The following is a 144,179-nucleotide window of genomic DNA, read 5'->3' on the forward strand; positions in this document are numbered from 1 at the left end:
AACTTCATTTTTGACTCACAAAGTATGTCGCAACAGGCTTTGTGAGGCATAATTATTGAGGCTATTTTTGTGCTGCTATTCACTGCCTTTTCCTAGCTTCTCTGCATTAATAACCAGTTTTTTCCTCTTCACTATTCAGTATCCGACCAAAGAGAACTGGTGACAGCCAATCAGCATCTTGGGTGATGACTCATTTGCATTCAAAAGCTTAAAACTATTGGGTCCTTATCAACAAAAATGAAGCCTGCTGTTACAGAGTGGGCTCTGAGCTAGGTCAGTGGATATGGTGGAAAATAAGATATGTTCCTGCCCCAGCACTCTCCCACTGAAAACTGAAATGTTAGATTACAAGAGAGATTTGTATGTTAATACGAATAATTATTGCCACTGACGTCACAGCTAACAAGCTGCCTTTTTTGCACTGAGTTCATTTGAGCTGCAAGGCATCCTCAAGAGAGAAGTGTCTCTATGATTAAACCCTATTTACAGATCAGGAAACTGAGCCCGTGGTAAAAAAAACACTAGCCCCCACTTCAAAAATTTTTTTAGAAGTCCCACTCCATACTTTCCTCAGTTCTGGAATTCTTTCCAGAAAGTCTGAATGAAAGAGTATGGAGTGTTTTCAGAGTAGTGCCTGAATTTCCAAAATCAGAATCATCTAGGGCGTTTGTCTACAGGGAGACTCCTGGGTCCCATCTCAGACTGACTGAGTCAGAATCCCAGGAGGGACCAGAGAAGTGACAGCTTAACAAACTCCCCCAGGTGAGTCTCCAGCCCCCGGCAGTTTGAGACCCACCAGAGTAGACCCTTCACAGACAAAAAAAGGAAAGGTAGAACATTCCTGGCAGGGAGAAGTGTGCAAGCCAAGGTGTGGAGTTATGGGCATTCATAGCAAACTCAGAATCCACAACAGACCAAAATTATCCATTTCATCAATTTCTAGATGACGTCATAGACTAGCCACTGAGTTGAAAATCTTAAAGGGAAGGGCTGAAATGATTTCCAAGCCCTTGATGCCCTGAGTCTCTGTGACAACTTCAGCTTCTTCAATCAGACGCAGGCTACAGCAGCTGGAAGGTCGAAAGTCTGCCTCTTTTGAAACTGGGAACATTTAATTTAACCCCAGACACAATCTGCTGCTGGTTGCAAAGATCTGCTTTCTTCCTCTGGGAGAAGATTTTTCTCGCTGAGTTATACCCAGGTCCTAAACTAACTATATATGGGAATAATCAGAGTACAGGACTGGAAGCCAGGAGACTCGGGTTCAAATCCTGTCTCAGCCACAGTACTCATTCTGCTTCTTAGTTTGCAAGTCACAGAGCTAACTTAAGTTAATAGGGGAACTTATCCTAGAGACATTGGTGTCTCATGGGTCCCAAATGCAGATTCAGGCCTCTGGAAAGACTATTCTTTCTCTATCATTCTTCTCTACCTTGCTAGACACATCTGTTCATCTTTCTTTGATTTGCCAGAGTAGCTGTTTCTGCTGCCCTTTTACAGGAAGGAACATAGCTGCCCCTCCGCTCCCAGCAATAGCCAACAGTTAATGTTCACTTACTTGGATCAGACACTATTCTAAGCTCTTTATAAGTATTATTTTATTTAATCATTACCACGATTCTTTATAGTAAGGATGCCATGATTACTCTCTTTATACAGATGAAGCAATTGAGACACAGAGAAGTCAAGTAACATTCTCAAGGACACACAGCTAGTTCAGTTATGGACTCCGGCAGGCTGAACTCAGAGCCAATATATTCATGTCCTGCCTCGTATTCTTTCATGTCACATATCAGGGTTTAATGGCTAGCTCTCTGTCTCCGTTCATATTTCCGAGTAGAACCAGATTGTCCCAGTATGGCAGGAGGTCCAGGTCACAGAGTACCATCACGAATGAGAGGGTTGTGCTCACCAAAGTGACGGTCTAGGGAATTCCCTGTGCCTCTTACAAAAGCATCCTCTTTGCCTGCTAATCCAAACAAGAGATTTTCTACAAATCCCTACCCATCTTTGGGTTTTAAGTTCTTCTACCATAAAATGAAGTTGCTGATTCTGGTCAGTGTTTCCCAGAACATTACATGAGGTGCCGTGCACATAAAAAGTTCTGTGGTCCAATTGGAAATGCTGTTTATTCTCCTCTTGGACACTCACGATGAAAATGGCTCTGAAAAGTCCACTGGTGAAGATAATTGCTTAACCTCCACAGAGCATTTCCCCAATACATTTGACTACAGAAACTCTCCCCCATCCTTTGTACAGACCCTGAACTTCCTGCTTTACGGTAACTATAAAAGAGTTCAAACAGGAAGGCTATCAACTTCCTCCACACGCCTCAAGTCACCTACACCTATGGCCGCCCTCCTACTCCTTTCTGGTTACAATAGCTGAGGTGCCCCTTCTCCTTTCTGAGGCTCATGGGTCTGGGTTCCATCCCCTCCTGCCTTTTCAGTAACCTTACACTATCCATTTCTAATTTCTTTCTCTCTCTACCTCTACCTCGATCTCTCCTGTATTTCCAAACCTCTGCTCCCTGCCCCCCATAAACCATTTAAACACAGTCAAGTATCTTTCATCACAAAGAAAAATTCTCCCTGGTCCTCATTTCCCTCTCCAGCTATCCTCTCCTCCCTCTGTAGCCAAATTTGCCCAGGAGGAGCTACTCTGTCCCAGGTCTTCTCCCATATGCTCTTCAGGCCTCTCCAACTTGACTTCTGACCCCAGTACAAACCATTTCCAAAATGGTTCTTGCTGGGTTCACCAATGGCCTCCATATCACTAACTCCAAAGGACAATATTTGGGGCCTCGTCTTCTGTGTTCTCTCGACAGCACACGTCACTCCTGATCAAGCCCTCCCAATCGGAATGTCCTCCTGTGGGCTAAGGAAGAGGGCCCTCACCTGGAATCCCTCCTACCCTGACTCACGGATTTCTATCCTACCTGTAAGTGTCAGAGTCCCTCAAGGCGACTTCTCATCACACCCACGACTCCAATTACCTCCACCCCACTATTCTCCTCTGAACACTATACTTGTACCTCTTTCTGCCAACTTGACATTTCAACTTGGATAACTCACACAGGCCTCAAACTCAACACACTGGAACCTGATCTTCCCTCTACAGTCTGATCCATCTTCAGTGGTCCCCGCCTCCCGAGAGGTAATGTCGTCCATAGAAGTGAACAAACCAGAAACCTATGAGTCATCCCAGTATCATCCTTTCCTCATCCCCATATCTACTCCAGCACCAGGTTCTATCTTGGTGTAGCTCCCAAATAAAGCTCACGTACATCCATTTCTTTCTGCTTCTACCCACACCACCTAGCTGAAACAGCCATCGTTTATCACCTGCTCTACTGAAAGAAGTGGTCTCACTATTTTTCCTCCTAGGCTTCTCCTTTTCTTTTGGCAGATCCCAGCTGGAATTAACCTCTACTGAAAGCCCTATTGTAGCTTCCTGGTGCTTTTAGGGTAAACATTGAAATCCTTAACGTGTCCTACAAGATCCTACATCAACTAGTCCCTGCCCTCCTGCCAGCCTCACCTCCCACACTGCCTCTTGCTTTTGACACCGTGTGGGTAGAGATGAGGAATAAACATCCTACAACACACAGGACAGCACCCACAATGAAGAGTTAGCCCCAGATGTCAATGGAGCCAATGTTGAAAAACCCGGTGTAAGCTCGTCATTTCAGCCCCCTTCCTAATGATTGGTTTAAATTTCCTGCAGCACACGGTGTCCTCCTGGCCACTATTATAGGTTCAGGAGTGAATGCATACATCCTGAATTGGCTCAATCTGACTGCAGAGGTGGACTTTTCTTTCCAGGGCTAGAGGAGAGTGTTTCTCCCTCTGCCTCTTTCTCCCTTACCCCCTCCCTCGCTGTTGGTTGGCAACAAGAAAGCATGGTGCCCCACGTGCCACTGAAAATGCCTTATGACCACATGAAGAAAGCAGTCCAAGAACACAACTCATACACCAATGATGGTAGAGCAGAGAGAGAGAGAATGAACCTGAACTTTATGACTGAGCTACTGGATCGACCAAACCTGAAACACATCTTACTGCTAAACTTATTACATGAGATAAATAAATGCCCTAGTTCTATGTTAGTTTGAATTGTGTTTTCTGTTACTTGATACTTGAGACTTTCAAATTCATCTGTCTGGTCCCTTTCGGTCCTTTATGATTCAATGGCTTTATGATTCTAGATGTGGCTAAGATCCTTCTAGCCCTGGACATACTTAGAGGAAAGGTAAATAATTCTAAGGAGTGCTGATAGAAGATGGTGAGGAAGAGTACCTTTTCACCACGTTAAAGAATACTTCTTTTCTTGTTTTCCACTTGGGCCTCTCCACAAATTCTATTCCCCCCAGACTTATCTCATATATATTCAGGACATCATGAAAGGCAGACAATTTATTTTACTAAGATGATGATAGGTGTGTTTGTGACCCCATCAACCTTGCCTTCTGTCTGTTCCTATGGCTCCAGTTCCAAACAGCTGCTTCTTCCCCCACTTCTGATGTGCTAGACATTCAGGAACCATCTGTCCCCCATCAGCGCTATCATCATCATCGTCATCATCACTATCATTGTCCATCACAGCCCCAGCTGCTGCAGTCACTTGCCATGACCATTAGGTACTTTCTTTAGGACGAACTAGCCTAGATTGCTGATAGAATTTGAACAATACCAGTGACAGCTGAGATGACTGAGTGCTTGTGATACCCAGGGCTTAGCACTTTACACACCTTCTAGCACCAAACCCCTTATAGCCACTCTGCGATGCAGGCACTATTATTAACCCTATTTTCCAGATGAGGTAATGGGCCACAGAAAGGCTCAATAAATTGCCCAAGTCGACACAGCTGGTAATTGAAGCCCTTTTTTCTGGATCATAGAAAATCAAGGTAGGGTGGACAAAACCCCTATCGTTTAGTTTGTTTTAATTAAATTATTCTTTTCTAAAATTTCTGGTTAAAAAAAAAAAGTAGATACATAAGATAACATAACCAGGCAGTGTGGAGAATGATAAAATGAAAGGCAGAAGTCTCCCTCACCTGGTTGTCCCTTTCTAGATGTCCTGTCCAGCTCTGCAAGGCTAACAACTGCTAAAAGTTTCTGGAAATTTTTCTGCAGAAATAAAGACGCAGACGTAGAGAATGGACTTGAGGAACGGGGGCGGGGGAAGGGTAAGCTGGGACGAAGTGAGAGAGTGGCATGAACATACATACACTACCAAATGTAAAACTGATAGCTAGCGGGAAGCAGCCACATAGCACAGGGAGATCAGCTCGGTGCTTTGTGACCACCTAGAGGGGTGGGATAGGGAGGGTGGAAGGGAGATACAAGAGGGAGGAGATATGGGGATATATGTATATGTATAGCTCATTCACTTTGTTATACAGCAGAAACGAACACACCATTGTAAAGCAATTATACTCCAATAAAGAGGTTAAAAAAAGAGAAAAGAAACTTAAAAAAAATAAATCCCTTTGCATATGCAAAGAAGCGGTTCTTCCCTTAAATCATCTTTTCCTACTTTCCCCCTTTCAGGGCAGCACTCTCTTGACACAAACCATCCTTTGCCTTTTTCTGTGTCTTTCCCACCTCCCCCACCCCCCAGGCTTCTCTGCCCCTTCCCTGAGGGCAAGGACTGCCCCTTGCCAACTTCAACACAGTCAAGTCATTTCAGGCACAATCACAAATGAGGGGATGAGAGCTCAGCGAGCAGCACCTTGTGATGAGAGGAAGAAAAAAAGAACGATCAAAAAAGAAAAATCCTAAAAAGCAGAAGTTTCCTGAAGAGTCTCCGTGCAGCCCTGTTGGGCATCTTTCTCTTTCTCCTGTCTGAGTGGTCACCCTAAATCCACACACTCTGCCTCGTTGCTGAAATGTCAGGGTGAACCTTCAGCTGGACAGTTAAATAAACACATGAGGTCACTGGCAAAGAAAGACACTGCCAAGGATCTAAGCTCTCCTGAAGATCCCTGGTGAAGGCAGTCCCGATTTGGGGGACTACCCTTTCTGCTTTCACCCCGAGCTGTTTATATTTTTGTTGTTGTCGAAATTCAAGTGCAACTGTCTCAGAAAAGTTCTAGGAAGTAACCTTTCCAACAGGGCCCTCCAAAGGCACTCACTTCCAAACACTTGCTCTGGCTGGAAATGGCACATAACCCCACCCGCTGCTAATCCCAGCTCACTCTCCGTCCCTCCACAGCATTTCTCAGTAGCATCAGCCTAAGTGATCATACGTAACAGACATTTACTCCTTAGAAAATCAAATGGAACTTGGGCAGTGGATCTCTCTAGGGCCCAATCAATGATGCTCACGTTTGCGAAAAATGTGCAGCCATGGCTCAGATAAGTAGAGGAGAAGCTCCGAGCCCACACCTGGAACATTCCATGACTTTGGTGACTAGACAGTGACTAGGTGCTCTAGTCCATAAGGAAGAGACTTGACCAGCTGGTGCAAAACAAACACAGATTAAGCTGCCTCATGATTATACACATGCCCTGAGCCCAGAATCCACCCTTTCATTTTGGATTCAGTAACTAAGGCAGCTCCTTCAAAGACAAAGTATAAAATATTAAGATCTAATCTTGTTTTAGACACAGAAACTCTATGTCTCTTTCAGTGTCCATCACCTCCACCTTGGTGCCATCTACTTCCTTAGTCATACTCAACTCCCAGCCACCCCCAGTACCACCAGGCAAGGCATCTGGTACTCTGCATTTATATCACACCTGGGCTGATATTCCAAGTTCTATCTTGTGTGTTTCTAATCTCTGGACACCTTCCATTGATTGACAGTGCCTGACTGGTTGGTCTCGTTCAGATTCAAGAGAAAACACTGATGTCTCTGTCATGCGTACATAACTAGGGAGTTGGAGAGTTGGATTGTGTGGACTTGCACCACTGGCAAATCCCTCTTCTCCTATCAAATTAACCTGATATTTAGCACCTCTCAGGAACTGTATTAGATTCATTCATTCATTCTTTCATTCCACACATATTTGTTGAGCACGTACTATGTGCTTGACACTATTGTTGGCATCTGAGATACTTTAGTGAATGATACAAAGACCTTTGCCCTTATGCAACTGACATTCTACTGGGGAGGGAAGAGGGGGCAAGATTGAAGGTGGAGATAGAGAGTAAACAATAAACATGATAAATAAGTTAAATTACATAGTATGAGAAGTTCTTTGTAAAAAATAAAAAAAGAGTAAATCAGAGTAAAGGAAATCAGACGTGATGTCAGATTGCTATTAAAATAAAGTGTTTAGATCACTAACCTAGGACCAGGCTGGCAGGCTTACCTCTGAGCTGAGGCTGCAACACAGCCATGTGGCTGACAGGGTCTTGGTGCTCTGGCAGGGTGTCAGGTCTGTGCCTCTGAGGTAGGAGAGCTGAGTTCAGGACATTGGGCCACCAGAGACCTCACAGCTCCACGTAATATCAAACGGTAAAGCTTTCCCAGAGACCTCCATCTCAATGCTAAGACCCAGCTCCACTCAACAACCAGCAAGCTACAGTGCTGGACACCCCATGCTAAACAACTAGCAAGACAGGAACACAACACCACCCATTAGCAGAGAGGCTGCCTAAAATCAAAATAAGGTCACGGACACACCAAAACACACCACTGGACACAGACCTGCCCACCAGAAAGAAAAGATCCAGCCTCACCCACCAGAACACAGGCACAAGTCCCCTCCACCAGAAGGCTTACACAACCCACTGAACCAACCTTACCCACTGGGGCCAGACACCAAAAACAATGGGAACTACGAACCTGCAGCCTGAGAAACGGAGACCCCAAACACAGTAAGTTAAGCAAAATGAGAAGACAGAGAGACACACAGCAGATGAAGGAGCAAGATAAAAACCCACCAGACAAAAAAAATGAAGAGGAAATAGGCAGTGTACCTGAAAAAGAATTCAGAGTAATGATACTAAAGATGATACAAAATCTTGGATATAGAATGAAGAAAATACAAGAAACACTTAATAAGGACCTAGAAGAACTAAAGAGCAAACAAACAATGATACGCAACACAATAAATGAAATTAAAAATACGCTAGAAGGAATCAATAGCAGAATAACTGAAGCAGAAGAACGGATATGTGACCTAGAAGATAAAATAGTGGAAATAACTACTGCAGAGCAGAATAAAGAAAAAAGAATGAAAAGAATTGAGGACAGTCTCAGAGATCTCTTGGACAACATTAAATGCTCCAACATTCGAATTATAGGGGTCCCAAGAGAAGAAGAGAAAAAGAAAAGGACTGAGAAAATATTTGAAGAGATTATAGTTGAAAACTTCCCTAATATGGGAAAGGAAATAATCAAGTCCAGGAAGCGCAGAGTCCCATACAGGATAAATCCAAGGAGAAACATGCCAAGACACACATTATTCAAACTATCAAAAATTAAATACAAAGAAAAAATATTAAAAGCAGCAAGGGAAAAGCAACAAATAACATACAAGGGAATCCCCATAAGGTTAACAGCTGATCTTTCAGCAGAAACTCTGCTAGCCAGAAGGGAGTAACAGGACATATTTGAAGTCATGAAAGGGAAAAACCTACAACCAAGATTATTCTACCCAGCAAGGATCTCATTCAGATTCGACAGAGAAATTAAAAACCTTTACAGACAAGCAAAAGCTAAGAGAATTCAGCACCAACAAACCAGCTTTACCACAAATGCTAAAGGAACTTCTGTAGGCAAGAAACACAAGAGAAGGAAAAGACCTACAATAACAAACCCAAAACAATTAAGAAACTGGTAATAGGAACATGCATATTGATAATTACCTTAAATGTAAATGGATTAAATGCTCCAACCAAAATACATAGACTGGCTGAATGGGTACAAAACCAAGACTGGAACAAGACTGGTATATGTGCTGTCTTCAAGAGACCCACTTTAGACCTAGGGACACATACAGACTGAAGGTGAATGGATGGAAAAAGATATTCCATGCAAATGGAAATCAAAAGAAAGCTGCAGTAGCAATTCTCATATCAGACAAAATAGACTTTAAAATAAAGACTATTACAAGAGACAAAGAAGGACACTACATAATGATCAAGGGATCAATCCAAGAAAAAGATATAACAATTGTAAATACTTATGCACCCAACATAGGAGCAGCTCAATACATATGGCAAATGCTAACAGCCATAAAAGGGGAAATTAACAGTAACACAATCATAGTGGGGGACTTTAACACCCCACTTTCACCAATGGACAGATCATCCAAAATGAAAACAAATAAGGAAACACAAGCTTTAAATGATACATTAAGCAAGATGGACTTAATTGATATTTAAAGGACATTCTATCCAAAAAGAGCATATTACACTTTCTTCTCAAGTGCTCATGGAACATTCTCCAGGATAGATCATATCTTGGGTCACAAATCAAGCCTTGGTAAATTTAAGAAAATTAAAATCATATCAAGTATTTTTCCGACACAGTGCTTTGATACTAGGTATCAATTACAGGAAAAAGTCTGTAAAAAATACAAACACATGAAGGCTGAACAATACACTACTTAATAACCAAGAGATCACTGAAGAAATCTAAGGGAAATAAAAAATATCTAGAAACAAATGACAATGAAAACGATGATCCCAAACCTATGGAATGCAGCAAAAGCAGTTGTAAGAGGGACGTTTATAGCAATACAATCCTACCTCAAGAAACAAGAAACATCTCAAATAAACAACCTAACCTTACACCTAAAGCAATTAGAGAAAGGAGAACAAAAAAACCCCAAAGTTAGCAGAAGGAAAGAAATCATAAAGATCAGATCAGAAATAAATGAAAAAGAAATGAAGGAAACAATAGCAAAGATCAATAAAACTAAAAGGTGGTTCTTTGAGAAGACAAACTATATTGATAAACCATTAGCCAGACTCATCAAGAAAAAAAGAAGACTCAAATCAACAGAATTAGAAATGAAAAAGGAGAAGTAAAAACTGACACTGCAGAAATACAAAGGATCATGAGAGATTACTACAAGCAAATCTATGCCAATAAAATGGGCAACCTGGAAGAAATGGACAAATTCTTAGAAAAGCACAACCTTCTGAGACTGAACCAGGAAGAAATAGAAAATATAAACAGACCAGTCACAGGTAATGAAACTGAGACTGTGATTTAAAATCTTCCAACAGGGCTTCCCTGGTGGTGCAGTGGTTGAGAGTCCACCTGCTGATGTAGGGGACAAGGGTTCGTGCCCTGGTCCGGGAGGATCCCACATGCCTCGGAGCGGCTGGGCCCGTGGGCCATGGCTGCTGGGCCTGCGCGTCCGGAGCCTGTGCTCTGCAACGGGAGGGGCCGCGGCGGTGAGAGGCCCGTGTACCACAAAAAAAAAAAAAAAAAATCTTCCAACAATCAAAAGCCCAGGACCAGATGGCTTCACAGGCAAATTCTATCAAACATTTAGAGAAGAGCTAACACCTATCTTTCTCAAACTCTTCTTAAATATAGCAGAGGAAGGAATGCTCCCAAACTTATTCTACAAGGCCACCATCACCCTGATACGAAAACCAGACAAAAATGTCACAAAGAAATAAAAATACAGGCCAATATCACTGATGAACATAGATGCAAAAATCCTCAACACTATACTAGCAAACAGAATCCAACAGCACATTAAATGGATCACACACCCTGAGCAAGTGAGGTTTATCCCAGGAATGCAAGGACTCTTCAATATACGCAAATCAACCAACGTGATACACCACATTAACAAATTGAAGGAGAAAAAGCATATGATCATCTCAATAGATGGAGAAAAAGTTTTCAACAAAATTCAACACCCATTTATGATAAAAACTCTACAGAAAGTAGGCATAGAGAGAACTTACCTCAACATAATAAAGGCCATATATGACAAACCCACAGCCAACATTCTTCTCAATAGTGAGATACTGAAGCCATTTCCTCTAAGATCAGGAACAAGACAAGGTTGTCCACTTTCACCACTATTATTCAACATAGTTTTGGAAGTTTTAGCCACAATAATCAGAGAAGAAAAAGAAATAAGAGGAATCAAATTGGAAAAGAAGAAGTAATGCTGTCACTGTTTTCAGACAACATGATACTATACATAGAGTATCCTGAAGATGCTACAAGAAAACTACTAGAGCTAATCAATGAATTTGGTAAAGTAGCAGGATACAAAATTAATGCACAGAAATCTCTTGCATTCCTATACACTAATGATGAAAAATCTGAAAGAGAAATTAAGGAAACACTCCCATTTACCATTGCAACAAAAAGAATAAAATACCTAGGAATAAACCTACCTATGGAGACAAAAGACCTGTATGCAGAAAACTATAAGACACTGATGAAAGAAATGAAAGGTGATACAAACAGTTGGAGAGATATACCATGTTCTTGGATTGGAAGAATCAACATTGTGAAAATGACTCTACTACCCAAGCAATCTACAGATTCAATGCAATCCCTATCAAACTACCAATGGCATTTTTCACAGAACTAGAACAAAAAATTTCACAACTTGCATGGAAACACAAAAGACCCCCAATATCCAAAGCAATCTTGAGAAAGAAAAATGGAGCTGGAGGAATCAGGCTCCCAGACCTCAGACTATACTGCAAAGCTACAGTAATCAAGACAGTCTGGTACTGGCACAAAAACAGGAATATAGATCAATGGAACAGGATAGAAAGCCCACAGGTAAACCCACGCACATATGGTCACCTTATTTTTGATAAAGGAGGCAGGAATATACAATGGAGAAAGACAGCCTCTTCAATAAGTGGTGCTGGGAAAACTGGACAGCTACATGTAAAAGAATGAAATTAGAACACTCCCTAACACCATACACAAAAATAAACTCAAAATGGATTAGAGACCTAAATGTAAGGCCAGACACTATCAAACTCTTAGAGGAAAACATAGGCAGAACACTCTATGACATAAATCACAGCAAGATCCTTTTTGACCCACCTCCTAGAGAAATGGAAATTAAAACAAAAATAAACAAATGGGACCTAATGAAACTTAAAAGCTTTTGCACAGCAAAGGAAACCATAAACAAGACAAAAAGACAGCCCTCAGAATGGGAGAAAATATTTGCAAATGAAGCAACTGACAAGGGGTTTATCTCCAAAATTTACAAGCAGCTCATGCAGCTCAATATCAAAAAGACAAACAACCGAATCCAAAAATGGGCAGAAGACCTAAATAGACTTTTCTCCAAAGAAGACATACAGATGACCAAGAAGCATATGAAAAGCTGCTCAACATCACTAATTATTAGAGAAATGCAAATCAAAACTACAGTGAGGTATCACCTCACACCAGTTAGAATGGCCATCATCAAAATATCCACAAACAATAAATGCTGGAGAGGGTGTGGAGAAAAGGGAACCCTCTTGCACTGTTGGTATAAATTGATACAGCCACTATGGAGAACAGTATGGAGGTTCCTTTAAAAACTAAAAATAGAACTACTATACAACCCAGCAATCTCACTACTGGGCATACACCCTGAGAAAACCATAATTCAAAAAGTGTCATATACCACAACATTCATTTTAGCTCTATTTACAATAGCCAGGACATGGAAGCAACCTAAGTGTCTATCGACAGAAGAATGGATAAAGAAGATGTGGCACATATATACAACAGAATACTACTCAGCCATAAAAGAAACGAAACTGAGTTATTTGTGGTGAGGTGGATGGACCTAGAGTCTGTCATACAGAGTGAAGTAAGTCAGAAAGAGAAAAACAAATACCGTATGCTAAAACATATATATGGAATCTAAAATAATGTTTCTGAAGAACCTAGGGACAGCACAGGAATAAAAATGCAGACGTAGAGAATGGACTTGAGGACACGGGGAGGGAGAAGGGTAAGTTGGGATGAAGTGAGAGAGTGGCATGGACATATATACACTACCAAATGTAAAATAGATAGCTAGTGAGAAGCAGCTGTGTAGCACAGGGAGATCAGCTCGGTGCTTTGTGACCACCTAGAGGAGTGGGTTATGGAGGGTGGGAGGGGGATGCAAGAAGGAGGAGATATTGGGATATATGTATATGTATAGCTGATTCACTTTGTTATATAGCAGAAACTAACACACCATTGTAAAGCAATTATACTGCAATAAAGATGTTAAAAAGTATAAAAATTAAAAAATAAAGTGTTTAGGGTAGGTCTCAGTGAGAGACCAAACAGGTGGCACAGAATCCTTAAGACAGGTGACCCTCTAATCGTCATGCGTGAGTAAGGTGGCCAGTATAGCTGAAGTGGAATGAAATGGGGGCCAGTGGTAGGTGATGAAGTAATGAGATTGGGGAGGAAAGATGCTATAGGATCTTCTACTCTAAGGAAAACGGGGAGCCATTGGATAGAGACATCTGTTGCATTGTTGCCTGTCCAGTATATTTCCCACCTTTCATCACACTTCCGTTTTCCCACTCTCTTGACTTTGGTGGTGCTGACCAAACCTCATGATACAGGTTTGAACACCCACGTCTGGCAAATCAGTACCCTGGTCACAGTGATTGGTTCAGAGGTGAGCATTGGATCCATGTTAAGCCTGAAATTCAATTCTAGGATTTTTATTGAACTAAAGGAAAAGAGGTATGCTTTTTCTGCCTGAGTTGCCCAGTTGATAGAGTAAATTTGGAGCTTTCAACGACCATTGTGGCATCATGAAGCAGCAGCTTGCCTCAGAATGAAGCCAGCACAGAGCCTAGGAATGGAGAAACACAGGTTCCTACTGATATCGTTTGAGCACCTGGATCCAACCCTGTCTGAAGCTAGCCTCCCCAGCCTTTTTAGTTACATTAGTAATTACCCTTTTCATCTTGAGCTGGTTTAAGTTGGGTTTCTCTTACTTGAATGGAAAAAGTACTGACTACAAATTAGTACTGATAGAAGCAAATTAAAATTGTCATTTTATAGTGGCCTTAATGTCTTGCCTCTTCAACCAAAGAAGTAATTAATGGTGGGCATGATGGTGAGGAATAAATGTGAGTCATAGATAAAATTTAATAGAACTTCAAACCATACTCCTGTCCTCTAACTTTCACAGCTGAGACCATTAAATCCCCATCTCAGTTCATAAGAACTTTTTTGGGCAAACATAGAAATGTTGGATTCAAGGGCTCAAATTAAGAATCAAATAGGCCTTGAGTCTGGGTCCCTCTGACTTTTGTAGCCCAGATCCCCAATAACTGACCTCTGCCTCCCCCTCTTATGTCTGAGTCCTTTTGGGCTCTGAAGCTGCTGGGGAAATCACCTCTTTCTTCTAAACCTCAGTTTCTTTGTGCCTGCATGTAGTAGACAGAATTGTTAGCCCCAATTCTTCACTCCTCCTGCATTCACAGCCTTGCCATGGTTTCTTCATGGGTGTAATGTACTTCTCTATCTTTTGACCTTCAGTTTGGCCCTATGACTTTCATTGGCCAATGGCATGTGGGCAGAAATAACAGTGTGCTAGTTCCAAGCTTAGGCCTTTTACACTCTCATGGCTTTATTATCATCAGAAGTTATCCCACTGGTCCCCAGAGAAGGGTGAGAGACTTGTGACAGTCTCCCATCTGCAACAGCCCGAAGCTGAGCTAACCCAACCTAACCACAGACCTTCATTTAGAGACGGAGCTGCTCACCCAAGTCCAGCCTAGAAGCATAAATCAGAGCCAACCTTCAAAAGCATTAGCAATTATAAATGATTATTTTAAGCCACATAATTTTGGAGTGATTTGTTATGCAGCAATTGCTAACTGATACACTGACTTCCTTATACTGACTGACAATATCACCTTCCTGGCCCATATTCTTGGGCATTCCCTGACTACCTGCACCTCCTATAATTCCTGGGCATCCTTGAATAAGATATTTAGACTCCATATCTCAGGAGACCTCTCTTTTCGTCTCTGAAAAGGTATAGGATAAAATACAGGATGCCTAGTTTAATTTGCATTTCAAATTTAAAAAAATTTTAAGCGTAAGTATATTCCAAGCAATATTTTCAAATATTTATCCAAATTCAAATTTAAGTGGGCATTGTGCATTTTTATTTGCTGAATCTAGCAACCCTTCTCCTCTACTACTTACTCTGGTGGGCTTTGACAAAAGAAAAAAATGACCCCACCCCCAACACATACACACACTTAAGGCTTAGGATCACTTATTCCATCACTTCATGGAAGAATTACCTGCAATGAAAGTTTACAGCCAAGATTTTTTGGCATCTGTTTGAACTGATTGCCCTGTGAATATTCTCTCCAAATTCCAAGGCACAGAGGTGAGGGAAGAAAGGAGTTGTTTATACTCCACATGCAGTTAACCGAATCAGTGGAAGGACTCCATTTGTCTCTCCATAACTCTCTAGTGAAAATCTGTCCATTCTCAACCCATCGGAGGTGAAACACAGAGTTAAATACCAGCAGCCATGTACTGAGATCACAAATAACTGCTTATCATTCCTTGGTTCATAGAAGGACCCTATCTTTAATGTCAATTTGATTAAAGGCTTCAGCTTCAAAATAAAATTTGTGTCCAAAGGGCTTTCATTTTCCCTTTGATAAATGGGCAGAATTCACTTTTCTTTAATGTTATTCCAAGGAGCATTGTGTTACAATGGGGTTTTTGTGATGCCCCAAAAACATTTTTGAAACTCTTCTTATCTTTCCGGGCTCCTGCGAACAGCCACCACAATACTCTCTTGGGTATAAGTGTGCCTACTCTAGCAGACGCTCAAGAAATAAGTTTATAGCCTCTGGAAGTTGGATCTCCTGGGTGGGAGGGAGAAAAGGTTGCATGTAAATTGTTTTCCATAAAAGGCTTTTTCAAATGACGGAAACACAGCATACTAGGTAACTAGTTCCAGATTCATTTTCCATCAGCATTTTGGGAGCACCAGCTAGGTACCAGGTGGTTCACAGACCAGTGGTTCTTCACCTTGACTGCTCGCTAGAATCACCTAGGGAGCCTTTCTAAAGAGACTGCTCCCTGGGGCCCACCCTTGGAGAGTCTAGCTCAACTGGCACCAGTATTTTTAAAAGCTCCCTAATGACACTAAGGTTGAGGCTGCAGTAAGCAACACTGCTATATCCAATTGTGTTTATTCTTCCCAGCAGTCTGACCAGGGCAGCAGGAGTATCTTGCACAACATGAGGGGATTGCTCACCAGAAAGCAGCCTGCATCACTGCCTCCTCAAGCTTGGGCCTGTTTCATGCTCAATTTCACACCGTGACAGCTCAGGATACCAGGGGGCTGCAGGGGATCTTGGTTTTGTTTTTGTTTTTGTTTTTTGCATTCTCTAAAGCGTGTATAATGCTCAGAGCATCTCAGAAAATTAAATTCAACATACCAAAACATGATAGATATATTTTAAACTTTGTATTCAGTATTTAATGTTCATAAAAGAAAAGGAGCAGTATAATGAGCCCCCATATTACCCATCACTCAACTTCAACAATTACACACATTTTCTCAGTCCTGTTTCCTCTCTGTCTTCCAGGGTTTCTCTTTGTTTTGTTTTACTAGATTGTTTCAAAGCAAATCCCGCTCATCATATTATTCACCTGTAACTACTCCAGCATTTGTCCTTAACACCTGACGACTTATTTTGTTGTGGTAAAATAAAAATAACTTAACACTGACTGTTTTAACCATTCTTAAGTGTATAGTTCAGTGGCTTTAAGTACATTCACATTGTTTTGCAACCATCACCACCATCCATTCTAGAACTTTTTTCATCGTCCTCAGTTGAAACTCTGTACCCGTTAAACAATAACTCCTCAACTGTTCTTTCCCCAGCTTGTGGCAACCTCCATTCTACCTTCTGTCTCCGGGAATTTGACTATACTAGGCACCTAGAATAAGCAGAGTCATACAATATTTGTCCTTTTATGTGTCTGACTTCTTTCACTTAGCACAATGTCTTCAAAGTTCATCCATGTTGCAGCATGGAATGCCTGAGTACTTTTTCCTGTAGCAAAATCCGATACTATTTCCATTCTTAACAAAATTAATATGATATTAATATGGTAAGTTTCCTTTCATCTAACAGTGCCCTCTCACCCAAAACCTAGCACTTTTTTTGCCTTTTACATTTCATTGTCCTGAACTTAGCAAGGGAGGCTGGGAAGAGTTGTGTTTTTATTGGGCAGCTAAAAGACCTAGCACTTTTTTGTGCCATTCATTTGTTAGCTAAAGAAACCAGGTCATTTGTCCTGTAGAACTGCCCACATTCAATTTGGCTTGTTGTATACTTGTTCCCTGGGGAGTATTTAACATGCTCCTCCATTCCATTATGAAAGCAGGTAAGTAGATGGAGAAGCTTAACCAGACTAGTGTCCAGTTTTTTAGCAAGATGGCTTCATGGGGAGTGTAACACACATCCCATTGTGCCATTCGTGAGGCCAGTAATGTCTGACTGTTCTTCTATTGGTGATGTTAAGGTCGCTCAGCTGATGTCACCCAATCCTTCCATCCAACTGCTGCGTGATAGGATTTCAACACTGAATGAAGCCACTCTGAGTTTATGACCCCTATCCAGCTTTTCTCATTTGTTCGAAGGAAGAAACAGGACCAAGGAAGTTTAATGATTTGTTCAACATCATTTGTTTGTCAACAAATATTTATCAAGCTCCCACTCCTGGGAGAACCCAAGTCTCTTTGCATGTAAAATTTCATCCCTCCTCCCCATGTTTCCACATGACTCAGTTTTTCAAGAACTGGGTAGCTATGAAAGTTGCCTAGAGCAGACCACAAGCCTCAGGAGGGCAGGGATCTTCTCTATTTATTCTCCACTGAACTCCCTGGACAGAGCGCAGTTCCTGGCACAAAACAGGCAGCTGATAACTATTTGTTATATGAAAGAAAGAATGAGTGAATGAAATGAATGCTTAATTAGAGTAATCGAAAGATGCATGTACTTTTTGGGCACTTTTCCAAACATATGTTTCTCTATCTCCTTTCCGTATATACCTCTTCATAAAAGAATGCCCAAATAGTTCTGTTTAGATTCTGTGCGGAATTCCATCCCAATATGGATCCTAGATATTTGTAAAGAGCAGTGATATTTTGCCAAGTGCCTCTTCTGGGATATCTCACAAGGAGCTGAGGAATGGCTTTGATTTCCCCAAAAAGCTTTGAAGTCTCTTACCTGGATGCTCTGTTGCCCCTCTATAATTTCCAGACAGCAGCCAGGGTGAAATTTTTCAAGTGAAATTCTGATCATGACATTCCACCACGAAAAACCCTCCAATGTTCTTCCATTGTGCTTAAAATACAGCCCAAACTCCTAGCAGGAACCCTCAAGTTCCTGCCCATCCCACCTCATGGCCATCTCTCCAGCCTCATCTCTTAGCTTCCCTCCTTCCACACTGGCCTCCTTTCATCCCACTGACCCCAGAACCTGCAGGCCAGTCCCACCCAAAGCCCTTGCACCTGCTTCTTCTTCTGCCTGGCCTGCTCTTTCACAGCTCTTCCTAAGGGTGGCATATCTTCACCCTTCAGCTCTCTGATCAACTGCCCTGGGACCACCCTATTTAAAAATGGGCCTCCTCTGGTTACACTCCATTCCAGCAACCTGGGTATTTGCTTCATATCACTGTCACCATCTGTAATTATCTTTTTTGTTTACGTGTTCCCTCATTTATTAGCCCTGTTCTCCATTAGAGTAGAAGCTCCATGAAGACAAATAATTTACTTATCTTATTCAACAACTAGCACAGTGCTTGGAATAGGAAGTGAGCTCAATAACTATTTCTTGGGTGGATGAATTAAGGTAAACCGTTAAAAGCTTGTGAATGCAGAATGCCTGAATCCTCGATCTGCCTGCCTGCTCCGCTACCCTGGTCATCACCCCAAGTCCCAGCTAAGCCTTCTGACACGCTACAGCTCAGCTTGGCCCCAGACTCTAGGAAAGGTTGAAAGAGCCCTGATTTGCTTAGATCTCACATCAAATTGCTGTCATGTTAGGCCTGCCTCCGCCTTGGGCCTGAGGTCTAACCCCCAAGGTTATGGTTTATTCTTGGACCTAAATATTCATATTATTTCTCAGGTCATACATAGACTCTGCCTTGTTCTCCCTGCTTCTCGGTCTGCCTTATTCTTACCCACTCTCCGGCCACCTTAGGAGTTAGGGTCCCAGTCCTCAACCCAGGCCCTATGCTGCAGCCGTGCTGCTGCGGCCGGAGCTCGGGAGCAGGATTGCTTCCGGATCTATCGCCGCGTCTCCCATCAAAGCCTTTCCCATCCCTCTCCCCACGAACCTTGTCCAAAGCAGCCAACACCCAGATGACGGGTTGTGTTAAAGGTTGCTACAACAAGAGCAAAAGCAAAATGGGTCTGCCCCTCCTCCATGGAAGCAGGGAAGGGTATCCCCAAGACCTTGAAAAAGAAGGGAATGTGGGTCTGTTGCTCACATAAACACTTCAAATGGAAAGAAATGTCAGCATTTTAGATCTGAGCTGTTAAGCTGAACCACATGAGATCGCCAGTTTGCTACCTACCAAACATAGAAGGTTTATGTCACTCAGCCACACACCTCCTGGCTTCTCCCATCCAGACATGGCACACAAGCTATCGTCAGCTGTCCTGACTAATTTGGAGTGAAGAAAATGGACCATAATGAAAGGGTGAAGTCTGGGACCAAACTCTACGGAAGAGAAAGCCTTCCCTGTCCCTTTGCTATTGCCTAGGACACTTGAAACCAAGGATAACAAGGAGATAATGGTCATTTGCTCACTCCCTCAGCACAAATGCATTCTAGTCCTACTGTACACTTAGCTTTCTCATTGATAAAACGGGTCTAAAAAATATACCCACACCAGGGCTTCCCTGGTGGCGCAGTGGTTGGGAGTCCGCCTGCCGATGCGGGGGACACGGGTTCGTGCTCCGGTCCAGGAGGATCCCACATGCCGTGGAGCGGCTGGGCCCGTGAGCCATGGGCGCTGAGCCTGCGCGTCCGGAGCCTGTGCTCCGCAACGGGAGAGGCCGCAACACTGAGAGGCCCGCATACCGCAAAAAAAAAAAAACCCACACCATACTTTCAGGCTGAAATAATTTGATATAAATAATTTGATCCACAGGGCAAGTGCACTCACTATGAGCAAGTTCCTTTCAGTCCTGCTTTTCTCATAAATGCTTTATTTATTGTCACACTTGACTAAGACAAGTGTTTCCTCGGAGCAGCTATGGCCTCTGGTTTAAATTGGTTTGTTCAGGTTGGAGCAGACACATATTAAGTGGGATAAAAGTCTGGGGTAAGGTTCATAGACACCAGGTTAAGAATTCCTGATGTATGTTTAGATGCTTCAATACCCGGTGGATGACTCTGACCCCAAATGATCAATGTCTCTGTTTGCTTTCTTGTTCTATTTTCGGATGCTGTGTAAACACACCAGTATCAAAGAACAATGTCAGAGTTCTGCTGTCACACTGGACTTTGCCACTGCCCAAAGCCCTTGGCCAGTGTTATCACTGATCATGACTAATTGTTGGCAAAGTTGCAAGGGGTCCCTCTCATATCCTGCCTGGGAAAGTGTAAATTGAGAAAACCTTTTGGAAGACAATTTGACAGTCCCATTAAAAACCCAGAAATGTATATAACTTGTATATTAGCAATTCATCATTAAGAATATCTGGTGAGAAAGGTAACTCATTAGATGTTTGTTTATAAAACTTGAGGGGGACCCTCAATATCCAATCATAGGTTTAATTAAATCAAGTATGACTAAGAATGCAATTGGGACATCAGAAATCTCATGATAAAGTGAGAAAGTGTAATCCATTGCTAAGTGAATAAAGCTGATTATAAAACAACTCAGTACAGCGTTTATCTTTTTTTACCAAATACACCAGAAGTTTAACAGTGGTTACGTCTATATGGAAGGATTATTGGTGATTTTTGTCATTCTCTGTGCTTTTCTGTATTTTCCAAATTTCCTGCAATCTATGTAAAGTACTTATAATACTTTCAAAATTAGAGGGTTGTGGGAGAGAGGCATCTTTTTGTTTCTAAGCAGTTTAATTCAAAATAAAAACTCTTTAAATAGCACTTTACCACAGGGTACAGAGCAGAGGGCAGGGACTTCTGAGAATGATGGAGACACAAATGGCCATTGTTATATCGTGGTTATGAAAAATTTAAGAACCAGCCTTGTTGCGGTTTCCATATTCTGTATTAGTACATGCATAAAGGATGTTGCAGTGAGTTTTCCAGGCTACATGGAAAAACTTGCCTTGACCAGTTGCATTCAACTCAGTGAAGAGTACAATGGAATATCAGGGCAGAAAAGCAATCTTAGAAATCAATTTGTTTTACTTCATTTCCTAGATGAGGCATCCAAGCTCAGAGGAGCCCAGTGACTTGTTTAGGCTGCAGAGCTAGTCATGTCCTTATATATGGCCCTGTGTAGCAAGTAGATTGGGGTTCATATGAGGAATGGGGGAAGATTATCACAGATTAGAAAGACCCTCCACAAAAGTATCCATTTGGAATAAGGTGGGGTATGTAAGACAGTAACAAGACAAGATGAAAACTGTGCTCGCCAGCGTTGCACTCACACAGTGTTTGTTTCAAGGAATGTTATGAAAAGCTTACTTGGACTAGAAACTGAGGCCTTGGAGCCATGAAATGGTTGGTTCCAAGTCTTCAGGAAGGGAGGCAGAACCCCTCTGCACAAGAAGAGAGAATTGTATCTGTTCCTTAGAAAGGGAAGGATGGGGAAAGAGGAAAGAGACGAGAAATGTTGGTCATGAAATGGTGAGTAGTTGGTTTTCTGTGAGGTCCGTGAAACAGCTGAGCTCTGTATCCAAGTTGGGGCAACAAGTAGACTGACTTGTCCCAACTCATCCTAGTTTGCTTGAGACTTTCTCAGTTTTAGCAGTGATGGTCCATTGTTCCAGGAACCCCTCAGTCTTGGGCAAAACAGTGTAGTTAATCACCTTAGGGCAACATGTGCAATTATGGGAGTTGGAGACCTCATTTGACTTCAGGTTACAAATACATTTTTACAAATCCAAGAGACTGCCGAATTTTGTAAAACATTGTCAAGTTTTGTAACAGGGTAAATGAGCAAAATGGGAAAGAAAATATCTCTTCCCACACCCAAAGAATCTATAGTTTTTCAAAAGCCACTTGCTAGGCTGTAACAGTGCTTTCAATTATTTATGAATGTGAGAACCTTCATTAGAAAGCTTCTCTCTTGCCTGAAGACCAAGGATTAAATTCCTGCCCTGCCAATTGTGCAACTCACCAAACCTCTGTGATATATGTAAAAATCACATCTCTTGAAAATGAAACCCAACTTCCATATGTAAAAATGGAGATATGTTTGCTGTAATACTTCAAAGTACTGAAGTTTAAATGAGCACTTCTTTTCCATTTTTGGACCCTCTGCAAATGTGCTGATATTGAAGACAGAAGAAAGGTGAAGGTAAAGGCTCAACATCATAGTTTTGGGCTAGAAGCTGTCCCTAGCCCCATGGAAGCTGCCAAGTTCTCCCCCAAGTTTTCTCTTTTCCTGACCAGACTAAGACAAGTGTTTTATTTTTAGCAGGTACCTATATATTTAACTACTTCCTCAGGTAACTCTATGTATAGCCAGGGTCAAGAACCTTGAGTATAGAATATGTGTGGTGCGATGGGTCCCCCAACTGGTGGTTCTGAGGCAAGTGGAATGCAGCCTGCACTTTGGGAAATGTTGCTGTTATGGTTAAGAGCACAGGTCTGAAGCCAGGAAGACCTGCGCTGGGATTCCAGCTCGGCCCCTATGTAATCATACAGATTCCTTAACCTGAGTTCTCACTGTCCTTGGGCATAAATTGGGAATGAAAATAGACCCTTCCTGTCAGATGAAAGGAGAGAATGTAAAATGTTTAGAAGCACGAAACGTGGTATACAGTGAATAGTAAACGATGGTCATTACTTTTAATTAGTCACTTAATCCTCTGTGAGCCTCGGCATCCTCATCCATAGAATGGAGTGCACCCAAGATCATCTCTAAGGTGCCTCTCAGTTCCAACTCTCTATGACTGAGTACGATGTAAAGCAGGCATTGGCAAACTTTTTCTCTAATGGAACAAAGAGTGAACATTTTAGTCTTTACAGGCCATATGGTCTCTGTTGCATTAGACTCTCCCTTTATAATGTGAAAGCAGCCATAGTTAATACCTAAATGGATGAGTGTGGCTGTGGTCCAATAAAACTTTATCAACAAAAACAGGCGGTGGGCCAGATCGACCTTGGGCTGTAGTTCGCAGCATCCTGATGTAAGATATAAAAGGAGCAGGTAAGTTCCTTGCACTCTGTGCTAGTCAGAACTGTAGTATTGTGTCTTCTCCAGGTACTACACTTTTAGAAAATACTAAGGCTCAGAGCAGTTACAGAATATGCCTTAGGTAGGTTAGATTTTTCAAATTGGCCACAACAGTGTCTCCCATTGTACTCGCCCTTTGTACAATGAGACTTTGACACTCTTCTCATCAAGAGGTGGGGCCCACATCTCCTAACTTTAACTCTGGGCAAAAGTTTGACTATGCACAGAGACACTATGTGATTTTGAGAAAAAATAAAGTAATAAAATGATACAGCTTTCCACCTGCTTCTCTTGGGACACTTGTCTTTGTAACCTAGACACTATGCTGTGAGGAAGCCCAAGTCACCCTGTGGAGAGGCCCACGTGGAGAGAAACTAGCAGTCAGCACTGAATTGCAAGTTGCGTGAATAAGCCATCCTGGAAGTGAATCATCAATACTGGATGAGCCACCCCAACTGGGAAGAGTAGAGATGAAACGTTCCTGCTGAGCACTGACCAGGCTGAAGATTCATGAATCAAATAAATGATTGGTTTTACTTTAAGACATAAGTTTGTGACGGTATGTTATGGATCAATAGATCAAGAAAGTTTGGTATTGAGAATGGAAAAAAAATGTGTGCATGTGTGTATATATATATATATATATATATACACACACACATATATATATGTACATACATATATACGTATATATAAAGTCATTGCCATATGTATATATGCTGTAAGGAAGTCCAAGCTCACTGGTGGAGAGGTCATTGCTGAAATTGCCGGTCATGTAAGTGAGCCATCTTGGAAGTGGATCTTCCAACCTTAGATGAGCCATCCCAGCCAACGCCATATAGAGCAGAAATGAGCTGTCCCCACTGAACCTTACTCACATTGCAGATTTGTGCTATAAACAAATGACTGTTGCTTTTGAAGCCATTAAGTTTGGGGTTGTTTGTCACATAGTAATAGATAACTGGAACACTTAGCAAATGGTGGAGCTCACATTTGAACACAATTATAGATTTGCAGTTGGTACAGAGTGCTGCACTGCCCAGATCCCCCTTCAGGACTAATAGGCATATTCACTCTAACGCTGGGAGTGTTTCCCACCAACAGCTCTCAGCTCTCAGGCTTCTACAGTAATTGGCCTTGACTGAAAATAGCCATCTTCCCCAAGGTCATGACTCCATCCAGGGGCAGCCTGCATCCAACATCTGGTTGGTACAAGGATATAAAACCTCAGCCTCCTCACCCCAACTGTGGGTCAACTCCAGAAACCCACCCAGCTTTCAGAACTCTCTACGGGGTCATCTAAGGCCCTGTTGCTGCTGCACCACAGCCCAACTTCTCTCTTTTCCCCATCTTCTTCTTTCACTTCCTCCACAGGTGCTGATCCCAAGAGATCTCCCCCAAAACTTCTTACATGCAAATCTCCATTTCAGAATCTTCTTGGGGAACCCAACCTGTAACACTATTCTTAACTATCATTAAAATAGTAAGAGTAGAATGAGATGTCTACAGAGGTGGTAAGCTCGAAGCATTTAAGTATAGGCACTTGAAGGGAATAGGGTAGAAGAAATTAGCCTATGAAAACAACTTTTACTGAATGCCTACTGCATGGAAGTATAAATTTAAGGGACTGTCTTTATCTAGAAACGTTTACCATCTAATAAAGGATATAGATAAGGAAATACGAAATCACAATACAGTGTAATAATTACTATAGTAGAGAAGAATTCTAACAGGGCCATGGGAGCCCAAAGGGCTGGTAAAGGTGTCTTTGAGCTTGAAAATATAGAACAAGAGCAGCATATAAATATCCACAGGCACTGCCAAAAATACAAACAGATGAGAAACGGTAGGTGATATAGCTAGAAAAGCTGGCAAGACCTGGACCACGAGAGACTAAGTACCCTGGTTAGTGGAATTCATTTTACCTTATAGGAAACATGGAAGGGTTTCAAGAAATGCATCATCAAGGTTATATCCACATTCTAGAAAGATCACTATGGCCACATCTTGGTAGATGGTATTAAAAGTAGCAAGACTGGAGACCATGGAGAACATTTAGGATTGCTGTTGCAATGATCCTGATGAGAAATTATGATCTTTTCTATTATTATTCAATGGCACCAAACTAAGAGAAATGGGAATTCTGTACCTCTCCCCCAACTGCCTGCCAAAGATTAAAACCATCTAATCTGGGCAGTCTGTACTGATTACATTGAGCAATTAGATGATTAATCCTCTTCTCCCCGAGAAGCTGAGAAAGCAGAAGAAACATCAGCAGTTCACCAGTTTCATAAGGGCAAATTAGTTCCTCTATCCCCCAGCACTCCAAAAAAAGCACCAGTTCCTCAAAATGAAGATTCTATGTTAATTAGACATTTCTGTGACATGCACTACCCAGCCAAATGCTGAGAAATTCTGGGTGCCCCTACAGAGTGGCTTCCCTGACCAAGAGTGTCATGACCACTTGAAAGACTTTCCCCAAGAATGACAACATTTCTGCTGGCAATGTATTATCAAGAACATCTAGTCTGGTTTGTGCCAGAACTTATTTGTTGTTTGTGTTTGTGTTAAAAAAACATTCATCAGCCACCATTTTCTTTGGTTCACAGGAAAGCAGAGACCTGTGGAAAACGCAACAGAAAAGAATCCTGGAGTAGGTCACTTTCCTGATTGTCTTGGAATGGAATCATCCAACACTAGGGCATCTAAGAGCCCCAGCAAACTGCTGGAATCCTTTTAGATTCAATTCCCTTGGGATTAGAAGGTGGAATGGAGGTAGGAGAGAAGTTTCTATTTTGTTTTATTAATTATATCTACACTTACATACAAACACAACTACATTCACCTAAATTTTAATTTCTTAAAATACATTCTACGCGAACATATTTAAAAATTAGACAGTACAACAGATTATGGTAGAAAAAAAATGTATGTTTCCCTTTCCACCTCGTCTGCCTTTTCTCTCATTCCCAATTTCCATGCCAGAGGAATCACTGGTTCCAATTTCTTCTGTATCCTCCCAGTGATACTCTATGCACATGTGACTATATATACTACATGGATGCACATCTCAAACTCCTTGCCCTCAAATCTTTGTCTCGGGGTGACTTCTGGGGAAACTCAGTTGAAATGTACCCTCCACAAAAGTTGGGGTAATTTGCACTTCCACCAACAATTCTGTTCTCTCCCCACCTCAATTCCATCTCCACCCCAACTCACCACCAGTTTTATTGTTTATTCATTCATTTACTCATCTGTTCATTCATTCAGTAGATACTTGTTGAGCATTTTCTATGTCAGGCCCGTCCCTAGATACAAGATAGAACCCTGGAGAGCAGACATACCATCTCCATCATCTGCACACCACCTCCTTTAAACTGACACCTAAACATCTTTTTTTTTTTTAAATGTAGGTCCAATATTCTTCCACAATTGGAGCAAAAGCATTTAAAATGCACAATCTTGACTAAAGCAACAAATGAAATGAGAGCTTCCAACAAACTGTACCGGGCAACAGGAAGAGTGATGATCAAATCCTTTCCAGGTTTGCTGGGGGATGGGGTTGAAGAGAACAGGAGATGTCAGCCCCTTGAATTAGCTCAAGGAGACCTAGGACAGAAGATATTTTTCAGAGGTTTCATGTGTTGATCTAGACGAGGGTCTGGTCCAGGACAAAAAGAAGCTATGTACAGAGCAATTTTGTCATAAGGCTACAAATGTTCTGCTTTCATGATTTATGGACATGTTTTTGTTTTTCAGACTGCCTGTTTTCATAGTAAAGAGCTTTATTCCCAGAGCACAAATTAATGGAGGTATTATTGTTTATAAAAGAACAAGGAAAGTCACCCCTATCCTGGATGAATGCCACAGTCTGTCTTGTCTGCTCCTAAACCAGGGCTGCCAAGCTTTGCTGGGAATTCCCTCTATTCTATAATCATGGACTCCAACCACAGCTGGGCCCTTGATGCTCTGAATAAAACTTGCACTTATCCATGGTCAACTTTTTCACATTCTTCTCAGCAGCTCTTTCAAACTTTCTCCTTTCTCTTTAAACCCCCTGTTCTTCGACTTTTCCCCTTGCTCTAAGCACATTAACCTCTTTTCTAATTTAAGCGGAAAAGCAGGCAATCCCAACATGGGCTCCTGCCTCCACAAACCTCTCCACATCTGCTTCCATCCTCTTTTCTCATTTACTGGCCTCTCCACCTGAGGACCTCAATTCTTTTCTCTGGTCCCCTCCAACTCATTACTCTAGGGCTTACCGTCTGTATCTTCAGCTTCTCCAGGCTTCATTACAACCTTCTGTCTTCAGCAAATAAACATGCCCAAATCTCTCCCATCTTTAAATAAAAAGGTTTCCCCTGTCACTCCCTCTAGCTGGCTCCTTCTCTCATTTCTTTGATAATTTAATGCCTTGAAAATATTATCTACCTCACTGCCTCCACTTCTCCCAATCATTTCTAATTCCCTGCATCTTCTTGTGCCCGCCATAACACAGACACAGACACTGTTCTCCTTTCCCCTCTTCAAATCTTGCCTTATTCAAAACCTCTATAGCAGTGTTTCTCAAAGGTGGTCCCTAGACCAGCCAAAAAAAAAAAAAAATTACCTGGGGACTTGTTAAAGACTTAAACTCTTGGGCCCCACCCAAACTTACTGAATTGAAACTCTGGGTTGGGGTTCAGCCATCTGTGCTTTAGCAAGCCCTCCAGGTGACTCTCGTGTACATGCTGAGGTTTGAGCTCAATACTGCTAACCTCTCCTCTTCCTTTTCAAAATTCTTTCTTTATTTGGTTTCTGTGAACTTGATATTGCTGGTTCTGCTTTTACATTTTAAGCTGTTTCTTTTTAGCCTCCTTCTCCCGGTCATCCATAAATATGGTATTCTCAGTGCTCTATTCTCACACGATCTCTTCTGTCCATGTGATGTCATCTATTCACAACACTTCAGTTACAACCTGTATTCGTCAGGACTTTTGGTTATAAATGGCAGAAAATGCAATTCAACTTAGGTGAAGGTGAACAAAATTTAACAAAAGATAGAATTTATTGGCTCAATGTTACATGCTTGTCTTGATCCAGGATCTTAAATAATGTCATCAGGATTTGGTCTCATTCTTTTTGTCTCTCAGCACTGCATTGAGACTGGAAACAAAACCTCTGAGCTGGTTTTGTTTCCAGTCCAGCTTCTTCTGTGAAGCCCCTTGAAGCTCCAAAAGTACATGCTCACAGTTCTAGGGCCATGGTGGTTTATGTGCCCATTCTAAACCAATCGTTGTCACCAATAAAGTAGAATATGATGGTTTTCTTAAGCTTTAGTCACATCACCACCCCTAAAGAGAGAAGTCAGGCCAACCTTAACCAAATTGACACTGATTTGTTTAACATACATTGAACACCTACTACTTGCCAAGTGCTGTTCTTGGTTCTGGGAATGAAACAGTGAACAACAGAGTCGAAGTGCTTAGGCTCATGGAGTTTATATTCCAGAGGCGGATAGAGGCAGTAAGCAAATAAAACAAACCAAGAAACAAAGATAAGCATAGGAAGATAAAAAACATGAAGAGTGATGAGGCTGCTGGGTCAGGACACGGGTAACTTCTCAGAGAATATCAGAATGTTGTTAACAGAAGGATTAACATATTCTAGGCAGACAAAAACAACAGATATAATACCTAGGTCTACATCTTTAACCGTTATATCCAATTACCTATTGACCCTGTCACTCAATAAGGAAATTGAAATGTCCCAAAGTGAAATTAGCCTATTCCCTATTTTTAACTTCCTACTCAGTTTTATTTTAATTGATTTTTCTTTTTAGATAAATAATTTTTAAACTAATAGAGTTCAATATCTTCTCTCCACCCCCTTGTATTGGAGATAATAAATAGTAAAGGGTAGTAGGCTAGAAGCCACAAAAATAGGAGTAGAGAGAAGCTACAAAGACCATTTTTGAGAAGTCTGAGGTAGGAAGCTTGTGGAAAGACAGTTAAGGTAGAAAGATATGAATGACCTTCTTAAGAAGTCCCCTCCCATACCCCAATGAAGCATCTGAGTAAAATTCTTAAATTTAAAATGACTTCATTTGTCCATTGTTTCTAGCTTCTACCCAGCAGTTCATGATATAAGCAAAGCTGGTTATCCAATTGCCCAAGCTCAGTTTCACTCCCCAAATCATGCCAATTCTGCCTCCTAAATGTTTCTGGAGAGCATCCTCTGACCTACATGCCTGTGACCACTTCCTTAGCCCACAAGTCAATCATCTCTTTTCTGAATCTCTCATCCAAATTCTACCCAGTCTTCTTGCTTGTAGTCTTGTCCCATCCTCCAATATTCTCCACATTATTTCTGGAAGTGTCATGGATTTCCAAGCAGTTCTGAAGGTTGACTTTATGCTTGTGGTCAAAAATCTAAGTGAGCCCTCTCACCTGATTATGTGTTTTCTTCAGCCACATTCAGCTGTCCAGGTGCAGGCATGGAGTTGACAGAGGTTCAGAGTTGGGGCTTTGTCTGACAAGTACGATGGGAGGATAGATGGATGAGGTACAGGAACACAAGAGGATGGATTATAGCGGTGCGTCATGGAATCTAAGTTGAGTAAAGAGGGAAGCAAAGGCATGAGGAGACAATAGACAGGAAAATATGGTAGAATCAAAGGACTGGAGATCCCAATGGGGCAAAGAATGGTTAGAGTAAAAGTACCAAAATAAGTGAGCTGGAAAGATAGAAGATGGTTTGCAGGGAGTGGGGTATGTGGAATGAAGATTTTGGAGATAATTCTTTTTTTTCTTCCCTGAGAAGATGTTTATCTAGCATATTATCAAATCAGTGGAAAATGAACTGAACTCGGTTTAAGGTTTAAGCACACTTAGGCACTGGGCTTTTCATGTGATAATATTTAATAACCTAAGTAAGGGGCAAAACCCACAAATGACTGCCAAACCAGGACTTGAACCTTGGATCCTCAGATTGAAAGTCTAATGTTCTATGGACTGAGCTAATGTTCTATGGACTGAGCTATCCAGGCTAGAAGACATTCAGTTAACAATGACTAAGGTATGAACGTGGGGAGTGATAGCTGGAGTGGAGGAACAGATGACTGGATGTAAGGAAGTCAAGGAGTTCAGAGGTCACGTCAAATAGCCTGTCCGTATGGATGCTGACCTCAAGAATGGTGCAAGAACAATGGTGGAAAGAAAGACAATAATATAGACAATAAACCTTCAGCAAATGAAAGGGAATGATCAGGAAGACAATGGGTAACAGCAAGAAGGTGTGAAAGAAGGCGGCATATTCTGACAGCTTGTACTTCAAAGGAGCTGGAAGTGCAGTAGCTTAGGGAAGAGAGAGCAAAAATAATAAAGTAGTCACAGGGACACCCATCCATCAACTCCAGACCCGGTTGTGCCTGAAATACAAGAAGAAAAAGGAAAAAAGTCATAAGAGAAGGCTGGGAAAAATCACTGTCCTGGAGAGGCAGATGAGTTTCTGTTAGAGCAAAAAGGGGAAGCAAAGAAGATGAAGAAATGGGGGATTTTGCTGATGACATGTCATGAGTTCCAGAGGACACAGCAGAAAAGTTTGCAGAAGGGGTACAGAGAGTAAGTCACATTGAGGGATGTGCAGAGCAGTATAGAGAGTCCCCATGGTGACATGTGACCTGTAAAGAAGGATCAAAAGCATAAAGAAGTTAGTCCATGTGGTCTTTTAGAAGAAAGTTAGGGACTTCCCTCGTGGCTCAGTGGTTAAGAATCCGCCTGCCAATGCAGGGGACACGGGATCGAGCCCTGGTCCAGGAAGATCCCACATGCCTCGGAGCAGCTAAGCCCGTGCACCACAGCTACTGAGCCTGCGCTCTAGAGCCCATGAGCCACAACTACTGAGCCCGCGTACCGCAACTACTGAAGCCCGCGTGCCTAGAGCCCGTGCTCTGCAACAAGAGAAGCCACTGCAATGAGAAGCACGTGCAGCGCAACAAAGAGTAGCCCCCGCTTGCCGCAACTAAAGAAAAGCCCGTGTGCAGCAAGGAAGACCCAAGGCAGCCAAAAATAAATAAATTTTTTTTTTTTTAAAAAGAAGAAAGTTAGTAACCAGCTCTGACTCTGTAGCCTCCTTTCTAAGACTTGTCTCTGAAGCAGTTTTCAGGGATGACTTAGGAAGTGTTGGAAAGCAACATGTCCTTGATAAAAAGTATGAGAACCTCCATTAGTCTTATATGGAACCCCAAAGCAATTTCTGTTAAGCTCTGGGTAAACCGGAACCTTTCCAGGGGCTGTTTGTATCTTTAAGGGAAGCTGTTTTCCAGTCTAGCAGATGGAGGACAGGGGTTTTGAGCCCCTACACCTTGCCTCCTCTGACCCACCTCTATGTATGCTCCCCACTTCACCTCAGCTAATTGTCTAGACAATTCATATGGCAGAACAAAGATTATAGCTGCACCTTTCCCGTCATTAATCACTAAAATCAGATAAATACTAATATTTGATGTCATGTCTCTCAAAATCACAGCAGGTAAATATGACAGGAAGATCAATGTGATCACTTGTAGTTTGAATAAAGTTTTAAAATCAGAAATTCTTCTGGGTTGAACCTTTAGATTTGGTTTCCACTATGGATTGATGACAGGGGTGATAAATTTCATAGTAGGTGAAACTTCCTAAGGGCTTTGCAATCATTCATGTTAGTTGAATTATTTCTCAAGGCTTAAGTAAATTTAGGACTACCCAAAATCAGTTTGAAAGAGGTCACCTTAATTTTGACCCAACTTTTCTACTAAGGAGAGGCCATCAGACAACTCTGTATGCAGATAACACACGATAGGTTCCAAATTGAAGAACTTTGTAGGCCAGACATTTATACTAAATATATATAAACATCCTTGTACTAATAACGTCTACTTTATTAGCACTTTTTGTGTGCTCAATCTGTGAGGTAGATATTAATATCCCAATTTTATAGGTAAGTAGTTTCCTAGAGAATGAATAATTTGTCCAAGGTCACACACAGTCAGTGATGCTGTTGGGATTTCCATCCCATTCTGTCACATCCTAGGATTGTAGATAGGGACATTCAGGGAGAATGAGTAACTTGCCCAAGGTCATAGAACTATTTGGTGATACTCCTGGGATTTAAACCCAGGTCTTGTCTCAATTTCTGTGACACTTACTTTGGGGGACAGTTATTTACTCTTTCTCACATGATGCTTCTATTTCCCCATCTGGACCATCTTGAAGCTTGGCCTATCCATCCAAAAATCTGTTTCTAAACTTCCTTTCTTCTAGTGTTGCCCCTCTTTTCTGAGGCACACAAATCTAGAAGAAATGCTTTTCCCAAGCAGGTGCCCATCTATGTGTCCAAGAAGCCATTCTGTTTACCATGTGCCTTTTCTACAAAGTGCCACATTAGAGAACATATGTAGCAAAAAGACACATTCTTTCCTTCTTGTTCTCTTGCCCAGTTGGGATCACTGTACCCATTATTCTGTATACTACCCCTCGTCAGATCGCCCATTCTCCATTTCAATGAGATATCAAATGAATAGGCAGTTGGACCTGAGATGGCCTCTAAGATCCCTTCCAATTCTAAAGTTCCATGAGTCCATCAATGCCGTACTTCTGATTCTTGTCTTGAAACATGGTCCATTAGGCACTAGTAGCGGATATGTATTTTTGTTGGCATTCCCCTGTCCCCCCCAGCAAAAACATGCACGGTGATTATTTTAAGTGTTGGATTTGCATTTCTGTAGCTTCTTCTATGATGTCAAGTAACAAGGTTGGATCGTGAAGAGGAAAGATGGTCATGGTTTTCTGTATTTGCCATCCAAAATTCCAGTACCCAAGAGTAAGAGGAAAAGGTGACACTGATTGCCTTTATCTTTGATGCTGGGGATACATATGTATTTAGCAGATAGTTCCCGTTCATCTAGATGTCTACAGATCAACTGTTTTAGAAACTATCTTGGCAATTTACCAGTTGACCTTTGTCTGTTGCTGTTTCTGACTTTCCATGATTTTTCTCAAGTAGCTCTCCACCTACATCTAACATAATTTTGGTGCAGTTCTACGAGATAAATTATTCCCTGCCAATAGACTAAAATTATCATAGTTATAATTCAGTTTTATAAATAGCAGTACCTAATTCACAAATGATTTGTGCTCTCAATGTTCATCCACTCCAAGAAATCAGAGCTGCATGAAGAAATTGAGGCTCAGGGACATTAATCCACTTGCTAGACTATTGGCTGTGACGTCTCACAGTACACAAGTGCTTACTTTTATCCCAATTCTCTTTTTACTGTACCTAATTTTAAGTGGTGCCTTCTTTTTTTCCGAAAGAAAACATTTTATTTCTAGCCAGTTGGAACCAGACCTTTAGGATAATAAACTGTGATTTTCCCTGCTCTCCATAACAATAATTTTTATTTATTTATTTATACAGCAGGTTCTTATTACTTATTTATTTTATACATATTAGTGTATATATGTCAATCCCAACCTCCCCATTTGTCCCACCACCCCATAACAATAATTTTAAAAAATTAAGTTAAGTGGGGAAAAGTTCAACAAAATAATGCTTGTGGTAAAAAGAGGGAGAGAAACGAGGTGACAGCTACATGGGGAAGTAGAATCAAAATGGGAGAAGGGCCAGAATATTTATGTGCTGATGAGAACGATGCAGGAGAGAGAGAGCTGAGAATACAGGAGGGGGGGAAGAATTTCTGGATTGAGATCCTTGATAGGAGAGAGGGGATGCAAGTGGTGGTTGGCCTCAACTAGGAGCATGGACCTTTATGTCTACTAATAGGAAAGAAAACAGTAGGTGACAAAAAAATCAGTGAGTAGGTGAGTATTATGGGAAGAGCTTGCAGAAAGTCTCTTATGGTTGTTTCTATCTCTTTGATGAAACAAGAAGTAAGGTCTTCAACTAAGAGTGAGGATGGTGGTAAAGGTGGTAGAGAATTGGGGCAAGAAGAGAAAATCTGAAAGAGTTATCTACAAAAGGAGGTGAGTGAACAGACAAGGGAAATGGAGTATGATTGTCAGGCAAGGTCAAGGGCCCATTCTCCGCTCTCTGCCCACCATAGCAATACACATGTAACAATAATCATATAATTTGGAAATTGATCATGTGTTTAATTTAACACTTCATGACTATATCATCTTTGACTTTGTGTGTGTGTGTTTAGTCTCTAAAGCAAGATAGCAAATTTCTCAAGGTCATAGATCATGTCTTGTATTTCTCTGTGTCCTTATAGCGACTCCCAAGGGAGCTGGACACATAGCAGAAGTTCCATGAACACTCACTGCATTCAGTTAGAACCGGATCTGCTACCTGTCTAGAATCAGAAACTGCCGTGGTATAGCAGAGCTTACAAGCCTGATGCCAACACAGAAAGTGAATGTGCTTCAGGACTGTTGATTTGGAGCTCCTTGACCTTTTTAACTTGGAGATTTGGGCTTGGGGTGGGGGAGGGGTGGGGGGGGCGGGCGGGGCGGGGGGCGGGTCATAGGCTAGGAGGGCACCGACTGAGATACAAATACCCACACTGGAGAGTCGTCTGCTCTGTGTAGACTTAAGACCACAGAGGTCACTTTGGAAGACTTGCTTGTGTTGATCATAATGTTGCCAGGCGGGCATGGTGAAAGCTTATCTGGCCCAAGGCAACTATAGTAAAATCTTTATCTGTAGCATTTAGATGAGTTAACTGAGATTTATTCTTAATCCATTTGCTTCCTCATTTTTCAAGAACATGTGGATATTTGTTTCCTACCTCTGTGCTTTCAATTTATGGAAACTACAATTTCAATGCGGAGAAGATTTGATTCGGCTTATAACACTAAGCTTGTTCTGCCAGCTAAGAGGTTTGAAGCAACTTGAGATTTTAGTTTTTATTATTGCTTCTTTAAACCATGATTGCTGTATCAGGTAATTTTTACATGCTCATTTTTTTTTTTTAAAGAATGACCTCTAGATTCTTATATTTCTAGTCTTATTTCAACATTAAATGTACTACCATCTCTCAAGTCAACCTGCATTAAAAAAAGTTACTTAGGGCTCATGTTATTTGGTTAAAGCCCACAGTTAGTAGCCTCAACACTCTTACCCTTTGTGTTTCTAGGAGGCCTTTTTTCAAAGTGGGTCAAGGCCACAATTAATTAATGCAGGTACTGGGTAGAAGAACACAGGCAGAAGAACACAGGTTGTATTTCTAGTTCTTAGCATGTTGCCTATTATGCTCAGCAGCTATTTTATGAATGAAGGAATAAATGTACGAATTAAAATCTACATATGTACATAAGTGCCTACAAGAGGAGAAGGCATGGACCAAGTGATATACAAGTTGACAAGGATGACACATCACTTCTAGCTGGTGCAGGAATGGAGGGGTAAAGAGATAGCAGGAGGGCTGAGGAAGGGCAGGTGGAAAATGTGCTGAAATTTTCAACCCAAAGAGCTGGGGTTGAGGTGGGGGGCGAAGATACTTCATCAGGAACTAAAGGGTCAAACGGGGCAAAGCATGTCGACAGTGTGGTAAGTAGTCCCAATTTGGCCAGGGGGGCCAATTAAGTTATGTGACGAGGTACATTTGTTTGAAAAGACCAGTTCAAGCTGAATGATAAAGGGCTTGGGAATTGTACTGGTTCCACAATAACTTCACCCAAAAAGTTGGTGTCATTCAGTACACTACCCTCCAGGATGAAGAACAGTGTGAAGCAGAAAGCTACAGTCTAAAAGTCTAAACAGTTTTTAAGAGGGCTCAGTAGAGGTTGCTTGGAACTAATTCCTTTTGGAGGAGATACTGAAATGTAAGCAACTCGACGAATAAAAGCATCTTTTTCTGACTGTGCAGGACATGGAACGGTCTGATTTTACGAAGGTCCGTTACTCAGTGATCCATTGGAGCTGATATACAGCTGCATTTACTTCCTGTGCCCCTAGACCTTTCCAGCAAAGGTTGTTTGACAGTAGAAATGAGCATAGCGCTGTGAGGCTTAAACAAGGAAAGAAAGACCTCAGATGGGAAGGTCCTATAGTATTGTCTCGGCTTGCTCTTTTCCTTTTTCTCTTTCTTTCTTTCCACTCGCTTTTACATGTTTGTTTTGTTTTGCACACATACACTTACCTAACTGGAACTGTAGGATTTAGCATTATAATTCCAAGTGTTTCAGATTTCAAGTGTGTCTCTGTCTCAATTACTAAAATCAGGCTTCCTGGGCAAGGAGAAAGCCTCCACTTTGCTCCCAGCGAATGATTGGGACATAATGAACATCTGGAATGTATACTCGGCTTCTTTACATGATTACTGATAGACCCAATCCCATCGCATTCTTCCAGGACTATAAAAACGTGTTAACATGGTTACATCACACACTTCAGCTGGTTTGTATAAGGCATGATTTTGCCACATGATATTTACTTAAGAAAGTAAATAATAGTCCCATTCAAAGTGATGCTGTAGCTCAGGGCACCCATGTCAGCCCAGCCCTGGCATTTCCTGCCCATTTTCTGGACTTAACCAAATTGCTTGACACTGAGCTGTGTAAACTTACTTTCCAGTCAGCATAGTTTAGTAGTTCCAAGAGAATGATGTTTTTTTCTAGTTCGGGGTGACCCCAGCTTTAGTGTGGGTACTTGGACTGCCCCAACTGATGAGTTGCATCTTTTCGTCATGGGTTTCGGAAATGGTTTCCCTCCACAAAGAAAATCCCTCTTGTGTAGGATAACACAGCCCTGGGCTTGGCATGCTCAGGACATGGTTGCTGCTGAAATTTTTCAAAAGGGCTCAATGAAGATCCTGTGGAATTGTTATTTATAAACCGTAAAAATGCAGATTTATCACCACTGATGCTAACTGCTGATGATTGCTATTGTCTGGTTATTCCTGACTGCACTTATTGTCTGTTCTTGGTTCTTCTCTCCCACTGAAAAGATTCCTTTCATTCCCCAGGGTTTCGGGGTTTATGTTTTGTCTGTTTTGTGTCTGGGTCCTGAGAGTTGGCTGGGTTTGGATCACAAGAGTCCCCTGTCCCATTGAGGCTGTCCATAGGGGCAACACCTGGCTAATTGTCTGTAGGTTGAAAACCTTTGTTTTATCTGCAAAATCCACAAAAGTTACTGGGTCAGAAGAGTCCAGATATTGGAAGACTTGACCTAGATGGCCCCTTGGGAAAAACAGATGTCCTTACTTAGCAGTCCCAACCTGTCTCCAAACTTCGCAAATGCTACAACTGCCTCTGGGTGTCTCTTGTTCTCCAAAGCAGAGAAGCTAGCCAGTCCAGGATGTGGGATTGCTACCTTGATGGGAACTCAAGCTAGGAAGGAGCCTGCCAGTTGGATTGACAGTGCTCTAGCTCCAGCAAGATCCAAATTTTAAGTCACTGTTTTCCTTGTGAAGAATCAGGGATGTAAAGCCAGAGAGCAGTTGATTAAAAGGAAATAGTTCAGCTAAGATTCAATAACCAGGGAAAGAAGGGGGTACACACACACACACAAAGAATAACTGGGAACAAAAGGCTAAAATACTAGTCAGTGAGAATACAATCTGGTCAAACCATCCTATCCTGAATTGCAGGAAAGTCAGTAAGACTTTAGGAACTGTCCCTAATCCATCATAAGCTCCATTTGGGACTTGCCAGACAGGAAAAGCAATAGCTTTCTGAGAACCCCCAAGTTGCACCAATTCTAAGGTAGGTTGAGAGGGATTTGCTATGTTGTCTATTCCACAACAACCTGTAGATTCTTCCCTAATCTAAGGAAGTATAGACACTAAAGACTGAGTTTGCACTAGCCTCTAGGACGCTAAGAAGTACAGCATAAACTGTCATTGAGTGGGAAATGTTAAGGCCTTTATGTCTCAACAGAACAAAGTTTATTTATTTATTTTTTAAATTTTTATTGGAATCTAGTTGACTTAAAATGTTGTGTTAGTTTCTGCTGTACAGCAAAGTGAATCAGCTATACATATACATATATCCACTCTTTTTAAAATCCTTTTCCCATATAGGTCATTACAGAGTACTGAGAAGAGTTCCCTGTGCTATACAGTAGGTCATTATTAGTTAACTATTTTATATATAGTAGTGTGTATATGTCAATCCCAATCTCCCAATTTATCCTTCCCTTCCCCCCTGGTAACCATAAGTTTGTTTTCTACACCTATGACTCTATTTCTGTTTTGTAAATAAGTTAATTCGTACCATTTTCTTCGATTCCACGTATAAGGGATATCATATGATATTGGTCTTTCTCTGTCTGACTTGCTTCACTCAGTATGACAATCTCTAGGTCCATCCATGTTGCTGCAAATGACATTATTTCATTCTTTTTTATGGCTGAGTAATATTCCATCGTATATATGTGCCACATCTTCTTTATCCATTTATCTGTCAGTGGACACTTAGGTTGCTTCCATGTCTTGGCTATTGTAAATAGTGCTGCAATGAACATTGGGATGCATGTATCTTTTTGAATTATGGTTTTCTCTGGATACATGCCCAGGAGTGGAATTGCAGGATCATATGGTAGTGCTATTTTTAGTTTTTTAAGGAACCTCCATACCGTTCTCCATAATGGATTCAGTTGACAAATGTTTGCCAGTGTGAGTTGCTTTACTGCAGTTGCCCACAGGGAAAGCTCCAGGAAGACTACACCCCAGAAAGTCTATCCTCTGTTCTTACTGTAATTAGAAGAGTATAAGTGGCTTTCAGTATGAGGCAGGCCTGGCCTGAGCTCCTGGCTTGTACATCTTGTTTCTGGAGAGTAATTGTCTCTGCCGCTTTGGTTGCTTGTTTTGTTTTATTAGAAGCAACATGATATAGAGAAAAATCTGCAGGGACTTGGTTTCCTCTCTGTGTATTCTGAGGCAGTAGCTAAGGCTAGAAGTGGTGGGAATGAGGACCAGTAAACATAATCTCTCATTGTTAGTTTCCCCTAAAATGCTCCAAACATGGCTGTAACCAGACTCCAGCCTAAGTGTTCATCTCTGAACTTTTCAGACTGGCTATTCTGGAAAAGGCTATTACAATTATTCTAAACTCATGTTTAGAATTAATTATCCCCTTACTGAGTACCAGTAAACGTCCAACATTGTACTGGGGGGAATGTAGGGGTAGTATAACAAAACATTGCAAGAGATCATCCATATACCAAAGATGCGTAAACCATGTAGTGGCGTGTATTAGACCAACCTGAATTTGAATCCTGGCTCTATAATTTACTAGCCATCGGACATCATTTAACTTTTCCTGGCTCGATTTTCTCTTCATTCATCTAACAAATATTTTTGAGAATCTGGTATGTTCCCAAAACAGCACCAGGCACTTTGAAACAAAAGTGGAAGTAAAGTATCTATTTCATTAAGGTATGTGAGAATTAAGTGAGATAATTAAAATAATATGAAATAAAGAATTGAATATAATATATACTCAATAATGTTAGTGGTTATTATCATTATTAATTAACAAATATTTATTGAGAACCTATTAAAAGCCAATCACTAGGCGGGGGCCACGGATGGACAGGTGAACAGTGACAGGCTATGAAGAAGCCATGATGGGCATTAGCAAGAGAGAAGACTGCTGAGAAAGGGAGGGTTTTGAGTGACAGGAGAGGACTTAGATGTGACCAAGGAACTCTCAGGAGGTGTAACATGAACATGGTGTTTGAAGAAGAGGATTCCAGCAACCAGAGTTGGCTAGACTGCCGTGAGGGAAAACTGGTTAGAAGCCCATCCAATAATCCAGGAATTCATCAATCCAATCTAGAACAACATTGAGCAAATTGAGAGGAAGAGACTGAACTTCAAAGGCATGATAAAGGAAGGAGGGGCTAATGAGGGTGAGGTTTGATGAGTGAGTGCGTATAAATGTCACGTAAACAAGCCAAGACTGAGACAGTAAGCATACAGCCTCAAGCTTTGAAGAATAAAGATACATATATGCATAAGCTACATTTTCAGTCGATACTGAGTACAGATAACACTATTCAATGATGTTTTTAACAACTGTTAACTATAAAAGTAATACCTGCTGAAAGTAAATAATAATAATATCTAGAAAGTGCAGAAAAGTATTCAGAAGAAAGTTAAAATCACTTGTCATCCTGCTACCCATAGGGTCATAGGACCCCCATTAATCCAGGCATAGAGTCAGTCTCCGGGGACAGAAGCATATGGGAAATCTCTCTCTCCATTTTGCCAAAGGGCAGGACATCACCCTACCCCAAACACTACCTTATGTCTGAAACTTCTTCCCATTGATCAAAACTGCAATTTTTAAAATAAGAGAATGAACACACCTATTATCTGGAGAAATTAAGCACAGATGTTTACATGTGTGATTGTGGGCATGCATTTGAGTGGTATGAGTGTGGCTGCGTGTGCGTGTCATATGCACACTTGTTCTCCTTAGTGGAAGGAAAAAAATTGAAGCACTGTTTACCTTCTTGTCACCAATGAACAGAATTTTCATAAAATATTAATGATATTGTCAAGGCAAGTGTGCTGTGGCTTCCTTTTGGCAACGACCAAGGAACATAAGTTCAGGAGCCAAAGTTTAATGTATGAGAGGAAAACTTAGAATTGGGAAATGTAATCCATTAACTTGAGTTTCCTTTCGTGGGGGAGGACCAGTGAGTGCACCTTTTGAGAACCACTAATGTGGTTATATGTGTCAACCTGGCTACGCCACAGTACCCAGATATGTGGTCAAACTTTCTAGATGTTTCTGAGAAGGTATTTTTTAGATGAGATTAACATTTAAATCAGTAGACTTTGAGTAAAGCAGATCTCCCTCCATAAAGAAGGTGGGCCTCATCCAGTCAGTCGAGTCACTTTACAGGAAAAGACTGGTCTCCCTGGAAGAAGAGGGAATTCTGCCAGCATAGCCTCTTTGGACTCGAATTGCAGTTCTTTCCTGAGTCTCCAGCCTACCGGCCTACTCCACAGATTTTGGACTTGCTAAACCTCCACAATTACATGAGCCAACTCCCTAAAGCATATTGATCAAGAGAGGGATTAACATATACCCACTACTGTATATAAAACAGATCATCAACAAGGACCTACTGCATAGCACAGAGAACTCTACTCAGTATTCTGCAGTAACCTATATGGGAAAAGAATCTGAAAAAGAATGGATATATGTATATGTATAACTGAATCACTTTGCTGTACACCTGAAACTAACACAACAGTGTAAATCAACTAGGCTCCGATATAAATTTTTTAAATTTATTTAGTTTTTAAATAAAAATTAAATTTAAAAAAAAGAGAGAGAGGAGACAGATAGGCAATAGATCCTGTTTGTTCCATTGCTCTGGAGAACTCTGACTAATACAACTGAGTTTAAATATTTATTCTGAGCTCTGAAAGAAGCTGAGGCCTTTACCAAGGTGTCATAAAAAGGAGCAGAGTGTGTGTTTCCATGGCACACCTTCATTCCACCCTCAAGGGACTATGCTGGGCATAGGATGAGGTACAGTCTCCAAGGATATATGCTTCCCAAATGGATCATTACCAAGGGTTCCTCCAGATTCTGTTTCTCTTCCTCAACTGATTACTCAAACTTCTGTTTATGCAGGGAACCATCACGGGAAGCAGTCTGAAGTGTTTCTTAGCAGCCACCTTCAAGTGAAGAATCGAGGCTGGAGGCTATGTGCCCTGCTCTCAAAGAGCACAATAAAACTGCCTCAGTTGACCCACAGGAAGCATGGGATGTTCTGATGAACCAGTTTTTCCAGAAAGTTCAGGGCTCACCAGAAATAAGATCTTTTTGCTTCAACCCTTATTGTGGAAAATCTTTATCAAGCGTAATCATTTCGTTTTTCCATTAAAATTTACTTAACAAAGTACAAACACTACCATTAAATCTTTCAAAATGGAATCTCTGGCAAGATCATTGCGTGATCAATCTCCACCTCCGTTCTTCTTACCCAGCACTACTCAGATTGGCCTAGGTTATAATGTAACCCAGGTCTGCTGTTGCACATTTACCTTGAGGCACTATGCCATTCCCAGAATTAATCACAGATTCAGTTACATACAAATCTTTGTTTACAAGAGAATCGTGAGGGAATTAGACTGTTCTCCGGTCTTACAGCTCTGTGAAGGCTACTGATGGGGAAAGGAGAGACTAAAGGGCCTCCACAGTGCAGGAGTCTGAGAGCATGGCTGCAGCATTATCTCCCACATCACAACACTGGGAACCTCTTCATTCCCACAGAATTTTGTCCATGCTGTTCCCTCTGCCTGGAATAGCCTTTACTGGCTTTAAAGAGAATTAAAAATGGAACCCCTTCCACTCTTACATGATTCTTTAATGCCATGTCTTTGACCATCAGTGTTAAAGCCCACATTTTGAACACTGATGTGGAAGAAACAGTGTAGAATGGACAGGGGGACTGAATTTGAGCTTGGTTTGCAAGCACCTCAATTTGTTACATTAAAACAAGTCACTTTTCTATCCACCACTACCCCACCCCTCGTTTTTCTTATTTATAAAATGAAGACGTTGGTCATTTCACTCTCAGAGAGTTTATTATCTTTTTTATGTGAAATAGTTTACCTTTATCGTCATTTATTTTCCAGACTTTGATTCAACCAACAAAATGTTTGGAGCCCATACCAAGGTAAGCCCTGGGAGTAGAGCCGTGGAGACGCCATCCCTGCTCTCGTAAAGTTTATCATCTTCCTTTCTCCCCTTAGTACTTTCCCCTTTTTTAAAACTAGAGTGAATTAAATACCTAGCTTATTTGTTTCAAAAGATAAGTGCAATTTAAAGTATATTTGAATCCCGAGCTTTGCAAAACTCCCCACGCCTCCCAAATTCCACACATCAACGGTGAAGATTGCGGTGGCAGTTTCCCAGACGGCCACTAGAGGGCGCGCACATTTTTCGATTCCGAAAGAAAGCGTTCTTTGGGTACTTGCCCCTGACATTCGGAATTGGTGTCTCCTTTCCTCACTTTCTTTTCAACTTGGGGCAATTGTGGTGAGCCCTTAGGCTCTCTCACTCCACCACGCCATCCTCGCCCCATGCAGTGACTCCTCATCTGCCATTACGAAGAATTCTTTTGCTACCCAAACCACAAAAGTTTTGCTTCTGACTGTTCTCAGCATTTGCCCTTTTGACATTTTAGAAGAAATAAGATCCGAGTTTGATGTTGAAAAGAAAGCATTGATTTCTTTAGTGGGAGGATTTCTTCTCCCTATTACTGTTTTCCCTAGCTGTGGGGGAAAAAGCGCCTCTAAGGATTTAAAGCAGTTCCTTTGAGCTAAAGATCTTTCTGAGGGCTAACAGAGCTGCTTCTGAGCAGATCTTTTGGAGCTGACATTGGTCCCCTTGTTAAGCAGCCTGTCGTATTTTTGAGGCCCAGCCTTTTCCTCTGAGTTTTACATTCTGAATTGACCAGACCTTGATCTCAGACATTGGAGAATACACTCCCAGACCAACCCTCCTCACAAACCGTGAGCCAGGAGACAGGCCCAGTAGTTTACCCCAAGTTCTTTGCCTGGTGGGTGGCCCCAAAGCCTTAAACCTCACCCGTTATTTGGTTCCAAAGTCCTCTTACCCCCAGATATCCATCCTAAGCTTTTCGTAGGAGTCAGCACTGACATTAATGAAATAAATTGTAAGTCTGCCCCACTGCACATGGAAATGAGATGAGCTTTTGAATGAGCAACTCTGCAGTTGACATGGGGAGGACTGGGAATGTGGCTCGAGCAAAAAGAGTGGGGGTGGGGTGGGGCTTCCCTGGTGGCGCAGTGGTTGAGAGTCCGCCTGCCGATGCAGGGGACACGGGTTCGTGCCCCGGTCCGGGAAGATCCCACATGCCGCGGAGCGGCTACGCCCATGAGCCACGGCCGCTGAGCCTGCGCTTCCGGAGCCTGTGCTCCGCAACGGGAGAGGCCACGACAGTGAGAGGCCCACGTACAGCAAAAAAAAAAAGAGTGGGGGACAGGGTCTTGCCCACCCCTTTCTGTGAATCTCAATCAGCAGCCTGCTCTTTAAGGAGATGAACGACTTTTTTTTTTTTTTTTAAGAAAGGTGTCAGGAGTCTTCTGAGACTGCAGCTTTATGCAAATACGCTACTCAAGAAGAAGGCTTTAGGGGAGAGTTATTTATATCCCTCAGGCATTACACATGCAAAAGGTGAAACTGTGAATCTCTGCATTTCCAGGAGTGGATGTCCTCATGCTGAGCACATCCTTGCTACTTTGGTGGCACATAATTCCCATATCTACCTGTCAGGTTGTTCCAGGCAGGAGACTACATAATCATTCAGTCATTTTAGAATGACCCTGTATGTTTCTCTCCAATGGGGCTTCTTGACCTGAACTTTTCCTAGGGATTAGATTTACTACCACCTTGGACCCTCTAGTAATAGGTGCATCCATCTCTTTTTCTCCTAAACAGGTGCAGGATCCAGTCATTACATCGTGTGGCACATTTATTGCCCTTTGGCTTTCATGTTGACTCCTGGAATTAGCCAAGAAAATGGCTATTTCCCTAGGAATTATTGCTCTGTTGCTGGCTCACCCTGCCCAGAAATCTAGACCATTCTCCATGTTGAAGTATACAGTAATCACTTCAGGAAATTGCTTTCCCTGTTGGAAACTGAGAGCTCACATCAGAATGTTTCCACAGCACAGCTGATGATAATTACGACTCACTGAAATTTCAGTTTTCTTTGATTGTGACATAAAAACTGGGACATAAATTAAAACCCAATTATCCTTTAAGGGTAATTGGGGTTATAAAACCAAGAGACTGTGAATCAGTGTGTCGATAGTGCAGGAGCCCACTGTCGGATGGAACGGTATGCATTCTGTCTCCTGAAGCAGCCTTTTACATGAAATGGTTGGGGATAAGGTGATCTGTTCACACGGCATGCCAAAAGAGCCCATCAAACTGGGGTACAGCCTTGGAGAGGGCAGTGAGCTCCTAGGACATCTTGGAACGATTAAAACAAGGGAGAACTGCAATGGGAAAGTCACAGCCTTTACCTGTGAAGGTGCCCAGCGGTGGACCCAGGCACCCAGCACCAAGATTCAGCGGGTACCTGACTCTGCACACGTGGAAATGGCAGATCTTTCTACGTGTGAGACAATCTACGTTATCAAAGTCCATGAAAGGAAGTTGGACTTTTTTTTTTTTTTTTTCCCACGAAGGATGTGATCTGCCAAAGCTGTGGGGGAAAAAAAAACAGATCTTCGGTAAATCAGGTCCTAAGTTAAATGTGTGAAGGGGAGATAATTAAAGGAAGTCTTGGATTATTTTCGAAGTACAGGAATTGCCCACACTCCTACAGATGCCTCCCCGGCCACCTCTTGATGGTGCATATTTGTAGACTCTTTAGGTCAAATCGCATCCACTGAAACTTCCCAACTTTGCACCCCAAAGCCTCTCATGACACACCCCTCCTCCCCCATCCTGGATTCTCAACAGGGTTTCACTTCCCTGTCTTTCCAGAGAAAGTGTGCACTTTTCGTATTTTTAAAAGAGCACATACCCTCCACATGACAGCAGTTTTCCTCTCTGTCTCTGCCACTTAGCTGAAAGCCCCTGTGGGGCCTTGACTGTGATGCATGTAACTGGGCACACAGTAGGCACTCACTAACTGATGCTGAATATACTGCACCATTAAAATGACATCACTCCGAACGTCTAACTTGTCTTTCTCGAAGGTAAACACGGCCACAAGTTATGAATCACAGAGAAGCCTTGAGCAAACTCAACCCCCTTTCAAAACCAATTGGGTTTTCCTTCGAGGGCACTCACCCCTGCAAACAACTTCCTGGCCACAGGACAACATAGAGACCCAGACAAGGGTTTCCAGCAGACCTCTGTTTTGAGTCGATGCGTCAATATCACTGGGTCTCCTGAGAATCACGAGAAAGAGAGGCAAGGTCCAGACTATTTCCACCGTCCCTGGGGAGCCATGCCCCGACAGACCTCTAGGGAAAGTGGGATGTCCGACCTGGGCTTTTGCAACCTTATTTCATAATCTACTTTCTTATCTCCTACTTCGCAAAACCGAAGAGAAATTGGTGCAAACTATATCGACAAAAGATCAGAACTTGATTCTCAGTGGCAAAGGCAAGTATACATTATAAATAGCAAAACAGCTGGCTTGGACCATGTTGCCGGCCACTCATCCAGTTGAGAGATTTGAATGACATCATAACCCTTGAGAGGGTATTGCTAGCCAGCTGGTGTTATTTAGAATACACAAAAACTGGAGAAATAAAATGCACTCATGTGCGCACGCGCGCGCGCGCACACACACACACACACACACACACACACACACACTCAGGTTCAAGTTATGCAGAAAAATATGAACGACAGGAAAATCATTTTCCCCTCAGGTGCCCTTCCCCTGGGGTGAGGTTGGGGGTGATAAGCAGCAGAGTAGAGGAAGGAAGAAAAATATTTTATTATTTCAGTTGGCTTTACAGCTCAGCAGAATCTTTGCCCTGTCGTGGGCAGAAAGCATTAGACAGTGTCCTAAAGGGAGCCAACTGCAAAGCTGCCCGCCCCTTTCCAGGTTCTAGGAAATGAGATCATTCCCCTCACTTGGCAACTAGGACGAGGGGTCATCCCAGCGCTGTCTTCCAATCTAGTTTACCCCAGACATTTGAGGGTTAAAATTGTAGGGTATGTTTGAGATGGTCTTTTTTTCATTTCTTCTTTTTTTTTTTTTTTTAATTTTGCGTTGGCTCTGGAATATAAAATTGCTTGCCCATCCTCCAAGTGTATTCCTTTCATACTGGTAAGGTGTATTAGCAGATGTGTGTGTCTTCCTGCCCAGTAGAAAGTTAATCAGAGGACAGCACTGGTATTTTAATGTCTGCTCACCCTGTCACTAACACGCATTCTTTTAAGGGAAAAAATGCTTCTGTGCTCTAGTTTTAAAATGCAAAGGTATGATGTTATTTGTCACCATGCCCAAAAAAGTCCTTACTCGATAACTTTGCCAGAAGAGGGAGAGAGAGAGAAGGCAAGCGTTCCCCCAGCTGTTTCCTGTCTACAGTGTCTGTGTTTTGTAGATAAATGTGAGGATTTTCTCTAAATCCCTCTTCTGTTTGCTAAATCTCACTGTCACTGCTAAACTCAGAGCAGATAGAGCCTGCGCAATGGAATCAAGTCCTCAAAATTGAAATGTGACATTGCTCTCAACATCTCCCATCTCCCTGGATTTCTTTCTGCCTCATTATTCCTGCTAACCAATTCATTTCCAGACTTTGCACTTCAGAAGCAATGGGAAAAATCAGCAGTCTTCCAACCCAATTATTTAAGTGCTGCTTTTGTGATTTCTTGAAGGTAAATATTTCTTACTCTTTGAAGTCATTGGGGAATTTTCTTTAAACTGTGTACTGTTTGCTTCTGCTTAGAGATGTTCTTCACTTTAGAATTTTCATTGTTTCGGCACTGGGAGTTATTTATAAATTGCTGAATATGCAATGCTGTGGGATCTGAAAAAATAGCTCCGGGAGATAAATGCCTTTGCACAGATATCTGTATGAGTAAAAACTATTGCAAGGTACTTACGCTAAATCCTCCACTTCTGCAGGGCTTGAGTGGTGTCATTATAGAAGATTCCTTTAAATCCTGTCTATGGTTAAGGGCTATAGAGCATGGATATGAACTTTTGGATTTTTTTTTTTGCAGGTGCAGATGTTTTATTTTTAAGACCATGTTCGTGTGTATGTAGGACTGTGTGTGTATGTATCTGTGTGTGTGTAACTTGTCAGGACTTTTATTACAAGGCATGCCACATATAAAGAGTTACATTTTAAATGATATTAAAGCTTTTAAATGTGGTCTTTGGAGCGAAGGTCCCGGAACTCTCTGCACTTACGCCCAGAGAGTCAAAGTTAGAGTGAAGTTTACTTTGCTCTTCTGAAAAAGAACTCCTTAAGAACTCTTGCTGACCTTGCACATTCGTATAATTTAAACAAATGCATACTGTATATGGAAAGCGGAAACTTTCTAGCAACTGCTACTCCAAGTTTTTTCTTTTGAAGAGGATTCTCAGGGGCGAAGTCTGGACTTGGGGTTTTGTGTTGTAAAACTCTGATTTTATACTCGGTGTTGTAAAGTCTCTTTAGGTAAATTTGGCTGGCGTTGTCAATGCACTGATTTCTCGTTTCCAATCACTGGCCCTAGTTCAAGTTTCCATTCTCAGCAAAATTATATCTCTCAAGACTTGTGTTTTTCCAATTTGCAAGCACTTTTAAGCCGCTGTCACTGGCTCCCCGATGCAATTGCCTGAGGGCTCAATTCATAAAACGTCCCTACCGCTTAGTACGGTAATCATTTGCTGCTTTCAAATACTCCACCACTAGGACTTTTTTTAGTCAAGTAAGTGGCTTAGGAGTTAAGGATACATCCTTGTCAGGCACCTGATTCTGCTACACTTGAGATGCCAAGATGCATGCCGGCTACCTTGCTTTTAAAAGAAATGAAGTCAGTATACACATATGCTATGTGGTCTGACAGCTGGGGGCTTCGTCTCCCTGCTTAGATGATCTTAAAAGAGGCTGTGGAGTGTTATCTCTGCATTAATTACAAGTTTGGAAAACTCCAAATGAACTTTCCATGTTGTGTATGCTGAACTGTTCAGAAGTAGAGCTAGCCGTAAGTTGTTGCTTTTTCCTGTACTTGGAGCAGGAAGTGGTTTGAGGGAGCTACGTGGTCTTTCAAACGTAATTCAATGAGTAAAGGTGTCTGCCAGGCAGAACTAGCAAGCTGATTGTACTCTGAGTCTCAAGATATTTCCAAGTGTTTGAATCAGAAGGAAGAGGGCACAGGAGAGGACTGAAGCTTGGGTCACTGTCCAGGGCGGCTACTATAGGCACACAGTGGAAATTGGGGGCTTGATTTGGAGGAAAAGATTGACTCGAATCCCAGCCGTGCAATTTGTTCATTGTCGGAATGGACAAAAGGCAGTTTACCCAGGCTCATAGCATACCTGCCTGGGTGTCCAAATGTAACTAGATGCTTTCACAAACCCCACCCACAAAGCAGCACATGCTTTTAAGTCCTCAGTTTATTCACATCAGTCTCATAATACCCACCCTGACCTGCTGTAAAAGATCTGGAACAAACAAAAATGGTTACACCTACAGTGAGTATTTTCTTATGACTATTGCCCTCAAATTTTGCTGGGCATTTTTATTGTAGCCCAAACATCTGGAATCAATTGATATTCCATGTATTTAAGATAAAAAGAAAGGTCTTTTAAATTTTGGATTTGTGAATGATTTTTGGGAAAGAGTGCTCTGCAATTTTTTTCTTTTCTCTTTCTCGTTCTTCCTTCCTTTCTCTCTCTCAGATCTTTCCTTTCTCTCTCTTCATTTCTTTTGTGTTTGGAAAAATAAAAGGCCCAGGAAATGATGAACATATGGGGCCACTTGTTTCGAACTTTTAACTCCTAAGCCGGTTCCTTATTGTTTTCTTTCCGGGGAACATAATGTGATAAATTCTCTGGTTCTCTGTGGCTGTACTGGACTGTTCCCTGAACTAAAGGTGAATGCACTAGAGGTTCTATCTTGTCCTAGAACTGTAAGTGCTGGTATTTATCTTAGAACATAACTCAGCAAAAAAAAAAAAAAGAAAAGAAAAAAGAAAAGAAAAAGAAAAAAGAGAGAAAAAAAGAAAGGAAAAATCTGTAAAAAATAAATCTTAAATGCTAGAGATTTTTATGTATTGCTGGGTTTAAATGTGTCATATGAAATAAATAACTACTAAAATATAATTTTGACCTCTAATGAAGTTCTCAATTCACTAAGGCTATAAGCTGAGTACCTTTTCCCCTGGATTTCACAAGAACTGAAGAACTTGAAGGCATCTACAGCTGCAGGTGCTTGGCCTTAAGCATCACTATTAAATCAACAGAGAAGGAGGGATGGAGAAATAGGATTGGCAAAATAACATACATTCTAGAACTGACCCATTGCCAGAGTGTGGGGTATGTTCAGTGAGATCAGTTATGAATTTTCTCTTTTGAAAAGGGCAAGGAAGTCCAGTTGGGTTGGACTGGCTGAGATTTCCACTGGAAATACTGAAAGGGAAAACTCCCATCAATTATTATTTTATAAATAAGAAAGATAAGGATAGGATGACTTGTTTCTAGCCGTCTCCGTGGCTTTGGCTACATGGGGGTGGAGGGTTTCCATGAACAGGTCCTATGGAGAAAATGGAAGAAATGTTCCATCAAGCTTTCACCTCCTCTTCTATTTTATGTCCATTATTTATGAGGATTTGCAAATAGAGGAGGCTTTTCATCTTCCACAGTTTTACAAGTATTAACTAAATATTTACATTGTGTTAACGAGAGTCAGGGGTTTAGGGTTTTTTTTTCTCAATTGCTGAGCTGAAAGTCTGGCCACAAAAATGGAAATCTTAATTACAATGATGGAGCAAACTTTGCCACTGATGTAGACAGCCATTAAGTTAAGAGTCCATGGAGGGCAAGGAAGGTGGTTGGAAAATAAATGACTGAGTCTGTTTCTCCAAAAGTGATGGGGTTAAATGGACCTGCCACCACTGGGAGGTTCAGAAAAGCCTCTTTTCATAATGATAGCTTCCAGCTTAACTACATGACCTTTTGATAGGGTCCCTCGCTTAACATCCTGTCACTGACTCTGCTGATGCTGCTGAGAGCGAATGCATCTGGGGGGGGTGGGGGGAAGCTACTCACCTTGGGAGGCTTCCTAGAAGAAACCACATCTTGGCGCCACAAGTAGCAACATGGAAAAACTTAATGCTCACCTTCGCATTGTTTCTACTGCTGAGAGTGAGGACGGAGACCTGAGCCACAGGAATCCTGCTTCTGGCAGGGCTGCCATTTGGATGTCTATCATTTGCTAAGTGAAGCCAACCAGGGGTTCCTGCTATAAAACGGTTACAGTGACACATAAGTCCCTCCAAGAGATGAATTCCTGTGACTTAAAAAAAAAAAAAAAAGGCTTTTGCAGGTTTTGAGCCCAGTGCCCTGTTCATGGAGGGCACAGTCCACACGTGTGTTGATCTGATATTAAGCTCACACGAGGGGCGTTAGAATGAAGAAGGCGTGGGGTCTACTTAGCATAAGCCAATTTCCTTCCTAAATTTCCTCACGTTCCTGATTTTATACTTCTACTTGTAGTTATTAACTGCTGATCTTCCCCAGGTAAGAAATCTCAGTCTCTCTTTCTCTGCCTGTGTTGCTCTCTGTCTCTGTCTCTCTCTCAAGTGGGAAAAAAAAAAAAAAAACTGTGATGATATATAGTATTTGCACAAGTTCTTTTTCAGCTGCAGTAAATTCTCTTTAATCAGTAGCTGGGGAATGATGTTCTGGTTAATTTAATATTCTGGTCGATAATGAATGCACATGTTATCTGTGGATGGCCAATCTTGAGAGAACTTAAATGAATAAAACATATTTGGCCCCAAATCTGGACTGAGCACAATTTAACCTTTGATGATTCCCAAGGTTTACCAGGATCTCTGAGCGGTGTGGGATCCCACTGCTATAATAGCATCTTTCACATTCACATAGTAAATGTTTCTAGATATTTTATCTCACTGAATTGTAATAGGAACCCATAGAGAAGGCGTTCAGGAAGGACTTCCCCAAGGTTCCACAGTAGCAAGAGGATTAAACTCAGGTTGCTTGATGCCAAGACCTGCTCAGCCCTCGCTGCCCTGCGGTCACTCACACACCTTGTTGCACTTCGGAGCGGGTAGTTTTGATGAATGACAGGAATGGAGAGCTGAGGGTAAAGGCGCCCCTGCCTCACCCCCATCTCCTGGCAAGGACCCAGGAGGAAGCATGACCCTCCTTCTGCTTCTTCGGCAGGTGAAGATGCACATCACGTCCTCCTCGCATCTCTTCTACGTGGCCGTGTTCTTGCTTACCTTCACCAGCTCTGCCACGGCTGGACCCGAGACCCTCTGTGGGGCTGAGCTGGTGGACGCCCTTCAGTTCGTGTGCGGAGACAGGGGCTTTTATTTCAGTAAGTAGCCTCCTTCTTACTGCTCTGTGGATTTACAACCGCAGGGAGTATGAGAAGAACTGAATGACTGCCCACGGCTGGCAGCCGTCCTCAGCCTCCGAGATTCCTCACCTTAAAGCGAGCCTAGTGTTTCAGTGGGGCTGTGGCACGTTTTGCAGATTTCAGATGGAATTTTCCTCCTTAGCAGTTTGTCTTTTAACGACTTCCCACTGAGCTTTACTGCAACTATGCTGCTCTACCCTCACTCTTCCATTCCTTCCAGTGGAAAGGTGTGACAAAATGGCCCTGGAGGATTAAGGTTTCAGTTTTTGAGATCTGTGAGTGCACGTAGCCACATATCTGAACATGTAGGGCTGTTTTAAACTCTAGGTTATTTGGAGGAAACTAGGAAGGTGGACTTGGGCAAAGAATGGAGGGGCCCTTCCCAGATGTCTCCATGCGATATGAAATAACCAGGAACACACAGAAGGTGAACCTTGCTGAAAGGCACGTTTGCAAATACACAGGCTCTCACTCAATGCAAACTGAAATGTTGAATTAATTCGCCCTCCATTCAAACTGACCTTGAGTCTCTGTTATTGCCTTCCCTTGACATCGCTCTTCTCTGGGGCTCTCCAGTGATGTCTCCATCTGGAAAAGGGTTTCTGACAAGTGCAAGGTCACTTATCCCATAAGTAGGTCTCAGGTGATTAAACAGTCAATAAAAAGTAGACAGCCAAGTCCACGCTTGCAAATAAATAATAAACACAAACAAGAGTCTGTGCTACCTAAGGGAATAGATCATTTAAAGAACCTACCTCAGAGGCATCTGTCTCATTGTATACTACAGGACACTGATGGGAAGCCAGACGCTCCTTCTGTGTAATTCTTTGGAAGTTTAGAGAGTTTCAGGAAACTGACTCTCAGGTCCTCAGGACCATGAATCATTCTTAGAGGTTCATATCGCTTAAGTGTAGACAGCTTACCTCAGTTACCCACTAGGCTTTGAATAGCTCCTGTGATGACTCACAAACTTCAAGTCTCTCTCATCTTCTTCCCAGGAAGGGGTGTGTGTGTGTGTGTGTGTGTGTGTGTGTGTGTGTGTGTGTGAGAGACTGGAAGGAGGGGTCTGTGTGTAGCAGTCCGGGATGAGTACGGAGCATGGGAAGGAAGAGGCTGATAGGCGTGTTGATGGTCTGTACTCATTGTAGATTTGGTGACAAATAGCTTTTCAACAACTAGTGACAGAAAGTGAGAAGTGCTTCCTACTCTTTGAATGGGCAAATTCCCACTCTCTGTTTCCAGCCAATGCTTTGAGTGAATTCATTTATTTTTCTGGCAATAAAGCGATTCTATCCCATCCTCTGTTGCTATGCGGATGAAAGCCTTCATTGGGTGAGTGCTTTTCAAATAGCAGGCTTGTTTTACCTTCAGAATATCTTGAGGAAGGCAAATGTGTCACATCAACGTCACCCAATGATGGGCTATCATTATTCTTTACTTTTCTACTACTGATCCACATTTTAAAAGATGGATAAGTGTTTCTCACTTATTATGCCCAAGAGGATTTTTTTGTCTTGATAATCAATTTGTGCCATTTCCTTTTACCCAGTTCACTAAGTGATTGCCAAGCCCCCAAGTGTCTTGTGTTATGTGCCAGGTTGAATTGTGATGTTCAGTGTGACATGCTCCAGGATTTCCATGCACAGTGCATGGAAACTGGATCTTTTATGACTGTGATGCTTGCATTAAATGATTGAAAATGAGAATGGAAAGAAATAACTTGGTCCCAAGTAACCATATGATACTTATATATGTTCACACAGATAGTTAAGAGTATTGGACAACTGTGATGGAAACTGATTTCAACGCACTGAAAGGCATTCTGTTACTCCAAGGATCAAAGTTTAGCAAATGTGTTTTAATTCCATTTTAGTAACTTGAAAGGGGAAGGTTCTACATGGCAACTCTTAATGCTTAGAGTATGACTTTGGATAGAAAGTGGTTTTATAAATTGTGTTTTATTATTATTGAGAGTCTAGGTTTCATAAGTTCTGCCTTATAGAACTCCATGACTTAATGTAAATTATTTGTCTGACATAAACCCTCACGCACCAAAGTATTCTTATTAACTTTCTAGTCAACCGGACTAGCCTTTTTGCCCAAGAGAAGTTAACCCCTTTAAATTCTTTAATTCAAAACATTGATGGAGCATCTGCTATGTGTAAGACACAGTACGAGGCATGAGTGAGATACCTAGAAATGAACGAGAGATTAACTTTGCCTTCAAGGAACTCACAGTCTAGTTGGGAGATTAAAAAAAATAAGTATCAATATTAGCAAGTGTCATAGAGAAAACTAATCATGGAAGAATAGATTATAGTCCTTTATGCTTTTCCTGAAGACTTTTTCCCAGTTTTTGAAATCACCTAACCCAGATCTGCCCTCTCAATGGTCTCCTTGATACCAAAGGCCATATTTATTTACCACTGAATCCCAGTATCTAGCTCAATGCCTGGCTGATATAGCTGCAGCTCTAATTTGATTGCTGGACTGGCAGGACTGAACTGAACGGAATCCAGCTGAATGGGATGGCATGACTTGTTTGGGACCTTAGTCTTCAGAATCATCAAGAATTAGGTTCGTCAGGCACTTTGGACAATTCTCACCTCATATTTACCCACCTATTTGATAAAACTTTATCTTTTCTCAACTGAATACCGTGTATACTAACAATGACGTAGAGGCGGCATTTTGGTCCTCCCCAAGCTAGGCTGATGGTCTGTTTTGTGTCTGAGCCAATTATTCTTACAGGCATTAACTGTTGTCAACAAATTTTATTGAGTTTCCTTTTTGTCCCCTGAGATTTACTGTGTGTGGAGAAGTCAGCTCTAAGCATTTACAGCCTTTGAAATACTTTTTAGAGGAAAGCAGTCTTCCCTACCTCTGTCCTCTGCCAATCGACTCTTATTATATTTTTTACCCTTATTTTCAAAATTTTATTGCGGGTGTGTGTTTCGTTTTAAGCCACTTCAAATCCATTTTGAATGTATGGATTTTTTTCATAGTGGAAGGGGGTTTCTGATCTTAGTTTGAAACACAAACATCTAAAAGAAAATTGCCTCCATATCTATCTTTTTTATTGGGCTAGAACATCTAACAAGGAGAGTTTTTAACCCTATTAGAGACAGAACTGTTGTGAATAATTTTTTTTTTGTAATGCTTAATTTGCATAGATTGACCCAGTGTTGTAAATCAGTTCCTATTTCTCTACAAGCCCAAGTTCCACTAGAGCACAGGGGAAGCCACCTTCTGGATTATTTGTTTTGTGAACATCTTCCCAGCATAAGTGAAATAGTTCCTCTATAATAATGCAGCTTCCCCAGACATTTTATGCAATGAAATTTGCAAAGAAGAGCTAACTACTGATTCTTCCCTACATATCATAGTAAGAGAGCATATCAACCAGTTTCATACTTTCATAGTCTTGGGAGAAAAATGGTGGCATAATGGAGCTGGCACACTGGGAAAGAGCTAGCTATTATCTTACCAGATTGATGGAACCCTCATAGAGAGCAGCTTGTTATAACCTCGCTGTGCATGGAACAAAGCAAGAGGAAAAGAGCTTCAAGTGAAATAGGAGAAGCTAAGCTTGCCATAGATATAATTTTTGACAGTCATGGTGATTAACCATTTTAACATGCGCTTTAGAGGCTTGTGGAATTTCTCTCCTTGAAGATACTTTAAAAAATGATGGACAACCAACCACCTTGGATGGTTTCAATTAAGAGCAACCAAAAGAAAGCGAGTTTCTGGGGTCCTTTTTAGTTTTAAGAGTCTATAAACAGTCCCTTAAATAAACTGTATATGCTTTACCTCGGCGGTCTGGGAAAAAGGAGAAGTAAATCAATTAGAAAGGAAAGTTGGATGCCCTTTTGGCTATTCCAGATTTATAGCTTTTGTAAAACATACCTCTAATGCATAGTTATTAAGAACAGGTCTGAATAAATGAATGGCATTCTTCATGTGTTAGAACATACTGTTTTATAAAGAGTTTAAGTAAAACTTTGCAATGAATTTCATTGTTATTGATTGCAACAACCTTCCTAGATCGAAGTTATTATTATTAACTCAAGCTTCTTTCATTTGAAATATAGTGCTCAGAAAACTACTCCCAGACCTGTCATTCATTAGCTGTATGACTTTGGCAGGCATTTAAACTTCCTGAGCCAAAATGTCCTTGTCTATAAAACAAGGGGATTTTGTTAAAGTAAATGACCTCTTCTAACTTTAACAGACTCATAGTCTAGGTTGTAATTAACAAGGATTTGGTGCTATTCAAGAAAGGAGAACCTTGGATTTAAACAGTGACCGAAGAACATTTAGACTCCTTTATCTTCTCCACATAGTTTCTTTTCCTCCCCAAAGATAGGAGATCCCACCTACTTAAAGAAAGAGGAGCCAGCTTCTTTGTTTTATTTTGTTTTAAGCTGGGTTCCAACCCCTCGGGGATGAAATTGAAGCTTAGACATGACCAAATACATGCAAGTCATCTGGCCAAAGGAGCACACACCTCATGAAAACAGATTGCCATTTTTCCTTACTAGGAAAGACGAGCTGACAGTTTTCATCTTTACATTTTCTCACTCTCCTGGACATGAGGATGGTAAGTAGTTCATTTTTTAGCTGCCCTTTATTAAATTAGAGGGGGCAAATTAGAATCTATAGGTTTCTAAACCTTGAGGAGAAGCCTTTTCCCAGCCTATTGAGACTGCCTTTCCGTTAAAGGAGAGTGCACCACTGGGGACACCCAAAGACACACTCACCCACCATTAACATTGCTGTCAGTGGGGCTGGATGTGAGCTGCACCATTTGCATTCCTTGGCTTGGCACCCCTTAGACAGCCAGCCGTGCATTTGTATGACAGCTGGTCAAGCTTTTCTCTTTGAAACTAACTGGAACATGTGGGATTTGACCTTGGCCCTGGCCTCATTAGCACCACTAAGCTAATAGGCCACAGATATTCTTAAAGAAAAACAATGAGTTTTTTTATTGACCCTAAGTGCTTTGCTACTATTTAAAAATGCCCAAGGGGACCAGTCCGGGCAACCAAGGGACTGCTAAGAAAGTGATGATTTCTGTGCAAATTCAGAAAATAATTTGCATTTTCCTGACATTGTAATGCTCTTTGAGACCTGTTCTCCCTGATGGATAATTACAAGAAGCAGGAGAGGGAAGGATTCAAGACCAAGCATGGTCTCTGTTGCAAAGAATCCAGGGTTTGAATTCCGGCTCTGAAACTTACTTGGTGGGTGGCACTGAGCAAGTAACTTAACCTCTTTTTTCCTCAATTTGCTCATCTATAAAACGGGGCCTACCTCATAAAACTGGTTAATACATTAGAACATATTAAATTAGAATTCTGCCTGGCACATAGTAACCATCATAAACACATTAGCAATTATATTTATTTACTCTCTTCTGGGATCATTTGCAGAGTCTATTGCAAAGGTAGAGGTATCTGGGCAGCCCAATTCATTATACACTCATTTCTCTCTACAGGGGCAGCTGATAAAACCTGTTGCTAGCAGTAGCAGTTACATAGTAGTTTCAGTAACACAAAGGACGCCTTATGTTTGACTAGTATATTCACTTTTTCAAAATCCAGCTGTATCAGCTCTCTCCCTTTGTTTTTACTCCAGTCTTAGACGGCAAGAATTATTGCTTAATCGGACAAATGAGAAATGTGAGACACTGAGATTTTGTGACTTACCTCACTGGATGGATCCAGAACCAAAGTCGAGGTCTCTTGTCTCCAAGAAGCATGTTCATCTGGCCATTCACATTGTTTAAAGGTCCAAAGTGTTATAGCACAGGGAGATGCTTCCCAAAATCCCAGGCTTCTCTAAGAGATCAAGAGCAGGAACCCCTCAGTTCAGTGTGAATTCTGAACACTTCTTTGAAAGGAGGCTTGAGGGAGACATCCATGTAATGACGCTACATTTTACCTTCTAGAAAAACTTAGAAAATACTAATAGAATTTCCTCAGGGTACACAAGAAAAGCTTCTTTGAGTAGAGGCTGGTGCTGTTCAAGACCCTTCACAGACTGGGCTGCCCTCAGACAGAACACTGCAGCTCACCTGTGAGGAGGAGGTTATGCCTATGGTCTGTGGGACCCTCTCCTCTGGCCGACTTCAAGTTTTCTTCTTTCTCTGCCGGCAAACCTCACGTGCTTTAATTCTAGCATCTATGAGTTCTGCTGGTTTTTCTCAAAGACCTACTGAAGAAAGGCTGTTTATTGGACCAAGGATCGTTCTCTGGGTGCTATAAGAGAGGTGGTAAAGGAGAGGTGGTCACAAGGCACCATAGGCCTGAGAGTGAGCCAGGCAGGAAGAGTCTTCCCCAACTTGGCCATGAAAGGAGCTGTGGGAGCAGCCAGGGGTTTGGATGTGAGGCCCCCATCTGTGCAGGTGCCCCTCAACCAGTTGCTTGAAGACCAATGGTATCAGAAGTTCTCAGATCTTCAGTGGTTGGCAGGGGCATATCTCCATTTTGGATCCAAAAGATAGTGTTGGTGTTCTCCAAACCCTCTGGGCCTCCATATACCTAGTCCAGACATCACGTACCATGCCAGCATTCCTCAGGACCTCTGTAAAGAGCCGACCTCATCCCTCTAGCAGACTTTCTTCTGATTTCACAGCCCATACCAAAGAATTAGACACACTGCAAACAGGCACGAGATCTCTCCCAAGGAGATTTCTCATTGTTCTCAATAATGGGCTACAAAGCCTTTCCTCTTTTATGCAGCCAGAGTCTTTGACAACCAGAGTAGCAAAAAAATTGTTTCTGCACTGAGCTGTTGCCCTGGCAGAGCTCCATCCTACACCTCTCCATGAAACATCAGCAAAAGCTCTTACATCACAAAGAATTACTTTTGGTTGCCTGGAAAGTTCAAACCCCCAGGCCTTATTAGCTGTTAGACTAAGGAGATGACAACAGAGCATTTCACTTGTCTTTATCTATATGTGAGATCATGTTTAAAACATAGCAAAGAGCTGTTATTTGACATGCGATTCCGTAACTGCAGCAAGTCGTATGCCTATTTAATGCATTGTTTAGTCTCACATTGGCTAAAGCCACTTAAAGAAGCACTTGGCAAGCTCTGGCTCTTCATTCTTGGCATAGCTGCCCCTCTTACTTTTTCACTGAACCTTAAATACCAAGAAAAACCGTTCGCTTACTTTACATCTGGCATGTTGCTTTATGCAATTGGCCAGAACTTTTGCACGTGGCCCTCTGCATTTGTCCTAAGGTAATTAATGGCTTTGCAATATTTGATCAGCAACAGCATGGACACAAAGAGAAGTTGTGCAACCAGCAGAGACCACACGGTCTTTTAAATGAAAACCTTTTGCGTTAAATGCTCAGGCGTTCTGTGGGGCTAAGGGTTTCCATGCCCCCCCAAACAGCAACAATAACAACAACAACAGAAATGGGCAAGCTGAAGCCCCTGGGAAGACACCCAAGGAGCTGATTCTTGATCAAGTATACATCTCTCTAATAAAACTACCTAATTGTTTAAAGGAAGTAAAATTGAAGATTGTTGTAAGCTTGGAAGCCCTTGAAAAATAACCTAGTCAAACATCAGGAGTGAAACTGAGAGAGAAGGGACATGTCCAAGGCCAGGCTTCTAATTAGTGGCAGAAGTAGGAGATATTCTTGATTCTGTTTCCTGATTCCATGTGGTGTTCCACCTTTAGCTTCAATGGACCATGCCTATGTCTAAGCTACCTGGTAAATTTAAATGATCAGGAGAGGCCTCCAATCAAGCTCATCTAAATGAACACAGATCTTGGTGGTGCTCTCATTCCGATAAATTCACCTGAGACTGAAGCTCACACCGTTGTTCCCCTGCTGTAGAAATTTGTACAAACTAAGGGGATTCCCTGCCCGCTTCCCATACAATGCGCTAGGCCTTGCAATATGCTTCGGGCATTGCAAGTCCACTTCAGGTCATGATTTAGACTATTATTGTATGCTATATTATTCTGACTCTTTGGTCATTCTCTCCAATGTCAACTTGGGTAGAACTGCTTTGGAATGACTTAGCAAAGCTGTGCTCCTGGAAAATCTGAAACAGCCTGACGAGTCGTTGGATCAGCTTTTTTACTGGAGATTTCTCTGACAGCCCTAAGCCAAAAGAAATTTACACCTGATTTTTTTGCAGATGTCCAAGCAAATACTCTGTGAATCTCCTCAGATTTTCCTCTTTCACCCGTGGTCTTTTTGAGGTAGTAGAGAGGCTGTCGGAAGGCGCTTTTAAACTTTGAGAATCTGTTAGTCATGGAGTCAATTCTGTGAGTATTTCTGGGAAGATGGTCCTACCTCTGTGCCATTTACCTTGATGAAATGGGTCTTTCGTCAGAGGTGAGTGATGAAGGAAGTCTGTACTGAGCCAACCCACATACAATCAGCTCCTGATTATCCGTGAAACTGGGGAAAGGAACACCGAGGGTGAGAATTCTGGGTTCAGCTGATTTGGGGACACTGTACATTTCAGCCTCCTCATTCCTCCTTCCTCCCTGCCCCCAGCACCAGCCCTTTTGTGAGACCAAGTGGCATGTTTTAAAATTCTACTTTATTCTCCTATTCACCCCTCATGTCCCCCAGCAGTGTCATTGGCATTGGGATTTCTCCACCTCAGCACTATTGACATTCTAGGCCAGATAATTTTTTGGTGGGGGAGAAGGACTGTCCTGTGTATTGTAAAATATTTGGCTTCTACCTTCTAGAGTCCAGTAGTCCCCTCCTCCCAGTGTGACAATCAAAAACATCTCCAGGGCTTCCCTGGTGGCGCAGTGGTTGAGAGTCCGCCTGCCGATGCAGGGGACACGGGTTCGTGCCCCGGTCTGGGAGGATCCCACATGCCGCGGAGCGGCTGGGCCCGTGAGCCATGGCCGCTGAGCCTGCGCGTCCGGAGCCTGTCCTCCGCAACGGGAGAGGCCACAACAGTGAGAGGCCCGCGTAACGCATAAAAAAAAAAAAAAAAAAAAAAAAAAAAAACATCTCCAGACGTTGCCAAATTCCCCTGGGGAGTGGGGTGCAAAATTACGCTTCATTGAGAACTACTGGACTCCAGAAGAAAAGCAACTAGAGAGATGGGAAAGCCATGAGTGAAGGTGACACACAAACTAATTATCAGTCACTGGTTAATGGGGTCTATGGTCCATTGCCCAGAGTAAAGCAATGAGAAGAGTTACTAGGGTTCTGAAGCCTTCTCTATGAAAATAAAAAGCTCTTCCTCTAGGCCATCAAAAAAGGTGTTTGTGGGTCCTCCCTTTCATCTGATAGCTGTGGAACTCATTTATTTTAGTAACAGCAGTAAGGGAAGGCAGACATGATGTAGAGCAAAGCTGTGTGCTTAGAAGTTTGATTGTGACCACCTGGAACAAAAACAAAAAAAAGCTGGTTCTCTTTGACCTCAGTATTTGTGGCTCTTCCCTTCTTGGTCATATAATAAATAAGCTCTCAATTCAGAGTGAAAAAGCCTGGTTCAGAGGAAAGGGCCACAGTTTTCCTTTTCCCTTCTTGTGTCTTCCCTATCTGAGTATCATTACAGTCATGTTATTGTCTATAAACAGTCCCACCAGAAAGTAGAAAGAGAAGATCAATGAAGTTATTAGTTTGGAAATCAGAGGTTCCACATTTGGGCCTCGCCCAGCTCCCTCAACAGCTCTATGACCTTGGAGAAGCCACTTAATTTCCTTGGGTCTTACATTCCTCATCTGTAAAGTAGGAATAAAAATATTATACCTCAAGGCTTTGTTAAGGCTCAACTATAGAGGGGCTTGGAAACTGAAAGGGCAACCAAATGTGTTGCTATTAGTGGACTGAATTGAATACTCACCCTGCCTTGCCCCTCTAATCACCATCCACAAATTAGTTCAGTGGTTTGACTTCAACTTTTAGTGACATTGAACCATTAGTTCAATGGTTCCGCAATAATTTTAATCTAGAAAAGCTACTTTGGCAGTGTATCTTCTGAACCTTATTAACTAAAAATAAAAGAATGCTGGTATCTTCTATTCACCTATCACTTTGCATTTAGACCACCCAAGAGTCTATTAATGGATCTTCAGAATGCTTACGCAGTATTACTGTTTATGTCCTCATTGGAGGAAGCAGAAAATAGATGGGACCTATCACTTTACCACAATGAGCTTGCTTAAAGAGTTAGTTTCCACACAGTGGTGAGATAGTCACTGAGGTTATCACACATAAGCAAAAGATTTCCATTCTCCCAAGTCAGCTATTGGTGATTTTTGCTTACCCTCAAAAAAGCAGTGTTCAGCAGAGGGAATGTACTCACTAATCAGAAAAGTCTCTTTGTACTCTCAGGTTGCCCATCTAAACTGCTTCCTTAATCACAGCCTGACTTAGGGGAATTGAATTTTTTTGTTTGAGCATGGCCTTGATGAAATCAAAATTGTGAGTTTCATCACCATATGCACCCATGACCATGTGGTTCTTCTATCCCACAGGCTTCACATCCAATGGCTCCCAGAGATACATTTGACATAGAAATCACAATCAAATACCAGTTACTGCCACCATGAATTTTCATCCTCTCTCTTTTGAGCTCTTTCAGAAAAACAGAGACTAAGTTTTAAAAGTTGTTTTCTGTCCTCCGCAGCATCCAGTGTTGGGCACTTAATAAAACTCCTTGACTTGATGTTAAAAAAGACATTCCAAAAGCTACTTCCTTCTACTGGTCCCCAGGATATACCCCATTACTATCCATTTGCTACTGCCACCGTTGTGGATCTGAGATTGAAGGTATAGAAGAAAAATGTCTATTTGAGGTGTCATCCCTTGGGACTCCTTCACTGTGGCCCCAGTGAAAACTTATCCTAGATCAACAATAAGCTAATTCTAGTCAACAGGGAGTCTTCAAGAGCTATTACACGAGCCCACACAATAGATTCCACCTATGAAAATGGTTCTGAGAACAGAACCTCCACTCAATTCCTCTCTCTTATTTCATCTGAGGCACTCACACTAAAAGGAAAAGTGGTAGGCAAGGGAAGGTACATAACAAATGGTACATCCCGGGTAAATAAGCCCCAAGGTAGGTATAACAACCAGAGCACCAGCCCTCAGAGAACACAAGTAGTTTCTATTTGCCAAAGTAAAATTGAAGAAGTGGAGAGCTAGAAAGAACCATATAGAGCAATCTGGTCCAGTGTTCTCCCTTCCCAGATGAGGGAAGCGTAGTCCAGAGAAAAACGTGATGTGCATGAGGTCACAAAGCATGCTGGTGGGAAAGCCAGGACCGTAATTCAAGTCACCTCACCCTCTGTCTAGGGCTCTTTGCATAGCAGGACATTTTAAACTTAACCTTGATAAACTCATAGGAAGGTAGCATAGCAACCACAGTCCATAAACTCAAAGTGAACAGCTATGTCATATTCTTCTGGTGTCATGCATCGGAATAGTCTTTGAAAATTTAAGCCCTTAACCGTTCATAAGAACTTTTTTTCCAATTTTTATCACCCATTCGATAATTTCATCAAGTCTCTTTATCCCAAATCTGACCAACCTGACTGCAGGACTGTGGATCTTCATAGACTCTAGTAGTTTGATGGTTTGGAGATTTAAAACAAAGAAGGAAAGGACTAATTCCTTTCAGAGGCCATTTTAATTTAAAGTCATGTCAGCTGGTTGACCGGTTGATGCGTTTTGTATTGCTTGTTAACTCAAGAAGCTACCCAAAACAAAAGATATTGTCGATGCATTATTTCTGTCTCTAAACATTCCTGACTGACTAGTCTTCCATGAAGGCCTTCCATGAAGAAGCTTAAATTTTCCTACGTATTTTGAGTTTTATGTTTCTTTCCATTAAAGTTTCCAGCCGTTCATAGACATATTTAGTTTGGCAGAAGGTAGTGGTGACTCATGGAATGAAGAAGTTTGAAAGCAAAGCTACTGAAAATGGATCTAATTTCTTTTTGGGGTAATTTGGGAGCGAGCGATTGATAATTTGTCTAATTTTTCCTGGTTTCATCAGCTGCCATACTGCCAAATATTTGTTCCATATGGATGCTTTGTTATTCCTGAAACATGTAACGAATTTCAGCTGCAACTATATCAAATTTGGTCAAAGGGTAAGACTATTGTTGGCTCATTTTCTCATTGTTTTTGGCTGGACACCCTCAATCAATGGCTATTGAGTGAAAAAGCAGGATCATATTGAAACCATTTTCAGCATGTTCCTTCCTATGGATCCAACCATTTCACTCTGGGTTTGTCAAGCACAGCAAATGTTCCTTATTAAAGGGATGATTATGTTTTCGGCATAGACCCACTGCCAGCTAATTGCATTCACCTTATAATTCCACTCAATTTGGTATAGAGGAGATGTTTTTGGCTCTCCAAAGATTCCCTCTCCTCTGATCCTTGCCTCTCACTATGGAACAGATATTCGGGGATAGATTCTGAGAAGATCAATGACATACACCTACGGTAGGCACTGTTTCAGGTTTACTTTAAGATAGACAGCCTGTGGGCCCTGAGACATAAGAATCGTAAGACTTGTAAAAGGTATTCATGCCACAAATCTGGCTGGCATTTCTGTAGATTACTAAGTGCTTTGCATGCAATTATGGAGAGCTCCCTTACCAGAGAAATCAGACGAGGATTCAGTAACATTGCACAAAAACACCATCATATGTAAGTTATAGACACTGAAGGACTTACTTCTGGCTGGTTCTGAAGTACACACTGATCATTTAGCTTCAAGGTCATTCAGTGGGTAATTGGCTTCAATCAATAAAAATGATTTCAATGCTCCCCCATAAAAAAATTAGCAATAATAAAGAACAGAGAGGGGCTTCCCTGGTGGCGCAGTGGTTGAGAGTCCGCCTGCCGATGCAGGGGACGCGGGTTCGTGCCCCGGTCCGGGAAGATCCCACATGCCGCGGGGTGGCTGGGCCCGTGAGCCATGGCCGCTGAGCCTGGGCGTCCGGAGCCTGTGCTCCGCAACGGGAGAGGCCCGCGTACCGCAAAAAAAAAAAAAAAAAAAGAACAGAGAAGTCTATCTCTTAGAAGAAGCCAGATTTTACTGAAGGCCAGGAAAGTGTTTTGTGGCAAGAAATAATCTCTTATTAATAATGGGAAAGGGGCTTCCCCGGTGGCGCAGTGGTTGAGAGTCCGCCTGCCGATGCAGGGGACACGGGTTCGTGCCCTGGTCTGGGAAGATCCCACATGCCGTGGAGCGGCTGGGCCCGTGAGCCACGGCCGCTGAGCCTGTGCATCCGGAGCCTGTGCTCCGCAACGGGAGAGGCCACAACAGTGAGAGGCCCGCGTACCGCAAAAAAAAAAAAAAAAAAAAAAAAATAATGGGAAAATTGGGTTTGATTAACAAACGTTACAAGGGACACCCGTCAATGTCACATAGTAAAAATCCAGGTTAGTGTAGATGGATCTAGAGCCCTGCTACTCAAAGCCAGCTGAGGGCTTGTTAGAAATGCAGAATCAGGGGCCCTACTCTCAACTAATTAAAAGAAAACCTGCATTTTAACAGATACCCAGGAGATTTGCATGCACATGAGGTTTGAGGAGCCCTGGTCTAGGGAATCGCAGGAGATAGCAGGTACCTGCTGATGGGTGTCTCTCATCTGTTAACAGAAAGAACGCAAAACAGAGCTGAACTTTCACTAAAGATTTGAAAAATGGTGTTGGGGCCAAACCTGCTTGTGGTCATTAACAATATATATGCTGATTCGACAGTATCAAATCCTGATTCTCTCAAGTTGGTGGAGTTTTTCCTCAGAGGAAGTATAGAACTGCTCCAAGCATAACCCCATGGCCTGACCTTCTGTGAACTGGAAATTGGAACTCCTAATTGCTGTGGCTGCAGTTTCCAAACCCATCACTGGGGCCAGGAACTGAGATCCAGGCCTTAAGATCTTGCCAGTTTCTTTTTCAATAGTTACATTTTTCAAGAACAGCCAAGCAAGAGTCCTTAAAAAAATTATTTCTAATTGCATTGAGTGGAGAAATGCGCATTTTACTCATATCAAATTGCTTCCTTTGTCATCCTCAGCCAGGTTCTAGTATTATTTCTTATAACTCTGAGTTGATTAGTTCCATTAGGACTCCTATTGGGATTTAAGAGAAATGATTTTAAACTAAGAAAAAGTGGGTTTCTGTCACCTACTGGAACGTAAAGGGTAAACTTTAAATCTGCTTTTCAGAGACATCTGGTTCCCCAGTTGATAGCCTTCACTAGACCCCATTCTAGAACTGGGTGATTTCCCCAGGCTGAACCCATTAAAGAAGGTCTGGTCATTTGAAAGACACGGCTTCCTCAGAAAGACATTATCCAATAGCAGGGTAGGTAGAAGTGAGAGAAGCCCAGTTTGTAACTTCTCTTCTTTGAATGACACTAGAAAAAAAGGGGGGATCTGAACTGGGGAGTTAGGGAATCTCAGATTTACTCAGAGCTCTTCCACTAAATAACTTGGTAAACTGGGTGGTTAGTCTCATGGGTCTCCAAACCTGTTTCCATTGGAACAATGACATTAAGATGAACTAAGATGTTCCACTTCCAAAATGGGATTATTGGGGTCTGTTTTCACAATTTTCCAGGGGCGGGGGAGGGGAATAAGCCATAGATAGAGTTTTCATACTTTTTTCACATACATTTTTCTTAAACTTTAAGTACTTGCCACCTCTTAATTGTATTCAACTCAAAGATAAGGTAGTATTGGACTTAGCTCACAAATATATATTGAATTTGTTTAGACTTAATCCACTGCATTTTAATACAATGCCCCTGACTCTTTGGCACTCTACCCATTGATAGAATGTTGACAAGATAATTTCTAAGACCTTTCCAGAGCTATCATTTATTGTTGTTTCATGGAAATCTCTATAATCCTTTAGGAAATCTAACTGGATGTGGAGCTTAATGTATGTTTCTTTTCTTTATTAGCATTTTTCTTTCATTACTTTTGTTCAGTGCTTTAGTAAAATATACAGAAGTAAAATTATAGCACTAACTAACCAGTTTAATTGTAACATCATCGGCTAGTCATGTGCTCTGTGCTAAGCAATACCCAAGGGAGGATGTAGCCACGCCTTTAAAGAGGTTTCATAATAGCAATTAAGGACCCATTAAATATCAATCAGACAACCCCAAGCTTGACTCAGAAAGGAATGAGTAAAGCACAGCCCCTACCCTCATGGAGTTAATACTCTAGAGCAGATGTCACAAAATGGTGCCAGACCCTACTCCCACCCCACCTGAAGCTAGCCAACAAACATGGTTTGTTCGACCCAGTTTTAAAAATCAAGAGGTTTTTAAATCAAGACAAAGATTAACAGCTTCTCTTGAAAAATTGGGTGATCTAACATTGCTGGCTGGCATTCCTGAATGGTAGCTATTGGCTAAAGCCTTTTATGTGCCCCTCCAGCTCACCACAGTGATTTACAGGCTTTCTTTATACATTTATGTACCCATATGGCCTCAGCGTACATTGATCTATGCCACTCATGTCCCAGATATGCAAGATCTCTTTGGATATTAATCATACATCCTCCTCTCTTATTCAGTTCAACACTCATTTATTGCCTTTGTACTATCACCCAGGCACTAGGCCAGCCACTGCCAATGCACATGAGTAAGACACAAATCTTATCTTTAAGGAACTCCACGGCTCTCCTCAAACATAGCAAGAGTACGGTTCAGGTAGAATTTAAAAGGCAACCAAGTCCTCCTGGTAAAGGAAAAGCCCAAATCTGAAAAACTGAACTAAATTCAATAATTTAGAGATTATCAAAGAGATATTTCTTCAAGAGCAAGTGAAGTTTTTGGTCAGTGACCTTGTAAAGCAGGAAAGGCCAGGTTCCCAGCCAGAGCAATGGACAAGTTATGCAATCACTCTGAGTGTTTAGGACAGTGGAGACCATCAAACCCAACTCTTCAGACAAAGCAAGTTGTAGCATTGTAGTTTGTTTTGCACCAAGATCCAGAACAGCTGTTACCAATTCGCTGGAAGATTACACGTGTCCCTCCTTCCATTCCCATCATTATTTAGGTCCTCATCACTCACCAAAACTATTGCAACAGCTTCCTCAATGATGGCTCTGTGTCCAATATTGCTTGACACCAGCCATCCCACCCATGAGATTAATCTTCCTAAAGCACAGTCCTAATCACTTTATCCCTCTTCTAAACAATTTCCAGTGACCATCCGTGTCTAAGTAAATTGAATCCAAACTCCCCAATTTGACAGTAAAGCATTTTATACAAGGCCTCTATCTAACTTTCCAATTGTATTTTTGTTTGTAATGTTTTGTTTCTAATGTCTAACTAATGTTTCCCTACAGTGGTGCTCACTAGATTGGCACATGCTTTCTGCTTTACCAAAATCCTCACCACTCCCTACTACCTTACTCTGGCCCACTTTACTCCTTTATATGACTTGCTTGGCTCTGATAGGCATCCGAGTTTTCATATGCCCCCTACATATTCTAATATCTGACCTAGATGTCTTACTACCACATGCTTTATTTTCCAGGGCCTTTCCTTCTGTTCTTCTCTCAAATGTCACCTCCTCTGTAAAGTCTTCTACCAGATGTTAACTCTCTCTCCTCTGAGTAGCAATAATATTCCTCTAACCACACTTACCATCTAACCTACATTGTGTTTTTTTATTCAGCGTTCTTGCTTTATACCATCTGGCTGACTAGAAGCTCCTTAAAGGTGAGGGCTGTAAGGTCCCACACACTCCCTTGCACACAGACGGTACAGTCTGTTTGTATGAAATTAATTAAGTTATCCATTTTCCTTTGGCCTTCCAGGCCTAGATTAGTTGTGTGTACCCATAAGAAGGCAGTAACTCATCTGAAATGCAGACATGGCTGAGTCAGAAGGCTCCCGTGGACTTTCAGGCATTTTCAAGTAGGGAGTGAGAAATGCTGGATCTAAAGGAAACTACTGAGGGAATTTAGGTAAACAGAACATGATCCTTTTGGTTGGAAGCTGGCTGTGATCTTCAGATTAAATCATTATCGCACATCTCACAAGAAGCATCAGCAAACCCTTTAGTCAGAATTACAGGAGTCAACCCATTCCTGGGGGGCCCAGCTGAAATACTGAATTGAGCCAGCACCAGGTAGAGCACGAGTACCCCAGAAAAAAATGAAACAGAAGGAGCTCTGCACACTGCTTTCAGAAATGTCTATTTCTAAAGTTACCGCATGCCCAGAAAGGAGCTCTCATTCCTGCTTGCCCTGGCGGAAGAGCTGTCAACAAGTTACAAGGTTATGGAACCAAGACTCGGTGACTTCAGAAATGGATCCAACTTATTAGATTTTGATCGAAATAACCAGTTGTAAACTATGGACTAAAAAGAAGAAAGCCACTCTTCTTAAATGTAATTTAATTCAGCAATGTCTTATGGACAACTGTGTACCCGGGATAGTGCTAGAAATCAAGAGCTAGAAATAGTGCTAGAAATCAAGAGAAAACTGAAATAAGAAAGCCAGTGGAGACAGCTAGTATTAATGGGCACCTACCACATTCTCAAAGTGTGATATCAAACCTGTCTTAAGGTTGCCTTCAACCTGGTTAAGAATGCAACTCTTACCCATGTGTAGGAATTGTCATCAAAGCAATCTGATAGCAATCAAATAGATAATAATATATAAATACGGCATTCTTTTTTTCTATTCCTCTGGGACATGGCAGATCTCAATACATGTCTACAAATGAAGACCAGGGATTTTCATTTTCCTCTCCCTATCTACTATCCTGTGAGGTTTTCCACTGATGTTTAAAAGTAAGGTGGAATTTGTCACCTTCATGTACCTTCTGTCTGCCTGGGTCCTTGACTAGGTAGAGGTATGGATGGGTTCTGTTGCCAGAGAGGCCAGAAATACTGTATGAACAAGGTACTTTGACTTTGAGTTGATGGAAAGCTCATGAAAGAATCCTTCCTTTTGTGAAATTGCCAGGCCAATCTTTCCAACTGAAGTTCAATGACAATCCAATGACAATTCCAGTTCAAGTTCAATGTAAATCCTACCTGGAATTACATGGTTCCCCTCCCACCTGATCCTCTGTATCGCCCAGTACAGACAGGATCTGATGCAAAGAACATGGGCATCATTGGTTTCTTTTCTTTCAGCACAAGAAATCCTCAAAACAGAGATTTTTCTGAATTAAACGGAAATCCAACTATGAGTGCCTGGGTATATTTGAAAAATATTTATTTTGTTACCAAAGAGTTGTTAGGTATCTGAAGGAGCTCTGAATATGAGGTGAGGAGGCTAACACCCTGAGGAGACTTGGCTTTGTTGATTATAAGCTGGGTACCTTTGGGCAGTTCTCTTGCTTGTAAAACGGGTACAATCAGCCCTGCCCTGCTTCCCAAAAGGATTTTTTGTAAGTATCAGGTGAGATAATATCCAGGGAGTCATCACAAAATTCTCAGGGAATCAAGGCCAGCTACAGACTTCTAGAGATAATTTGAATGAGGCATTGTTTGAATTGAGGGAGTGCTAGGGCGGGGTACATTCTGAACTTGCAAGTGGGTTAGCCAAGATGGTACTCAATTCCTGCGTCTTCCTTGAGATCTTCCTCCAGAGCCATTCCTTTCTGGGTCGTGTATGCTTTCTGTGGACTGGAATTACAAGGGCAAAGGCAGAAGTAGCTGTATTATTGGTCAGTGCTTCCTATAATCCACCGTCCCGTGAGTAAGGATAAGAGGTTAATTAAATACATCTCTTGGGCAACAGAAATGATCAAGGCTGTCCCTGGAACACAGTTGCTTCAAAAAGTAGGCTTTTGTTTCAGGGAAAATCTCCCACAGAGAAACATGGAACACGAAAGAGAACTATAAATAGGACTATCATTTATGTCAATTATAAATAGATTTGTTCCCTTTTGATTAGAAGATTAATGCTACCTGAAAGCCAGTAGTCGAACAGAAACGAGGGAAAAACTCCTGACAAAACATTATGACATGCTAACAGTTAAATTTGATATCTCTTCCTCCCTGTGGTATTTTCTCTGATTTTCCCTAAATGAAGCCTCTCTTCTCATTTGAGTTTAGCATTTAGTTGTTAGTCTTTGAAGTACATTTGCTCATACTTACCAGCTCCTCAAGATCTCTCCTTACCCTCCAGATTAGAACACACACACACACACACACACACACACACACACCTTTTTAAAATGGAAAAATTGACTATCAGTGTTAGGAATTCAAAAAGGGGAAACTTTCCCGTCAGATGCTCCCAAGATGGTCACCATGACCTATGACAAAAGTTCTCCTTTTCGTGAAGGTGATTCTTTACCAAATTACTATGTACATGTAGATCCTTAGCAATTAACATATTAGCAGTGAACGTAATGACCAAAGGGATAAAGTAAAAGGTCAGTAAATGAAGGGCCACATCCCACAGGCTGCGGTTACTGAACACGTGGTCAGATATGCAGCCTTTTCCCTTTCATTCTGGAGGGAGCATCATCCAGGGGGATCCCAGCTCTGTAGGCCCGGTTAGCCAACTCCTTGTCCTCTACTCGTGTTCATGACTCATCTCTTCCCAGGGCCAGGGAGAGAAATGGCAGCTTCCCATCCAAGCTGTCTGCTAGGTTCATCCTGGGACGAGGGTTTGTGGATGGAGCAGCAGGGTGCCTCAGTCCTGTACCAGGCGCGATGGAATGCAATAGAATGCGTGTCTCACGCCTGCCAGGATGAGGTGATGGAAAATCTCACCTGAGTCCACCCACCTTGCTTCATGCAAGGTCTTGATTCCAGCCACCCCAGACTCAGCATTAAGGAAGAGGCTGTAGGTAGAGGTAATTGGGAGGAAAGGGCAGATGCAATCAGTAGGGACTGGTCTGAGAAATTCCTCCCCTACGTTAAATGCCCAATTCTGGTTTCATTGTGGAATATTTTAAAATGAACTTAGCTTGTCAACTGGAAATTCACTGCCTGACCCAAGATTCAGGGGGAGATTTCTGGAAAAACACTAATCAGGGATTTTGAAAGTTTGGTTCCCAACACGTAAAGAAATATATTGAACATTTTTAAAGATATACAATTCTTAGAACCGTTGGACAGGTTTCTGCGTGTGACCGCCCTCTTCCAAGTGGCGTTGCTCAACAGCCCAGCTCCCATCAGAAGGCTGACATCATGGTGTTGTGCAACTCCCAGCCATCGCAATGTGAATTTGCTCACGGCGCTTGCTGTGCGTTCACTACTGAGAAGCCAAGCGGCTTTAGGTTTTAAGTCAGAAGTTCTGAGTAAGATCATTCCCGTGAAACCCGAGCCCTCGGTTCTTCTAAAAAGTCAAAATACATTTGGATCTGCGAATCAAGAATGTCAGAGCCAATCATTTCTTCTTTAATCAAAACTCAGGAATGGCACGGTGGGTGGCTGGGGCCATGTTCTCCCTTCCTCTCGTTCCCTTCCCCCACCCCCTCAGCCAAGATTCTTCAGGCTCGAGAGAATTAAATAGGAGAGAATCTCTCAGTCCTGAACCTCTCTGCTGAGCACTGCATCGTGCTGGACTCTGACACAGTGGGATGTGGAAACGTGAGCCTGAACGTCAATTTGTTCCCAGACTGATAGGTAAACAGAAAACAGAAGGGGCTTCTTCCCATGTATCCTTGCATTCCCAATCAAATATTTGGGGTTCTGTCCAACAGCCCAATTCTATAGCTAATGTTGACCTCTGACTCAGTTGACCCCTTGATGGGGACTCTTTTCACCAGTTGGATTATTTCTTGGCTTCAACCTATGGAACAAGTTTCAAAGTTGAGGAGGTGAGACTCTTTTCTATTCTAAAATAGGCTGGCCCAGAATGTTCTTGGGAGCCTCACGAAGAGCTCAGAGTCCTGGCTTATTCACAAAGGTGGCAATGGCCTTCAGATTGGGTTAAGTGAAACCCTTGCACATGCAGGTGGCCAGCTTTATCTTGTTCCTTCTGTGAGGCTGTCACCTTTCAGGGAAACCTAGGAATAGTAGAAGAATGAACCCGTCCTTCCCCCTGGTGCGTGCATTTCCTCTAGGGAGAAGGGAGGGAAAACCCTGACATTCCCTAGACCCCATGAATCACTCCAGAGGGTCAGTAGTAGCCTTGGTTAATGGCAAGTTTCAGAAAGGGAGCTTCCAAAAATTGGCCACAATGTCTGTAAAGGGTAATGAGGCTACTCTCATTTGTCTGGAAGTCATATCTAGTGTTTAACATAGACCTTGAATAGATGGGATTTTGATAGATGGAGAAATTCTAGGAAGAGAAACCAACTCAGTGGAAAAGTACATAGACAGCAGAATGTAGAGTATGTTTGCAGGAGCAGACACCATCCAGCCAGTTGTTGGGGGTGGAGAGTCATGCAAGATAAGCCCAAAAAGATAGGTTAGAGCAATATTTATATTGAAGAGTGATAAGAGCTAGCACTTTCTGAGCTCTAATTACACGCACAGTCCTGTTCTGAGCGCCGATATGTTTTAACTATTTTAATCCTCACAACAAACCTGTGAAGTGAGTTCTGTCATTATCCTCACTTTACAAGTGAGGCCACTGAGGCACAGAGAAGTACATAACGTGCCTAAGGGCACATAGCTTTTGAGTAGGACAAAACCGAGGTTCTCACCCAGGCAGCCATTCCCAGTGCCCATGGTCCCTGGCTGTCCTGACAGCCTCCTGCCCACAGCATGCCTTTATCCTTTGCTTTTTTTTTTTTCTCATTCCCTCTTCCCTAGCTGTGGAAGTACCGTCTAACCTCTGAGGACAAGTTCATATGTTCCTTCCTTAGTGAGACCTCTTCTAGCTTTCTCAGCAAGAATTTATCTTTCCCTATTCCTGGCTCCTCTATTTTACCTACAGTAACTTTCCCAAACTTACCTATGTTAGAGTTCAGTATGTGTTCATTCGCAGCCTTCTTCAGGCCAGAATTGACATCGTATTCCCTTTTATATCCTCAGAACCTGGGACAGTGCTTTGCATGTATCAAGTGCTCAATTCACATTGCCTGAATTGAACTGAATACCAGAGTCCACTGGTTGAGGCACAGAATGTCCCCTAATCATCCCACCACACCTCTTTAAGATCATCTTTCCAAATTCAAAACAAACGAAAACAAAACAACAACAACAACAAAAAAAAAAACCCAAAGAAATCTTAGAACCCACAGGGAACTCTCCCACTCCTGAACACCTACAACCCATTAAAAAACCGTTTGGAAAAGCACAACATGGACAATCTCAGGCCACAGGCCAAGAACACCATTCCAGGTTCAGTCCTGCTTGGCTGCAAAAGAAAAGGCTAATGGTAACAGGGCTTCTAAAGGCAAAAACGCAGCCACATGTGGATGAAGTCTCTCACCAAGGGCTGGGGGTTCCAGGATTTCTGAGAAGGCTCCTTCTATCCTAACAAAGTTCTGAGCTTCTCGACCTCCCAATCCCAACTCCCTGCAGGAGACTCAAAAGCACCCAATTTAATTAAAACCTCTTTTTCTTTTCACATCGAAGTCACAAGTTTTCACAGGGTGCAACGTGTTGCTAACCCAGCAATTCCCAGACTAGACTGTTCAGCAAGGCAGGTGCTGTTTTCTTTCTAGGGCCCATGTCCTTAAATTGCTTTGCTGCCTAGATATCTCTGAGGGCCAAATTGCTCTGGCAGATTCCAGCCCAAGCTCTTCCTCCTTCACCCAACTCTTTCCTGGCCTGCAAGATTTCTTTCTCCCATAGGCAAGATTAGCCAATAGGAAGAGAATTCTTACCTCTTTTTTTAAAAAAAGCATATTTTTAATGTTTGTCTTTAGTTACCTTGAAACTCAGAGAGTCAATAACAACAGTAAGCACAGCACTCTGCCTTCTGGAAGGATGTCAAACAAGCATGTGGAATGGTCTACAATTTTCTAATTGGCAAGACCGTTACACAGATTGAGCATTATATTTCTGCAAATTCGAGTGCTAAAATAAAATGTGATCAGTCTGTGCGTATATATTTCCTGAGTACCTATTACACACCAGGCTCTGTAGCAGGTTCTGGGAATACAGTGTTGAACCAAAGTGACAGGGCTTCTGCCTTACGTGCTTACGTTTTGCCAGAAAGCTACAGACAGCTAGTGCTAAGAGAGAACGAGGCTTGGTGAGACCCTTGTGCCCTGGACTTGTCTGGGAAGAGACTGTACAGTACATTCTCCAAGTTTTCTTTCCTTCCCAACTGTGGGAATAACTTTCTAAGCAATCTCCCATCTTCCTTCCCCCTTTCCTTCTTCTTATTTCTCTCTACGGCATGCATTGTTGCATAGCCACTGTTATAGTCACTGGTTTTCGATTCCTTCTGGCAAGGAAGTCTCACTATTAGGTTCAGTGTGAGCTCTTAATCTTTCCTCTTAACCCAGCCAACCAAGGGAGGCAACTTGAATTGTGTGACTTGTTGGTTTCCATCTGGAGTCAGACTCATTGGTACTCTCTGTTTTCCTACACATTTCCTATTGAGAAATTCCAGGTACACTGGAGTCTCTTGTCCTGGGAAGGCTCACAATTCCTGAGGTGTTAAAAAAAAAAAGACACCGTAAAATATCTATGGGCCTAGGAAGCTGGTGCTTCCTAGAAATTTATTACTCACTCTGTAAACAAACAAAATAGAAAATGGTAAAAAAAAAAAAAAAAAAAAGGCAGTTCTCCAATTACTTGCTTGAGAAATACAAAAGTGCTCTGTAGAAGGGAAAGCAATGGTCCCTCTGATCCTTGAAGATCAAATCCATAAGGAAGTCACAACTTCATTGATGAACTCAATACACTATCTAGGAGCCAACTGGTCTACCTGGAAGTGTTCTGGGAATATCCAAGCTAGACTATGTGTGGGGAACCATTGATCAAATTCCAGATATGAAACTGTGACTTGATATGGCATTAGAATATATATTTTGACATTAGCTTATTTTCTTGCCAGTAACCTCTCTGATTTTCCAAAATCCTTTTCCTTGCTTTCCTCTGACGTTAGCAGATTAACTTTCTATAACGAGATCATCTGAAGCCTCTCTTATGGCTAAACCGCTGTGATTTTGTATCCCTAGATCCCAAATCCTGCAATTAACAGGGGTTTAGGAGAAATGACCCAAGACCCTTCTCCTGAAAATCTACCCAATTTATTATTGGAGTCTTATTCGCATTGGAAAGAATGAATCAAAATTCGATCCACAGATAGAAGAATATAGTATTGACAAACAGCATGTAGATCTTGAGAAAATGAAATTTAAAATAGCAAGAGAATTTAAGGGCACCAAATGAGTTTAAAAGAAAGCAAATGTGTCCTTTATCTGTATTTGCCAACACAGAGTAATAGCCATAGTCTCCAAATTAGATGGTGCATGCCCTTGGCCTTCAAATGAAGGGTGAAAATAAATTGAGAAGTCCAAAAACCTCAGTATTTTATCAGGTCTAATTTAGTCCTAGAGCTATCAGGAGTCCATTTGTCTCCAAATGGAGCATTGCCTGGTGGCTGTGTTTCCGTTCATGGCAGAAAGCTGCTGGGGCCATCAGAGCAAGGGAAACTTCACAAAGAAAGTCAGAAAGCAGGGCCAAAAGGCAAATAAGGTTCCTGTCACAGCCAAAATGGTTCACTTAGCTCTTGTGCTCCTCTCTTACTCTTTGTAATGGAGCAATTTCTATGAGAGTTGTGTAAAAGCAAGGAGATTTTTAGCTTTGAGCAGCAAATGAGAGAACTGGGCAAGGAAAGCATGAAATTTAGTGAGGGAAAGAAAGAGTGATAGGAGAATAATGTAAAATCCCTGGAAAATAGTGCTTCCTCTTTAAAGAATCTACTATGTGAAAATCCATGCCTGTAAAACAGATATACTCTGGATGGATTTTCTCAGTTCTGAAGAGTCCATCACTTTACCAAAAATGCTTTTTAAGTCTTCATCTCATGACCTCACATTCAACGTGGTTGAACATTTTCTTTTGGACACCTCTCTATCTACTCAGCTGGAAGAGATGAAAAGGAGAATCCATGAGGTAGGGTCCCTTGGAGGTCTCTGTGCCTACCCATGTTTGTGCTTTGCTCTGCCAAGTACATATAATATGACAAGACTTAGAAACCCTAGGTAGTCCAGAGGGGAGAGTTTCTGTTAAGAATGGAGGCAGAAGAACCATGGACTTACAGGGTTGGAAAAGACCTTCAAACTCCTAAAATCTCTCTGCTGAGAAGGCAATCCCTTCTTCAATGTCCTGACAGAAGGTCTCTGCTGAAATCCCCCCAAACGATAAGGACATCAGTGGTAGAACAACTCCACTGCCTCCCCTATTCTGCAAGCAGAAGACCATAGCAATGGGGTGTTATACAAGGCCATGAGATAGTCATCTGTTTCATGAGTGGAGGTCACCCGTTGGTAACTCAGCAGGGTTCCTTCCCTGAACCTTCATTGTATCTGTACCTGCTAAGGCACTTGACCTCACTCTGCTTTATATTATGGTTATTTATGGGTTATCTCATCCCCCTGCTGGGTCATAAACTCAGCAGGCCAGAGCTTTGCCTTACCCAACCATTTTCACATACTCCACAACACTTAGGACAGTGCCTTAAATATGGCAGGTAATCAATAGTTTTGTTTGCTTTTTAAAGTGATTTGTTTTTAAACTGGATTTCAGCTTTGCTCTGCAGAAGACTACTCAGATTAGAAATGATTTTGTCACCGTAGATTTAAATGTCCTTATATTTGATCCATAGAAAGTATGCCTGCCACACAATAGCCAGTAAACATGTTCGTTGTATGAATTTATGAGTGAATCCATCAATGAACAACTGCTTGCAGAGGGTGCTCTCCCTTTTTCCCTGCGAGGTTGAGGCTGTATTGGGAGAATGTTTTACTGTCTGAACGTAACTCTCCTGTTTCAGTCTAGTATTGCTGATACAATGGTGTCATCATCACTGCTTATCCAATATTGATGTAACCTGAACTTTTGCTCTGTGTAATTACGGATCTGGGTGAATTTCCTAGAAGAGAACAGCCCCTGAACTAAACTGTTAAGTAGACAAAACACAAATTGGGCCTCTTCCATATTGTCAAGAGCGAGGAAGGCGCTAACTCTGCTCTGCCCCTTCCATCGCAGCCCCTCAACTCCCACAGTAGCACCTACCAAGGCCTTGCACAAAATAATAGGCCCCTTAAGCTTCCCTGCTTTAGGCCTCGTCCTGCCCCATTCATGCACCCTGGGTGTTATGTTACTTCCTTCCCAGAAGCTCTGTATAAGTAGACCCTAATCCAATGGAACAAAGCTATAATGGGGACATTCAAGGCCCCAGTAACAATTCACTGAACTTCAATGAACTTTGTTCATTCAAGAAGAGGTTGTCATTAAGAGAGTCTGCAAGTAACAGAGCTCTAGGTTTACATTGGCTTAAACAACATGGAAGTTTATTTCTCTCTCATGTAGACATCCCAAGATACATAGATCAGGGGGCTGCTGAACATCAGTTCTGTTCCACAAAGTCCTCAGGGATCCAGGCTTCTTCTAGCTTTCTACCTCATCATCCTTATATTTTGGCCCTCATCTGTATGGCCCAAGATAGCTGCTGGAGCATCGAGGAACAACATTCCAGTCAGCAAGAAGATTTTTAAAAAGTAAAGGAAGTATGCGGGTTGTCTTTTAAGGAAGGATCCTAGAAGCTGTCATGTTACACTTGCACTTGTATTCCATTGTCTAGAATTTCAGCAAAGGGTCACACATAGTTGTAAGGGAGGCTGAGAAATATGGTCAGCTGAAAATCAGTGTTTCTGTTATTACGGAAAGAGGGAAAATGGATATTGAACAATGAGTAGGAATCCCTGCCAGAAGGACCATCCCAGAATGTAAGTCATATCACTTAGGTGCTCACCTATGCACTATAAAATCAAAGGTTGATCTAGTGTCAGCCACATCCAGATGCCAATCCTGGCAGCATTACTTGATGAGCTGTGTGATGCTACCAAAAACAGGTATAGTGCCTCCCTCTTTGGTTCCTATAAGATGATGTGAGATGACCAGCAGTGCCTAACATAGTGCCTGGCACATAGTAGATGCTCAGCTAACATTTATTATTATTTTTATCATTCTGCCTGCATATGAGGCTGGCTCTGCTCCTGACTGTAGACAAACTTGGGCATAAAAACATTAACAAAATTCCCAGTAGCCATGTTTCTTGAGCGATTTCATACGCTATTCCACTAACCAGTTGCATTAGAGCAAATGAATGGCTGCCCAAGAGAATGTCTTAATCCTCAGTTGCCCTTTCCTTTCTGTCTTTGTTGGATGATGTCAAACAAAGACAAAAGCAATTAACAAACTTCTCAGCAGCTTAAGAGATGACAATTAGAATCAGCAGAACTTGAAAAGGAAGCCCAGGGCTTCCCTGGTGATGCAGTGGTTGAGAGTCCACCTGCCGATGCAGGGGACGCGGGTTCGTGCCCCGGTCCCGGAGGATCCCACATGCCGCGGACGGACCGGCTGGGCCCGTCAGCCATGGCCGCTGAGCCTGCGTGTCCAGAGCCTGTGCTCCGCAACGGGAGAGGCCACAACAGTGAGAGGCCTGCGTACCGCAAAAAAAAAAAAAAAAAAAAAAAAAAAAAGGAAGCCCAAAATAATGGAGGGGGTGAGTAAATTTTTCAGAATGCAAAGATCATTCATTTTCACATCGCTTTATGTATCAGGCCAAGCAAACTAGTGTGAGAAGTCACTCTGAAAAAGGGTAAAGAAAACTAGATCTCTTTTGGCACTGTCTACCATGCCCTATCAAGTAAATAGATTAAGAGGTATACTGGGCTTTATTTTCTATTGTTTCATACTCACTTCCTCTTTGAAGATGCTCTAAGATGCACTCAGCTCTTCCCATTGGCTTCTGTCTAGGCAGGGAGTTTCTACTCAAGTTGAGAATTACTGTGGTAGAATGATTTAGTGCTTGGGCAGACCTGAGTCTGAATCCTGGCTTGCCCACTTAATAGGTGAGTGATCTTGAGACAAATTAATTAAGCTTTCTAACGCTCAATATTTTTAATGGTAAGACGGGGATAATAGTGTCCATCTCATTGAATTGTCTTAAGAATTAAATGATAAAGTGTATACGTAAACCAGATGTCCCCAAGTCTTCCAATCCACTTGGGTCACAGTTTTATCCAATATCTATATAAAATGTCTTGTGACCCCCTTTCCACATTCCATGGGAAATCCATGTACTTTCGCAAAGCTCTGAAGATTTGGGGTGCCATGCTTCTCCCAAGTTAGTTCACTCCGTAGTCTGTTTTCCAACTATTTCCCACTCCCACTTGTCACTCTTGACTCCTGAAACTGCTCTCCTCTGTCACCTGCCTCCTTTGCTCTAGCTCACCTGAGAGATAAATAAGGGTAGGAAAATGCTGGAAGCAGAATAGTCATGAGTGCCTGGAATTTTGCAGGAGCAGCAGGAACGGGCAGGAATAGGGAGACCTGGCAGCTATGATAAAGGAAGACTTGATACAAAATGTCGCCTGCCTGGATAAAGGGAAAGAGGAGGAGAAAGGAGTCAAAGCCGATTGTAAGATTTCGAGTCTAGATAAGCAAGAGAATGATGGCACAGACATGGGCAAGACCAGAAGAGTATTTGACTTTAGTTGACTTTAGTTAATGGCATTGGTTAATTAACTAATGACTTTAGTTAACTGACTTTGGTTTTAGAGATACTGAATAATAATGGAGGATTCAGAAGATAACCCCCATGGCTCATGAATGGTGGTGGTCCAAAGCTCTGGGAGAGGGCAGTCCAGAGCAATAGGTTTGGAAGTCTCTTCGTACAGATGACTGCTGAAGTACAACACCCTCCCGAGCTCCAACATTAAAACTTTAAGTTATATTTTAAAATAAAAAGAAAGGAAAGAAAATTGCCATTTTGGAGTCTCAAAAAAAACTGCACACCAACCAATTACATCCCAAATAATCTCATTCCTTTAGCCCAGCAACTGAGTTTCTATTCACTATTATTTTTGTAACAAAAATTTAAAATCACAGAATCATAACACACTGCGGTTGTAATAAGCCTTAAAATGTTCCTGGTCCAAATGCCTCACTGACACAGGGGAAACTGACCTACTAGAGAGTACAGGTGACCTGTACATACTTAAGTTGAATGATGCTCCCAGGTATCCAGAACCTGCCAGAGGAATTTCTGCTCTTCCTTGCACATCTTTTCACCTACAGTTTAGCTCCTGAAGGTATGGTCTTAGACATTCTATCTGCATTTGAGATGTTCCTTCCAACTAAAGTACAGACGCAGGTAGCGAGGAGACACTGCGGAATGAGGAGCCAGAAGGCGTAGATTTTAGTCCCAAGCAGAAAGAACTGGCTGCATGCCCTGAAGACAGTCATTGAATCTCTCAAGGTCTCAGTTTCCTCATTTAAGCAGCAAGGGATTGATCTGGATTAGCTCTGAAATGCCTTGCAGCTCTGAGGTTCCTTGATTCTTGGAGGTATCGACTGTCTCCAACTGGATGCACATCTTCCAATCCCACACAAGATGGAGAGCAGGCCCATCCCAGTATTTGGGGAGGTCCATCAGGACAAGAGCTGGCCTCTCTCTGTGGGGGCTGGAGAAGGGAAGCAGCTGAAGCAACACTATCAGCTTCCTTCCTATTCAGGAGAGAACAATCGAGCTCCTCCCAGGGGAAGCCTTTCGGATTTTGACAGTGTGGGGTCTGTCTTGTGACGGGAACGGAGGATTAGTGGAGAATGGGGTGCTTAGCAGCCGGGATTCTGAACAGAGCATCAAAGATGGAAGGAAAGCCAAGAGGTCCTTAGGTCCAGTCCCCTGCCTCTATCTAAGCCTTCCAAGGCACATGGTTGTCATCCTACATTTAAAGATCTCCAGGGCAGCTTCCCACAGTGCCCTGGGTCAGCATGTTTCCCCCTTACAATCAAGAAATTCTTCCTGATGCTTAAGTGGAAACACTTTCTATGTAGCACAAGTCTGTTTACCCTCGTCTAGTCCTCAGTGGAGATGAGAATGAACACTCTGCGTAATGATAACACTTATTATACCTGGCGGCGAAGATTAAGTCGCCTCTTCGGCTTTTCTTTTCTGGGCTGAATCTTCACTCTATTTTCCACCCAGTTCATCATTTTTTTAGTCCTATCTGGATCCATTCCAGCTTCTCCAAATGAGTCTTAAAATAGGAGGATGAAATCTGAGTTCCCAGTCTAATTAAAACCTCAGCAATGCCAAGTTTTGTGGAGAGATTACTCTCCAGGCTTTCATTTCATAATTCTCGACATACGGCCACATCATATTACAATTTTGTTGTAGCCCTTTCTCACTCACTTAGGGCCCACAGCTATCTTGCTATAATACTTGTCTCTGCCAGTTGGAGCCCATTTCTGTCCATTTTAAACATCTTCCTGTTTTTAATGACCACCCCCTTCTAAACTGTTAAAGGTCACTTTCAATTCTAATCCTACCTCCTAATGCTTGAAGATCTTTTCCTGCCTTAGCGCAATCTGAAAAACATTCTAGTCTATTACCTCAGTCCCTGAGAAAGGAATCTCAATTTATATCAATCCTATAAGAGTCTGAATACCACTCATTTCTCCCAATACCCACAAGCATGGTTTGAGCATGAAAAACAATGCAGACCACCCCTCTCCATTCATTTATTCAACAAGCACCTTTCTGAGCACTAATGACAGGCACTGGGGATACAACAGTGAACAAATCACAATTTCTCTATCCATTCGGTAGCACATCCATACGATGTAGACCACAAAAGGTATTCATTAAGCTCTTACTCTTTGCAGACCTGCGGTTGGTGTTGGGGCTAGAGCAGTGAACAGGATCTCATGGATCTCACGTTCCAATGGGGTGGGGAGGAGGGAGACAAGGTACAAGTCAACCAATAAATATGCGGAACCGAGTCTATCCTGATAAATGTTTTCAAAGAAACAATGGAATGATAGATATCAGGGCGGTGGCTATCTTAGATGTGGAGAAAGCTCCCCCATGAGGGGTCTCTGAAGACCTCACAGCTTAGCAGGGGTCTATTATTGCTATTCTGAACCAATCCCCTTTAGCAAACAACCTTCTTTATAGTCTATTCTCCCAGACCTAGACTTCACTTTTACTGGGATGTTGATGGCTGACAATGCACTGTTCCTTAGTAAATTATGGACATTTCCAAAGGACTCTTTCGTGTACTTTAATCAAAAGAAGTGATAAACGGAAGGAATTTTGGGATACGGTTGCCTTAGTTCCTTAGGAAGTTAATAGACATTCCTGGGTAACAGGAGTCCAGTGGCCCATTAAATCTGGGGAGAGTGGACTTCAGTACCATCAGATAGATTTCTTCACTATAGAACTTCTTACAAACTTGAATAGGCCGGTGAACTTTCAGACTCTCTAAAATGGGGTAACGTGTACAACTGTTTCCTAAGTTTTTTGCATGGAACCTCTTGAGAAATACTCTTTGGTGAACACTGGGCTGAGGAGGTATCTTGGATCCTTTGGTGTCTTTTGACATCGGATGCGGCATTTGGGATATGATGTACAGGCCAGCTGGATGTTTGTGAAAGGTAAGATAGGAACAAAACTGGCTTCTCTGCAAGCCTGGGCCTGGACCTCTCTGCTTTCCTCAGATCGTGGAACATTTTGGGAATCTTTTGAGTGTCTGATCCACAAACACACATAATTACACACCACACAGAGGATTCACGGGCCTCTTATCAAAAGTCATCTATGGGCTACAGGATTTCTAAGGACCTGTTCAGTGCTAAAGTTCGACTAAGTTTCTGCTCTCAGGTTATGTTGATCTCTTGGTCCGTGTTTTTTATTAACTTATGGGTTTCTTGGGACCAGACCAAGTGTTTTACATCTTCCCAAGCTCCTTCAGCCTCGGTGAAGTGCTCAGTACACAAAGGATGCTAATAAGTAACAGCCAGGGAGGGTGGGGAGACCCCTCAACACAGAAGTACCAGCCAACCCTGGGGATACCCAATTGGCTTCCCAATTAGTGAATGAGGTCATTTTCCCTCTGATGTTTTCCAGAAATAGATCTGTGAAGAAGGCGTGCACTGAAATGACCTAGTGAGGCAACGGGAAGGAAGTGACTAGAAAGGGAATCATTAAAAATCCAACTTCTTCTTTAAAGGGAAATGGAAACGGGGACCTGGAGGACGGTTATAATTGCCAAGCCAGCAGTGGCCCCTGCTTTCCTCCCCCTGCTCCCAATATGGATTTCCTGCCTGCGGGACACCATTTGATTTAAAGCTATGGGAGCCTCACAGACATTCTCATGAGAAGGGCTCGGCAAAGAAATAGAACAGCGTTTGCCCTCTTCCTGCCACTTCTGCATGGGAGCAGTTGGATTAATTAACCCTGTTTCCTCAGCAGGATTGATCCCGACACTTGCTCAAGAAACTTTGACACTTATGTGTAGCCTGACTGACAAGTAACAAATTATGATTTTCCTGTTTGCAAAACTGAATGTCCTCTAGTTTATATAACCGCCTGGTTCTATAAGCGATCCTCAGTGGCACATTTCCCTTTCACTTTCCTTTGCCATGAGTTTTGAATGCTCTGTGAAAAGGTGTTTTGATGATGTGGTCCTGAGGGTGTGCCCAAAACCCACCCCACCTGTTTGGCTTCTCTGCGTTAGCCTGGGAGGTTATAAAGGGTGAGGGCATAGAAAAGATAGATTTGGGTCCTTGGGAAGTCGGTCTTCTAGAACTAAGTTTTACAACTGAGCAGATTGGCTTGAATACCCACCTGACAATTTTGAAAGCCTAAAAATAAATTGAACCTGGTATTTAGAAAAGGCAGCTTTCAGTATCAGAGGACATCCCTGTGTTTCTAGTTTTCCATTTGGCCGGGGAATTTATTAAGGCTCTAATTTCCCTCCCTGTGACCTGGCTTATTGTATTCAGGTGCTAGCTGCAAGTCAGTACGACACAGACTGTGCAAATAAAAAAGGCAGGGAAGGGAAAAAGGTCAACATGTGTTTTTCGTTTCAGTGTAGTTTCTTACTTTGGAAGGTTATGATTTTTTTTTCCTTTTTGCAATAAAACTGGTTCTGCTACTAGACTGACATACGGTTACCTTTATTAGGCAATTATCAAAAGAGGTAGGAAGTCTTTCTGGAGTTTTTCAAGTGTAAGGGGTCCTTCCCAGGATGCCTGTCCTCACTGGCCCTTTCCTCCTGGCCAGTACTCCACCACTCAGCCATATATTATATCCAAATGTTGGATGTCTATATCACACAGAGGCCAGAGACATGGGCATCATCTGAGAACTTGGAATTGCAAATTATCAAGCACCATCTCAGACTTACTAATACAGAAACTGAGGGCGGGACCCAATGATGTTTTAACCAGCCCTCTGGGTGGCACTGATACAGGCTCAGGTTTGAGAAGCTGTAACCACCCACTGCATGACGTGTAAGTCACCTTGGGGCCCGGCTGCTTCAGGAGCTCCCACAGGTTTATGAACCTGAAGTTTGTCTTCTCATGGGGGTTAGGAGGCAGGTATGTGGGTGGAGAAGTTTTACCATTTGAAATCAAAGGAACTTCCAGATTTGTGACTCACTTAAGCTCTCAGTTTTCTCATCTATAAAATGAGGGTAATTCCATCTGTCTCACAGCGTTGTCGAAATGGCTGAAGGACAGAATGTGTGTGAAAGTGATGTGGAAATGGCCAGGTGCTGTCTGCAGTGAGCTCTGGAGTTAGCTCTGTGGATCAATAACACCAACATGCATTGTGAACTGCAGTCTCCTGGCTGGGGAAGGGACTGCATGTCTTCTGTCCTCATCTGTATTCTGAACCCCGAGTCCAAGTACATAGTGGCCATTCACTGACTCTTTGCTGAAATCTTGGAACTAAGTATTCACTCGTGCCATTGTCACAAGTACCCTGTGAGGTGGATACTATTCACACCCCCACTTTTGGATGAGACCCGAGAGGTTAAGCAATTTACCCACAGGCACAAAATTAGAAATGGAGCCAGCGTCTGAACTCGGGCAAATTGGCTCCGGAGCCTTTGTTTTCACTAGTTCGCTGTACAGCCTCACAATTAATTCATTAATGGTGATGCTGAGGACGGTGATATGAGGTGACATTTCATGAATGCTTGTTCTATGTCACTCACTGTCCCAATCTCTCTATGTGCCTTAACTCACCACAACCCCACAGAGGGAATTGTTAGGTAACCACTGCTAGCATCGTTCAGCTTTAACAAGAAAGGAAACAGAGACACAGACATGGACCCTGATTTGGGGTCTCTTCTTTCCAATGTAAAACTTTCTTCATACTGTGCCTCTCTGTGTACTGTTGGTGCACTTGACATCAATCCACTAATCAGTGATCATTTATAAACTGCCTTATAAGTGCCCAGTGCTGTGCTTCTAGACACAGAAATATGAGACACCATTTCCACCCTTAAAATGCCTCAAATCAAGTTGGGGAAATGGATTGGTCCTCATAAAACAGGAAAAAAAAAAAAAAGCCTAATATATAGATTAAGTGCTAGTTTGTGATGCACAAAATAATCATTTTGCACCTTCAGAGAGGTTAGTGGGAATGAAATCCTCAGACAAGAATTCTCACAGGAGCCTGAAGGAAGAAACTCCCTTGCTGGACTCAGACTCCAATCGCTCTGGGCAATGGTCACTGAAACGTTGATTTCAGCATCGCCACACTACAGTTTCCTATAAGGTTGTCATAGGAACCAGGGGCATGGAGGGCATGGTGACCTGTTATCCCATTTTTGTCTGTTTTGTTCACACCTCGTCCTCAGTACTGAGAGCAGTATCTAGAATATAGTAGGTGCTCAATGAACATTTGTGATTGAATGATTATAAGCAGGGAAGGAATAATGTGGTCAAAGAAGGGCAGATGTGGCCAAATGTGGGGTTAGATGGGGAGGTAGGTTGTCAGGGATATTACTCCCTGAAAGAAGGCTGAGAGACCCCAGGCTGGGCAAGAGGCAGGTATTCCAGGGAGGTCCTGAGTCCAGAAGGAGCACGAAAGCAGAGCCTTTGCTATTTAGAACACAAACTCCCCATCTCCCTGCAGGAGGTGTGATGCTGTTGGCAGCTATGCTCCTGGGGAATCCCCTCTCCCCACCCTGGAGAAGAAAACTTGTAGGTACTTGGTGATTTTGAAAATCGAGAACTAGCGTCTCTTGTCATCAATTTCATTTTTCCTGGTTTTTCTTCTACTTAGTAAACTTTTGTACACCAAGCCCAATTCTTGGTTACATCCCATGTTTCCTTCAGAGGAAACTGCACTTGTAATTGAAAACAGAAATTGGTTCTTTTCTCTAATTCATGGGATGCAGGTAAGATTCCTGTTTGTGCTCTACCTTGGCTCTCGCTTTTCTAATCCTGGGAGAAAATCTAGATATAATTCTCTGCTTTGGTCCTTATGAAAAATTATAGACTTTCACCAAAATAGGATTGTCTGATAATATTATGTGACTCAGTAATTCCATTCCTGGGAATTTATTCTTACAAATGATCTAGAAGTAGAAAGTTATGTGCACAAAGACACTTATTGGTGCATTAGTTAAAATAATGATAAAGCTGGAACTAGACTAAGCGTCTAATAACAGGAAAATGGTTTAAAAAATAAATGGTGGCAAATCTACTCAATAAAATATTCTTCAGCTTTAAAATTATAATTATAAAGATTATGGAGCAATATGGAAAATGCTCCCAATATAATGTTAAGTGAAAAAACACAAAAATACTACCTGAAATTCAGGCTGTGACTGTACCTGTGTCAAAATGATGATGCATCTGGGTGAGAACTAGAAAAAAATACAGAAAAATGATGATATTATAATGTGTTGGGATAGCGAGATTATGGGTAAAATTTCATTTTTCAATTTCTGCTGAAGTTGTCATAATTTTGTGCAATTCAAAGGGATTGGAAACGAGATGGTCTGGCTGCCCTACAGAGCTGACTGCCCCTTTTGAAAGTGGAAAGAATCACAGTGTACTGGGTGAGATGTGAACATCCAACACCAGCCATGCCTTAAGCTGCAGGACTGCCCAGACTTTTCTCTCGAGGGCAAAAGCCATGCATGACATTCCTTCTGGCAGTCTCTGGAATACCTAGGCTACAACTGTGTCTACTGCACATGCTCAGAACCTGGGGTTGGTTGGCTGACTTAGATAACCTCCCCCATAGCCTTCATGGATTTTAGCATTATGTGACTTTAAGAATCCCAGTAGTGGTATCAACTTCAGAATTTTTCCTCACCTGAGAATTCTCCCACTTTCAAGGTGTCCCCAGTTGAAGTAAACTCTCTTGGCAACCTACTAGCTATAGGATTTGGGTCAAGTTACTTAACCTTGCTAAACCTCAGTTTCCTCATATGTAAAATGGGTATAGTAATAATGCCTACTCCATGCAGTTGCTGTAAATGAGATGACATGAAAAGTAACATTTACCATACTAGCTTAATAGAAAGCACTCAACAAAGGGAAGCTATTGGTAATATATTACTGCAAAGGCACGCATTTGTTCTAAATGTCAAAGAAATTAGTTTAAACATAAAATGAACTGGAGAACGAAATACCCCTTTTCAACCTCCAGAGAAACTTGGGTTTAATGGAAAAGCTTCAAACCTCATTTGATTACACCTTTAGGTCTTATTATAGTTCCTTCTTTCTCACTAGCTAATCAATATCCTCTAGGTTTGAGTCTTCTCAAACGTTCTTGAGGCATGAAGGTGTCGTCTGCACTACTGTGTTTAAATCAACGTAAGGGAGCTTAACTAAGCATCAAACCAGGTAGTACGGTCTGCATAGTAACTCTGACACTTGAAGAAATGCATCATTTCAGGCCAGATAGAAGGCTCAGAGAAAGAGCCCCAGTTGGTGATGCCACAGATGACTAACCCAGACGGGGGAGATGAGAAGGTTGGGAAGCCAAGAGCCACAGCCAAGGATGAGAGAAGAATCTGGTTTGAAAGGAGAGTGTTAAGACATCAACAGCCTGGAAGGGGAAGTCCAGGGTGATTTGTGGCCTGTTGAGTACCAGGAAAAAAGATGTGGCCAAAGAAGGCCCAGATGTTCTGAAGAATGCAAGGAATTTATGATGGGTCATAGTCTGACTGCAGGAAATGCCTGCTGAGGGCAGATCTCGGTGGACCGTGGGAGCACTGGTTCAATGAGAAGATACGGAAAGACTACGATGTCGCAAGTACCTTTACCAGAGTATCGTCCTGAACCGGAAGCAAAGGAGGAGGAAGAGGACAAGAAGTTGCTCGAGGAGAAAAATAAATAAATTAGCAAGTCGTTAGACGTAGATTAAAATATTTCTAAACCAACAGTCCCCTTCTCCCTGTCACTCTTCTTTGTAAAAGTCATTGTCAGTGACTTGAACTGACAGCTCAGAAATGAGAATGTTTGTAGCTCTCTCCACATTCTCTTATCAGAACCCTTACTACGGGTTAAAAAGCTTCACTTCTCCTCCTATCCCTATTATACAGAAGCTGCTGCAAGACCTTGACAGTCATTTCCTCTCATCAACCTAAAGGTTTATACATGCAGTTTTCATATAAATATGCATCTAATTGACATAGTGGGGATTATGGAGACCATACCCATTAAGAGATCAATGGATTTTATATTCTCCTTTCTCGCAGGTGTGACAGGCTAGGTGTGGGGTTACAAGGAAGCAGGTACTTGCTGGAAGGCTGGAAAGAGAGAATGGAGGCTTCCCTGTTCAACAACTATGCATCAGAAGAGAGCATTTAGCCCCTGAACCTGGACCCTGACTTCCTACTAGAGTTAGGACAGAGCTAATTATGCCTAAGTATTAACATCAGCAGTGCCGTCATGCAGGCTTCCCAAACCCAGATCTGAGCCAAAGAGAGCAGACAGAAGGTAAGTGTTGAGGGAAATAAAATATCCCACAAGCAGTTATCCTGGCCCAATGTCCCTGCACGAAGGAGCCTCCGCAGCTATAGGACACATCAGGCCTCACGTTGCTTGCTTCTAATGAGGTCAACTAATTCTGCAACCACGGACAGGTTTCGTGATAAATTGGAAAACGACTTCTGGGGCAACTGTCTCCAGTTCTCAGAAAGAAAATTCACAGAAGTGAGTGCGTGGCTAAAAGGCCAAGAAACCATTGCCTCAGAGTGGGGTCCCAGAGCAGAGCAATGTGGTCATTCACAGTGTGTTTGAGTGTGTGACAAAGAATAAAAATAAAGAAGAGTTTGATTTCTCCAGCCAACATCACAAGCTGAAAATATTTTCCTTCAGTAAAATAAATAAAGGAATCAGAGATTTTTCTTGATTGATAATAATATTTGCTAAAAGCATTTAATGAGGTTTGGAGATGTAGACATGGTATCAGTCCCAGATGAAATAAAGATGAGAACAGGATTTAGCTTGGAGACGAGCTGCAACCCAGCCACACCTCTCTCTCCTTATTCATACTTCACTTGCTCAATTCAGAAAAATAATATTTGGGGGTGGCTAAAACTAACAGGCTCGGTGATTTTGCCAGATTACTAAGAGACTTCTTAGCTGACCTTGAATTTGCTCTCAGGTCCAAAGCTTTATGAAATTCTAAAATTTAATAATTTGAGGAAAGCCCTTAAAGTCTCTTGGTCATGTTTAAGCAATTAAATATTAAGGGGAAAGGGAGAAAATTATGTAGCAAAATTCTATAGAAAAAAAGAGATAAAGGATGGTTAGACAAGTCCAGATGTTAGCTGAAAGTTCCTGAGATAATATAATCTCTGTCTAAATGAACCATTTAGCCTCAGTCGGCATACCTGCTTAATATTTTTTTTTTTTTTTTTTTTTTTTTTTTTCTTTTTGCGGTACGCGGGCCTCTCACTGTTGTGGCCTCTCCCGTTGCGGAGCAACAGGCTCCGGACGCGCAGGCTCAGTGGCCATGGCTCACGGGCCCAGCCGCTCCGCGGCATGTGGGATCCTCCCACACCGGGGCACGAACCCGTGTCCCCTGCATCGGCAGGCGGACTCTCAACCACTGCGCCACCAGGGAAGCCCCCTGCTTAATATTTTGATGAACCATTCTACCACTTGCTTGAGAACTCCTTGTACAGATTTTAAAATTTTCATAACCTTAACATTAGTTTATCTTACCAAAAAAAGGTGTAGCATTTGAAAAAAACATGTATATAATGGTCTTCTAATTTTGTCCTCTGGGCAGATGTTGGTTCCCAATGGTAGAGATGATGACCTGTCTGGAAGCCCATTCACATTATCAGAGATGGGATCACATGTAATTGTAGATGGAATTTTCTGGGGAAACTACGTACCAGTCCCCCAGGAAGAAGCTGAATATCACACAGAGGATTCAGATACCATTGACCGACACTTAGGAAGCTAGTGAAATAAAAGGTTGACCACATTGAATACTAGGAAATTCAGCACTCTGGTCAACAATGTTAACAGCCCTCCTGGGACTGGTCACTTATCTTTTGAAGATGCGGCTTTGCAAAGAGTAATGTTAAAAGACCATGCCCCCAGAATGGCCATCATCAAAAAATCTGCAAACAATAAATGCTGGAGAGGGTGTGGAGAAAAGGAAACCCTCATACACTGTTGGTGGGAATGTAACTTGATACAGCCACTATGGAGAACAGTATGGAGGCTTTGTGACCACCTAGAGGGGTGGGGTAGGGAAGGTGGGAGGGAGATGCAAGAAGGAGGAGATATGGGGATATATGTATATGTATAGCCGATTCACTTTGTTTTCAAGCAGAAACTAACACACCATTGTAAAGCAATTATACTCCAATAAAGATGTTAAAAAAAAAAAAGTCACCAGAGGGGCTCAATAGTAAATTTGAACTGGAAGAAGAGGGAATCGGCAAACTTAAAGACTGATTGATAGTGATTATGCAATCCAAATAACATAAAGAAGGATGGAGAAGAAATGAACAGAGCTTCAGAGATGTATGGGGCATCCAATAAAAACGTTAAAAAAAAAAAAAAAACCATGCCCAGGAGTTTCTAGAAAGACTCCTCTCATCCTCATTCTCATTTCCGGGTGCCCACACAAATGAGGCCACTTCCTCTTTCCTCAAAGCCTTTAGGATCCGTTTCCAAAATGAAGTTGGATTCTTTCTAGTATTTCAACAGCTCCAGCAAATGACTCTCTTATCTTTCTTATCCTCCTAATTCACACCTGTATCCTGCCTTGATCTGGCTTCTGCAGTCCTCACAAATGGTCTCGTCCCCTGCCTGTACTCAAACCCTCCTCCATACTGGTCATTTTCCCAATTTTCCTCCATCAAACCCAATGCTGATCCCTGCTTTTCTTAAATTCAATCTGATATATCGATCTTGTTTTCATATAAAATTAAATCTGACAAAGAGGAAAGACCTGGCTCTCTCATCAAACTTCTCCTCACTGTATTTTTCTCTATTATTGGGGAAAAACACTGATGTGCCATATACGCATTGTTGATTAGAAAGCGGATCCCCTAGCCATTTAGGTAATGCTTAGAGTCGTGTTGTTAGAAGGAGTGCTTGCTGTTATCCAGTACTTTGTCTAAGTGAGAAAACTGCATCTCAGAGAGTTTGGGTGACTTGTGAGTTTGCACAAAGGATCTGGGCTGGAATCCAATGTTGTTTTCAGTATACCATATTGCCTTCTTTTTTACTTCCTCTCTGCATATGGCACTGTGCTAGGTGCTATAGAAACACTCCCCAGGACCTTTCAATTCACGAACAACGCTGTTGACACACCAGCATGAGAGGTACCTCACACACAACCCAACTGGCACTGGCGTGCAGGATCTGCAGTTATTTATACCCTGTAGCGCTCTAACGCCCTGCTCCCTCCCTCCCTCCTCTCCTGTGTTCAACCTGTCGCTGACTCTGGCTGTTGCTTCTCTGCGCTAATGCCAAGGGCTGTCTCTGCTGCTGTGGAGGCTGCCCTCCAACGCCGCACTCCCTGATGCAGGCCCGGATGCCTCTCCTTATGGGGCCTACACCTCCCGACACTCTCCCTTCAGACACGCCAGACGGCCCTGGCAGCTGTCACCCCTTCACCTGGATCCTGACCGTGTCACACCCACCCCTGGGAAAATCTCCAGATGCACCCTGAGCAAAACACAGAGGCCTGAGTGAGCAGGGCCTGACGGGGAGCAGGGCCCCTGAGAACACAGGGCAGGTGCCAAGTTGCAAAGAAAAGAGAAATGATAGACTTTAGAGTGAAACTAAAAATAAAGAGAATGTGTTTTAATACCCCTTTGGCTGATTCATCTTTCTGTGGCACCAGAAAGAGGGGCGTTACCCCCTATTCCTGAATGCCTTATGTTTTGCCTACAAGGCCTCTCTTCCCACATCTGAAAGAGTAAACTGACAGTAACAGTGTAAGTATAGGAGATAATGCTGGTGGCATGGCTACAATCTCCACATTGGAGCCGGACTCATCTTACAATTTCCGTCACAGCCTTTCTCAAAAAAATGAGATAACTCAGGTCCATATGTGTGATTCCTCAACATCCCTTCTTATTCTCTCTTGTTTTGTCTGTCTTCATCTCATTCAGGCGTGGGTCCAAGATGGAGTAGTGATTAGTGGGTCTGGTGACATTGTATACTTGGTGGCTGTTTATTTCCAAAGCATGGTTGGCAGGAAAGGGAGCCTTAGATTTCAGTCATTCCAGAGAGGGAACTAAACTCTAATTCTTAGCCTACCATGAACTCTGCATAATATGAGCTTGTGCCCTAAAGTGCATCAGTGAGCAAAAAGAATGTCAATGGCTGTCAATAACAGGAGACAAGCAGATATAGAGGAAGAAGAGAAAAGAAAGAGGAGAGAAATACATATGCTGGTGGAAAGTGATTGGGGAACCACCCTGACCATGTATTTTGCCCACATCCCTCCCATGCCTTGCAGCATTGTTTTGAAATAAGTGAATAGATACTAATGCTGAAAAGCCAATTATTTTAGCCAGTGGATTATTTGGGAGAAATCAAAGGTAACAAGAGTTCAAGATAAGCCCATATCACTTGTGTGACTTAATTGGAGGATCTCTTCTCATAGAGTTCCTATTCCAGATTAAAAATATTTAGGACAGTCTATACAACATAAAGTTTGGATATTCTTTCAAAGGAACACATATTCATTTATTTTCATAGAGAACAGTCCTCCTTTATCTAGAAAGGCCATCTTTTCAACCAAACTTTGGAAAGGATGCATTTTTAAGAGGAAGAGAGGAAAAGGAGGAGACCTGCCCAGCTAGCCTTGCTGGCCAGCTAACTCCATAACAATCACAAGAACTAACATTTATTTAGAGTTTATTGCATACCAGACATTGTGCAAAACACTTTACATGCATTCTCACTTAACCTTCACAACAGTCTTGGGAGATACTCTCATGTCCATTTTACATAAGAGGATCTGAATCTTAGAAGAGTTGGTGCCTTGCCCAAGGTGAATAGTGAATAAGTGGCAGAATCCAGACCTGTCTGACTCCAAAACGTGTGCTTTTAGCCACTCCACACATTGCCTCCTTCACTGGTATGACAGATGTCACAGGCAGATCATACTCAAACCCTGCAATATGTTCTAACTAATCGAAACTATATAACTGGAAAATGGTAGCTAACTTATATAGCAGGCTCAACTGAAATAATTCAAACATAAAAATGACCTCCTGGCATTTGATTATCTTTTACCTTAGACGTTGATAAACCAAACCATTCCCTCAGGACAACATTTCTGTCCAGCAAAGCATTTCTCTTGCCAAAGTATAATTTTGTTGGCTACATCTATCTCCTCCAAGGCCTGGAATCAAACCTAAACTAGTAAATTGTGCTGACCTGGCAAGACGCTCGCCCTCCAGGGCATTGTATCAGGCTAAAGTAATACATCACGTTGCTTCCCACTCTGTCGGCCCATTTCTCCAAAGAGTCCTAAAACAGTAATGTTTCTCCTCTGAATCTCTAGTTTTCCTGCTCATAAGCCTTGCGCTTTAGCTCCCTGGCCTTTGGGACAGAGGCAGACCGAATAGCACTAGTTTCACACCTGCCCTTGAGTTGGGGCTTCCAAAAAAAAAAAAATGGCATATTTGAAGAAAGGGGCAGCCCCACAGAGCGCTGCTTCATTCCTTTTAGGCCCAGAGATACACAAACATTGACTTGATTGGGTAACAGGAAGACTTTGGTCTTTGGGTGATGGGGATTTAGAAGCTGAGAAAGAGTTGCCGAGTGATGGGGGTGGTGGCATGTCCAACAGAGCCGCGATTCCTAGAAAAGATGACCTCGTTCAACTGAGAAGTAGTGGGACCAGCAGACACTGGAAATTAAAAATTAACACAGGCTGAAGTGAAACTGATGACTGAATTTGATAGGTTTTCAAGAAAAGTTTATGACATGCCGTTCATAGAAGAGAGGACATTTTCTGTGTTCACTTTTATAAATGCCAAAGGCTAGTCCTACTTGGAAAGATCTTCTACAGAAAAGCAGAAATGTGCAGAGTCCACTAGCAACATATAAGGCAGGCAATAGGTATATATTTTCGAAAAAGTTCTTCACAAACAATCCTATTTTTAAAATGTTTTGACAATAGTTTTGATACTGACAGTCAAGCACTTCATTCCCCGATAGGTGGTCGAGTATGTGTGTGTACATACTCTCGTTATTCTAAATGCACAGTGATGTGGACGGTCTTACCGTAGTGAAGGCATCTTTCCATATCTTTACTAAGCACATGAACACATATATCTCAATATTTGTTTTAATGCAGGTTGATTTCCATAGAAATTTTTAAAGGTAAAATATCGATTCATCAAAAGGCTTTAAGTTAATGCAAATCTTATGAATTCAGGAAATATCAACCATTCAATGTATTACATTTGGGGTCTAGGTAATGGTCCTATCACAATTTTCCTTATATTAGGAATTCATGATAGGAGTCCAGTTTTCCACATAAAGCCATAAATAGGGAAAGTGAGAAGTGATTCTCACTAAAATGGACACAAATTTAAGATTACTCACATTTTACCCAACTTTCCTACTAGTATCCCATGCAAAATTATGTCAACTGAATGCATTTTTATTAGACAAGGTGGTCCATGGAGCACTGCTGCCTAAGAAACTAATCATTCTGAGTTATTCTAAATTGTCAACAGGTCTGGAAGTTATGGATAGATAGTTGGTGTAGGAAACCTAACTGGCTTCTACAGATATTAACTATGGTATTTGATTGTGTGATCAATCTTAAGTTAATCAAAGTTAAATGCAACTTCGTTTTTTATTAGTTAATAATCCATTTGCGTTTTCTACCAGACACGTAATTGTGAATTTTCTAGAAATAACCCTGGAAATACAACTAGAACTGTCTTACTTCTTTTCCCCTGCTTTCAAAACACAATCAACTTTAGAACCTCCCCCGTTAGCAATTTCTAGAGAACTTTTAGTCCTTGGAACGCAAAGAGTAATAAGTGTATATCTTCAGAACTGGATATTTCCCTATTTGGAAAATGTTTTGCATTTTTTATTATTTAAATACTGATTCTTCAAATCAATATCTCCTGTTTCCAACAATAGAGTTAAAATAATTAAGGGAAGCTTTCTCAATAAGCAAGAGGGGAAGTTTCAAAGGAAATTAAAGTTGAGTATAATGTCCCCACTGTATCCCCAGAAATCTATAAAGAACACAAGCTTATGTGGCACCAATAAAGGTAGTACATATTTACCAATGATGAATGACCAGAGCTCTTTGCTCTAGAAGTGATGACCCCAGTTAAATCTCATTATTATGCCTTCTCCTTCAGAGATGGAGGGAAGCAAGTTGCTTGCATCCATGACAAAATGTGAGACTCAGCTAATTGGCATGGTTTTAATGATGCCAAAAGTCTGCCCCAAACCCTTATAACTAGCAAGTTTGCCCTGAAGATCATTGAATTACTCCACTGACCATGCATTATTTAAAGGGAAGTGCTATTATTATAGAAGCCAGCTGTTTAATCATTGGAATTCTGTCTGTTGGCCAACTTTCAAGATACAGCCGTACAACTTTCAAGATACTGTGATGACACTTTATGTCTGCTCATAGAGGACTCAAGGCCTAGGTTAGGTGGTAGCCAACTCGTCTGCTAAGCAGTCTTTATTTTGCATGCTCTGGAGGAAACCTACTGAAAAATAAATACACAAATATATAAATTTCCAATGTCAAGACTTTGTCAGCAAGGAGAATTCTGTGAAATTCTACCCATGCCTGTTCACCCTGACAGTTGAGTGAGTATATGGACACTTCATAATTGGTATGACAGAACTCTGGGACTATACCTAGTTGTAGAAAGGACTATCCCAGTCACCTGTCTTTTGTCATAGAATTGAGTACAGAAAAATATTTTGAGCATCTTGGGGAACTCAAGTGATAAACAGAAAACAAATTTTAACCTTCGAAGTTAGAAAATATTTGGTTTTCTTTCTTGAAGACAGTGTAAAAGTGGTTTCCAACCATAGTGAATATTTGGTTGGCCTAGGTGAGTTTTCTTCTCCATTTCTTTACTTATTGCAGAATATTTGGAATAGAAAGGACCATAGCAGTCAGACACTGTGTTCAATACAGGAATATGCTCTTAGGATCTCTGACAGGTGTTCATATAACCTTTACTTAACTGCTTCCAGCAATGGGAAGTTCATTACATTTAAAAGAAGTCAGTCCCATCTTTAACACTCTTAAGTTCAAATTGTTAGAAATTTTTGCTTATATTAGTCCAACATTTGTTTCTTTTTCACCTACCAACTCTGATTCTGCCCACTGGAGCATAATTACCTAGTGCTTAATGAGGAGTTTTTAAAGGCAAGGATGGAACAGTTCACTCCATCTCATTTAAAAATTACTCATAATGACAAGAGCTGCAATTCTGAGGTCATTAAAAATCCCTATTTTTCTCAAAATTGATACTGTAGCAAACTATTTTACTGTTTTCCTGGTAAACCACATTGCATCATGCTCCTAGTTTTAGCCCATAGCAAGAAATATCTTTATTTTGGTTCTTGAAAAATAAGAAATATGAGGCATTTGAAGATAAAGGGAAAAACTTTGACCTTCAACTCTGGCCTCTCAATTGTTGAGAAATGATTTTTTTGTTGTTAAATATCTTTATGTAGAACCAGAATTCAAGTCTATAAGACACTTCAAAAGATCAATTAAACTTTAAAAGGCAAGGTAAATACTTGTTATGTTCATATATTTTCAATGAAGTACAATTAGTCCATTGTAGACATCATGAATAGACAAAGAAAAACATCTTTCTAGGATTGTGGTGGCTAGAAATAACTGGTAGTTACATTTTTGACAAAATCCAAGTCTGTAATATTTTGACAACATTAAAAAAAACAGATATAGACATAAGGTAAACTTTCTTTTTAGAGCATTATGGAAGAGTCCTAAATTTCTCTGTTCCTAAAGTCATTGATCTATGGACTAAAAAAAGCACAGCTATTTTATAGACTGAACCATGGCAAACTCTGAGCTCATCTAAGAGGTGACAAAGCAGATGCCTGGTGTGTGCTATTATTGTTTGCTGTGCTGATGATTAGTTTCTATCTCTCAAGAGGAAATAGTCCTGTGGTGAGTTTCATGGCTGTTGACAGTCACCAAGAAGAGAATATGTATACATACAATGTTTGATGCTGTTCTGAGATGAAGGTTAGTGTCCTTCTCCAGTGGCAAGCAAGAAGCTCCAGAACCTATGGAGTCTCAGAAGGAAGATTACTTTAGAGATTCTTGAAACAGAGGTGCTAAATAGGTCCTGGAATCACAGAGCCTATCCCTCTCCATCTTCAACCCATAAGGATGAAATTAGTTGTTCCTAAGTTAGCCGAGTGTGAAGGTTTCTGGAACTACTCCTGCCACATTACCTCCAAACATCAAATTACTATTCCAAATTCAACAAATGAATCGCAATCATGTCCCATCAAGAAATGCATTGTTTTGGCAACGAGCAATCATTACCTGCGGTGGATGACAGGGACACTTACCTCAAAGTAGGCTGAGTCACCTTCCCCTCTCTCCCCACCCCAAGAGAAAACCAAAGTGTATCAGCCACTCTCCACTGGCTGACCCCTTCAGCCTCTTGAAATAGCCACTTAGCAAAAAGTATGCAGAAGTCCTTTGTGGATTACAAAGAGCCATGTAAGCCTATTTGTGTCTTTATTCTAATTTATAATTCCAGGAAAAGATTATAAAAACAAAAAAAAAACAAAAAATATTGTTTACATTGCCCAAGGGACCAGATAAGTCCTGGCTTGCCAGGGCCCAGCTGGCGAGCAGAAGCAGAGAGTCTTCTGCACTGGTTGATCCTCCAATGGCAAGTGAAAGCACCATTGAGGCTCCAACTGAGACCAGCTGCCCGGTCCCTTCCAAATCCCTCAACCATGAGGAACCCACAGGGTTCACCCTGAACAAAAGCAGCACACCCCACCCAAAGAGACCACAATTGAACCCTTGCTAAGTTTCTACCCCTAGCTGCCCGAAGAAGGACAATAAACCTGCCTTACAGGGAGGAAGCATCCCCAGGTTCCTGTGCCAAGCATCAGGAAAACATTTGGATTCTTAGAGGATGCCATGAACAGCTGGCCCCTCGAGCCGCAAGGCAGCCAAACTAGTTTGGTAGCAGGCCATGACCATGGGTCTGATCTCCCCCAACTAGAGAGTTCAAAATATACATGGAGATTTTGACTTTCAAAACTCCATCCTAAAGTACAGTATCATTATTATGTGAACGTAAGACTTTTTATTTAACATATAATGTTGTCTTCTGTGTCAGGAATTTAAATTGAACATATGTCACATTGATTAATTGGATCCTCCTGGCTCAATAGTTCACAAATTTTCTTCCATGAAGCTTGGACATCAGTGGAGAAGACTCAGGCCCTCCACCTCCCAAGGGAGTTAAGGGAGACAGAGAAAGCCAAGATCCAGTCCCCTGCCCTTGCCCAAGCCACAGCAGTTTCACTTTTGTCTGTTTTATATACGGGTATATAAGCAAGATTTGGTGTAACAAAAGTTCTACTATGACAAAAAGTTTACAAAGAAATCAAGTACGTTTTAAGTTCCATGTAAACTTGTTTTGCCTCCTTTTTACTTCTAGAGCCAAGAAAAGTGTGTCCAAATCAAAACAAAACAAAATAGAATCAAACTAAAACCTACTTGCCAAGTAAAGAGGCCTAATTGATTTGCAAATATCAAAAGAAATTTGATTCCTGGTGTTCCCTCTGGGCAATCAGAATGAAAAATGGACATTTAGTTCATTCTGTCTCAGTCTAGTGGTTATTCTATAAGAAAACAGAAATGATGGTTCTGGCCTCTCTAGGGTGATAGGAGAAGGGCCCTATCACATTGGTATTGTCATCAGTTCCAAGTTCCAAAGCTTCTGGATGCAGTCAATAGAGAGCCTGTCTCTTCACAGACCCTATATGATCCTGGAAAGCGATGTTCTGAGGAAACAAACCAACATTTATTTAGGACCTACTAGGTGTCAGGTGATATGCTAAGTACTTTTCATACAGTATGTCATATAATCCTCAAGCAATCAGTACAAGGAAAATCTTATTAACCCCACTTTACAAATGGGTAAACTGAGGCCCAGGAAGCTTAAATGACTTGTCCAGAGTCATACAACAGGTCTCCCAGGCTCTATGAGGCACTTGGGCTTTGCCAGGAGTAGACCCGAGTTTGAATCCTGGCTCCACCACTTACTGCATGAATGACCCTGAGTAAGTCATTCCCAACTCTGAGTTTCGGTTTCCAAGTCTCGGTTTCTGCATCAGTTAAGTGAGGAGAACTTTCCAGACTTAAAACCCCTTTAATTCTCAGTCTGATGTTATAACAGAAGCAGTTAAGCCAAAGAGCAAACATCTGAGCCATCCTGCAACAAAAACCATGCAGATTTTGCTAACAAGATTAAGAAAACATAAAACATGCTCTCTTAATTAATATTCCTAGCAGCCTCCCAATTAAGTCAACATATAAGGAAAGGTGAGGATTGGGTATAGACAAGATCCTTGACTACAGGTGGCTAAGAACTTGAGGAGAATTAACACAAATAAATGCACGATGAGTGAGGTATTGCCAATGAGTGTGGCACCAACTCCAGGAGACATACTGGAGTCCAGAAAGATCTAGGGGGTCAGGAATTGTTGGAGGAGCTTCAAGAAGAGGTTGACTCACAAAAGTGTGGGTTGACGAGGTATGGGGAGAGGAGAGTCTTCAGGGGCTGGGTGGAACTGTGGAGATAGCATATTATCCCGCTCTAAAGCCAGGCCTCTCTGCGTTTGATTGGAACAGACAAGCCCACGGGGTATGGCTCGAGCAGTCGGAGGGCGCCTCAGACAGGAATCGTGGATGAATGCTGCTTCCGGAGCTGTGATCTGAGGAGGCTGGAGATGTACTGCGCACCTCTCAAGCCTGCCAAGTCAGCCCGCTCTGTCCGTGCCCAGCGCCACACCGACATGCCCAAGGCTCAGAAGGTAAGCCAACCTTGGGGGGGGATGGCCACCTCTGCGAGATCTGTATCCTATCCATGTGGGTGAGCCAAACAGTAACTAGGTCCCGTAGTCTCCTGGCTCACAGGTCAAAAAAGCTCCATTCTCACCTGAGAGGTCCATACCTTACATCACTTCACATTGTAAACTCTCCCTTCCACTGCTCTGGACCATCCGATCATCAGAAGACGGTGGAGAAGAATAATTAAACTTGGGCTTTGGTATCAGACAAAACTGACATCCTAGGTTCGCCGATCACCAGCGGAGAGCCCTTGGCGAAATAATGTAACCTCTCAAGCCCTAGTTTCATCAGTAAAGTTGGGATAACGGTACTATCTACCTCATCAGGTCGTTAATGTGCATGCAATGCTTTTCACATGCCTGCACAAAGTAACTGTTGGACAAGTGTTAACTTCTGTCATAACTGCATGAATAAAGTATGTGACCTTTCAAGTCCTGGTATTCTGCAAAGGTGCAAAGAAAAAAAAAACACTCTAAAATGGGAACTAATAGAAATTCACATACAGTGGCAAACATAAAAGAAAATAAAAACAGAATAGAAAGAACATAAAAACAAATAGAAACTTCTGTTTGGCTCTAAGAACACCAAAAAATTTCCAATGATCAAAATCTGCAGGTGCCTCTTACTAAGAGCTAGACTTTAAACAAGGCTTAGAGGTACTATCTATGCCATCAAAAGTACATAAATCATCTGATGCACATTGATAACTTAATACATTTTTGTTGAATGAGTGAATGAACAAGTGAACAAATGAATATACGTGACTACATTTTAGTGATTTAAGTAGAAAGAATGAGAACTAAAGAGAAGGTGAAGAAAATGAGGAAGGATGAATAAGGAAAGTAAAAAGCTCTCAGGTCTCCTTGGGGACTCTGTTGACAAAAAAAGAAAACAACTTGAGGTTTTAATCTTTGGAGTCAAAACTTTGGTATCAGACAGAAGGCACAAGATGAGAGACCAGGAAGTACATAATAACACCCTTACTGCTTCCTGGTCCTAATTTGCAGCTGAGGCTGGAACAGGGGGCTTAGCAGAGATGCGACCCCAGGGAGCCACCTTGAGTGATGCAAAGGGACTAGGCACAACCTGGTTCACAGAGAACACAGTAGCCAGAGGATGAATCAGGAAGCAAGCGCCACAGAAATAACTTTTAGGTGAATGTGGCTGGAAGGTGTGCTTGAGGGGGTGAAGGCAGGTTAATTCTTTCTCTTTCCAGGTGACACAGTGCCTCTCAATTTCTAGTTGGGGAGGGGGTGGGTGGTGTCAGAGATGAGTCCCAAAGTTCTGGAATATCAGGTCTAGTGACTGAGGTCCAGACACCTCTCCAGCACCAATGATGTCTTCTGCATCTATGGAGCCCAGGCATTCTGGGCTGACTCAAAGGCTCTGTCTCCCGGGACACCAAGGGGACCACCTGTTCTCAATGCAATTATTTTTGTGATGTTTACAGTATCAGCCCCCATCCACCAACAAGAAAAAGAAGTCTCAAAGGAGAAGGAAAGGTGGGCCAAAGAAACATCAAGGAGGGGAACAGAAGGAGGGGACAGAAGCAAGTCAGCAAGCAGATGAAAGGAAAGAAGAAAGAGCAGAGGAGGGAGACTGGAGCTAGAAACAGAAAACAGGCAAGAAAGGAAAACGGAGGAGAGAAGGACTAAGACAGAGGCAAGGAGGATGAGAGAAAAGCAGACAGCGAGAAGCAAGTGGGAGATGCTATAGAGGAAATGAAGAAAAGTAGGCCCGCTGGAGCTACAGAGCTCGTGTGACAGGAGGAGAAACGGAGAAATGTGGAGAAACTAATAAACGTTGGAGAAATAGAAAAGGAAGATGTCATGCCCAAGAAAGTGCAAAGAAAGACGGTGGCAAGAATGAAAAAAGCACAAAAATTATGACAGAGGCAAATAAAACAATTCCCCTCCCCACCAAAAAAACAAGTAAAATAATTAAAATAAAAATCAAGGCTTTTATATGCATTTTAAATTTCTGTGTGAATTTTACAAGAATTTCCATGTCAATATATATCCAGAGTTAAATATTAGCTCCAAATTCTCAGCAAGAGCGAATTGTGTCATAAAAGTTCCCAGATTTCCTTCCCTACAGTGTCATTGGAGGCTGCATTTCTTAGTCAAGCTCGGGCCAAAGGGCACCCAGTATTTGCCTAAAGGCCCATGAGGCCTGAGAGCTTACCTATGAGAGGAGGTCACTGAACTTTTCTGTGTGCACTTTGGAATCAGACATAAAAGATGTATTAGTGTGATAGGGCTGCCATAATAAAGTGCCATAGACATTTTCACACATTTCTGGAGGATGGAAGTCCAAGATCAAGGTGTTAGCAGGGTCAGTTCCTCCAGGGACCTGGGAGGGAAGGATCTGTTTCAAGTCTCTTTCCTTGGTTTGGAATTGACCTTCTTTTCTCTGTGTTTGCACATCATCTTCCCTCTATACAAATCTCTGTACCCAGATTTCCTCTTCTCATAAGGACACCAGTTATATTGGAGTAGGACCCATCACAATGACCTTATTTTCACTTAAATATCTGTGTAAAGACCCTATCTCCAAATACAATCACATTCTGAGGTACTAGGGCTTAGGACTTCAACATATGAATTTGGTGGGGGACACGATTCAGCCCCAAACCAAAGACTTCTGATGTTTGACTACTGCCTTGTGATTCCATCACCTATAAAATTCTCTCTCTCCCTCCCTCTCTCTCCCTCTCTCTCTCTCTCTCTCTCTCTCTCTCTCTCTCTCTCATGCACGCACACGAACACACACACACACACAAATCTAGATTTTTAGACTTGAAGTCCTATGAGTTTCTGCTCCATGGAAATACTAGGGCCATGTTATGTTAGAGCTGCAAAAATCATTTGCTTCAATCCCTTCATTTTGAAGATAAGGATACTGAGATCCAGAAATGGGTAAAGACAGGCTTGGGTTCTAAGCCACCCTCCTCTGGCCAACAGAGAACAGCACACAATCAACAGGGACTAAGAAAGAATTCCAAAAGGAAAAGATAGGGTGGAAATGGCCACATGAAGTCTGCTACTAATTTAATATTTTCCATCAGAAGGAAGGGGATGAAAGAGAGTAAGAGCAGTAGATTTTCCTGAGGGTAAAGAAAAGTCAAGTAGAATCACAGAATTTGAGTCTTAGAGATTTTTCTCCTTCAGCTTCCTTGATTTAAACAGTAGGGTTAGGGTCTTCATAGATAATAAAGCAAAAAGTCTCAAGATCATTCAAATTGTGAATTATAAGAGGTGAGAGAGGGTGCAAGAGAGAAGTGCTCAGCCAAGCAAACGATGACACTTGGAGTAAGAGGATGACAACCAAGAAACGAAGCATTTCATCGAAGTAGCCTACTTTGAAGATGTTATGGTATAAAGGAACATTCATTCTACCTGTCCTTCATGCCCCAGCCATGCTTTCTACTTCAGGATCATCCTTCCTCCATGGGTCACTGAAAACCCAGGATATATAATATATGGAGATGCCCAAGGCTCAAGCCAGGAAGGAGGAAAAGGTCTGATCACAAGCATGTCAAAGCACCACATGGGAGCCAAGACATTGCTGTTGTGGTTGCAAAATAGGTCCTGGCTTATTAGAACAGACAAAAGCCAGGCTGCTGCCTGAGCCCATCTGGCCAGCCACCTTATTCAGGAGATGCTCAGTTCTCCTTCTGATACATACATGCTTTGGAACCAGACTCAGGCATAAGCCAATACCTACTGTTTCTACCACCTGAGAGTAACCCCACAAACAGCGATGGCTTTTCAAGGGACCACAGTTTGGTAGAAGAATTAACAGTTCATGTCCTATGGAAAGATTTCTTAGAAGATTATCCCTTCCCTTTTTCCTTGATGACTGAATCAATGTCAGTTGTAACACAGGGCTTTGGATAAACTATAGTTATACCCAATGATGAACTTCATTCAAGAAAATGTAAGGCAAAGACTTTAAAAGAAAAAAAAGGAATAGAACTTTCTAGCTAAAGAATGCTTAGCTACCAGACTATTAGTTAAAACCCACTTCTTTTTGCAATGGGTTTTATCAACTCTAAAGCAGTCATATTGAATGCCTACATGTGATTTCTCAATAATATGAATTAAGTAAACAGGAAGAATCTATTGTTGTCTTTCCATCTTACCCCTTCTAGAATCAGTACTAAGCACCTAGTGATACATGGCATATAATGATGGATGAAAGGATGGATGGACATGTGAGTGATATAGGGAGGGGAATAGTATTAGAGACATAGACCATAAAAGTAAGTAGCACTGCTGAGATGAAATAATTCTTTTTGTCCTTGCATAAGACAGTGAGGCAAGTGCAGCGTAAAAAAGGGAAGGCAGAGGAATTGTGCTTGCACAAGTCTTGCATATTTGGAATTTCCTACTCTAGCCAAAATTGAAATCATTCAAGAACCTACTGCTAAAGGTGGCAACTGGTTGAGTACTTTATAGTGAATGTTACGTTCCTATTCGTCCCCTCAATGCTTTCTTGAAGTGAGCAGAGTATTAATCACCATTTAAAAGCCCACTGTTTCAAATGTTTCTTTTAGGGCAAATTGATGATTGTGTGTAAAACTAACAGGAATATGTAAGGAATCATGATCCTTAAATTATTGAAAATAGTTTTATTTAGTACCTATGATGTGCAAACCTCTGTACAAGGCAGGAAGGAGAATTATAAAGATTGGAGAGACAATAAAACATAGTGGTTAAGAGTACAGAATCTAGAACCAGACTGCCTGGGTTCAAATTCTGGCTATTTCACTTAATAGCTGGATGGCCTTGGGAGAATCATGTAATTTACCTGTGCCTCAGTTTCCTCATCTGCCAAATGGGAGTAATCATTGAATCTACCTCATAGAGTTGTGAGGATTTATTGAGATTGTGTGCGTGTGTGCATACAAGTATATATTATAGTGTTTAAAATGGTGCCTGGCACATAGTAAGCACTATTAAAATTTTAGTTGACATTATGTTACTTAGTTCTTAAAATTAGAGCCATCTGAAAAAGAAATAGGTCTCCTCAAGTAGGAGCGAGCCTCCTATTAACAAAAACTTCAAGCTCAAGCTTACCAACACTTTCTGGTGACATGGTAGTGTGTTTCGAGCATATGATAGGAAAAGAGAACTCGATGACCTAAGAATCCTTCCAACCCATAGAACCCCAGTTCTGCGAATTATTCCAGCTTCGGTGGAATCTCAGCTGCCCCACGTGAAGAACCGTTAACTTTTATTTTGAGGTCATAGAATGAACTTCCAGAAAACCACCATTCTTCTCAACCAGTTAAAATCAAATGTAATATGTGTTTTCATTTCATGGTGCCTGAGGAAAATTTAATTGTAGCATGAACTCCAGCTCTTACTAGTTTAAAGTAAAATTGCCAAAATAAATAAAAATGTGGGATATTTCCGGGCTCACACAGCTTCCGGGACATTTCAGTTTCTAGGGCTGCCGATCCGGTGCCTCTCACAAACATTTGATCTTCCTTCAAACATCTCTTGAAAACAAACAAAACCTCATATAGCTTGTAATGTGCGTGCTGTTAGGATGTAAGGGTGGAAAAGAAATGAGCTCCCGAAGAGCCCCTCCCCTACTCTCTCCTCCATCTCCTGTCTCCCTCCCACGATCACCAACAGGAAACAATGTTTTCTTAAGTAAACTTTGCAATTTCTCAAGTCCACTTGCATCCATGGGGGAGGATGAGGTCTATTGTCTTTGCTTGTCTATGTGAAGGGAATAGGGCTTTTGGCAATATTTACTAGAAAACAACGAGCTGACTTTTAATCCAAGGGCAAAGTTGATAGTCTGGAGTTAAAGTGGAAGCCTTTGGTAGCAAGGAAAAGATAAATCATTTTAGAGGAAGCAGAATGCCGTTTATGAGGTTTGAAATATCCACTATAGAATTCCTCAGTGATTAAAAGCCCAGCTACTGAATCCTTGGAAAATCAGTGACAATATGTATTGACCTAGGCAAGATAAGTTCACTTTTAAAGAAGGAACAGGCAAGGTTAGCAAAGGTTCTTCAGTGGCCACTAAACTTCCAGACCTGCAAGGTCAAAATCAGCTTCTCCATCCTCAGAGGCCTAACTGAAATCTGAGTACCTTTCCCTGATACCCATCTATTTGGGACTCCTTCTTTAATGGGATTCCTTTAACAGCCTTAGTGCTACCTCATTTTTATCTAGCAACCAAAAGAGATGGTTTAGAAATATATACTCACATTTAAACTCAAGTAGAGAGAAATGGAAATTGAGAACAGCATGGAAATTATGAGAGATGTGGGACAACGGGTCTATGAGTCCATGTCTGGTACTTCTAGAGAGAAGAAACTTCTCACCGCACTAGGAACTCAATCATAGCTCAGTGGGCCATTGCTAGATAAGTAACAAGAACTAGAAAACATTTTCCAAAATTTCCATCTATATTTTATTCACTAATGTGGTTACAGTTTTAAGACTCATTGGTCAGAAAACTAACTCTTTTGAAAAAGTAGAGGTTTGATAGAAATAAGAATGCTAAAAGTCCATCCAACTAATTTTAATTCTAAATACCCTTGGTGGTAATTTACAATCTGTAGTTAACTACAGCAAATAGTTTTGAAGGGAAGGAGATTATTTTCTCTTCTTTGCTTTTTCTCTGTGTGTGTGTGTGTGTGTGTGTGTGTGTGTGTGTGTGTGTGCGTGCATGCATGCTGGGATTCACATGCCAAATTCTTACAAAATTCTGTGTAAAATATATTAAACATTTCACGTGGAGGCTTTCTGTCTGGACAGCTCCAAGAGGTCATGTAATCAAAGGACCAACCAGCTCCGCCATCCATGAAAATATGATGCACTATTTTCACAGCTGTAGGGTAACAATTATGGAAAGACAAAAATTCTAAATGATTACAAGTAAGGACCATGGCAGGTTGAGGGTTCGGTAAAGATTCCTAATCAGTTGACGATTGTAGACTTGGGAACATGTGATATTTATGTCATGGTATGAGTGTGGCAAAGCTTGAATCATTCATGAGGCATTGGAGGACTAGAAAAAATGAAAAGTAATAAAGGAATCAATAAATATATAGCATTAGTTTGTCAGTATTGGTTGACCAAGGCCGCAATTGGATGGCTCTGGTTTTGTCTCTGTCAATAATATTTGTTTTCCTTCTTCAAAAAAAACGCTTGTATGGAAGTAAAAGTACTTTTGGCACAATGCAATGATTCTGATTTTTTTAAAACTGTATACATGCATGAATTATTCTTGCACCATTTTCTGTCTTGGAAAAGCACTGGCTGGCACCATGCATGTTTACTCTTATATGCTGAAGGCTCCCATCAACCTCAAACAGATGCAAATCACTTTAACTTGTCATTGTGTTATTTTGTTCATCCTAAAAGTTCAGAAGAGCCTTCCAAACTTGCAAAATTTCTCTCAATTCAGTGAGGAGGAAAATTCAGAGCACAGTATTTGAATGTTCTGCCCAGATTTGTCACACACACAAAGAATGAGTGGAAGAGGGCAACACCCTTTCCTACTAATCCTCTGAACTCATCACTATTGCGTTGAAATGACACTAAAAGGTAACAACCCTGAGCCTTGCATCTCCCCAGAATATTATAATATAAATTACCACATACATGAGTTTAAGCTACTCCAGCATATGTTGTATGTCAGATGAAACAATGCCATTTTGGAGGCATTTAAGAGAAAAAGAATAATCAAATCCAGTTTTTAGGTAAAAATGTGCTGAATCTTTAGTACATATCAGTGAAATTGCTAGAATCTGGTGTTCCACTTTTTAAATACCACAACATTTGAACCTTTCAGCAATTCCAAAATCAAGTCCCCCTGGGAAAGATACTGTGCTTAAAGTTTTTTTTCTTAATTTAAAAATGTAAAACAAACACAAACAAGCTAACTAAACAGGCTGCCATCATAATCAACAGTCTAAGCAGCCCTGAAGTATTTTACAACATCCTTCACGACTATTAAAGGCAAACATAAATAACTATGCCAGCAAGGGAAATACCCTTCAGCTTTTTTTTCCCTTTCCGTTTTTTTCTTTTTTTTTTTTTGGCTGCATTGGGTCTTTGTTGCTGCGGGCGAGCTTTCTCTAGTTGTGGTGAGCGGGAGCTACTCTTCGTTGCAGTGCGTGGGCGGTCTCATTGCGGTGGCTTCTCTCTTGTTGCGGAGCATGGGCACATATGTGTGTGGGCTTCCGTAGTTTGTGGCACGCGGGGCTCAGTAGTTGTGGTTCGTAGGGCTCTAGAGTGCAGGCCTCAGTAGTTGTGGCACACGGGCTTAGTTTCTCTGTGGCATGTGGGATCTTCCCGGACCAGGCTCAAACCCAGTCTCCTGCTATTGGCAGGCAGATTCTTAACCACTGCGCCACCAGGGAAGTCCCTCCCCTTTCGTTTCTTCTTTTTTTTTTTTTTTCTTTTTCAGGCTTTTAAACCATTTTGGTAGTTCTTTCTTTTTTTTTTTTTTTTTTGAGTAAGTTATACGCTTGGAATTGCATTTATTATTATTTTTTTAAACATCTTTATTGGAGTATAATTGCTTTACAATGGTGTGTTAGTTTCTGCTGGTAGTGATTTCTTACATCACAGATAGAAATACTTGAAACAGAGTCAGGTGGTATCCTTTGAAAAATAAGAAAGTTGCCAAGACAGAATAATCTGTGAATAATTATGGGATAAATACACTCCCTAAACCTGGCGATTCCTAGGGATGTACCAGTCACTAGAAAAAAGAGCTATACATCTGCTATCCCAGCACTCAAGGGAGCCCTGGGCACCCAGTAAATAACTACTCTTTCACCAGCCAGAGAAAGGGCAGCACCCAAGCATGGGGTGTGCTTTGACAACAGTAACTATTTTTTAAAAGGCAATAATAATAGCTGTTATTTATTAGGCATATGCTCTGTGGTAAGCACTATCACGAATCACCTCATTCAATCTTCAGTGTTAGCCTGTGCGGTAAATGCTATAATTACCCGCATTGCACAGATTAGAAAACTTGGGCTAAGAGCAGCTAAATGTCTTGCCAAGATCCTGCCCTAACAAGTGGTCAGACCAGAATCCAAACTCAGGACAGACTCTAGCGTTTTAATCATGCATTGTGCTCTCTCTTCTGCATTTCTTCACTGATATATTACTGTACTGCAACCTGCCAGTTGTAAGTTCCGAGACCGGAGTGGGCTCTGTGCACAGCAGGAAGTAGGAAGCCATGCAATGCTTGCTATGACCTGAACTCTATCCCACCACTCCTGCAGGGGATTTAAATCAATTTAACAAGCATTTCCTGGTTTGCCACTTTGCTCAAAGCAACATGCATCGAGGGAGGAGACAGAGGTGCAGGAACAATGCTACCTGCCCTCAAGGAGCTTACTTGTTAGTGGGGAAGTGAACACTTACATAATTTATCCCACGGCACATCAATGCTCTAACAAAGGTAGACCCAGAGTGTATTCTGACAGCACAGAAGCCGGAACAGACTGGTGTTGCCATCAAGTTCACAAAATAGATCTAAACCAAGGGCCCTTGAAACAGTAGGCTCTCTTGCATACAACTCTGCCAGGTAAATGTGTAAGGGCGATCACATGCAATCATAACATTATGAGGTGGGTGCTCTTACCCCATCCTTTCATTTTACAAAACAGGAAACAGAAGGAGAGAAGAATGTAGTGATTGTCAAAGGTCACACAATTCTGTGCTGGGAGCTGGGAGCTTAGGTATGTAAGTCCAGGACCTCCGAGAAACATAAATGAGACTGGGTTAAAGGAGCAAGGATTTCATTAGGGGAAATGCCCGTGTGAAAAGCAATAGGAGAGGATCAGGGAAGCCTGAACAAGCCATCAGAATGCAATGCAAGTCTGACCCCAATGAAGCAGAGGAAGAGAGACAGTTGGGTGGAAGCATCCTAGACTGCTGAACAGTCTAAGCAAAGTTCAGCAAAGCCACTGAGGAGCCCTGGAGCCAAAGCTGGCCATTAAAAGAGTCTTGTGTTTCCCAGAAATTGGGTCTGCCTTGGTTTCCCCACCATACTCTTCTTGGGCTATGGGAGGGGCATGCCAGGCCCATCCACTATGGCCAGAGGAGACAATCATATTGGAAAAACTGTGCATTCCCACTATAACCACATAAAAGATAGGATGAGGTCTTTCCAGAAAAAAATAAGTAAATAAGAGGCTGAGCAGACCAACACTGTGCCCAGACTATACATCTCTCACTTTGTTAAAGAGGCAGTTACTCCACCAGGAGCATACATCTCTTGAAAAGTGCACTTTGTCCTTTGGTTTTAAAAGTCACATCCCAAAGCACTGAGTTGATTGCATGACACTCACTCTGCTTGGCTCCCAGAGATGAAAGACTGACCTCACTCTCCTGGAATTTGAACTTGTAATCCCCCAAAATAACAAGACATCAAAGTTGATGTTGAGACATCTAAGTCATCCTCTACAATTTCACGTGTCTCCAGACCAAGCCAGAAAAATAGCTAGAGCACATCCTTTTCAACAGGTAAAGAGCTGACATCTGAGCCATCTCTTCAATCATACACTGCTCTTTCTTTTTTCCATTTTGCCCTGTTAAGGAGAAGGTCAATGCTCAGTTAGAACTTTATGCTGTGCAGTAGGCTGCTAACATTCCATGATGGACGGTATTTGCCTAGCCTTTTTTATACGGTGCCAGTCTTTTCTTAGAGTTTATGTCATACAATACCTAACTTGTTTGCAGTGGGTGGAGATGGAAACAGAGTCTACTGAAAACATCACTGCTCCCTCCCTAAAATGTAAAGGGCCTATTATCATCCTTCTTTTAGATTCTGTCCCTTGGGCAAAATCTCATAAAGATAGGCAGGGAGAAAGTAAGGGCTTATAACATCCACAGGGTTAGCTTTTGTTAAATGAATGCTGTGCTACTAGACCTCTATCACTAACCATAAAAACAGGAGTCAGCTCACATGTGATAAGGGAGGGCATCCACTTCCCTAGAGTCTTGCCTTACCCTCCAAACCAGCATCTACCACCATTTGGGATCATGGGCAGCTCATGACATTATCAGTTATCGTTACTGGAAAGAGAATTGGATTTTGAGGCACCAGATATTGTCTTATCTCTTAGAGAGGCAGTATGGCAGAGTGGCTAACTGGTGAGCTCCAGGATCAGAAGGGACTGATACAAATTCCAACCGTGGTCACGTCTTCACTGTAAGAAACTAGGAAAGTTGTTTAGCTTTTATAAGCTTCAGATGCCATAAAGGTAAAATGGGCAAGGCACTAGTACCCATCTCCAAGAGAACTATGAGAATTAAATAAGAGAATGTATACAATTAGCACCTTATAATACAGTGTCCAGAACATACAAATGTTCAAGTGATAGAATTGTTATTCTTTTATTAAAATAATAAATTATTTTACTATTAGTTCTAGGTCTATTGATTTGTTCCTATGGGACCTCAAGCAAGTCATTAAATCTTAGGGAGCCTCAGATTGTGAATGAGACAGATGCAAACAACATCATCTCACAATGGCAATTGTTGGGAGGGTTCACTGACTACTGTGTAAACTGTAAAGTGTGTGCAAATTTTAATCAAGATTACCAGTATTGCCATTGTCATTAGCTCTCAGCAGTCTTAATCCAAAAGTTTGTGGATAGCTTTCCTTTGGAAAAAACCAAGAGCTAGGATGTGCTAAGAGATAAGGGGGAATATGAATGACCCCTTCAGGGCATTTTCCAGCTTCCTAAATACCTGTGTACAGTACACACTGTGTAATAAAGTATATCACAAATTAACCCCTATCAAACCTATTTCCTCGTGGGTTGGTTAACCCTTCCTTCAGAGGGTATATTTCCTCAACCAACCCCAGTGAGCTAAAGGACCAGCATTTTTTTTGTAAATAATTTTACCTTCTCTGGTGTCAATAGGAAACAGTATTTACTCACTACTGTTTTCCTTTCAAAAATCTGTCTAGTTACATACTAGAAACAGTTTCAGCTGGTTTGTTTGTCTTGGACAAGCTGTTGAAGTGAAATGTTTTTGCTTGGCTGAATGTGGGACAGTTTCCTAACCCCTTCAAGAAGTGCGTTGAAGGTGGGTGCCAGCTCCGACGGCTGCTTCTAACATGCCTCCACTTGCCACCCATTGTCAGGTGGCCCGCATCATTAAATTAAGACAATGAGCAAAGCAACAGATGCAACTGAGACTAAATCCCTGAGTGCTTTTGTTTTGTCACTGTCATTGTCTGCAACAAAGAAGTCACATGTGAGAGCCCGGGAAGAGAGCCAATGCAAACCAGACGACATCCCAGCTGGTTTTGAATGGCCTCCACCGTTCGCCTGTGTGCATGGGAACCATGCTGCTTGGAGCAGTGTCAGCTTTATCGAGTGAGTTTCTGCCCATGACTTTGCTGCGATGCCGAAACAGACCCAGAAGAAATAGGCCAGAAGATCCCTCCACTCAGACTTTGCACTTTACACTTCTGCTTTGAGGGAAAAAGAATCTCTCTGTTGGGGAGAAGAATAAGATCTATATGGTTGGCCAAGCTAACCCCAATCCTTTTTGCTACAGCCCTCATGAATTTGAAGAGGGAAGCACAGAAGATACCTGAATTTTTTCTTCTGGAAATCTGAGATTAATTTGGCTTGAGAGGAAGACTGGAGATTAAATACCTCATGTGCTTTCTTTTTACTTTTTACCATCTCATTCTGGAGCATTTTCCTAGTTGGGGCTTTATCCATATTCTTAAAAATCTTCTTTTTCTAAGCTGGCATGCCTCTTAAACAGAAAAAGAGGTAAAACCCAAGTTAGGGTATTTTTAGACCTGTTGGTAAATTTGGTTACTAGTTTGATAGACTGATAGTGTCCTTAATAATAGCGATTGAGGGGTTTTGATGAGCCATATACAATCAGCAGGGTCTACTGAGAACTGAACAGGAATGCTTCAAGGAGTTTGGGACAATAGTGTCTCTACTCTGTAGCCCCATATGTATCTCTTCCATTTTCTGGAGAACTCCTTTAAGGAAGCAGATTAAAAGGTAAGATTAGGAAGGAATACAAACTTTACTGTTAGCTTAACAGCAGAGCAACAAATGCGTGTTAAGTGAACTTGGTAGAAGTTGTACGATATTTGGGGGGAAAGTGGCAGGATTTTAAATGACAGCATTTCAAGCTATCCTATACAAATGCCCCATTTCTCCCCACAAAGTTTTTTTCAGTGGCCACTGAGCTAGATATTTTAATAAACATTTTTACACAATGATCTTCCTTCTATTCAGTAGGTACAAGATATTTTGACCATCAACTTACATAGTGCTAACTTGCTTTTATAAAGGTCTTGGTGATAACTCTAATGTTCCAGGTAGAGCTGAAAAACATGTGTAAGAAAAATTATCAAATCCCTATGGGTCTTCGTGAACAGGTACAACTTCCAGGGACTGGTAGTTGATACTGCCCCACCTTCTTACCCTCTCCAGTTCTCAGGGCTAAGTGATCGCCAAGGTCCCTTACAATGATCTCTAAACTTCTAACAAGGATTGGGTGATTGATCATTTCCTTGGCCAGAAGGAAGAATTTGGAGATTCCAGTCACCATGGTGAGAATTCTTGGTTTTGGTCTTGATGGAAAATGTTCCCAGGAAAAAGGACACTGAATCCTTGAACCTCACTCTGTACCAATAATTATCTACTACATCCTTCTCTAAGGGCCTCCTGACTAGAAGTGAAATCAAGACAAGCAGCACCTGATGTTTATGCATGCAAATGTTATTTCCTCCCAGATTTTATTTTACATCTTATTTGTCTAAATTAATGTTGCTCTTTAAGTATATTCAAGGAGAAAATAATAATTACAGAAAAAGTATAATGACTTGATTCTTCACATTATCAGAGGTCCAATATATTCATTCATTCATTCAATTCATTCTATAGCTATTTATGGAGCACCTGAAATGTTCTGGGCACTGCTCTAGACGTGGGGCTGTAACAGTGAACAGAGACAACTCCCTACTATCATAGGGCTTCTAAGCAAAACTCAATATTCCTTGGATAACAGAATTGCTTGTTGATAGGTGAATGGTAGCACCAAAGCAAGGAATCCAGAATTTTTAATCCAAGAATGGTTACTTTCCAATAAAGATGAAATCATAATAATAAGAGTAAATAACGATCGGTAATACTTACATAGTGCCTACCACGTGCCAGGCCTATTATAAGTGCTTTTATGTTCTAATTCTTTAATCCTTAATCCTACAATGTAGAAACTATTATTATCCTAGTTTATGGATGAAATTGAGACACAAGAGATTGTCACTTGCACAAGTTCACATAGCTAGAAAATGGAAGAGCTGGATTTGAGCACAGCTTAGAATGTCTGTGACTTTATAGATTCTAAATCAACTACAAAAATTCCCAATCTTCTAAAGCTCTGCCTCTCTCCAAAGGAGATAAAGAAAAAATGAAAAAGAAGTAGCTCCTTTTTACAAAAACTAAAACAGAACAAAATGCAATAAAACAACAGAGGATGATCCCAAAATGTGATTTTTTTCCTCACTAGGAAAAGATGTTCCAGTCCAGAAGACTGAATTTTAAAGGCTCTCCTTCCTGTCAAGGAATCTGTGATAGTAGCTGATGAAAAAAACACATTTTTGTGTAATTATAAAGCAATCTGTGGTTCCCATGCCATCAAGGATAAATAGAAGCCTAAGTGAGGTTTGGCTAAACTAAAAACTACAGGCCCATCTACCTATATGTCTTTCTCAGAAAAACTTGGCCCAAGCTGTCTGTTAAGTTGAGTGGTGAGGCATAGATATGAAAGGTTGAGACCCAATGTTAGAAATAGATAGGTAGGATACAAAAAACTTCATCAAAGTAATGTCACTTTTTCTCCCTTATTTTTAGGAAGTACATTTGAAGAACACAAGTAGAGGGAGTGCAGGAAGCAAGAACTACAGAATGTAGGAAGACCTTCCTGAAGAGTGAAGAATGACATGCCACTGGCAGGATCCTTTGCTCTGCACGAGTTACCTGTTAAACACCAGAAGACCTACCAAAAAAATAAGTTTGATAACATTTCAAAAGATGGGCATTCCCCCCAATGAAATACGCAAGTAAACATTCCAACAATGTCTTTAGGAGTGATTGTTAAAAGCTTTGCACCTTGCAAAATGGTCCTGGAGTTGGTAGATTGCTGTTGATCCTTTATCAATAATGTTCTATAGAGAAAATATATATAGAGATCTTAGTCCCTGCCTCTCAAGAGCCACAAATGCATGGGTGTTATATAGATCCAGTTGCACTACATTTGTCTCTGAATCTTGGCTGCTAGAGACATTCATTCAGCAGCCTTATCTAAGTGGTTTATTAATTTTTTTTATTTGCACTTCTTTCTACGCAACACAGGCTGTTTGTTTTACAGTGTCTGGTAATCTTGTTCGTCTATCCCCCTCCCCCCTTCATCACCTTTTTATTTGCCAAATTTGGCCTCCTCAATAGCAGCAGCAAGCAGTCAAATAGAACACCAATTTTTAACCCACAAGGTTCCATCTGTGGCATTTGTACCAAACATAAGTTGGATGCATTTATTTTAGACACAAAGCTTTATTATTTCCACATCTTGCTAAAAAAAATTGCAAGTAGTTGCAACTTTGAGGCCAATCATTTTAGGCATATGTTTTAAGCATAGAAAGTCTCAAACTCTGAATGGTTCCTTCAAATGATGAGTGAGTGTGCGACCTAATCAGTACTTCTCTCTTTTTATTTTTTCCATATAAAGCACTATGTAAATTTAGCATGTCAATAATACAGGATGTATCAAACAGTATGTAAAACTCTGTTTTTTTAGTACAATGGTGCTATTTTGTAGTTTGTTATATGAAAGAGTCTGGCCAAAACGGTAAAAGGTGAAAGCAAATTAAAAGAGGAAGCCTGGAGCCAAAGGTGACACAGAGGGGAAGGGTACTCAAAATTTAACCATTTGGGAAAGAAAAGTTCCCCAATTACGCCTTCCAGAAGAAATAAGACACAAAGTCCACTGATGCAAATTTGATTGGCGAGTCCAGAGAGGAGTAGAAGAAGCAGAAGGCTAGGAATTTTAACAGTCCTGGTTTCTTATTCTCGCTGAAGAAACAAACATCTGCCGACTCTGTCACGGACTCACCACTCTGTGACCTTGGGCAAGTCACTTCACCTCTCTGTGCCTCAGTTTCCTCATCTGCAAAATGGGGGCAATATGTCATCTACCTACCTCACAGGGGTGGTATGAGGATTAAAAAGATAAAGCTCCAGATTTTTATCCTGAGTTGCTATGAGGGCGTCAAGATCAGAGCCCTTGAGTTGCTGGGATGCAAGGAATTCTATGAACAACTCATTCACAGCATAGCTAGAAAATTGATAAGCTGAATGCTCCTGACATGCCAGTTCTTGTCAGTGAAGCTATCCAACTAACTAGTTGTTAAAAGCTAACAGCTCAATCTCTTTTAAAACACTTCAAAATAACCTAGAAACATTTGATCTGCAATTTGATTTTGAATTCTGCATTTGGATTTATGAATACAAAGTGAAAAGAGAGGAAAAGAAAAAAGGAGAAAAACAAAGATTTCTATCAGCGAAAGGATGATTATTCCATTTGCTAGCACTTACTGACTCTGCCGGGAAGTTACTAATAACCTAATAATACTTCTTTTAATATTATAAATGATACTCTATTCATTTTGAAAAACAGTTCTTTCCGCTTTTCAAGTAATCTAAAAGAAGTCCCAAGATTTCAAATATTGAAATAATAACTAATAAAATGTCACAAATTTACTTTCTTTAATGAATTTTGTTCTTATCCTTGGAGATACTGATATATACATATATTTTTGGTTAAAGTATGCTTGACTAGAGTTGCTAGTTGAAAGACAAACATTTCCTTCACAGCTAGAAATTTTCCCTCATGTCTGCTTAGAAGAGTGGCCTCTAGTCCTCTGTGGATGTGTCTTATCCATTCAACTGTAAACTGGTATCAAGAAAATCCAATGATGAGGACAGGTCCATGCTGACCTAGAAAATATTTCCTGTCTACATATCAAGATTTTCTTATTAAAACAATGAATCATCCATCATTCAGATCTTTTTATCTGCCTTAGAACTTTTTGGTGAAAAGCAACCAGGCTTGATTATTCCATGCAAACTATATCCCTTTTATTCTTGGAGAGTGTACATGCAAAACAAAAATAACATCTTTAGTCTTCATCCCACTGGTTCACCTCAAGGTTCAGAGGCCAGAAAAAAACAAGATTTCCTGGATCTCCGAACATATGCAAAAAGAAAGCCTATTTAATGGACACCTCTGGTCAGCCAACTAGTATTTTAACCTTAGTCCACAGTGTTCTTTGAATTTAGCACCCCTGGCATGCAGAGCTATGTTCCGATCACTGTGGACAGATGTAAAAGAAACCATAGGTAATTTTGCCCTTCATCTGTCTTCTAGACATATGGGTTCTATGGAATGAGATGCTAGACCCATTTTCCCAAAATGGCACTCTGATTTTTATTTCTTATTCCTAGTGTGTACCTTTTAAAATTACTATGAACAACGCTTTACATGCAACCTTCTGCAGACCTGTAAGTTTCCAGACATAGTTGAATACGGTAATTCTAAGAGTGTCTATGACTTATTTGATTCACTTAATAATTCCGTTCACAGCAAAAAATACCCCAGTGAGGAAAGCTTAAATATGTGAAGTCATATTACCCTTCTTAACTTTTTCTAGTACATAGTCCTTTCCAACTGTATCATAAATTAGCTAATTAAAAATTAACTAATTATACTAACCCACTATCTTATTTTCAAATGATTTAAAACTAGAAGACAAATTGCTGTCAACTCCATTCTACAGCAGAACGACCTGGTACTGACAGAAGGAAGCACATAAAATCTTACAACTCAAAACTTTATAAGCTTTGCTTTAGAATTTTGAGATGAGGCAATATCAAGACGTTTATGAAAGAGCTATAAATACTGGTAAGAATGAGCTTTTAATTTATGGGTTGATTTCCAGTTTAATTGACAACACTGAATACCTAGGTCAAATTTCCATTCCCACTTCCCCAAATAGTATAATTGTATTATTCGAACATTTTAAGATGAGGAAGCTCCACTGAAAAAGTTAAAGCATCTTTCCATCAGAATCCACTCTTCTAGAGATAAAGAAAAACTCTCCCAATACCCACCCTACACACACACACACACACACACACACACACACACACACACAGAGAGACACGTGCACACACACACTCATCCTAAGAGTCCAATGGAATACTGAGAAGAAATCACTTCCTTGAAAAATCTTTAAAAAAAAAAAAAAAAAAGCCTGGCCTCCCTTGAGAATCCTTCCCCTCCTTGGAATGTCAGTGTTTGTGTAGATGAAACCATCTCATGCACTATGACTTCAGGGTTTCTGTTATTAGTTTATGCACTTGGGAGAATGCTTAAAATGGAAGATGTAGCACATTTTGCTTTCCCATTTATTGTTTGGCCAGCTATGCCAATGTGGTGCTATTGTTTCTTTAAGAAAGTACTTGACTAAAAAAAAAAAAAAGAAAAAAAGAAAAAAAAAGAAAGCATAGACATATTTTTTTAAAGTATGAAAAAAACAATTCTTTAGATAGATGGCTTAAGAAAATAGCATTAGGTCTAGTCACCACCACTTTCAACTTTATATCACTCACAAGTAGTGTACTGTTCACCAAATTGTGAGTTTGGGGGTGCAAGGGCAGAAGAAGGAAATTTTTTTAAGTTAGAAGGCTCCATTATTTTGTTGGCTCTCAAACTCAATAAAATTAGCAATATATTATCCAATATGAACACCTTGATTCAAGAGCATGGAGTATAAATGGGAAAGAAAAAAAAAAAAAAGACCTTATAGGCAAATGGCAGAACTGAAAAGATGATTAAGTTACTCATTGACTGTGTGTGCGCGCATGTGTGCGCGTGTGTGTGCATGTGTGTGCGCGCGCTCTCTGCTCTAAAACAGATATTCAGCAAGTGGAGAAAATAAAAACAAAAAGGAAAATGCATAGATTCACCTTCTAAAAATAGCTTCTGCCACATCCCCCTTGAGTAATTCTTTGGAGTTTACTGGTTTATAGAAGATATTCTCCCTTCACCTAAACATCTCAAAGAGCAGTAGCTCTCATAAAAAGCAATCACTGATCTCATTGGGAAGTGTTGGCAAGTATTTCCTTCTGAGATGGGGGTTATCTACTGATAAGGAAAGAGAAGAATTTATGAGAAACCGTTGAAAGAGATGGCTAACAATCTGTGAAGATTTTTTTGTTTTTGTTTTGTTTTGTTTTTTACTTTATACAGTCTTTATGAATATCTTAATGTTCAAAAATGACTTGTTCTTTTTCTTCTTTTTTTATATTGGAATGAGGGATGATAAGTTAAACCCACATAGACTCTTTAAAACTATAGGCTAGATAGAAATGTATGTTTGACTTGTTGAAGCTATAATCAGACTATTTAAAACGTTTTTGCTATTTTTAATCTTAAAAGATTGTACTAATTTATTAGAGACAGATCCTATTTGGTTCTCTTCATAAGAAAGAGCATTCCCACTCAAATCACCTGGGCTTTCCCATCAATGTTTTCGAAAGATAAATCTGATTTATGCATCATTATGGCATCATTAATTTTGAAATTTTAAAATAAACTAAGCGCGATTCTTTATGCCCCTCTCCTGCAATGCTCATAAAGTCCAGAATCTGAAGGGGCGAAAACAAGAGGAAAATTTTGTTGATTCTTTGTTTTTGGTTTGTTTGTTTGTTTTCAATGCTAGTGTTTAATCCTATAGTACATATTTGCTTATTGCTATGTTAATATTCTAAAAGACTTTCCTGTTAGGTATTAGAAACTGACACATAGATATCTTTTTTGTGTGATTTCTATTTAAAAAAAAAAAGGAGATGAGAAGACTGTCTGAGCTTTAAGTGCGTATGGTACAGGATAAAGATACAAATTTAAATAACCAAATCCTATCTGGAACAATACTTTTTGTAGGAAACCTCTCACAGATGAGACAGAGGCCCAGGGAGTTTTTGAAACTGTCTTATTTCCTCTTAGTCCTTGTTCATTTAGTATCTGCCTCAAAATTTTGTAGAGGGCTGACCAAGCTGAAACCCTAGAATTAAAGGGGCCTCTTTTAAAGCATACATTTCACATGTTCCTTCTTAATTTATGATGCCACGTTGATCTTAAACACGGTCACCGTTTCTCCCCATTCTTCAGCTGTCATTGATAAGGTCTTTCAAGAAAAAACAACTTAAAAAGAGAACACAAAAGTTCAAATGTTACTGCCCAATTGAAATGTAAGTTAAGATAGTTTCTCCTATTTAACCCCTGCTGAATCACCTGTCACCTTCCAAATGACCTTCACAATCCTTAGAATATTCCTTTTTTTAATTGTCCAGCCCTACTGTATCTAAAAATTAAACATTACTCATTTTCTTTTGCCCGAAATGCACTGATGTAAAAGTAGGAAAAATGAAAAAAGAACTCGAAAATCCCTTCCAAACCACCCATTGGCCCCACTCACCTACCCATAGCAAAGTCACTACTGTTAATCCCTTAATCTGATTTTGTTTGGATATTTATCTTGTACCTGCTGCTAAACACACTGCAGGAGGGACTCTGAAACCTCAAGCCACCTACTCACATCTCTTATCTGTGTCTGTGTATTATTAAAATGTCTATTCAAATATCAAAACCTTTCAAACATCATGTAGCTTGTATTCAGTTTATACAAAGGCCCCAAATACTATGTCAGATCTCTTTTTTGCTGAGAGAGCTAATGAAGTGTGAAAACTGGGATTACATCATGTGTTTTGCTTCATTTGTTTTTATCACATTTAGGCCAAGTGTGATAAATAAACTTACAGACACTGAATTAATCTTCCCTGCTACTTTGAAACCAGAAAATAATCATTGGTCATTGATTTTATCTGTCTTAGTTCAAAAGCATATTTTTTATTAAATTAACTCTGATTGTATTTGAAATTATTATTCAATTCATTTATGGCAGAGGAATATCAATCCTAACGACTTCTAAAGATGTAACTAACTGAATCATTATCTGACATTTACTGTTTAATAAGCATATTTTGAAAATGTATGGCTAGAGCGTCATAATAAAATGATATATCTTTCTTTAGTAATTACATTAAAATGAATCATGTTTGATTAATTAGTTCTTTTGGACAATGTTGGTGTAATGTGTCATTCCTTAAGAATTCTATTGTCATGTAGCATTTTTATTAATTAAGGTCATTGCAACAAATAAACATGAAAACTTACCCGGAAAATAAAACTAATCATACGCCAGAATGGAGATATCTTATAGAATTTACAGATTATATTTAAAAATAAATGTTTCAAAGAACTTGGACAAACTATGTAAGAGATGTATGAATTGTACAGTAGATGCATTAAAAATAAAGCAGGTTTAAGTAACCCATCCCCACTTACCATAACCCAACAGTGAGTTATAATCCATGACAAAGCATTTGGGAAAAGGTTTTCTATCACGTAGGGTACATAATATACAAGTAGCATTTAATACACTCCCAATATCGAGCAATGTTATAAGAATGTGATCTCTCAACACTGAATTTCTGTTTCAATAAATCTTTCTAATTCTTTACTGCATAGATACTGTGAATATCAAACTCACAGTACCATTTGTGGAAGCACAAAGTGGAAAGATTAGTGATTTCCCTCTTGTTATTTGAAAGCATCTCATTCTATTTCCCTTTTCTTAAACCGTCCATGAGTTATTTGGAAAGCTACCTAAATGTAAAAAAGGCTCATGAGATTTTGTACTTGATTTTAAGGAACTAATAATATTACTAAAGTTTCCTGTATCATTTTCCCACGTAGGGCTCACCATCACGCCCAACTTCACTCACTCAAAGTATCCATGGTTCTCCCTAGGCCCAACAAGAGGACTAATCTCCTCGTTCTGTTTGTGCTCTGCATCGGACCTCCCGGGGCCAAAAGCTTCTAACAGCAGGGCGTGCACACGTGCGCAAGCTCATGGCTAGCCTGGGGACAGCCTTTTCACTAAAGGTTTTGTGGATGTTGAAGTAAGAGGGCAGAAAGATCTCAATCATCACTTTCATCTTAGTAAGATTCCCTTCCTCTCTTCTGCATACTCTCCCAGGAATTACTTCCTATCCAACCCTTTATCCTCTCTCCTAGAAAGAACTGGCAAGAAAATTCTGCTACTTCCTCCATCACAGCTTTGCCCGTAGTGGGGATGGGGGCAGGCCCGCTCACCTTTTATCATTGTATATGGCCGAAAGTTGTTTTTTGCTAAACAGAAGAGCAATTCTGTCCCTAAGCAATTCTGTCTTCCTTTAAGATCATCTAGGCCACATTACAGCCTCTTTTTGAAAATGCTATTTTTCCTTCCTGTAAGATCTGTGTGAGTGATAATTACCACCACCCCAGCAATGGTTAATATTTGCTGAGAACTTACCATGCGTCAGTCACTATATCAAATGGTTCACCTATGTTATCTCATTAGTCCTTATGAAAACCCTATGTGTCAGGCACTGCTATGAACCCTATTTTACAGATGAAGAAATGGAGGGTCAAAGACATTATTTAACGTACTGAAGGTCACAGCCAGGCAGGGTAGGCTTGAATCTGGGTTTGAAGACATGAAACCTGTGTTTTCACTACTTCACCATTCATGCCTCAATCCAGACACAAGGACAATTCCAGGTACCGACAGTCACCTTCTTGTTCAAATTTGGTTATACATGCTAGAAGCAGAAATATAGCTAACTTTGAGTGATAAAATATTTTTGAATATGGTATTATTAAGATAAATTTGAATTTCTGCTCAATAATCAATATATCTAACTGGGCTTTTAACCTTACCTACTGCCATTCCTCTACTGTTCACATCGCAATGTCATTTCGTGATAGTCCTTCGTATCACATATGTAATACCCAGTGGTAAGTCAATCTCAGTGAGAAAGGGTATGTCTTAAGCCCTTATACAGTCCAGAAATAAACCATTTCTGCATAAGTAAAACTAGAAGTTGATCATAAAGAATCTTGCCAAGAGCTCTGGCAACACTACACCTATTGTTCTCCTGACAGCTTGTCAAAGTCACTGTGGTCTCAAGGAATGTGGTTGAAGCAAGGCTTCCACGGACAAAAATGTGGACTCACAGAGTCCATGTTCCTATATCCCTGTCCCTCAAAAAGGCCTTAGTTATCCCACTCTAGGGATTCCCAATGGATACAGTTCTAACCCTAGATGGCATTTTGGAAACATGCAGGGACATCTGCAGTTGTCAATCACCATGACTGAGGGGGGGCGCGTTATAAGGTATTTATTGGGCGGAGGTTAGAGCTCCAGACACTTCATGTAGATGATAAACCTATTTATAATTACCTAAGCCTAGAATATAACTCCAATTTGTTTATAAACTCAAAGCATTTTTGCATGATTTTTATATAAGCTGAATTTTCCAGGAATGCTACCACTGTCAGTCAGTGGTAGTACTGACTACCACTGTAGTCGGTATATATACCACAGTATAAAGGTGGGACTTTATTTCGTTTGGAACTTTACCAAGCATTGTCCACTGTTCTAGAAAAAACATCACTTATAGCAATGCTAATTGTACTATTTGAATCTCTCTACTCGCCACCTGTATCAGTAGCTGTCACATTCATAATTCTCCACATAGGGGTAAATTAGCTGACCACTTCCCTATGTTTTCCAATAGAGTTGGGCCTTAGCATTTCTATCTTGTATTGCATGTTATTTTACTATGAACTGTTTTCATTATACTTTATATTACAGTTCAGGCATCATTTTGATTTTTGTTGAAATTGTGTATTATCTATGAATTTCACTTTGGGATATTAAAGGGTATATCATAACATGTTTGCTATAAAAAGGGGAGCTTTGGGTCTGATAGGGCTGAACACAACAATTATGATCCTGCCTGAGTAATAATGCCAGATGGATGGCAGAGCCTTTGTCCTCTTCCCAGTGAGGCATTTAAAGTGTAAAGCTGGGCCGAAAGCTTGTATCTTCCTCACCTGTTTATGGATAGAGATTAAACCTCTTTGGGATCCAATAAAGGATAATGGTTATGGTTAATACAACATCTGGTTTCTAAATGTTCTTTCCTTCACCCTGTGATGGGATGAGATGATTTTGAAAAGAATAAAGCAATCACTAAAATCAGAAACAGATGTAAATTGGATTTGAGACAATACCATCAGTACATCAAAAGTAAAATTTGACCTTGGATTTCAAGCAAGGTTGGAAATGTGGCCTAGAAGGGAGGTTTCTCATTTTAATGGTTACTACCAGGAAAGTTAAAGATTAAGTAACTGTCCCATAACTTCCTAACTATACTTTGTTTATTGAAATCAGTGTCTCCACCTTAGCCTCCAACCTACTCCAGGGGGAACAGTGGGAGTCTCTCCAAACGGAAATTTGGGGGGTTCATAGTCTCTATTCATGGCAACTTCTCTATATAAGTGCTGTGGTTGAATCCATCAGTCCACCCCACAAACAGGGAACTCTCTTTCCCAACCCCAAATGTCTAAAAGATGTGATAGAGAGACAGACAGATAGACAGACAGAGATGGAGAAAGCGCTCCCCTAGAGAGAGAAGGAGACAGCAGTAACAGAGGCAGAAATGGTACCTAGTATTGTACTCTCACCTTATTTGGCCCAGATCTTCTAATTCAGCCACCATTCTAAAACCTAAAATATTCAAAGATAGGTTACTCCAAGACCAATATTCTCTCCCTATTTTTTCTGTCTCTCTCTTCTTCAAAGGGCTTTGGGAATGGAAACATTTCCATTCCCCTCCTATAGCCAAGTAAATTCTCTTAGTCAATATTGAAAAGTCTCTTCTGGTATCTCTAGCCCTCACTGCAGTAGTAAAAGATACAGTGAAATAATTAAATACATATTTATGCTAGAATGTACTGGATGTTTATCTGTTTGCTCTCATATCCATTTCCCAACATTCTACATTTTCCAGCCACCCCCCCTATTTTTTTTCTGATTTCCAGGTAGGCTTGGCTGTAGGAGACACTAACAAAAATGGAGGGCAGGAAGAAAGTAGAAGCCAGGGTATTCCTGCCTTTTCTCTCTGCTTCAAGCAGCATCTTCAGCAGTAATTGCTGTTCCTGCCCCCCCACTTGAAGCGGCACCCTGTCCCCTCCGTGGACCTAGACCCATCCAGATGGTTCTTCTCAGATGGGAACACTACTTCCTCTCTGTGTCTCTCGAGTTCTAGGGATGGTAGTGACTTCCTGATGTTGTTAATCTCTGGGTTGACTCCCATCTCTTATTTGGCTACTCATCTCTTCCATCACCTGTACTAAATCCCCTCTGTTTAAAATACCTAGAATAGTTTCTGCTGCCCTCTCTGGACCTTAACTAATACCCACAGGAATAACATAGTGGTAAGAAGCGTGAGTGCTGAAATCAAGCAGATGTTGGTGTGTGTTGTGTCTCTGACACTTCTGGCTGTGTTCTTTAGACAAATTAAAACAACTTCTGGGGCTTCCCTGGTGGCGCAGTGGTTGAGAGTATGCCTGCTGATGCAGGCGACGCGGGTTCGTGCCCCGGTCCGGGAAGATCCCACATGCCACGGAGCTGCTGGGCCCGTGAGCCATGGCCGCTGAGCCTGCACATCCGGAGCCTGTGCTCCGCAACGGGAGAGGCCACAACAGTGAGAGGCCCACGTACCGCAAAAAAAAAACAAAAACAAACACAGCTTCTGTGAGGCTCAGCTTCCTCTTTTGTAAAATGATATTAATGACAATAACAACAACCACCACCACAACAATATCTACCTCATATTGGTATTTGAGGATTAAACATTATCATGTAATAGTTCCTAAATTTCTAGATTTCTCAAAATTGTAAAATTTCTAAAAATAAAAATAGAATTTTCAAGAAATTGAGATAGGGTGGCAAAATCTTTATTGGGCTAAAATAAGGACATTTTAAAAAACCCATCATATCATGTCATTAAAAGGGAATTCATTTTAATAACATGGCATGGATATAATCTCAGAATAAAGGGCAGTTTCTTAAATTTAATAAATTAAGCTTTATGAAAAACTCATCACATTGTCTTAATTTATCCCTTTCATCTTTTTAGTTTCTCTATGGCTAGATGAAAACAAGGGCACAGTCCTGCACTGGTCTGCTTCTCAGCTCTTGTTTATGATACTGTTGTTGTCACTACTTCTATTGTTATTATTAGGAATGAGAGTACTCATTAAGGATCTAAGATATCCAAGGCAAAATTCTCTCCATTGGCTTTGTCACACTCTTTTCTACGTACACTCTTTTCTCTTTTCTACGTACACTCTGATTCATGGCCCCAACTTTTCTGAGCAAGTGACCACCTCTTCCCTTAATTTGACTCTGACTTAGCAAAATCAGGGAAAAAGTACTGTTTGAGCCTAAAAAATCCTTATGCCACAAAAGCAAACATAAAAGTTCAAGTCCAGCATTTTCTTGCTATGTCACTATAATCCTTCCTCTTTCTTCACCTCATCCCAGCCCAGCCAGCAGAGCTACAAATTTTCCATATAATGATTTCTAACTGTTTATATGATATTTTCAGGCCCTCCCTATATAGTACCGAAATAATTATTCTAATTAATTCAAGGAAACAATGCAAATAAGTCAGTTGTTTGTCATTATGCACAACCTGAACACCAATAAGTTTTCAACCAGTTTTACTGGCTTCCTCAGCACATAACTTCAGTTATTCCACCTTTTACTTTTAGTCGTATTTGTTCCACACCATATTCTTCTAAGTCATCACTGTTATTCTTAGCAATTGCTATTAAATGATATTTGATGGTCTGGCCTCTTACTCCTCAGCCTTTTAAATTTTCCATAATGTCAAATAATAGAAGTATCCCTGATGAGGCAAACATGTCCCTGAAAGAAAAGTGAACCTATTTTCAAGTCCTTCTTAAGCTGTGAGGATTTATTTTTAATCTTTCAATGTGTACATTACATTATTCCAAATTCTCTTTGGGGTTGCTCCTGCAGGACCCAGGGGTGTATCAGTCACTGGAAGAGCAATTTGAGAACCTCTAGGACTGATTTTTGAAAATGCAGTATCCACAGAAACACTCTTCAGACGCTATCCCAGCAAATGCTGGCAATTCTACGCTTGTGTGGAAGGTGGCTTCTGTGGGTTTGTCCAACTGCTGTTCTATGGAGACCATCACTCTTTTAAACACAGCACATTCTATGCTGTATCCTTGCATGACCATCACAAGAATTATGAACGTAGACTTGTATTTCCCAGAAAGAGTATGCCTCAAGCTAAAAGCAGCCGGATGAGATAAGGAAAATCAGTCAGTGAAAGGTTTGCTTAGAGTCTTTGGGGCATGTTCATGCTCTCCAGGGTTTATGTGTACAATATTAATAAGCCAATTCTAAAAGTCAAATAGATAATACTCCAAAACTTGTACGTAGACTCTTGCACCAAAGAACCACATACTCCTGGATCAGCACACTGCTTTTTACCTAAGAAGTAAATGAATGTGGGTCGCCATCAACAGGACAGTCCCATGTGCATTTGGTCAGGATATTATCTCTGAAAGTGTGATCTCTGTCCCATGAACTGAGGGAGGAAGGAAGACAAACTTCTTGAAGAAACAACCCAGATAAACCCACTTGAAGCCATTCTTCCAGTAGTTTTAATGGATTGCACACAACCACTCAGACTTTCTCGCCAGGCCCCCTTGGGACCAACGCTACATAGTTTAGAGACAAGCAGACAGGATTAAGGGTGAAGTCTGTGAACCACGGAACACAATTTTCCTCTCCATGAAACTAACTGGCCTTTCTGGGGACCAAACCCATGACCCTGGGCTCATTAGCACTCTACTCCAACCATACCCAAAACAAATACAGGTTTGAAGCCAGAGGAGCTTCAAACCACACATAAGAATGTAATCAGCAGAGCCACAGGGAAACACATAAAGTAAACACTTTCTATATAGGCAAAAAGAACAGAAGATTTGGAAAGAGCCTACATTCTCTGAATCCCTTAGTCATCTGAAGGCTTACTGGAAATTTCCACTTGGATATCTTCCATCATTTTGACTTCAACCATTTTCCTCTCTCAGCCCCACCCCTGAAAGGAATTTACCATTTGGAACTTTCAGTTTATGGCACCATCACTCAGTCAACCAAGTTCAGAACCTTGGAGTTGTCCTTAGCAACACATTTGACAATCCAATGCATACTTAGTCCAAAAACAAAATTCATTGAGGACTTTACTCAGACATCTCTCATATCTCTCCTCCTGCCTATCCCCAAAAGCATCACCACAGTCCAAACCTCATCACCTTCTGGATATTATGATAACTGCCTACCAGTTTTCACCTCTCCGATCCATTCTGTATACCATTCTTAAAATTCTGCTTTGCACATCTTCTCAAAAACTTCAGTGGCTACTGTTCCAACTTGATATCTTACATTTTTCCAGAATCTATTACAACTAAACTGTTCATATTCATCCCCACCTTTGCATAAGCCCTTTTTTTCTAGATGTCCAAAGACTAGCCACCATTTAAGACACAGACCATATTTCAATTCTGTTTTTCTAGGCTACTTCAAACCCTTTGAATCTTTCTCTTTTGAACTCCTGGACCCCACATTAGCAATACTAGGAATCTGATTCTCTAATAATCTATCACTACTTTAATTTTTGCTCTATGTAACACTTTATCAATCATATTGTAAATTCTCTGAAGGCAGAGACTTGGCTTTTATCCCACGGGTATTTTTGAGCCCTAATGTGTGAGCGATACTATTCTGGGAATATAATAATGAATGAAACAGACTTACATTGTAGTAAGAAGGAGATGGACAGTAGACAAATACATAAACAAGGTACCTGCAAATAGTAGAGAAAACAAAAGGGCAACATAAGAAAACATGAATTGAATCACTATTATTAATTCATCTCTTTTCTGGGGCCAGGCAGTCCAATGGGGAAGTCAAACCCTTATGAAATGAATTATTACCCCATTCTGCCTTGGGTTCGCTCTTCCTCTAGCATTCTCTCTCTTACAAATTCCATCCTGTCATCTGGCTTTCTCCTCCATGAAGATGATGCCAAACTGATCTCTCTCTTCTGAAATTCAGTCATTATAATCCACCACCTGACAATCACCTCCACCTAGAATTGCACTGTCCAATACAGCAGCCACTGGACAGCTGGTCGAAATTGGGATATGCTGTAGGTGTAAAATATGTACTGGATTTCAAAGACTTAGCATGAAGAAAAAGGATATAACATAATTGGTATTTTTATATTGACCACATGTTGGCATGATAATATTTTGGCATTAAGTAAAATATATAATTAAAATTAGTTTCATCTGTTTCTCTTTACTTTTTTAAATGCGACTGCTAGAAAAATTTTAAATTACACATGGCTTACATTTGTGGCACTCATTATATTTCTATCAGACAGTGCTGACCCAGAAGTTTTGAGCACTTACTGTATACCAGGCATGATTCTACTCGATGCCCAACTTCTAGGATTGCTATTACTTCAATTTAAACTGAAGATGTCTTTTCTCCTCCCAAGGCTACTCTATATTTTGGCTTTCCTACCTTTGTCAATGATTCTGTTCCAACTTTCCAGAGTTACAAAATCAGACATCTTTATCTTTTTTTCAGTGTTCATCATTTGCCAAGTCTTGTAGAGTTTCCTCTGTAGCACGATCTCTCAAAGAACAATTTAGTAAGATCTCTGCTTTCATATCTCCCCACTCCAGTCTAATCTGTATGCTACTGCTACATCAGTCTTCCTAATCCAACACAACAATACCAGAATCAAAGAATGGCACAATTGAAGGAACATTGGGTATCCTTGTGGAATCTTTTCAAAATAATGAAATGAATAGATAAGATTTATAGAGGGGGTGCTGCCTGTTTGCCACTGACTCTTAAGTATCTCACATATATAATCACATTTAATCATCCCAACAACCTTATGAGGAAGATATTATTAATATACCCATTTTGCAGATAGGAATCTCAAGGTCCAGGCATATTAAGTAACATGCCCCAAAGGCACAACACCAGTTGTCAGCCCAGCCTATCTGACCCCAGAGGCCTTACTCTTAACTTCTATGCTATATTATCAGAGTGAATGGGAAAAGTCTTCATAATCCTGTCCCCCAAGACTTGCTATTCTATCCAGATCAGTAAATGATATCACTATTCACCCAGGGGCTCAAGTAAAAAACCTGAGTCATTCTTGATGTCTTTCTCCACATTCCAATCAAATCCATCAGCAAACCCCATTAACTCTCTATTAAAAATATATCCCAAGTTTGCCTTCCCACTACCTGCATACATGTATCCTTATCATAAGCCCTGTCATTGCTCACTTAAAAATTCTAATTTGGTTCCTTACTGCTGTAGTGGATTGGATTGTGTCCCTTAAAAAGATATGTTTGATTCCTAACCCACCCACCCCCAGTAGCTATGAATGTTGGTACTCTATTTGGAAATAGTCTTTGCAGATGCGATTAGGTAAGGATCCACAATGAAATCACCCTGGATCTAGGGTGTGCCCTAAATCCAACGACTGATGTCTTTCTAAGAGAAAGGAGAGGGCAATTTGGACACAGAGACACAGATTAGAAAAGGCCATGTGAAGATGGAGGCAGAGACTGGAGTTATGGTGCCACAAACTAAGAAATGCCAGGAGCCACCAAGGCTAGAAGAAACAAGGAAAGATTCTTCCCTAGAACCATCAGAGGGAGCATGGCCCTGTCAGTACATTGATTTGGGACTTCTGGCCTCCAGAACTGTGAAAGAATAAAATTTCTGTTGTTTTAAGCCACCTAATTTGTGGCAATTTGCTATTGCAGCCCTAATATACTGCCCTTTCATCTTCTTTAGTCTATTCTTAACATAGAGACCAAGAGTCGTTCATTTGACTGAAAATCAGATCAAAGCCCCCCCTGCTCGCAATCCTCCCTTCTGTGGTTTTTCATCACACTCAGAATACTATCCAAAGTCCTGCCCATGGCCTTCCATGTCGGATATGAACCTGTCTCTAGCTACTCGTAGACCTACTCCTGTCACGTCCACTCACTCTGCTCCAATCTTTCTGGACTCTCACTGTTCCTCAAAGGCAAAAGTATATTCCCACATCATTACCTCTGCACTTGTTGTTTTCTGTCTGGAAGGCTCTTCCCCCAGCTCTTCTCATGGATTTCCCTTGCTTCATACAGGTTTCTGCTAAAAAGAAAGGCCATCCCCGGCCAACCTACCTAAAATAGCATACCCTGTCCCGGCCTTTTGATCCCCTTACCCTGCTTCAGAGCACTTCCCACTGAATCAATATTATACATGTACTTTTGTATTGGCTTCCTTACTGTCTATCAGCCTCACTGATGCATCCCCAGCACCTACCATGGTCTATGATACATAAAGGCTCTCTAAAGATTCATATAATGCATGAATAAATGAATGAACACTTGAGTTGGAGCCTAAGAAAAATTTAGTATGACTGACTTATGGGCCAAGTATTTTAAGTCAGGGTAATAAAAATATAATCAATAGCAGCAGTAACCATTTCTTGAGGGATTTCTATGTGCCAGGCGCTGCATGAAGGGTTTTAAATATCTTATCCCAGTTAATCCTCAAAACAATTCTATTAGGTAATCATAATTATCTACTGAGTAAACTGAGCTTAGAAAGGTTAAATAGCTTTATATATAATTCTTACAATTCAATATAAAAATACAAATAACCCAATAGAAAAATGGGCAAAGACATGAACAGAGAACTCGTGGAAATTAACATATGAATGGCTGATAGTCATTTGAAAAAAAGTGCTCAATTCCATTTATAATCAGAAAAATAAAAAATTAAGCATGAAACAGAATTTTTACTCATAATATTGGCAAAATTTTAAATTTGGTAATACCAAGTATTGACTACAGTGTGGGAAAACAGGTATTCTCATATCCTGCTTATGGATGTATACCCTGGTTCATTGGAGGGCAAGTGGGAAATAATAATTAAAAATTTAAATGCCTGTATCCTGTGATCCATCAATTTTGCTTCTGCCCTCACACATATGTACATGAAAGAAAGAACAAGGATATTCATTGCAGTATTGTCTGTTAGAGCAGAAACCTGTAAATAACATCAGTGTCCACAGTAGGGGGAACAGTTACATAACAGTGAATATATTCATGGTAATGAACACTATGAAACAGTTAAGAATAATGGGGTAGATCTCTATGAAATATATGATCAGATTTATAATGTTAAATTAAAAAAAGCAAGATTTAGAATGATATGTGTAATAACATCATGTATGCAATAGCAAAATAATACATTTTCTATGGAAATGATTGACAGATGATAGATAGATAGACATATAGATAGACAGACAGATATCCGAGTTCATTGGAGCTGCTATAAGAAAATACCATAGACTGAGTGGCTTCCAAACAACAGAAATCTGTTTCTCATGGTTATGGAGGCTGGAAGTCTGAGATCAGAGTGCCAGCAAGGTCAGGTGAGGGATCTCTTCCAGGTTGCACACTTCTCATTGTGTCCTCACGTGGCAGAAGGGAGTAGGGAGTTCTGTGGAGTCCCTTTTATAAGAGCACTAATCCCACCAATGAGGGCTTCATGACCTAAGCATCTACTAAATTCCCCACCTCCTAATACCATCACATTGGGCATTAAGATTTCATCATATGAATTTGGGGCAGACACAAACATTTAGACCATAGCAATAGCTATAGATCGATGATTGATAAATCGGTAGATAGATAGATAGATAGATAGATAGATAGGAAGAAGTGATGGTAGAAGGGAGAGAGGGAAAAAGGAAGATAATTTAGAGCAAGGAAATGGATGATATCATATAAGGGGAGAGTGTGGAAAGAAGAGAGTGGAGGGCCCAGGTCTAAACCTGAAAGAACTCCATTACTCAGAGTTTGGGTAGAAGAAGGGGATTCTGAGATGTTGCAATCACAAAGGCAAGAACACCATGGTGCCACTGAGTCAGAATGACAGTGTTAAAAGGAGATGTTTTACTATATTGAAAGGTGTTAAAATGTTTAGTAAAATTACTTTTGTGGCATAGCGTATATTAGTGGTCTTTCTTGAGTAGTTTTGGCGGATTAGAGAGAGCAAACACCACACTGAGGCTGAAGTAAAGAATGAATGAGAAGTGAGGAAATGAAGAAAAAGGTATAGAAAACTTTTGACCAAGAAAAGGTCAAAGACACAGGGGAATGTGGGCCCAAGAGTTATTTTTAATGAAAGATACTGGAGAAGGTATGTATGCTAATAGAAATGACCCAGTAAAAAGGTAAAGATTAAAAATGAAAAAGAGAAGGGGACTTCCTCGGTGGCTCAGTGGTTAAGAATCCACCTGCCAACGCAGGGGACATGGGTTCGAGCCCTGGTCCAGGAAGATTCCACATGCCACGGAGCAACTAAGCCTGTGTGCCACAACTACTGAGCCCACGTGCCACAACTACTGAAGCCGGCATGCCTGAGCTCATGCTCCACAAGAGAAGCCACTGCAATGAGAAGCCTGCACACCACAACGAAGAGTAGCCCCTGCTCGCTGCAACTAGAGAAAGCCTGCCCGCAGCAACAAAGACCCAATGCAGCCAAAAATAAATAAATAAATTTATAAAAAAGAAAATGAAAAAGAGAGAAAAGGGAAAACTTGAAGAACAAAGTCCCTGAGAAGATGAGAATATCCAGACCCCAACAGGAAAAAAAAAAAGGTTTTTGACTAGAGAAAGGGTACTTGCCCAATTGTAACAATGGAGGGAAAAAGAAAGATAGAAGTGCAGGTAGGTTTGTAAACTTGATAGCAAAAAAGAAAGAAGGGTGTGCCTATTTGAGGATGTTTACATTCTCTATGAAGTAGGATTCAAGGTCATCATTAAAATTGAGGGCAGCATGGGATGCAGAGAGAGGGACAGGGTAGGTGGAAGTTTGAGAGGGTAATAAAAGGTATAAAATATATTCATTGTGGTTGGTAATTGGGGGATATCTATTTGTTCCAGTGGGTAGAAGGACATACAGTAGAGAAATGTATTAGCAGAGAATGTCTATTTGAGGTTGAGGGTTACAAATACATAGTGATGCCAGTATGACCGCTTGTCTCTGTGGCTATAGGTTGCGTGTACCAGAGAAAAAGGTCAAGGTCTTTGTTAAATACAGCATTAAATTTTACTTTCTTTCAACCACCAGTAAACTCCTTACAGTCAGTCAAAAAGTGTGCATTCTATCTGGTATTCTTTTAAGATCAAAGAATTATTTGGGGAATATTGTCTAGTGTTGGTTCATTAAAACAGTTCTGGGGACTTCCCTGGTGGCGCAGTGGTTCAGAATCCGCCTGCCAATGCAGGGGACATGGGTTCAAGCCCTGGTGTAGAAAGATCCCACATGCCACAGAGCAACTAAGCCCATGTGCCACAACTACTGAGCCTGCGCTCTAGAGCCCGTGAGCCACAACTACTGAGCCCACAGACCACAACTACTGAAGCCCACACGCCTAGAGCCCGTGCTCTGCAACAAGAGAAGCCGCCGCAATGAGAAGCCCATGCAACGCAACGAAGAGTAGCCCCTGCTCGCCGCAACTAGAGAAAGCCTGAGCTCAACAACGAAGACCCAATGCAGCCAAAAAAAAAAAAAAAAAAAAACGGTTCTGGAAGCCTCCCCATCACTTAAATGAGCAGTGTTCTTTTTGTTTTTTATAAAAGAACTGAGAACAATATATATAAACGTGTTATCTTTGACTCTTCTCTCTCCTTCATTCCTTTTGCCACCTGTAGCTGTCAAGCCCTCCCATTCTGCCTTCCAGGTCCATCCTTCTTCAATGTGTCCTCTTGTTCCATAACCACTGCTGTCGCTCTAGTCTGCACAGTAGTGTGGCCAAAGCCAGCTACATATGAGAATTCCCAGAGCTCTACCTAAACTGGTTCAGAACTTCTGGAAATCAGGACCCTAAAATCTCCATTTTTAACAAGTTCCTTATGAGGTACCTTTTCAGTCCACCTCAGCCCACATTTGGAACACACTCTCCCATATGCAAGGTGTATTTTGGTGTTTCCTGACTTTGAAAAGAAGCACCCGCCACCACGTAACCACTCAGAAATAAATCTGAGGAAGTGAAATGGAATTTCCATTTCTGAACCAATAAATTATCCTCAGAGATGACTGCTTAAGTGTAAAGTACACAAGGACATATTGTGTGTAAGAATTAATGTTTGTGGAAGGAATAAATGACTGGATAACAATTGAACCCAAGGTGGGGGTGAGGCGATGCTGCATTTCGTAGTAGTCTACAAGACTGGACAAGAACTTTGCACATTCTGTTGTGAAGAGCTGCCAGGGAGAAGAAATGCCAGGCCAAGGAAAAGTTGTGTAAGAGGAAAACTTAAAGAGGAGTATCGAAGCTTGGAAGGAGCCACATATGAAATAAAATGTCATTTATTCTTTTCTAATCACAACTCAGCTTAATGAGGAGATTTGGCAGGGAGGGGACCCTGGTTGGAATAAAGATACTCTATTAACCAAAGAAGCCAGTAGAGGCTACACAGCCAAATAAACTGTACCGGCCTTCCTTAATTTACCAGCTGTTTCCTTTCTGTTGAATGGAAATAGAAAAATTAAACCTTCTAAACTCAATATGAAAATGATTCCTTCAGACTCTAGAGAGCATGATCAGGTTCTTACAAGAGAAACTATTTAGCGGTGACTTAATAATATGTCTCCAGAATACAAATTCAAGGGACCAGACATGGAATGTTCATCAGCCTTTCTAATGACATTCACAGAGTTATTTTTATGCTTAATCAAATGAGTCTCAGACAGCTTTTGAATATGGAAAGGATGATACACAAATGTTTGTGCCAATTTCTGGTTATGTACTTTGCTTAAAAATTGACTTGGACTAGCTAAAATTTTGGCTGAAGGCTTTTCTTGGTAAGAATGCAGTAAAATATGTGGGCATTTCATCCGAGTTGGGAGGGTATCACTTCACTGTGGGTCGCAGCGTTGTAAAAGGTCAGTTAGTTGACAAAATGACAAATTCTCTTTACACTACTTAACGAGATTTTATAGATTACACATTGAAGTAGGCAATTTCCATTACCATTTCCTGGATGGGAATTACACTGATATCTTCTATTAAAAGGATAAAAAATGACTTAAAATGTAAACATTAAAACATGTACTCTTTATTTGTTTTTGCCTTAGAAAAACAAATTCATAATATAATATAATTTGGAACTAATATAGACATAAGAGAGCATCTAACTCAAAACATTTGTTTCAAAAATTAAGAGAAGCTGTCAGATTTAGTTCAAAATTAGAGCACCTAAGAGTTGATTGTATTTATGATAGTACTGCCAACTTAGAACTTAGTACGACCTAGAACCCTGCTTCTATATTCCACATGTGTACTAGAAATAAAATCAGGGCATCCTAGGGCTTCCCTGGTGGCGCAGTGGTTGAGAATCTGCCTGCTAATGCAGGGGACACGGGTTCGGGCCCTGGTCTGGGAGGATCCCACATGCCGCGGAGCAACTAGGCCCGTGAGCCACAACTACTGAGCCTGCGCGTCTGGAGCCTGTGCTCCGCAACAAGAGAGGCCGCAATAGTGAGAGGCCCGTGCACCGTGATGAAGAGTGGCCCCCGCTTGCCACAACTAGAGAAAGCCCTCGCACAGAAACAAAGACCCAACACAGCAAAAATAAATAAATTAATTAATAAACTCATACCCCCCAACATCTTCTTAAAAAAAAACAAACCAAGACTCCCCAAATAATTCCCCATGAATGGATGGTGGTCATTTCCCTCAAAATCCTTGTCTTTGTGGCTTTCCCACAATATGTTGGTTTCTAGGAACTACCTGATGGAATAAAGCAAAAAGGGGAAGGGAGACCCCAGCAAAATCTTACCAAAACTACTAATCCATGCAAAGAGAAAAAAATCATTTTTTCCTTGGCTAAAGTAATTTGGTTTGGCTTTCCACATGACCCAAATTCACCAGATAATTACCAGTTCTCTGTTTCTCTTCGTGCCGTTTTGGTTTGGTCTTTGAATCCTGAGTGTACCCACAGTCTAAGGGATTAACTGAAAATTTCCCCTGACATTATTAAACCCATATACCATGCATTTTATGGCCTGTTGCAGGACCCCAGATTGTCAGCACTAGGAAATGCACTCAGGAGATTGGCCCTGGCCCCCAGATCAGTTGAAGGGAAAGGGGTTATTGAAAGAGAACAGCTGGGGTGGCAAACTACAGGAGGACGGGGATATGTCTGTTTGATATGTCATTTTATCCTCAGTACCTTGCATAGTGCCTGATGGGCATATAGAAGGGGCTTAATAAATATTTCTTGGAAAGCATATTGAAGTGATTGAATAGAAAAATCAAGTGAACAACCCCAGAAAGCTGAGAGAGTGAAGATGTAAGTTCTCTCTTGGTTATTGTAAAAAACTATCAGAGCTTCTCAGCTCTATAACACACACACACGCTAAGCTAAACACAGACAGTAAGAGCAACCATAAGTGACAATTATTGAACTCTACTATGTATCGGGCATTGTTCTAACCAAGTCTTCCATGTGTGTTAATTCATTTACTCACTGAAAACCTATGTGGCAGATACTGTGATTATGCCCTCTGGCAGATGAGGAAGCCAAGAGTTTCATAAACTTCTTCAGTTTCCCAGCTAATCGAGGGATAGAACCAGGATATAAAGCAGGCAGCCTGACTCAAGAGACCACAATCCTAATAACTATGCTCTATTAATTCCTCAAAATTGAAATTAAACCTAAGTAACAAAAATGGTTCGGTATGAGTGCTAGGGGCTTTCCCTCTACTTTTCCATCCATCTTCTGGGGACTGTGCCTGTGTTTCATGGCATTTACTAGTGTCCTTGGCCATTAAAAAGAGAAATATCCAAATAGGTAGCTCATACAGAGTTTAGCAAAATCTTGGGACATTGTGGGGTATCTCTTCTGACGACCATCCATGGATAACATGCAGGCAGCTGTTTACAGAAGGTCCTCAAAAGAAAAGGCTGAAAGAAACAGCCAACATGGCCCTCCCTTAAATAGCAGTGCATAGTCTGCAGGGCACCCCATCCCTCTATGCTCATCAGCTCCCTTTCACCTGGTCCCCTCAGGCCTGGCCTGCTCATCCCAACCCTCAGCCTCCCACTTCACCTCTCCCTCTTCTAATGAGATGACCACCACCTGCTAGCCCAGAAAGGGGGCTCAGTAACCTGGTTCTTTCCCTATTCTCTCTTTTTTTTAATTTATTAATATTATTTATTTATTTTTGGCTGCATTGGGTCTTCGTTCCTGCATGCGGGCTTTCTCTAGTTGCCACGAGCGGGGGCTACTCTTTGTTGTGGTGCACGGGCTTCTCATTGCGGTGGCTTCTCTTGTTGCAGATCACTGGCTCTAGGCGCGCGGGCTTCAGTAGTTGTGGCTCACGGGCTCTAGAGCACAGGCTCAGTAGTTGTAGCTCACAGGCTTAGTTGCTCTGCGGCATATGGGATCTTCCCGGACCAGGGTTCGAACTCGTGTCCCCTGCATTGGCAGGTGGATTCTTAACCACTGAGCCACCAGGGAAGCCCTCCCTATTCTCTTTGTCACCTAATTTTATGTCATAGATTCTGTAGCCTGCTTCCTTAAGAACCTTCCTTTTGGATTCTCAAGCGCTCTCTCCTCTCTCAAAACCTGGCTCTTCAAATCAAAAGTTCTGGCATTGGAATCCATGCTTCTATTGTGGGCTGCAAGAACCTATTTTATTGGTTCCTTCCTTTTTGCTTTCCTGATCTAACAATTCTAACTCTCCTCAAATCAATACAGATGCCTCTGGCTGAACAGGGAAGAAATACTGAAACATAAAGAGAGATTTTATTTCAAAAACAAAACCAAAAATCTTTCTTTCAAGCCAGTCAACTACAGGCCACTAAGTTTAAGAAATCACCAAAGTTTGGGACTTCCCTGGTGGCGCAGTGGTTAAGAATCTGACTGTCCATGGCAGGGACATGGGTTCGAGCCCTGGTCCAGGAAGATACCACATGCCACGGAGCAACTAAGCCTGTGTGCCACAACTACTGAGCCTGCGCTCTAGACCCCACGAGCCACAACTACTGAACCCACGCGCCTAGAGCCTGTGCTCTGCAACAAGAGAAGCCATTGCAATGAGAAGCCCGCGCACCACAACGAAGAGTGGCTCCCACTCACTGCAACTAGAGAGAGCCTGTGCGCAGAACGAAGACCCAATGGAGCAAAAAATAAATTAATTAATTAATTATTTTAAAAAAGGAAATCACCAAAGCTTAAGAGTTCACCTCATTGAAGTGTTGTATTTCATGTCATTTTGTTCTTTTGTTTTGTTTTGTCTCCTCCCCAAACCTGCAGAAGCAATTCTTGGACATGGCTCCCTTTGCTCCAGAGTGGAAAAGAGCTCTGGGCCTTAGCTTTTGTCCTGAGTCTGTCATTAATTTACTGCAAAACTTGGGCTGGCCACTTCTCTGCACTCGGTGACTGTCTCAGTTGTACCAACTACGTAACAATCATTTCACCCACTGTTTATGAGGCAATTATTGTGGACAGGACCTCTCTGGGAAGGTGTCCATGCATTGCCTCTTTTGACTTCACAAGAATCCTGGGAGCAAGGAAGGTATTTTTATCCCCATGTCACAGATAAGGCAGCTGAGGCTTATCATCCAGGTATAGTGATAAATCCAGGATTCAAACCCAGGTTTTCGGGACTCTGAAACCCTTTTCATTCTACAACTATAGTATTTTATTTTATTAACATCTTTATTGGAGTATAATTACTCTACAGTGGTGTGTTAGTTTCTGCTTTATAACAAAGTAAATCAGCCATACATAGACATATATCCCCATATCTCCTCCCTCTTGCGTCTCTCTCCCACCCTCCTTATCCCACCGCTCTAGGTGGTCACAAAGCACCAAGTTGATCTCCCTGTGCTATGTGGCTGCTTCCCACTAGCTATCTATTTTACATTTGGTAGTGTATATATGGCCATGCCACTCTCTCACTTTGTCCTAGCTTACCCTTCCCCCTCTCCGTGTCCTCAAGTCCATTCTCTACATCTGCGTCTTTATTCCTGTTCTGCCCCTAGGTTCTTCAAAACCTTCTTGGTTTTTTTTTTAGAATCCATATATATGTGTTAGCATACGGTATTTGTTTTTCTCTTTCTGACTTACTTCACTCTGTATGACAGACTCTGAGTCCATCCACCTCAATACAAATAACTCAATTTCGTTTCTTTTTATGGCTGAGTAATATTCCATTGTATGTATGTGCACATCTTCTTTATCCATTCATCCATCGATGGACACTTAGGTTGCTTCCATGCCCTGGCTATTGTTAATAGAGCTGCAATGAACATTGTGGTACATGACTCTTTTTGAATTATGGTCTTCTCAGGGTATATGCCCAGTAGTGGGATTGCTGGGCCGTATGGTAGTTCTATTTTTAGTTTAGATTAGGGGTGTTCGTGTGTGTGTGTGTGTGTGTGTGTGTGTGTGTGTGTGTGTGTGTTACTACAGAGCTGCTAAGTCTATCGCAGAGGAAATGTTAATGGGAAAATACAAAGTCTGAAATACATTTATGCATAATACCGGAAAGGGAATACCAATAGTTGGTTACGCGAGTCAAGTGGCAGAGCCATGGGGATATCCTGGTCCAAGAAGATACAGGCATCAAATGTGAAGGAACAAGCAAATTCCCTTTGGTTGACCAATCTAGGTTGATTATGTTGTTGGGACAGTTTCTCAGCCTGCTAAGGCAAGACCAGAGTTACCAAATCTTAAAAAAGGGCAAGGCAAAGACCACAAGCATTCTGGCAAAATTCTGGTTTGCCGTGGCCTCTCATGCTGACTTATTTCTGCTGAAATGATAAGGATCCCCGGCAGGCTCTCTGGGCAGGAAACTCCAGTGCTTAGGGAGGGAGCCTAATTGGGAAAAGGACAATGAACCATATGCAGACTTTTGTATCCCTGACACAGCAAAACACTGTCTTTGCTCTGGATGGCAAAGTTGTTTTCCCACTGTGTGCGTGGGAGAGAGATGACGCATTCTGTGACAGTAACTGTGAACAGGTTGGGGGGAAAAACAAGGGTCACTTCCAAGAGGTCTGTTAAAACTTTCCCTTTTCAAAGTCTGAGGAAATAATAATGTGGCTGCCCAAGTGAAAATCTATCTGTTGCTATGCATTCAGTGTACACCTTGCTTATCCACTCAAAACTCTCAATTAAAATTGCAGCTGTTATTTGTGTGTTGGGTTCAGACATTCTCCCATGGCCATGGCAAAGGAACAAAGGAAAATACCCGTGTTGGTCGTTACACCTGCAACTGGGAAGAATGGGATTGATGTCAGCTGCATTCACATTGTATCTGGAATAATAATAATGCCTTTCATTTGCAGAAAGCTTTACAGTTCATGAAGCCTTCACGTGCATTTCACGCATTCGTAAAATTAAACATGGTGACTCCCTTATAGAAAATACAAAAGATACTTTTTTTGAAAAATCACCCTCTGCAACATGTAGATGACCAAATGTTTGAGTGTCTAAATATATTTTTTACGGAGTCATAGCACCCCAAGATTTCCCACTCAACAAATTTCTTCTGCATTGTAACAACAGTAACACACACAAAGCATACTTCCTGTTCTTAACTGAGTGTATATCTTTTTTGCTTAATGATTTATAGGAGTCCCTTATACATTCCTGATATGAGTTCTTTGTCACATATAAGACTGTTACTCTCTTCCAATTGCTTATTGAGTCTGTGATTAGCACACTATTTGTTCAACTTTACAGTTAGAAAAATTGCTTTAGTCCAACTTCTTCATCCACAGATAAGGAAAACTGTCCCAGAGTGAAGTTTTCACATAGCTACTTAATGGTAAAAAATAAGATTAGAACCCAAGTCTTCTCACCTTTTCTCCTGGGCTGTAGCTAATATTCTACATTGGTGAATTCCTTTTTTTAAAAATTTTATTTATTTTTTTATACAGCAGGTTCTTATTAGTTATCCATTTTATACATATTAGTGTATATATGTCAATCCCAATCTCCCAATTCATCCCACCCCCCCCACTCCCGCCACGTTCCCCCCTTGGTGTCCAAATATTTGTTCTCTACATCTGTGTCTCTATTTCTGACCTGCAAGCCAGTTCATCTGTACC

General features: G+C 41.3%; 1 protein-coding gene across 1 annotated transcript; it reads left to right on the top strand.

Moving 5' to 3' along the window:
* Window positions 1–47,406: 47,406 nt before the first annotated feature.
* Window positions 47,407–103,830, top strand: IGF1 (insulin like growth factor 1). The gene is given in 5 exon segments (XM_032646429.1): window positions 47,407–47,664; window positions 52,187–52,343; window positions 101,642–101,823; window positions 103,311–103,412; window positions 103,414–103,830. Coding segments are annotated over 5 exon segments (606 nt in total). The 5' UTR covers window positions 47,407–47,601; the 3' UTR covers window positions 103,516–103,830.
* Window positions 103,831–144,179: the final 40,349 nt, after the last annotated feature.

Source organism: Phocoena sinus, chromosome 10 (assembly GCF_008692025.1).
Source record: "Phocoena sinus isolate mPhoSin1 chromosome 10, mPhoSin1.pri, whole genome shotgun sequence".
Classification (NCBI taxonomy): Eukaryota; Metazoa; Chordata; class Mammalia; order Artiodactyla; family Phocoenidae; genus Phocoena; species Phocoena sinus.